General features: G+C 41.2%; 1 protein-coding gene across 1 annotated transcript; it reads left to right on the forward strand.

Annotated features, from left to right (window-relative positions):
- The first annotated feature begins 17,541 nt into the window (after nucleotides 1–17,541).
- dag1 (dystroglycan 1) lies at nucleotides 17,542–71,404 on the forward strand. Its single transcript, XM_051415320.1, is given in 6 exon segments — nucleotides 17,542–17,976; nucleotides 32,706–32,773; nucleotides 46,661–47,127; nucleotides 47,129–47,338; nucleotides 66,730–67,191; nucleotides 67,308–71,404. Coding segments are annotated over 4 exon segments (2,664 nt in total). The 5' UTR covers nucleotides 17,542–17,976; nucleotides 32,706–32,773; nucleotides 46,661–46,962; the 3' UTR covers nucleotides 69,135–71,404.
- Nucleotides 71,405–144,179: the final 72,775 nt, after the last annotated feature.

Genomic DNA, 144,179 nt, shown 5'->3' on the forward strand with positions numbered 1-144,179 from the left:
TGTATTTTAGCTTCTGAGATGTGTTTTCTTTACCAGTTTGTGTGTGTGTGGTTGCAGCATCTGTGCAGGCGTACCTGAACAATTACAACAGAGGCATTGTATCTATACATAATAAAACTCCACACCTGCACATATTTTCCAAAACACATTAGTGAGACATCTGTGCTCACCAGAGATGTGTGTGGAATCTTATTATCCTAATCGGCAAATCATTAAAATCTCATTTCTCTCACAAGAAAATATCATTTCTGTCTTTTTGGTGGAAGCCAGACGGGAAGATTACTGCTGCAGTTATTTATCATGACTGCACTTAATGTAAATCCATTGTTAAGCTACAATGCTGCTAGTTTTTCATCAGGTGTAGGCTAGTTTAAGTTAGCTAAGCAACACCAATCGATGTATATATTTGTTTGAGTTAAAGTTCAGCCTTTAATCTGGCTCATTATGGCCGTATGAGCCCAATATATAAGCATTCTGCTTTAATGTCAATAAATGGATCATAAGGATGCTGAAATAACGACATCATGATGCTGGTTTGTCAGCCTGTCCACAAGATGACAAGCGACTTTTAAAATGCTTGTTTTCTGAATGGAGTTTGGTTGATCAGAGCTATGCTAACAGCTGGAATCAAGTAACAGACACATATTTTCCAACTTCCTTTCTTCCTTTCTATAAGTAATCTCCTTTTCTGTCCGGTCTCAATCACAGAGTCCGCCCCCTGTAGTCCTGCACTCTGCCGGTTCCGAACACAGTGCACCACCGAGGATCCAGGACGTAAGTAAAGCAGATTTTGTAAAGATGTGGACACAGTCTCTGATTTAATATGATATGATAATATTTAATATTTCCTGTGTTTGGCCAGCCTGAGACCCATTTCGTCCAGTCCAGACAAGTCCAAGCTGGGCCAGCATGGCTCCTATCCAGATCTCTACCTCTCCTCTTGGGGCAACAGTACCGTGGAGGGCTGGTCTGTCTGGATGGATCGTCTCAAGGTCTTTAATCAAAATCCCACGCTTCCTTTTTCTGATGGCTGTAGGTTATTTCTATCACATGTAATAACGAATGATGGACCGCAGCGGTTTATCCAGATTATTATAAAGGTGATGGTTTCACTTTCACTATGCATGACTGTGTTGCCATTTGCCAATAATTTGGTTCCCCGTTGCTATAAGCCTTGAGTCCGACACTGTTATGTGATGGTTGTAAAGTTGCTAATGAAACACTGTTTTCTGTACATTTTAAGATTCTCAGCAACGCGCCGGTCCCACATGTGCACTCATCTCGGTGGAAATTACACAGAAATCCAGGACAAACAATGACTCACAGAAGCTGTTTTTCTTGTCTCTCTCAGCAGGGCAGGTTGTATCATGAAGGCTCTTCAGAAGCCAATCCAGCCACTGTTTACTTCCTGTGGGTAAGTATGGGTCATTTAGCCCACTCCTTCACTCTGGAAAGTCCCTCTGCAAGAGCGAAGACACACACTTCTGCTCTGTATGCAAATACTGCTTTTATTCATTGCATTCTGCGGTGCAGTAAATTGAATACTTTTAGCTCTTCGTGCTAATGCATTACATGTAAACAGCATTTGCATTAACGCTGTGAGCGAGCAGCAACTTGTTATTCTCCTTCTGCTTTGCTGCAGCCCACGCCTCAACAGTTCAGGAGATTGTTTCCCTTTCTCCCAGAGATGGGAGGAAGACGAGGGTACACAGCGCTTTATCTGCATGCACATGTGCAGACAGTGTCCACAGGCAGCAGAATAAGTCTCCCACTCCTTTGTTACCAAGTAAGAATGAACCTAATCATGCTGGAGCTGCAGTGGCGGACAGACGCAACCCTGCCCGTTGTTTAACTGTCCCTCTGTGAAGTGTTTCGTTAAGAGGATCCATAAAAAGAGGCATTCTGCTTTAAAGCTGAATTAGGCAATTTCACACGTTGCCGGCTGCGGTGGGAAGAGGTTATTGGACAATTTCAGCTCCGTGGAACTTCATGCCACAGCCTGATCGGACTCATTTAGGTGAACATAAAGAGTAAAACATCTCAGGAACTGACGGATTGCTGAAGAAGGTTTTGACTGTTGAGGATTAATGACACAAATACTTCACTGAATGAATAAATCACACGAATGAACAGATGAACTGCTCGAGGGCTTCGTCTCTTCCTTATCTAAAAATACCACCAGTGTTTTTTGCCTGCTGGCAAAGTGTTTCAGACCAGACTTTATTATTGTCTGTCTTCATTGTAATTGGGTCGCCAGTTATTGGTTTCTACATGAACTCTTTTAGGCTTTAGGCCACCGAGGCGGCGGGAGGCTTTTCTGAGCCATCAGTCCTTTCTCTTTCTGGAGCCTTCATTTGTTTCTGTTTGCTACCATCACAGGGAGGACGCAGCAACATTCACATGCAAATTAGTGGAAGACATGATGTGGTGACCCTTGGCTACATTTAAATATCTAAAAGTTGCATCAAAGAAAAAATCCTTTCAAGCGTGATTGCACTGAGAGAAGCTCTCACAGAGCCACAGGTGCATTAAAGTCACTCATGTTACTTACTCTGCAGTTAGTGGTCTAAAAAGTTTCCTCTGTAAAAGACTATTAACACCACACCCTCTCAGGGGTTTCACCTAATTAACTTTAAATGCTACTCCCTAAAAACAACACACAGAATACATTAGACTACATACACTCAGCTTTATTGGGGTGATCAGTGCAGGCCTTTCATCAGGGAAGCAGACGCACGTGTAAGGACTGAGAAACAAAAATGAAATGGGGCGGCAAAGACCCGACTCAGCTCTGCCTCTGATTGGCTCGTGTTTGTTATCTTTGTTGGTTTGGTTGGTTGGTAAAGGCAGAGTGTGAGATTTGAATCCTGGTGCCGTTAGGGTTACGTTTGGGTTATGTTAGGGGCTGAATTAAGGTACTGACACCTTTTTTGTTCCAGTTAAAGCTCTGCGTTGCTTCCTAAAGTTAAAAATCTATTATTATTAAAAAGTCTATTGGTTTGGTTTGCTCTTACTTTCCATTGTCAAAGTGTTTTTCTTACAATCACTTTTTCATTTCTGCTGCCAGTTTACCACAAACGGCACAGGAACTGTCAGCTAACTTAAAGTCAACACAAATTGGGTTTCTAATGTACTCAGAGAATCTGGGACATCCAGCAAACCGCAGATACAATCAAAAGAGAAACTTCGAGGTATGTGGTGCGACATACCACCGCCGCACGCCGCGCCCCCCTCAAGAATCTCACCTAATTAACTTTAACACTTAATGACAGAGCACGAGTTAAGATCAATTATGTCGCCTGAGTCACCATTATTTTCCCAGAGAGCTGTCCCTCTCTGTCTCGGTGATCAATGTGCGCCCTAAAGTACCAAAGCAGACGTCTTCTGTTTTCACATTCCTTCGGCCAATATTGCCCGAGGGGGGTGTTTTCAGATAGGACCCCTCCTCGCTCAGAACAATGGATCAATGGCGTGACATTGCATGTTCCTCCGTAATCCCTTGAATACCTTAGTGACCTGGTGTGTGTGGCCTGAGGAGCAGGGGGAGCAACACACACACACACACACACACACACACACACACACACACACACACACACACACACACCTGTGCTCATATTAGTCCATCTGCAGCCAGAAGAGCCTGAATATGAACCAGGAAGAACCCCAAAGCTTTATTTTACACTCTAAAAACTAATGTTGAATTAAATTTCATTAGCTTTTTCTCCACAATCAAATGAATTTGAAAACACGTTGGTTTAATGTTAATAAGTTTACACTGTAAAATCAGATGAGTTCATTTAACTAAAAAACTGTTGAAACTGATCACATCAAAAATGTAAAGATCAGATCGACTTTATTGATCCCAAACTCGGGAAATTTGAAAAATACAAGATATAAAAATATAAAAATAGTCTAAGAGTCATATATACACTATAGTAAAATATATGATGTAAAAAGAGGAGAAAAATATAAACATCAGTTAGATCAGTTAAAAGTAAAACAAACTCAATTTTGGAAATAAAAAAACATTCTTGATCAAGTATCTTTCGTAATTTTAAGTGACACATTATTTACATCAACACAACTCACTGAAATAATGTTTGCAACTTAAAGGTTTGATATAAATCAGTTAATTAGAACGATTGTATTGCATCCATGCAAGAGGTGGTAACACTGAAGTGAGGAAATCAGACAGACTGACAGATTTTAACCTGCATATGTTGGTCAGTTAGCATAATTAGCATCAATAATCAGCTATATGGACAATATCTCAGCAGCTGATTGGCTGATTTGTACAATAAATTAGGTTTTGGGGGTTTTGAGGACGCTGAATCCATTTCCGACTATTTCAAAATACAAAATGGACGTTTGAAACAGAAGTTGCCATATACTGATTTTGATAGTTTTTATTTATACGATAAATAAATAACTGCAGCAGCAAAGAAACACCGGCAGAACTGAAGAGATTTGTAGAAATATTTTCACAGATGACATTGAACTGTCTTGACTCCAAAATGCAGATCCAACATATTAAACATTGACTCAGAATAATTAATACATATATAATCAGCCCACTTCAGGTTTAAATATTCTACTTCAGACCATCAGAAATTGATTCAGCTTCATCAATAATCCCAAACCCACTTTTATATTGTCCAAATTAGGCAATTAGCTGCTGAAATATTGTCCATATAGCTGATTATTAATGCTAATTACACTAATTGTCCAACACATGCAGGTTAGAATCTGTCAGTGTAACTACTGGAGACCCAAACTGAACATTTCTAACATAAAACTGGGTCCATGTTGCTGGTAGGTTTCAAACACACAAACACAAGCGAGCATAAAGGCAAACGTATGAGCGGCGGATAAAAGCTGAGTGTTTGTACACAGACTGCTCTCCAGTCGTCTCTGTACGGCTGTAATTAGGTTGGGGATCTGGGAGACTATTGCATCTACAAATGGTTATTGATCAAGCAACAGGTGCTTCCTTGTGTGTGGGAATCTTTCTATTTATGTATCAGTCCATGTACGTTAATGCCTGAGTGTGTGCATGCTCGGGGCTGGGGGGGGGCACTAACCGCTGACATTTATAGCTATTGTCTCATCTGTCAAAGCCCCTCTCGCTCCCCAGGGTCTTTAATTTGCTAATTAGGCCACAGGACCCCCTTGTTTGTTTCAAAAGACCGCTGCCTAGATGCTTATCTGCTCTACAAGATAATTCCCTGACAGGGTGGTTTATGTTCGTGCCTCGGCACACCGGCCGTCTTTAAAACAGCCCGGTGGCAAAAAGTTAAACACAAACAGTTTATTTACCCGAAAAAACCCACAAGCAGCTGTTTGTGTTGTTGGCATCAGCGCAAGGACAATAACTAAAATATCATTTGCACAGTCCTGATATACATAGCTGCTGACAGGCGAGGACAAGGACAGCTGTCATGGTGCCTTCAGTGTGCCTCCGTGGAGAATATCAGCAGTTATTTACTGAAGGAGCAACCTCGACTGACTCATCCAGCTCACACAGATCCACTGGAGGCGTCCGGGAAGAAATGTCACCGCCATTTTAATGTCTTCCAGAAGTCAGAAAACGAGACTGTACTTCCAAAAAAAACGTTTTAACAGTCGTGCCTGATACTCCGAGAACTCGTTTACCACCATTACACTTTGAATAAAATCAAGGTGAGGCTGAAAATAACAGATTTTAGGGTTTAAGTTACAAGTTTTCAGAAGGACTACTATGTGATATTTATTTATATGTATAAATACACATAGAGCCTGTTTACAGCCTGTTTACAGCCTGTTGGTATTAACATGTATCTTCTGATCAGATCACAGGTCGACTAAATACAGAGACACATTGTGATCTGATCTCTGAAACCGCCTGCAGTCGTCTGAGACACTTTCCTTTAGTAGTGTAAACTCAGACGGCCCAGGACGATAATAATGGACACTGACAGTAAGTTACAGTCCTACACAGACGGCAATTTTTTTCCAGTAATTGTGACAAATTTGATAATTTTAGAAATATATTCATAGTATTAAACTTGAATTTAAAGACAAGTTAATAAATGAAAAATGCAAAATGTATTTTAGTCTTAATTTTATTTTGAAAATACAGAAAATCTGTAAAACAGAAAAACGCCGTAAACATACAGATTTATATATTTTTTAGAATTTTTTGGGGCCTTTTATTGCCTTTATTATAGTGACAGCTGTAGATAGACAGGAAAGGAGGGCAAAGAGGGAGGATGACACGCAGCAAAGGGCCACAGGTCAGATTCAAACCCGTGCAACTGCAGCAACCAGGCACCTGTAAACTTACAGATTTATTTTTTACAGTGTTTGGCTTCATCAGCTATCATAAGCTAAGCTATCATTAGCATGTCGTGCAAACAAAGAAGATGAAACCAAACTGCAGCTGCTCACACTGCAGTCGATGAGATGTCCTCACAGTCCCGGTGTCGAGCACATTACCGGTTCATCTCTGATCCTGAATGAAATGTGATCTTTTTAATTATTTATTAATATTTCCAGTGTTTTAATCCCATATTCATACAGGCACATTTACAGTCTGAGCCACTGAGCTGATGTTTCCTCCTGACTTCATCAGTACAGCTGTTTCTGTTTCCTCATGCAGGTGTGAGTATCCCTGCAGTGTGTTCATGCATCTGTGTGCAACCTGTTTACAGCTGCTTTTAACATAGGTGATCTGATCAGTGGACAGCTTTAAATGTAGGAGCAGTTTGAAGTTTTAGGTTGAGGGTAATGGGTAATGTAATGCAACAGAGGAGTTTATACAGTTAATAATCAATATACAAGCAGCATTTTCATCCCAACCATCATATTAAAACCCAACTGCATTTAGTTTAGTCAGATTGAAGCAAACAAAGGAAAAATGTGAATAAATTCCATCAGTTCTTTAAATTAGCTACGTTATAACAGACGTTTCCATCATCAATATGTCGACCAAGATCAGTATTAAGGTCGATGAATTCCTTTATGCCTGTGAGCTGAAGCCTCCTTTCTCGTCCACACAGTCGGTTTTGTCCACAGAGCGGTGCGCTGATGTAAAAGCTCCTCTGGAAACTGAACCTTAAGTTCTGGCTGGCATCGATTCCTGGTGTTACTACCTGATGGCTCCATTTTCAAGATGGTTGTTTCCTTTCTTGATAATGTGTTGTTCTTTAGCTATAGCTTATATTATCTTAGTAACTCAACAGTACTTTTTTAATATAGGAACTATTAATGCTATTGCATGAATGTATGTATTTTTGGCAATTAAATCCATAAATACATGGAAATATTAATAAAATTGTAATAATATCCTGTGAATTTACACGTTATTTTTTGACATTAAAAGATTAAAATACATTTTGCAAATCTATAATCACAATATGTACTGTTTATTTAAAAGATGAAACTGTTGAATTCAAGTTTAATACTGTTAATACATTTCTAAAATTATGTAAAATTAGTGACATTAACAGTAAAAAAGTGTTTGTTGTGTAATTTTACATGACAGTGTTAATATCTTTAATTAAACATTAAAAACATAATAAAATACATAAATACAGGCTGTTATTATATTTGTTGTATATAAGATTTTATGTCAAATTAAAGCTGAAAACTGTAATTACAGTAAATTACTGTATTTTTACGGGTTATTTTCTGTGATTTCGCTCTACTGTATTTTTTTTACAGTGTACAGGACTATTGAAGACAGACATAAGAGCACAGAGTTTAATATCTCTGCTGCCGGCGTAATGGCCGTATATCTCTGAGAGGAAAATAGCCCGATTCTTTTGACAGTAGTAATTCAGAATGCATGAGTGAGTTTTGAAAAGGCTGCAGAAGCCAAGAGGGCTCAGTGTGAAACCTCCAGGCCGACTCCAGTCAGAACATCACACTTATCTTCCACCACAGGCCCAAAACTCATCTCTTCCACAAGTGCCTCACGTCCCCCTTGTCCCCTCTGAATCATATCCCCTCTCCCATATCTCCCCTCCTCTACCGGCTATAATACGCTCTTATCTCCAACTTAACGAAATCCTTTCTACCTCTTCTCTTGGCTTTCATTGCTCTTATTTCTCGTTAAAGAACTTCCTCTCTTACATGATAATTCTCAGGTGACCGGGATACCGTCGGGACACTGTGGTCACAACGACGCCACTTACAACCACCAAATATTCCTGGTTCCAACATTAAACTAGTTATCAATATTATTATAATGTATTTAATCAGTAACAATTATATTTATCATGTACATTATAGTCACTGAGGCATTTGACTGATAGCAACATAATAATAAATATATTTAGACGGTAAAACCAATGCAATGAGCTATAGATTGAGGTGAACACTGCTATAATACAAATAATCTGAGTGTTAAAAGTTATAGAACTGTAATAAAAGTCATTATCTGTGAAATTACAGTAATTATTGCTGTTTACACTGATAAAAACTGTATTTGGACAGTTTACCAATGCTTATACACTGATAAACAACATTTATTCAACTTCCATCATTATACAAGATATCTGTCAGTTAACTAACTAATACATTAAAGTTACACAACTAATACTTTTTACTATTAATGTTGCTAATTTTACATATTTTTAGGAATATATTAACAGTATTTAACTAGAACTTAACAGTTTAATCTATTAAATAAACAGTACATATGTTTATGCAAAAAGGTTTGTAAAATGTGCAACTTAAAGTTACAGATTGTATTATTATTACATTAGACTGAATATTTTTGGAATGTATTTTATTTAAAAAACACAGAAGAAATCTGTAAAACAAATGTACAGGTTTTTTTGTACGGAGGAGTTTCACTACTTTTCAAACTTGTTCCTGTTGTTGGAGACAAATAAGCTAAGTTTTCTATCGGTGGTGGACTCGTTCAACTGTGTGCCACCTTCTTGAAAAGGTTATCTAACAACGCTGTAATAACACACATAAACAGCTTGTTGGTTTGTTTTCGACACACAGAGCTGATCGTAAACAGACACACTGCGGTAAAAAACAAACAAATGAGACATATTCCCAATGTCCACAAAATGTCCAACTAATATCAACAGGTTACATTTATAATGAGGCCTGAATAGGAATCTGCATCTTATTAAATATGGAATATTAGTGGACAGTTTGTGTCTTTAAATGTTGTTACAGCCTCGAATGATGTTTGAATTAAAGTTATTCAGTTTTAAGTCAACTATAATTTTAATCCTGTGATTTTGCAGCAGTCACAACAAAACACTGACGACATGATAACTGTCACTGATTACTACAATTATCATCTGTCAACTGTGGAAAGAAACACATTCATCCCAGAAAGGACGACTTAAAATATATTCTTCTGTTGATCGACACAAACACACAGTGACCTTCAACTCCTGTAGTAACAACTCAGTGTGCTTGATCTCCTGTGAGGAAACATTTAGTAAATAAATACATTAATATAATATATGAATATATGAAGCGCTTCATCAGGTTTCAGTCAGTCAGTAAATTACTGCTGACATTCCCGGGCAGCTGGCACTAACCTGTGTCATCACCATGGCGACCCAAAGAGCCCGTTAAAGGTTCCGAGTGAAACACTGAGGAGGATCTATTGTCAGAAATATAATATATTTATATATATATATGTTTTCATTAGTGTTTAATTAGCTGAAAATAGGATTAGTGTGTGTTTTATTATTGTGTACTGTCTACAGAGGGAGCCGGTCCTCCTCTGCTGGCGGAGTCCGCCATGTTTCTACAGTAGCCCAGAAGGTATAAAGCAAACACTGACTGTAGGTAGAACTGTTTGTGTTTCTTTTGTACAGTTAGACGAGGATGTAGGTCTCCTCCCGACTGCCTGGGTACGTGGGCTCGTCCTGTATTTGAACGCTGTCCGACGCGCAGCATACAGCCTGATTCGATGTTGCTTTTCATTGGTGCGTCTCAGAACTCCTGCTGCTTGAGCCGCTCGACAGCATCTAGAGGAGGGAAGAAGAGCTCGTTTCACAGGAACAAAGAGCCGACTCAGTGAAGCCTATTTTAGAATTCAATATTTCATAAAAACATAAAGTAGGTCTTATAAACCCGTTACATCCTAAAACATGTTTATTTAACGTCCTCCTAATGCAGTGGGACTCCCTGCAGCCCGTCTACCCATACAGTATCTCCTGTGTGCTACTGTACAGGCAGAGTTCAGCTGACAGCATCTCTGAAAACTACATTTACAGTGCGCAGCATCGCAGTAATCACAGGACAGAAAGCTTCAGCACAAACAACAAACACGATCACGGCTGCGGGAAAACACACGTGTGCCAAGGCGCGTTAAGGATCCGCAGCCTCGTATGCGAAGGGTACATGTTCCACAATAAGATTACAAACAGCTTCACAACAACAACTGATATACATACTATAAAATATAAATATGGTATATAGTGATATGATATGAAACTTATATCACCCATTTCTATTTTCAGGTGTTGATACAAATCTTTATTGACAAACTGTGTATTTGTGTATAGTAAAAATGTTGTGTACCATTAACATTAAAACATAATACATTACTATAACTATATTATTACAATATATTGTGATTTCACATCAGAAATACTGTATTCCTACAGTAATATAATCTGTTAATGTAGAAACACGATACATTACTGTGATATTTATCTATATGTGTATTAAATATGTTTTACAGTGTAGTGTATGTTTGTGTGCGCAGTCTTTTATTAAAGCAAAGATCGCAAAAAAACTGCACAAATACAGTCAGAAATCAATAAAAAATAAACAATGAGACACACATCCCCCATCGCACTCTCTGCCCCATTTCTCCCTGCCAGCGCTCGGATGAAATATTAACGAGGAGGACGGCACCCTAACCCACATACTGTATCCTGCACTGCCAATGGAGCTGCCACACACACACACACACACACACACACACACACACACACACACACACACACACACTGCTGTCTGCAGTATAAAGTGTGTGATACACCTCGACTCCGCCTCGCGTTGAACATCTTCGGTGTAAAGTTTTCCTATCATCAGATAATCTGCCACGCTCTCAATACCTGTCAATCAATAATCAATTCACCTGCTATATCTTCCAAAATCCAGCTCTCTCTCTCTTTCTCTCTCTCTCTCTCTCTCTCTCTCCCTGAACCAGTCACCGTCCAGCCTTTCAGATTATCACACATTTAAAGCTCCCTCCCTCTCGCTGGGGGGACAATTACAATATTTAAAATATAACGAGGCTATATTGGCAACACATTTTCCATGAAGTGGGGAACACTCATTGGAGGAGAGGAAGATGAGAGGAGAGCGGTGGAGGTGGTGGTGGTGCTGGTGGTGGGCGGGAGGGGGCAAGCAAATAGGATTTGAAGCCTAGCAAAACAGGAAGGCTCTCCGGGAGAAGGGAGTTGTCACTTTTCATTAGACACAGCCGTGTGGACGGGCCCCGGCTTGCCTGACGCCTTCCCTGCATTCAGACAGAGAGATGAAGAGCCATACAGCTGCAGAGATTCACAACCACCCCCCCGCCCTTTGTGGGTGTTTGAATCCGTTCAGTGTAACGTCCGACCTCTGTCCTCTGTGAGTCTCCAGGTTCTCAACAACCTGCCTTTTGTCTCTGGTTCTGTTGTGAACTGGGAGAATCATTTAGTCCGGAGCTCGAAGTACAGACAGGCAGAGATGTTTTCTATATGTGTAGTTTTAGTGGCTGTTTCAGTCCTTCCAGGAGTTTGCTGCTTTTTGAAGACGGATTATTGTCAACTAAAATGTCTGATGATTTCACAGAAACATGAAATCTGTGGGAGAAAGTTGAAAATTGCTAAATGCGTTGCAGATTCTTTGTAGAAGTCGTTAAGGTGGAATTTGTGTAAACTGTTGCGATCACATCTTCTTGGAGGGACCGCTCAACATGGACCAGAAAGACCCGGGGCCACAAGTTGGACCACAGTACCGGGTGTTTATTACTAACACATCAATCTTCTATCACACAAACTGGAGCTCAGCAACAGGAATCCATTCACCGTTCAACCAACTCGAGACAGGTGCTGTCTGCTAACATTTCTCTCTACCAGGAAGCCCGGAATTTTCTTAAATCTAAGACGCACTGCGATATGAATGTGGAGGAACATAATCAGGAGTTTGCTTATCGCCCACTAATGTTAACTGTTGATATTCTGGCCTCGGCTGGACAATAAAGTTGCATCGTTACGTTACATCGTCGCTCTCTTGCATTGAATTGTGGGCGAACGTTAGGACAGTGTGTTAAATAATGAGAAGTAATTTGTACAAAGTGTAGCTTTTCCCTAATGGCCTCACTTGAAGGTCGGGCTGTCACAGAGAGTGGGAGAGACGTCTAAAGGTCTGGATAACACACACTTTCTCCTGGAGGTTATTTATAGTGATGGATTCTGGGACAGTTTGGCCACTACGGTGGAAACCCCCCAGTCTGACAGCAGTGGTGTCCATCTCGTGATGCACAAAAAGACATATATTCATCATGACTCCTATGAAATGATGATTTCAGAGTTATCAGAATTTCATCTGATAACTGTTTTTTAATCTCCATTCAGGTGAGCGGAGGGGTAAACCGGACGCTGTGCTCTATAATGTGGAGATTCAGGTGATTTCATGCAGACAAATGGAAGGTTTTTGGCTTCCATCAGAAACATCCAGCGCTGTTTCCAGCTCTCCTGTCATGCTATCGTGCTGTGTTTTGTAACAATGAAAGATTATTCATTTGCTACAGCTCTCATTTGTGCCTCTGACAGACTTCCTCTCCATGGCAACGGTGGCTGAAACGAATCATTTAAACTGATTGCCATAACGTACACAATTATATCCTATTATAGTGTATTCTAGTCTGGCCCTCTGTATTTCTGGCAGGTAGTAGTAGCGTCGTACCTTCTTCCTCTGCAGCTCGCACACTTTCTCTGTCAGACTAGATATCACTTCTTCCTCCTCTCTGCCGCCCTCCCTGCCTCTCTCCCAGCTCTCCTGTCTCCCTCCGTGGCGTTGGTTTACTCCTACTTCTCCTCTCATCGATGCTTCTGTCATGTACCGTCATGAATATTGAAACAGCGGCCCCCTCAGTGAAGCCTGGCCTGTCTGAAGATGTTAGGAGCAACGAATACTTCCCCAGCAGCTAGTCTTCACTCGGCGCTGAGATGTTTGAGTTCTGGTTGGATGAGTGGGAGCGGCGTGGAAGTCCATTACGTTGGGTACAGTTGGAGTTCACCGACAGTCCGCTGACCTCGCTGTCGTATCCTGTGATGTCTGTGAGCATCAGTGAGGAGTCAGCAGTTTGTGCCTGTGTTTCATACTAAAATGCTTATGCTGAGTTTGTTTTTAACTTTAATTTCACTTTCATTTGTCCTTCTGCTAACCGTTAGCATGCTAACACTGACGGGAAGGCGCCATAGAGAAACCAGTGTTCACTCCAGATGTGTGATAGATTCTGTTTATATATTGGAGGTTTCTGTGTAAGCACTGAAAACAAATATAATATTATAATTATTATTTTATTCACAGTGAAAATAGGGACAAGTTTGTGTTTTACAGTGTTTTTACAGGTATTTGTCGGGACTCTGGACAAACTGGGACATCCGGTCACTGTAGGGCTCTCGTCTCTTTGTCTCTTCAGTCGTGGCGGCTCTCGCTCTGAATGCTAACTACTCAGGTCCTCCTCTATTTTTAGCCATGCTAGCGGCACGGCTCTGTTGATGCAAACGTAGGTCTTGTCTAGTCCTGACTCAAATATGTCAGCACCTATTGGATGTATTGGAGTGAAACTTGGTGCAGACATTCATGGTTTCCACAGGTTTAAGTCTATTGACTGCTCCAGCCTTGGACCACACGAGCTGAGACCGGCCCCGTGCCAGAGAGCTCAATATAACAATTCTCTGTTTCTCTGTCTTATTCATGGGTGGTGGACTGCCTTCTTCTAGAACTATGGAACACTTTCAGTTCAGTTCTTTGTGCCAGAAGCTGTCATACATTGACTGTTGATCCAGTCTGAAGCCACATTGTTACCATCCACTGTTTAGATCTTGGTGCTTTTTAACTCTAGATTTGAACCGGATGAAGGATTTTAGTCATCGGACGTCTGGATCTTAAGTTATCAGAGAAACAAGCTGAGCTAACGTTAGCAGCAGCTCGGCTCGCAGCCCCTCCGGGACGTCCTTTGTTGTAGTTTTGATGTTAGAGACCCTCTAGCAGCAGAAATTACAGACGTTTTAACGTATGTGTCACAAACCGCCAGAAACCTTCGCCTGCCTCAGAAATCTGGCCTTTTTTCCAAGAACGGAGGATGAAGTGGTCAATTGTCCAATTTTGGCTTTTTCATTTGTGACATTTAACAAAACATTTTTCAATTATCTGACTCAGCCTCAGACTCATGGAACATTTTTTTCTGCACAATAGGGACAATGTGTGCTGTCAGTTATAATAACGCTCTCAAAGATGGCCTAGTTCAGTGACAAAATACCAACAATTTCTAAGATACGTTTCACCCCTCTTCTCCCTCAACCATATCACTCCTCTCCCCTATCACTCCTCTTCAGTTCGATGGGTGCTTCAAAGGCATGACAGAGATTCTGTACATTGTCAGAGCTATAACTACATATCTTCCTCCCCTGCTTCCAAAAAACATCCAGTCTGCATGTACTTCTCTGCCTCTTCTCTTTCATATGTGATCATTGAGTCGGTTCGCTGTTGGGTTCTCGTCCTCGCGCTCCTATTTGTTTGATCCGAGAAGACTCGACTTCCAATTAAAACGCAAATGAAATGAAACAAATTTAATGAGCAAGTTTCACATTTCACTCATTCTGAAATGAGACATACGTTACTTAAAAGTGACACCTCCGCTCGTCTCGTACAAAAGATCTGACGGCGGAACAAAGCTCAGTCAAATTAAAGCAGTTTTCAGAAAGACAGTCAGCCACTCGAGTCTGCAGTTGACACAAGGAGAACATCTGTACAGACAGGAAAATAAAAGAATCCTGTCTCTGTCAGATTAATTGACCTACTTGTTGACACACTGGTGGACTCAGGGAGGGCATCCCTCCCCACCCAGTGTCCATGTTAGAAGAAAAATATATGCCCTTTAGGACCCCTTAATGGTGGATAAAAATGATGAAGTACCTTCCAGTGTGCCCTTTCAGTGGAGAAAATGTAATAAGTTGCCCTTCCAGTGGTCAAAACACATCTTCAAGGTGCCTCTCCAATTGAGGAAATGTGACCAAGTGCCCTCCAAGGTGCCCTTCCAGTGGAGAAAACACAACAAAGTATTTTCACCATAATGTCACCACGGGTTTTACACGTTGGAGATGTTTTTATTTGTTTCTGTTTTTCATCCTCTGCTCGTCAACCAGCCGCCATTGTGTTGTGAAAAGGTTTTCAAAGGCTCGGACACAAAGGGAGAGAAAGGTTTTGTATCCCAGCGCTGTTGGTTCGATTCCCAGCTCCTGTGAAAAACAGGTTGAAGTGTCCTTGAGCCCGACACGGAGCCCTGAACTGCTACCGATGAGCAGGTCGGCGCATGGCAAGGCCGTCGGTGTATGAATGTGTTTGTGTGACATTGTGAAGAGCTCTCAGGATGCAGTCCATGTTCCATTTACAATCCCCCTTCACACTGTTACATATTCTCCACCTTCAACAAAACAAATGCATGTTAAGTGCCTTGCTTGTAGGCACCTGTACGGCGTTCTTCATTCACTGTTTGTGTCAGTGACCTTCCATCAAAGCTCTGCTTCTCTAACGCCGGCCTACAGCGGGACCCGGTCCTGGTAAATGGAGGGATATCAACACTATGAGCTACGAGGGGCGACGTCTGGTTTAAAAAATACTGATGGTCACAATTCAGTTGGGTCCTGAGAGGTGAACTCCTCACAGAGCCATTACGAGGCAAAGCGCGAGGCTTTTATCACGCACAAAGAAGGATTTTATGAATTCACAGAACACTTAGTTGAGCTTTTATATCCAATCAAGCCTTATTTCACACGGCACATATAAAACCACTCCTGCAGCCGCCACTGTGTCCATAAAGTCAATATGAGCAAAGACACGCTAAGTTGGGCAAATAAATGAGGCTTTTACCTCGCAAAGATACAGATTTCAAAGGCTGTTTTTTATTTTTATGGTCGGACAAAATGGAGAAAAAGCAACTCAGCTGGCTCGTTACTCTCCGATATATCGATGGATGTTCACGGTGCAACGGTTGGATAAAATGTTGGTTATTATGCTGAATATTATATAAATATATAAACCTTATAGTGCTATAATTGTTTGCTATATAATGCTAATGAGTTTGTTGCTACGCTGCAGTTCCTCTAACGGCCACTAGAGGCTCCAGCAGTGAGTCAGTCTCCATAAGAACTAATAATAACTGTAATAACTTTACAGCTCGTTGGACTCAAGAGATTACAACTGTACGACTCACCTGTTTAAATTATATTAAGGATTAAAGTTAAAGTTGCAAATTCATCCAGTCTGCACAAACGCTGAGTCATACGTCACCAAACTCACGATCTTTAATGAATTATACAAAGACGCAACTATTTTTTTACACTTTTCTCACAATTAAATTACAAAAACAACAACGGACTAAAAGCATCAAAAAGTTTATCGTAGTTTTCTATAAAATCTGTAATCAGACATTTTCGTCTGCGATGATCCTGAAGTTCTCTGATTCACATTTTACACTAAATTTATAAAACTGATCAATAAACAAAGTATTAAGTAAAAGATAAATACACATTAAACCCAGTAAAAACGTTGGAGCTCTAAATGGATCAAATCTAACTTTTGTTTAGTCGTTGCTTCATTTTGATTTTTCAGAAAAATCTCTGTACATTAATATATTAATATATATATAATATATATAATATATATATTATATATATAATATATATTATATATAATATAAGTCTTTGAATAGAAATAATAATTGATATCCTTTTTAATTTTAGACTCAGGATCAGAAACTGTAGTGATCCCAGAGGAGGGAAACTGATTACAGCTGCTCATAAGACATTAAAGAAATATAAATATAGAATAATAAGAACATTAAAATAAATGTTTTATTACAATATCTAACAACAATATATATATTTATCATATTTTAGTTGATAAAACGGATAAAAAACTGAGAATAAGATCAAATGTTTAAACATTTGAATATGTCACAAACAATCAGCTCTACATGCAGATCGATGGATCGATGGATCATCACAGGAGTAAACATATCGATTCACGTGCTGGTGATCAGAGCGCGCGCCTTCAGAGACACAGTGCTGCAGGGGGGGGGGGGGAGGAGGGGGAGGAAAGACAAAGAGGAGAGAATATGTGAGCAGATATAGTGAATGAAAGAGAGGTTGGAAAAAAGTGAGAAGGGGGGGGCAGTTTGGGGGTGGAGTAATTCAGAGAATGCGAGGCACTCCTCCCTCCTCCCTCCCTCCTCCCTCACTCTCTCTCTCTACACTCCTCCTCCGGGTGGAAATTCATCCTTCAGGCTCGGCAGCGGACATTAGAGTGGAGGATCTCGGGAGGACGGGACGCGTTACTGAGGTCCGACAGCAGCAGCAGCCAGTTGGGTTCCCAGCGGCCACCGCGGTTCTGGAGCTTCTGGAGGTTCCTGTGATTTATTTCTGAACCACTTTACGCTTCACAGTCTCCGGTTGCTCTCCGGGATCTTTGGGGCTCTCTGTGCTCGGTTCTCCCGGTGAATGAGCCTAACTTTGGAGACACCCTGCCGGAGCCTGGAGGGGGGGACAGAGGAGGTCTGACACCGAGCACTGAGCCCGATATCTGCCCGCTGGACTCTGAGGAAAAAGGGGGGAGGAAGGAGGAACAACCGAGCTCCCCAGCCGAACAGCAGCCAGTCTTCCCTTTCTGTCGGACGGAGGAGGAGAAGCGGAGGATTACCGGGGAGGATTTAACGGTGGAGGAGGTCTGACGGTCAGTTTGTGCTTTTGAATGCTTGCTGTGTGGTTGTGTGGCAGCCTGCTCGGACCGGGGCAGCCGCTGGAGGATCCGGAGTGAGCCGGGGGGGGGACGCAGCCTCCCTCCACGGTGCGCTCGGTAACGGCTCCGGTGCGCTCCGCGGGGCTCTGCTCTGCGGCGGTGCAGCAGCGGCTCTGAGCTCGGGGATATTTTTAGGCTCTCGCTGTGTTATTAGCTGGCTCGCTGGGATACTCACCCCCAGCTCTCTCCGCCCCTCGCTCCCTGCCTCCTCGCGTCCTCTCCTCGCCTCCTCGCTGTCTGGGGGTGAGACAGCTGAGGCGTCCTCCCTTCCTCTGGCTGCAGACCTCGAACAGGTGCATTTTAAAGCCTGTAGTTGTGGAGGGGGAGTGTGGGGGTGGGGGGGGCAGAGAAGGGCCTCTTTTATCCCGGGGACCGTGTTTCAGAGGCGGGCTGGTTTATTTCTGGCGTCCTGCGGACGGACGGTGGCCCTTAAGGCTGGAAAATCCGCGAGAAAGTCCCGTTAAAGTGCGAGCGAGACCCCGGCAGTGAGTCAGTGACCTCATTCTTATTGATTATAGATTGCCTATATCGCCTCTAATGTTGCGCGCGCTGTCGCATGCGTGCCCGTGCGCGCGCCACTGTGAAGTTGTGTTACAGTGAGTCAGATTAAAGTCTCATTAAAGGCCGATAATTAGTCCCCGGACCCCCCCGGCAGGGAGGGCAGGGTCCGGGTCTCCGTTACCGGGAGGGGGAGGCGGCGGACCGGAGGGTGCGCGCCCACCTCGTCGTGATTCCGCTCACGTCGGCTTTACCATGGAGACGTTTGACAGCCTGCCGAGGTCTGGGTCTGTCTCCTCTGACCGAGAGAGACAAAAAAGGAAAGAGAGAGAGAGAGAGAGGGGGTGACAGAGGTAGAGAGAGGGGGAGAGAGAGGGAGAGAGGGGGAGAGAGGGGCTGCTGGGAGAAAATGAGAGGATGAAGTGTGAGGAAGCTGAGTGAGAGTAGTTTTTATTGAGGGTTGTAGTTTGTGTTTATGTGACACGTGAATGTGGCAGCAGCTATGGAAGCACATTGAGGCCAAAAATAAAAACATATCAGTGTCACTTTATAATGTAAAAACTTTACTGTTGTTATTTAATATAATAATAAGATCATTTAAAGTTATTACGACGATTCACAACAAGAATCACGTTCTTGTCTCAACGTATATATTTGTCGCAATAAAGCAAAAATATAAACATAAAATAAACAAAAGTTTCTTGTTATGAAAATAAATATTTGTTCTTATGATTTAAGTTTGGACGTCGAAATAATGTTAAAATAGCTTGTTAATGCTTTTAATATGTAACAATAAAATGTTATTGTTAAAACATGAAATAAACACATTTAGTTGAAGTTTATTAATAATAATTATTCAGACAAACAGTGAAACAGATTTTAATGTTCACTGTGTGGCAGCAACAAGCTCCCGTATGTTTATAACCTGGAGGAGCTACAGGAGACCTTTAGTGTCCTCACTTCGTCCTCATCGTGCAGCATCGTGTCCCCACAATGTCACTGATACTGGAACCAGAACAGTTCTGGTGTCTGAGGGCCTTTTTCCATCAGCGAGGGCCAGAGGCTGACGGTCTGGCTCCACTACAAAGGTGGTTTATTTTAGACATTTGGCTGTTGCAGTCTGACCTTTGAGGTCCTGGTTCAGTTCAGGTCTGCTATCTGAGTGTGTGTGTGTGTGTGTGTGTGTGTGTGTGTGTGTTAATGTCATGTGATTGTTCAGAAACACTCGCTCCGTCCCACTGAGGCACTGAATGAATTTAAGGACTTGATCGTTAAGTGATGGGCAATTTGAAGGTTTTTGAGTGGTCCCACGGGGGCCATTATTCCCGGTCTGAGGCCCTGGAGGTCCACCTATTTCCCCACAGCCCCCCCGGTGGATGTAAATCAATACGTCCTCAGTGGATCCGCTTGTGTTCGGCGCTCAGTGACGCAGAGCCGGCCGACCCGCAGCTGAACACACTCGCTGGTGTGTAAACAGGCGGCGTGTTGACGAGCTGCCTGTGATCCTCCACAGAGAGGAACCACCTCCACCGACGGCACCGTGCTGTTCACTCGTGTGTGTGTGTGAGTATGCAGATGAGTTTGTGTGTGTGTGTGAGTATGCAGATGAGTGTGTGTGTGTGTGTGTGTGTGTGTGTGTGTGTGTGTGCAGCTAACGATTATTTCCATTAGCGATTAATCGATCAGCTGTTTGAGCCGGTAAATGTCAGAAAATGTTGATCGCTGTCCAGGTGAAATGTCTTGTTTTTGTTCACAATCCAAAGATATTCAGTTTGCTGTCACAGAGCTGTGGTTCCCAACCTGAGGGTCGGGGCCCCCACTAGGGGTCGCCAGAGCTTCACAGGGGGGTCGTGAGGCCTTCTTGATTTTAAGGTGCTTTAACGATATAAACAGGAAGCCGATATTTGAGCATCTGGGGAGAAAAGTAAATCAGTCAGTGAGAAGAAAACAGAACATATTCACAGAAAGACCTCAAAGGTTTACACTAAAATAAATAATAAACCAAAACAATAACAGTCTACTGACAAATACACAGATTTCAAGAGCCAATAAGAGTTAAAATGTTGATCAATGACGTCCTCAGATGTCTCGTAACGTCCACAACTCAAAGATATTCAGTTTGATGTCTCAGAGGACAACAGAAAGCAGAAAATATTCACATTAGAGAAACTGAAATCAGAGAATTTAGAGATTTATTCATTAAATAAAATAAATAAAATCACTGCTGATTAATGAAACTATTCGGTTGCAGAACTCGAAGTGAACGTCTGCGAATGTGAAGCTGTAAAAGGGCGAAGTCGACTTTCCCTCGATGGGGAAAAAAGGGATTAAAAAACAGATTAGTGTCCCAGCAGCTGCAGTAAATAACCTACACACACCACACACACACACTCACTCACACACACACACACACACACACACACACACACACACACACACACACACACACACACACACTCACTGGGATCACCTGTGTGTGTGTGACTGTATTTCATCTGAGTGTCTCCAGTCTTCATGATGTTGTACAGAGGCAGAGCTGTGTGCTGACCTTTAAGGGTTAAATAAACTCTGTGTGTGAGAGTGTGTGTGTGTGTGTGTGTGTGTGTGTGTGTGTGTGTGTGTGTGTGTGTGTGTGAGAGAGAGTGTGTGTGTGAGTGCATTTATGTATCAAAGAGTCAACACTGGCAGAGCCTCTGAAAGGCGCCTCAGTCTTCAGGAAGGAGACTTCTCGCCTCAAGAGGTTTTAGATTACCTCCAGCGGCCGTCGCTGCGACCGTCTCTTCAAGGTGATGATCAGTTTAATAGGTATCGAACGCTGCTGCGTGAGATGTAACGCACACTTTGAGCTCGGAGCAGAACAACAAAGCCAAGTGGGCGTGTTTCTTCGTGAGGAAACCCTGGACGGATGCTTCTGGTCTTTTTTAGAACCGCTTACATAATGTTTGATGTGGTGAGTAACGTCTGACCCGAGGCGGCCAGCAAACATCTGCATGTTAGTTATTAGAGGGGGTCAGAAACCGGGTTCCAAGGGTCCTGGAAAACCTGGAAACGTAGAGACGAGCTATCAGGAATGTCAGTGTCTGTAGGCCTTTTTCACAGCAGCCATAAATAGTCGCCACTGACACCAATTAATGTTTGGTTCCTTCAGGTCAAACAGTATGAAAATGGAAATGCTTTGTTACACTAAATGGAACAGAGCCTTTATTATTATTAGACCTGTGTTTACCCGACTGCTTCATATCAGAATGGCTGCTGTGAAAAAGGTCTAATTAGGAAGCACGGCGACGACAACGAGGCCGAACTTGAGGCTTTATATAAGTAATGTAGCATGTTGTTGATACTATGTATGTCTGCCCCTAGTGGTGGCTGGGTGAGTTGCTGTAGCCGGTCAGTAGCAGACTATGTTAGCATTGTGTTAGCTCGTTTATGAGCACACGTTGTTTTATGTTGAAGAATAAGTGAAATGGTTCCCACGTTAATATAAAGAGTGTGATGCTAAAAGCCATTAGCATGTTAAAGGCAATTCCCATCATGTGTTAGCATTGAGCTAATAGAAACTTTGAAAATAATATAACGTTTTTAAAAAATCGCTCCAACAGTAAACAATCAACAATAAACATGTAAAACAGGACAATACATTTAGTTAGCATGTTAAAGGTAATTCCCATTATGTGTTAGCATCGAGCTAACTGACTCATTACTAGTTATTTACATAAATGTGAAAATGGATCCAATATATTGAATCCTAACCGCTGTATGGTGATAAACATGGTATGAGATTCACTGTCGTATCGTTTATGGAAACAATGAAGAAATAATTCTCATTACTTCTGAACCAGCCACATGTGGCCTTTAACACCTGGATAGTCTCTGTGCTAACAAGGTTGTCTTTCATTTATCCAACAACAGCTTTGGTTTTATCCCGTTTCCATGTTGCCAAACAAGATTTACATCAAACATATTCCCCAGACACCCTCCTCCTCCTCCTCTTCCTCGCTGCTGAGGGTGTTTCTTCTGTCTACGTCTGAGCTACTCCCTATTTCAGAAATCAATATCATCCAAAATAGGATTGACTTCCTCCTGTTATGAAACACCTTGTGTATCCTCCACACGATAAGTCTAATCTTTCGCCTCCCTGCTTTTCAAACTTGAGCAACGAGTGCAGAGAACGATTCTTCCTTCGGCTTTAGAGATCAGGAGGGGTTTTATTTCTCCAAAGCTTTTTGGAGGAAGGTGCATGTTGCAGAGTAAAGCCTCGCTATCACGTTGGGAAGATGAGATTTAGATCCACACTTTCCCTCCCGGCCTCCCTTCGGTCCTTCTGGGCTAAAAAAAAAAGTGGGTATGAGGCATCGCAGCGGTCCTCCTGCCTCCTCCTGCCTACAGTTGGCTACGTTTCTGTCGCTGTGAGTCACGCTCTCGCCGTGGCTCAAACACTTGTCGATGCACATACGGCACATTTGTCAGAACCGGAGAATAAAAACAGCCACAGGATGTTTTGAAGAGCCCCGCGGGCTTTAAAAGGTGTGGGGCTGTGGGGCTATTCCTGGCGCCGCTCTCAGCCCGAGATAACAACAGAGAGAAGAAGTGACCGGGCTTCGGTTGCTGACGTTGGCTCGGGGAGCAGATTGGGAGTTTGTTAGGGAGAGCTGAAGTTTTTTAACTGTTGTCATGGTTTCAGTTTAAAATAGAGGCCAATGTTCAGTCTGCTGGTGGACGACACTTAAACCTCAGGACTCAATGTTTCACCGTTTATTTTAAATACAAACATTAATACAATTATAAAAATATCCTGTGAATGTCAGTAATCATAAAATGATTCAAACACATACAAATATTTAAATACATTTCCAAATCTATAAAGATTTTATGTAAACTAAAAACTGTTTTAATTATAGAAAATTACAGTATTTTTGTGTTATATTACAATTATTTTTATGTGTGTTGTGAAAGACAATATCACTGCGATCATGATGCTAATATCTGTGAGCATGTTAATGGTAATTCCTGTTATGTGTTAGCATTGAGCTAACAAACTAAGACCTAGTTATTTATATATATGTAACATCAATCAGGAATCTAAAAATCCTGAAAAAGATGAATGATTGTGATGCTAATTTCTGTTAGCACGTTAACAGCAATTCCCATTATATGTTAGCATCGAGCTAATGGACTAAATACTAGTCATTTGCAATGTAAGGAATATAAACATTGTTTTAAATAAAGAATCCAGACACTTAATTGAATGTATTTTCCCGCTCAGAGCAGCTCCCTGCTTCGCTCCGACTGCTCAACATTTAGTCTGTGCTGCTTTCTTTTGATTGCAATCTACAATAGCTGCTGTCATGAGCTGTAATTCTTTATAATAATACATTTCCTCTGGGTTGCAGCGCTCGGTGCAGAGCCTGTCAGTCTGTCAGAGCTTATGTTGTTTCCCCCGCTCTGCAGACGAGTCTCCAGCTGCTGCTTTCACTCACCTGTTGGGAGCGAGTCGACGTCACCGACAGCCAGACAGCGCCGTACGATCAGCGCGGGTCTATTTCCGCCGCAACGTGTTTCCTTTAACGCGGGGAAATGGTCACTGTTAATTTAAGCCGGTGTGGAGATTTGTGCTTCGTGTCAGTGTTTATAAAAGTTCACACACATCAGAGTTAATTTAACAGTTCTGAGCAGCGGCCCGGAGCCACAGGCTGCAATCAACACCTGCCAGCTTTAAATAATCGTCACTGGAGCTGTCACTCTCGTCCACGCTGCGCTCACAGGAAGTCGCTGCACACACACTTTATTCTGTGAAATCATCGTCACACGGAGGGAAATCCACTGATCACAATGAATTGATCCTGATTCCACCGAGCTGCGGCCACAAAGGGAACACGATGTAATTGAGGGATAAACAGCGGTGGCGTGATGAAAGAGCTCCTGATGGACTCACTGTACCACCCGGCAACAGTCCTCTGTTTGTAGTTTGAAATCCATCCTCCAGGACCAGGACCAGGAAGTTTCTATTTTAAAGTCCACATCAAATGAAAAGTGTCTTTTTAAGATCACATCCTTAAAAAATCAACATATTTGTATTTTTATAGTGAAATCCTGTAAAATGAAGTGTGGCGCATGTTGGATTGATTTATGGAGTTTACTGATGGTTGCTAACGTTAGCTCACTCAGTCCTGTATTCCCCGTCATCAGACCGTCCTCCGTCCCGGTCTGTCCGTGCTGTTTTTATAGTTTCTGATTGACCATAAATGTCTTTCTGATGCAACAGCAGCACAGTTATATCAGCTCGTTTCCAGCAGCCGTAGACACAAAGCGTCCAGGTCGAGATGGCGTGGGGAAATCATACGTCTCTTTTAAAGCTCAAGCTGTGAGCACAAGGGAGCGTGACAACATTTCTGCCATGTGTATACGGCTGTGGAGCTATTAAGGGTGTTGCTCCTAGTGGCAGTTTGCCGTATAATTGCAGCTGACATAGCTGTGTAGTGCTGCAGAGGGAGACGGCGCAGCAAGCTGGTCCAGCCCATAATGAGCGATCAGTGGAGCTAACTGCTCAGGCCTGGATGTCACTGATACTGAGGCCATTTTAGTGCCGGAGCTCAGCAGGGAGGAGGATGCTCCTGCTGCTGCTGATGCACACGTCTCCGCAGTGACACATAATATATATAACAGGACCACCTCATGTTTCATTGTTCAAATATTTCAAGATTATCTTCACACACACTGCAAGAAGGGAAGGAAAGACAGTAAAAAAGCCTCGTTTCTTCAAAATGAGTCTTATTTTTTGTCTAAAAAGAAAAATAATCCTGTTTAAATTAAGAGAAACTGTCTAACTTTGTCTTAATAAGATATCACAGCTCATATTGAGTTAGATTGAACCAGTAACATCATTATTTTAAGAGTAAGACCACAATAACAGAAAGATTGCTAATTATTAATCTTCTATTAAATTAAACATTCTTAAATTCAGCTCAATAAAAGAAAACTGGATTATATTTATGATATTTGGTTCAGGCTGTTTTTTACAGTGTAGTTTTCGTCCTGTGGCTTTATTTTATTTCTTTAACTTTAAATTGTTGCTCGTTGCCTCCAAGGAGAGAAACCTTCCACGATCAACAGATTAACGTGGAAACATCCGTCTCATCATTCGAACCTCACAGAGAAACAGACGCTTATGGCGGCGTTAGAAGCAGAAATGGCGGCTGTGTGTGTGTGTGTGTGTGTGTGTGTGTGTGTGTGTGTGTGTGTGTGTGTGTGTGAGGAAGCGGGATGGCAGTGCAGTCATTAGTTCTGGGGCATTAACTGCTTATCAGTGGACACTTTTATTAGCCCCCTTGTTTTGGCTGGTTAGCCTTCTGGACATGGAGCCAAATGGCGCTCTGAGTTACCCGGTCAACCATGGAGGAATTCCACCGCCACGCCAGAGCCCTTAATGCTGCGAGAAGACCTAATTGTGTTTCGACTTCCCCCGACTGCAGCAGACGCTCGCTGTGACACGTTTCACCCTGCGTATGATATCAGCAGGAAGTTATGAGCCGAACCTCTGATACAGCTTCTCATCCAGGTATCAGGATAAATCGTCCTCACACACCTGGAAACTGAATCTCTCCTGGAAATGTTTCATTGATTAATCCATCCATCGTTTCTCTAAAAAATAGTGAGAAATCTCTCGTTATGTCCAAAACCTGAAGTTGTTCACACATGTGAGGAGCTCAAACTAAATAATTATGTTTAAAATGGACTGACAACAATTAATCGATCAATTGTTCGTCAGAAAACCTCAGATGTCTCGTTCAGAGATACTTAGGAGCAAGACAACCTGGAAATGTTCACAGTTGAAGAGCTGGAACCAAAAAAAGTCTCATATTTTCTGTTTAAAATGGTCTGAAAACGATGAATGGATTATCAGCAGTGTCAGAATAACTGATCAATCGATTGGATATCGCAGTATATTCAATCATAGTTTTTGCTGTTTAAACTGATGTTTCTCTGTTATTATTGAGGTTTTTAGAGCTGCAGTTTATTGGTTGGTAGCTGATAAAGTTAATAAAACTTCCCAGAGGCAGAGAAGTGAATGGAAGGTTGTGATTGATTATCGTCCCGTCGCTCTGTCCCGATCAGGATCGGTCCCAGCCGTCTTCAGCCTGTGGCTGTGGTTTGAAACATGAAGGAATTCTAGCACTGACGTATATTTAGATGTTTTCAGGCCGTTTTTGAAACACATGTCGAGGCGTGTTGCTCGGTCCTCCGTGAAGGAATTCTGCCTCAGCCTGCCGCTGCCGTAACCATGGAGACGGGTCTGGTTTGCAGAACGGGGGGGCGGCGAGGGTCTTAAACAAGAATTTGAGTTAGTTGTGTTCGTTCAGGCTGAGATGAAAGTGCAGATATTTATCCGGTTTACTTCCCTGACTTGGAGAGACTGAGAGGCTGAGTTATCCTTCAGGAGGCGTTAACAGCGAGAACCTGAAAGAGAGGAGGACAAAAATCTGATGTGTGAGGCGTTCGCTGTGTTTAAGACTGTTTGTGTTCTTCGTTATTAAAAATGAATAACTGCAGAGTGACTCAGAGACGAGCAAGAGACGTTTCTCACATATTAGACATCTGTTTTGTGGACTTGTGTGTGTGTGTCAGTGTGTGTCAGTGTGTGTGTGTGTCAGTGTGTGTGTGTGTGTGTGTGTGTGTGTGTGTGTGTGTGTGTGTGTGTGTGTCGGTGTGTCTGTGTGTGTCTGTGTTGTCAGTGTGTCAGTGTGTGTGTGTGTGTGTGTGTGTGTGTGTGTGTGTGTGTGTGTGTGTGTGTGTGTGTGTGTGTCAGTGTGTGTGTCAGTGTGTGTGTCTGTCAGTGTGTGTGTGTGTGTGTGTAGTGTGTGTCTGTCAGTGTGTGTGTGTGTGTGTCTGTCAGTGTGTGTGTGTGTGTGTGTGTGTGTGTGTCAGGCAAACAGCTCAGCCCTTCCACCTGGCCGGCAGCTTTTAAAGCGTTGGCGGGAGGTAAATACAGCCGGTCGAGGAAACGAGAGTTGAGAGAAGCTGACATGTTAAATCTAACAGTCAAACACCACCTGTGTGTGTCTGTGTGTGTGTGTGTGATTGTGTGTGTGTGTGTGTACACATCATGTCACACTCACACACTCACAAACAGGAGCAGGGGCGTTGGGTTACACACCTTCTGCAGGTTGGGACGAGTTAGCGGAGACACGTTCCAACAAGAAGTTTGTTTTATTCTTCATCAGTTTGTTTATTTTGTAGAAAAAGTTATTACACAGTTATTGTTTGTTTGTTTGTTTGTTTGCTACCGTCTCGTTCACAGACGTTCAGTTTACAGTCAGAAGAGAAAGAAAACCAGTAAAAGTTCACATTTTAGAGGCTGAATTTTCTCTTCTAAATGGACTAAAAACGATCGATCATCAACATTACCAATTATTATTGTGTCAATAGAATAATTGATTAATTGATGAATCGACCATTTTTGTTGTCTGTTTAGCTTTTATAAATAAAGTTTTTCTTTGTGCTCAGAGCTGCAACCCCTAACCCTAACCCAATCAATCAGCTCAAACGTGTTCAATCTGCAATCAAACAGAAACAGAGAGAATTAAAGAGTTATAATCAGTTATCAATAATATTGATCAGCTTAATCGCTTTTCACCCTCCGAGTGACTGAATTACCAAAATCAGGTCGATGTTGACTCTTTTGAAGCATGTGTGTGTCTCCAGAATCGGTTTTAACGCAGTCAGATTGTTCGACTCCTGGAAGGTCGAAGCTGAAGGAACTTTATTGTGGAGGGTTTCCGCCACCAGGAAGTGAACATGGGGGGGGCTGAACGCTCATCTCTGAGCCTATTTGCACATTTGTGTAACGGATCAGGATGTAATGAGTCACCCATTCATCCCATTATTCACCCACACATTGATCCCTTCATTCATCCACCCATCCAGGCGTTTATCCCCCCCCCCCCCCATTCATCCGTCAATCCGCCTTTTATGACGGGCAGTCAGTCAAAGGGACGAGCTGTCGTCTGCCAACGCGCTGATGATTCACCTCCTGTGTGTGTGTGTGTGTGTGTGTGTGTGTGTGTGTGTGTGTGTGAACTGTTCTCTAAAATATTGACAATATCAGCTCCTCCAGGATTTTGTTTATTTTGGTACTGTCAAAATATCTGTATATTTACAGGGTTATTCCCTATTTTACAGATTTTTAATTAAAATTACATAAATAATAAATTTGCGACTGTAAATAATCATCTTAGTTAAAGAAAATCTACTTTTTTTTTTACATAAAAGTACAGTCAAAATACAGACACAGACACAATACACAAATATTTTGTATAATTCTGGAAGTTTTCACAACACAAACGTTGAATAAATGTTGTTTATCAGTGTATAAGCATTGGTAAACTGTCCAAATACAGTTGTTATCAGTGTAAACAGCAATAATTACTGTAATCTCACAGATAATGACTTTTATTACAGTTCTATAACTTTTAACATTCACATTAAAATAATAACAATCCAATAATAACAGCACTCTGCTGTAAATGTCAGTCTGATTATTTGTATTATAGCAGAGTTCACCTGTATTTATAGAGCATTACATTAGGTTTACAGTACAGTTACTGTATTTTTTGGGCGGTTGGTTGAGTTCCTCATCATCATGGATTAAACTGATGTATGATTTATGTGTCGGGGGCATTAAATCCCTTTAGAAACATCCTCTGCTCGTCCTCTCAGCGTTGAGCTGTGAGGAGTGTAGTAGCGGGATGTCTCGATTGACAGGACTGCAGTAATATGGGGGGGAGAGAAATGGGGTTAATAGAAAGCGAGAGAGTGGGTGAGGAGTGGGTGAGGGGTTGGAAGAAGGACAGGTGAGCAAAGGTAGCAGAAAATGGAGCGACAGAGCAGTTTAATGTTCCCGAACGTCCTTCAAGTGTTCACTTTGACCTCCATTTGTGGCTCCGGACCTCAGAGGAGGAGGAGGAAGGGGGAGGTCGCTGGAGGGAGGGGTTATTGTTTACATAGTTGCCGCCTCAAAGAGCGTTATAATTTAATAAAGCGATAATCTTCAAGGGCAAACGGATCCTGATGCAGAGTCGAGGTTTCTTTTAAAGTTTATCAGAAATAATCTGAAGTTTTTTTATCAGTCAGCTTCTAAAATAACCTCCAGACTTTAAATCACAGGCTGCAACTTTTACTGCAGTTCAGATATGTTCAGACTCTTAACAAAGGCTGTTTAACTCCACAGTGACATATTTAAAACCTGCTCCCATTATTACAGCTCATTGTTCCCGGTGCAGTTTTCAGTTTTTCTAGCATCTGATTTGACGTTTGTGGCCTCAAAAAACATTTTAAAAACCATAAAATAAGTTATTTCTGAACGTGGCTCAGCAAGTGTCTGTACTGTAAACAGATAACACTGAGAACATTTTATTCTTGTTAGTGAGTAATTCAACCTTTTCATTTGTTTGTTTGCATCCAAAGGACAAGAAGGCAAAAAGTAAAAAGTCATCAGACTGAATTTAACTGTGTACTGAGAGAAAGAAAATATCCATAAACCTGCTGTGATGTTGGAAGTTTTCAGATTTTATGCAGATAATGGTGTGTTCTTTGTACTATGACAAAAAGCATTATTTTGCCTTTACAGTGTAGTATACTGTAGTTTCTTTACTGTAGCTGACTGCAGGCACATTTACCGTGAATAATAAAAGAATAAAAGGGTCCCAAATAAACGGCTGTCAGGTGAGTTAAAGCAAATAAACACCTTAACAACCTCTAACACCAGAAACAGAGTAGTAACATCAGAGAAAAACATTTCCCAGCCTCCAAAATACTTCTGCATCACAGAAAAAATGAAAGGGCCAAAGGCGCTCTGCCATCGTCTGCTCTGTTTAAGTCCTGAGACTTCAGGAGGATTTGTTGCGCTTGAAGTTCACCTCAAACCAGGTGTTCAGCTCGAACCCTCGCGGCCTCACACTGAAGTAAAATGCCAAAAACACCTCTTAGTTTTTTATCTTTACAGTGAGAACTGGACGTCATTCTCTACTCTGGAAAACCTGGAAATTTAGAGACTAGTTTTCCAGTCATGGAAACACCCGGAAATGGATTAAAATGAGCAAATATTTCACTCTACGCCTCAGACATCTACGTATTCAGTTTGAGAACCAGCGCGATACGACACCAGACGTGGAACAAACTTCTATCAAGCAATGTTTTTAGCATCAGGTCTTTTTTCCCGGGCCGAGAGAGACGAGAACAGAAGTGGAAAAATGTCTTGTTGTTAATGAATAACGTACACAGCAATGTTAACTGTACGTGCAACAAAGACTTACTTCTGCTTTACATAGGAGATTAAAATACTGCAACTGTTCCTTATGGGCTGTGGCCAAAGTTCTGTTACTTTCTCTCTTAAATCAGAGCGTCTCTCTCGTCGTTCATTATAAAGCTGCTGTCACACTAAAACACTGCAGCTCTGGTTGCACTCGTTCATGTTTTGATTTCAATTATATTTCGATTAATTGTGCAGCTTTAAGTAAAATGTAGTGAACTCACTGCAGATTCACTCAGCTAATCGATAAAAACGGAGGAACTGCAGCTCAATGTGTCAATAATCGGTCCTGCTGGAAGACGCATTGTTAGAAAGTGGGAAGCCGGATATTAAATGCAAATCCTTCAGAAAGAAAGAAACAAATGAGGATGTGTGTGTTTCATCCCTTTAATTTAAAGTAAAGACAAAAGACAGGCTTGTTTTTCTGCTGTTTGTTTACAGAGGAGAGAGGAAGAGAGGGAGGGAGGGAGTAAAGTCTTCTTTGAAGTACAGTAATTCATGCGTAGCGTCCTCCCTCTGCTTCGTTGTTATTCTGAGACGTTTGCACATTCAATAGCGTAGCCGATACATTCATTGTTTGCTCTTTGCTATCAGAGGGTACAGCACTGCACTTTAAAAGACTGTCACCCACTTACCCCCGAGAGGGAGGGAGGGAGTCATTAGGGCAGGGAGAGCGGGGGAGACAAGCGAGCTGGCTATCGCACCACTCAGCCGCGTGTTTGCGTGTGCTGAATGAACATATGTGTGCGTGCAGGTGTGTCGGCTTTACATGATGCTACATACCGCTGTTGTCCCAGAGGCTGCAGATAAAAACACCAGCAGATTCCTCTCACTTCCTCTGTGAGGCCGTGCAGGTAGGAAGCACAGCCCTCTCCCCTGTATGTATCATCCACTTACACGCAGCTCTTTTTAGCCTCTTGCGTGCACGACTGAAACAATCACTACCCAGTGTTATATTTACGGTCCCCGCAGGATGAGCTGGAACTACTTTTCATGGTGTGCTGTCAAGAGGCTGACATTGTTTCTGAGGGAAGGATTTCAACCATAATTGTACACAGTTGGACAAACTGAAATACTGTACGGATATCTTCACTTTGGTTGTTGAACAAATTCCTGCACAAGATGGTTATTGTTGTTAGTGGTACTTTGTGTTTAGAGCAACATCTCGAGGGTCTTCTGACTTCTGGTTCTGGTCGATCTGTAAAACTGCTCATCGTAAAACAGTGTAGGATTTTAGATAGCGGTGGTTTAGTTCCAGTTCGTTCCATTGACTCATTAAGATGACCTGATACCATTACAGAAATGTAACTTACACAGGGCTTTGATGCTTTCCATAAGTTTAAGTGATTTTGGATTCAATTCAATGTGAAAGAAGTTTAAATTACTTTTAAAGTGTAAAGATTTGATGTTATTCACATAGAAAACAAGTTTATTGTTATTCTTTAACTTGAAATACGTGTGTGTATCATTAAATGTAATGACAACAGTGTTTTTGTTGTTTTTTTGTCAGACTCTGATACGATACATCAGCTCTAAGCTAATATCAGCCTTGCTCTGATGCTAACGTGCTAAAATGCTAAACATCATTATGTTAATATGAGCGCAGAACTTCTCGTCCTCTGCTCGGTATCTTCTTTATTTCTCATCTTTCCCGCCTTCAGTTCTTTCCGTCGTTCTTAAATTTCTCATCATGTCCCGACGCGCTCCCTTCCTCCTCATCCTCGACTCCATCCGACTGTCCAGTGATTGAATATAAATGTACAAACTCTGCCTCCTCTCTCTCTCTCTCTGTCTGAAACATCAGCTTTCAGATTCCTCAGCTTTCACTCACTGACGCCGTTTGTGGTTCTTTCTTTTTTAGATAACACAAGTGCGATGTCACCTTGACGCAACCTTCTGCTGCACGGTGCCCCTGAATCCAAACGTCTCGTAAGTCTGCAAATCACATTTTAATTCCATCAGAGAGGCTGAAGCTGTTGAGCCAAAGACAGAAAACTGAACTCAGATAGTTCCTCTGTTTCTGAGACCTGCAGAGACGAACCATTCCCGTCATCCAACCCTCAAACACGCCATTAACATGCAGGTGTAGAAGAAATAAGTGAACAGTCACTCACCTCGACGTTCTCTCTCTTGTGTTTACATTTGCAACAGTTTAGACGGTTCCAGGTTTGATCTCTTGTGGCATTTACCTAAATCCCTTTACAGCGGAGCCTTAAGTAACGTTGAGCGCGGGGGTGAAAAAGTAAAATCTGGTGATAAATATCAGCTCGGTGAGGCTGCCCAACGTACTCGACTGTGATAAATTTAGCAGACGGGGGACGTCTTTAGCCTAGCGAAAATAAATCCGAGCTGTGGTACCTTTTTAAAACCCCGGCGAGCTGGAGGTCACATTGCTCGGTCCGTAAGGCTTTCAGCCGCGGCCTGCTATTATCATTGAGATAAAGACCAGATCCTCGGAGCGGAGACATCTGCAGTGACCATGGAGGTGGAGGGAGAGTCGGGGGGGGGGCAAAGGTAGATCTGAGATACTGAGGCTAAATGAGCGGCTGGCTGCAGTGAATTATGTGCTTCTGGTGAACAGAGCGGGCGACTCGCTGTATCGCTGACAGTACGACTGGATTCATGAATGAGTCAGTGAACGTGTGACTGCCTGACAGACTGATGGAGGGAATGAGTTTGCTCGCAGGCTGACAGGCTGACAGAGTGAAGGAATAAATGCTGTTATTGATTATTGGCTGCTGGGACTTCAGATGGTGTGTGGACCGGCTGAAAAGCAGATTTGTGATTGACGTGGTGCAACTGACCGATCTGCTAACAAGTGCAAAATCTGAGCAGAGACGTTTTAGATTGTGTGTGTGTGTGTGTGTGTGTGTGTGTGTGTGTGTGTGTTGAAGTGTTGGAGGTACATTTGGATGGAAAATTTCAAAAAAGATACATCTCCCCAAAAAAACCTTTCATAGCACTGTAGGAGCTTTTTAAAGTCACTCGTGAGGATATTGACCACCATCATTATCCCCACAATGAAAATTCACAACAATAAACTTATTTTTATTACGATACGCAATAATATCGTAGATTTTCCTTAAAAGTCACAAAATCATAAATGAGGTAATAAAACTACAAAGTATTGATAAAAAACATATATTATGTAATTGTTTGTTTGTTTCCACGGCACACCTGCACACTATCTACCACTGCACCAAAGCATTATGGGAACTGTAGTACAAGTACAAAGTAAGACAAAGAACATTAATATTAACTATTGATCCTCTTTATGTTCATATATTTGTCTATATATATGTGCAGACTCATTAAAGGTGGGAGAGATGAGGGTTCGGGTGAATCCTCGCAGGCTGGTTTTCTGGCTGTTTCTTTGCCGACTGGCTGTGTGTTTATGTATTTATAACCCGGCAGTGTAAGCCAGATAGCAGAGACACAGAGATGAGAATTGATGACCTGCGTCACCGGGGGATGGGAGGAGATGGCTATCAGCACAAAAACTCATCACACAAACACACAAGGACACGGATCCATAGACACACACAGATATACAGGCGAGCGGACGGTGCATACGTGCGCCGTAGCTTCGGGTTGATGCAGTATCCAGGTCACTGCGGCGTATATTATCGGGACTGTACCTGCACACAGCTGACCCAGATTAGTCCTGTTTATCTTGGAGGAGACGAGGGATGTGTTAGCAAACTCTGAACACCTGAGAGCTCCTGGAATAGATTCTAGCTTGTTTTTAACCCCAGAAATACATTTACAATCTTCTTTTTGTTTGTAAACAGAAACTAAATGTTGAATATTCTTCCATAGAAACCGCTGTCACTACAATTGTGTTCACGACTCAACTTATAAATGTTTTATCTTTGTAAGTGTTGCTCTCTTTTAAAGGAAAAAGGATTGTGCAACCATCAGTTGTCACAACGCTTAAACATCTAATTACTATAATCTATTCAAACTTTATATATATTTATAAATATGTGCCAATAGCAATAAGACGATCAATCATTAAAGTCCTTAAACTAAACATTAAACTGCCACCAAAGCACATAATGAATAAGCTATGGATATGATAATTATCAGGTGTTTTTATGTTTATTCAGTTACAGCCGACAAACGATCGATTGATTATAATTTATTCATTTAACTCGATTTCAAAATGTTTGATTTGATTGATTTTAAGATGGAGTCAGAGCTGTTCTCAGTGTGTAAAAACTACAGGTTAGGAAAACAAAGTGATAAAGTGGTTGATATTAACTTTTTTCTCCACCTATTTTATTAAAAATAGGTTATAAATGATCAATAATCATCGATATCAACTGAAGTCTGTCTCATAAATCGTGCTCATGAACAGCTCCTCTCCATCTGTGACGGGCAGCTGCGTCACCACGCTGACGAGGCGTCCGTCTGCTCGCCAATAGCTTCATTGATCGCTCAAACAAACCGACAATTAATCATCACTGATTTAAAGAAATGTGACGGAGAGAGAAGTTTATTTTCTGGAACACACAAATGTGTTTTGACATAAGCAAACTTTTCTGTTTAATCTAAACTGAGACAGTTTGTGAGCTCCCACTCTGACACCTACTCTTATAAAATGATTCATAATGTAAAAATAAAGTTTATCTCATCTCATAAAAATAGCTGCGTGTTTGAGTGAAGGTCAGACAATTTGTCCCAAAACAATGCAGCTTGTTGTTTTTTAAGATAATTTGTGGTGCAAACTAACTTCTCAATAACCTTTTCTTTAACCTCCGACTATATTTAAGTCTAAAAATAGTCACAGTTGGGTTATTTACCCCCATCAGAGCTGTCAGAGGGAAAACAGGGCACGTTCGGAGGGAATTGGATGGCACCTGGGAGGGAAAGTTCATGGATTGAAGCGGACCCTCGGATTAAAGGGCACAGATTAGTGTGTGTGTGTGTGTGTGTGTGTGTGTGTGTGTAGGAGGTCTCGTGTTGCCCGGCTGTCATTTTCTGTCACACTAGCAACTGTCCCCAGCTGTCCATCTCACCACACACATGCAGACACACACACATTCAGACACACACACATGTGACCAGCTGTCAGTGTGTGTCAGGTCTTCGCTGGTGGTCCCAGTAGGACGGACACACACTCACACACACACACACTCACACACACTCACACTCACACACACACACACACACACACACACACACACACACACATATCTTTGTGTTTTTGGCTGCGATCGCATAACATAACAAATACAGAAATTCTTGTGTTACTACGTTGTGGGGACCTGTCATTCCCAACCTTTTTCTTCAATCATTGAGTAAACAGACTATATTTTGTGGATATTTCATATTATATTCAATGCATGATAATAACAGTAAATAAACAGTAGAGAAAAACTGATACTGCAGGAAGTTTGTGTAAAACAAGCGATTTGGATGAATTTTGAGCAGATTATTTCCTGTGAATATTGATCAGAGATGAGTTTTCCTGATATTTTTATACAATTCTCTGTCTGTATTCTGTATTTTCAACAATCGTATATACCTAACAGTCTTCCTTTTTGAACATATGTGTGTTTTCTTCTCTCTTAACACTTCTATTCGCTGTTTCGTTGTCCTGGAAACACTAAAAATGCCTGAAAAAACATTGTTTTCCAGGTGGATTTTAAAAAGTTACATAAAAGTTATAATATGATCAACTGTTCAGTGCAGAGTCACTCCTCAATGTCACAGACAGACAGCCAATCAAATCAAGCAATATGCAGCAACTTCCTTCCTGTTTTAATGCGGCTAAATAGGTTAGCTAGCTAGTTAGTTAGCTGTTGAGACTGTGAGAGCTACGGAGCAGGTGTGTATTAAGGGGGTAAACCCAAGCACTGCCTCACCTCAACCAATCACAGCTAAGTGTCCACTCCTCAAACAGCCCTTTAAACCTGTGTGGTCCAGCATTTCGGGTCCCCACAAAGCTGTCAGACCCCACAGCGAGCGCCCGGTGTTTGGACCCCAGGAGTGTAGTAAAACAAGCGGGAAACACTCACACAGATACAGAGGCAGAAAACACAACTTCAGCAGTCTAATTGGAGTGAAATGTAATTACTCCTGCTACCTACACATTCTTTAACAATAATTGTGTTTCCTCCTCTCTCTCTCTCTCTCTCTCTCTCTCTCTCTCTCTCTCTCTCCCTCTCTCTCTCTCTCTCTCTCTCTTTTTGTTTAGTCTCTATGTCCCTCTCTCTCTCTATGATTGTTAATTCTTTCATGTTTCATTTTTTGCAGCAGTTGCAGGGTTATAATTAGCCTACTGAGATGCGCAAAGCGTCGTGGCACTTTCCCCTTATGAGCTGTTAGCCTTCACACACACAAACACACACACACACACACACACACACACACACTCTCTCTGTGAGGCTCATAAGCAGGAAAGCGCTGATGCTTCGACGCTCCAAAACACAACTCTAATCAAAGTGGACGTGTGTTTGGCTGCGTTCGCAAAAGAACCGCAATTCCCATGATTCTGCCTGCTGGTCTCATTTTTATTTTTTTATTATTTTTTTTGTGGCTTCGCCTCAAATTAAATGCTCATTTCGAGGAACCTAAAGTGCACTGAGGCCTGTGGGGGACGAGAAGGCTTTACAGCAGCACAGTTTGACAGTACAGGACACATCAATATGAGCAACGTTTCACAAACGGCGGGAAGTCGTAGGGTTTCCTTTCATCTCGCTCAAGTTCACGTTCTGGTTTGAATTCTTTTCCCGATGGAACAGAGACGAGGGTATTTTTACCGCTGACAGGCAGGTGAAGGGCACTTCTGTGGTAAAACAATCTTGTTTTCGATGCGAGGGATTATTGGGCAGATAAGGATCTTTGTTTTTGGAGATAATAAATGGCGTCCCAGTCGCTGCAGGTCGCCTGTGTAACTCAAGACAGACAACAAACCTTCCCGGTGTGTTTCAGGAAGCGTTGGGAGGTTCCGGAGGAAGCTGCACCTCCTTCAGTGTGTCGGGTCGCAGTTTCCCTGTGGGAGTCTCTGAGCATCTGGAGTTCAAAATGGCTTCAGAATGATCCATACACTCGATCCGCTGCCTCTGTTTTTATCCCTATCTTCTCTCCTCTGAAGTTATCCTCTATTATTTTATCAGCGTACATTAACTGAAGCAGAGTGACACTGGAGATGAATCATAAAACAGGAACAACCTCCTTATATGAGTTATATTCTGTATTTAGTTGCAGCTGCCGATCCACTGAAACCATAAATGACACTTTAATGTCATGAACTCTTCGTCCTGTTTTACAGACTCAGATTTTGGACACATCTGTGCCTTCGAGCGTCTGCAGGCTCTCTAAGAGCTTCCAGATATACATCAATATGGAAACTGATACCAACATCAGGCCCCACCCAGGAGGCTGCAGAGAGGTGGCGTTTGCTGTTTTCTCGGCCTTCTGTCGTGTTGTTTGTGGCTCCGCTGGCGTTTTCCCACAACTCCCCGTGTTTTATGAGTCAGGTTCACATCTGCTTCCAGAGATCTGAGCGGCTCCGATATCGAGGAGCGGCCGGAAGTTCCCGTCAGGAGCTGTTATTCCTGTCAACTGTGGGTCTGTAGTTGTTTTATTATTACAGGTTCCCTCCGTGGAGTCCTGACTCCTGCTGATCTCATCTCTGATTTTTATTTTTGTGGAATTAATTAAAAGTTGTTAATGTGCATTTGATTAGAAACTCACTGGATCAGTGAGGATCTGTTCCACAGCAAAGTTTCACTTAACATCTAATTTCATTTGATGGGTGTTTCTGTTCCTGTTTCCTCTCCGCTATTCTTCTCTCCTTCCTCTCTTTGTTTCCTCTCTTTGTTTCCTCTCTGATGATTTATAACTCAGTTTCAGGCTGAGCTGGTTCAGTTATTGGCACACAGACTGTCTCCTCTCGGCCGTATGTTCACACATATGTCCCACTCTGCTAGCCCTAGCAGCTAACAGCTAGCAGATAGCAGTGCACAGGCTCTGCATTGTCACTGTGTTTCCTGTTCCAACTGCAGCTAGTCACAGATGTAATTATGAGATTCATTTGCACACATTTCGGAGGTTGGATGAGTTCTCGCACATTTTTTCGCACAGTTTTACTGCTGATGCTGTGTTTGAAATCCATCCATAAGTATCCAATAATGACTTCTAAATGATCACAAAGACGTCCACTCTCTCTCCCACGCTATAAAAGAACAATGCAGACTCCTTCTGTCCTCACGCCGGAAGCATAATCTGCCTCTGCTGTTTGCACACTGCAGATCGCTCAGGGTGACGGAGCCGGATAAACACCTAAAATGTGCTTAATCTCTGTGTTAAGTATCTAAATCTCATTGTAAAGGTAAACCGGATTGTAATGTGAAAGCCACCTCCATCCTTTCCTGTATGGTTTAAATACATGGAAATATTAATAAAATTACACAAACAGTCTGTGAATTTAACATTTTGATGTAAAATAACGCGAAAAGTCTGTGAATAATCATAAAATTACTGTTTATTTATAGAAAATTTCATTTTTTCATATCAAAACTAAAATACATTTGCAAATCTATAATCAATATTTACTGTTTATTTAATAGATTAAACGGTTAAATTCAAGTTTAATTCTGTTAATACATTTTAAAAATGATGTAAAAATAGTGAGTTGTGTAATTTTAATGCATTAGTAAGTTAACAGACAGATATGTTGTATAATGATGGAAGTTGAATAAATGTTGTTTATCAGTGTATAAGCATTGGTAAACTGTCCAAATACAGTTGTTATCAGTGTAAACAGCAATAATTACTGTAATCTCACAGATAATGACTTTTATTACACTTCTATAACTTTTAACATTCACATTAAAATAATAAAAATCCAATAATAACAGCACTCTTCTGTAAATGTAAGTTGTTTTTTACAGTGTAAAGATCTTTAATTAAACATTATAAAGACAAAAACCTTTGTTGTATGTAAAATTTGAGTTATTTTCTGTTATTTTACTGTACTTTTAGCTCCAGCTGCAGGAATATTTCCGTTCTCCTGCCAGCAGTTTGTGTACGTATCCGTTGTAATATTCGCTTGGCGTCGGTGTCACCTGTCAGTCTGGGAGCTTCCTCTTCCTCCTGTTTCTCAGGCCGCTCTCGTCCTGTCGCTGCCAATAATAGAGGCATCAGCAGTGACTTTGGGGGATTGAAAGGTGACAGGAGGAGAGAGGGAGGGAGGGAATAACGGGCGGAGGAGTTGAGATTTAAAGTGCTGCTGAAGTGCCAATGTTTCATCCTTGACAGATCCTTCCTCTGATTGGCTGCCGTGGGGGAATTTTCTTTCCTGTAATTGGCCGCTGAGTGGCGTTTCCGTGTCCTCGTTGGTTTCTGAGGGGAATTCCAGGAAAGGAATTTCCTTCCTGATTCAGACCGTTGGAGTGTTTGTGTGCGAAGGGAGGAAACTAACCACAGTGTAGATTCATTAAGTCAATAAAAGACGTAAAAGAACAAAGAAATCAAATCAATATACGTTTATTTATCTGGATGTAATTTGTGTAGACACATTACATAACAAACAGTAAACAACAAACAAACAGTAAATAACTAACAAACAGTATCTGTCCATCATTCATGGACATACTCAACCTTACAGCCCTCTCCATGTTCCCTCTCCTCGTTCCCTCTCCTTGTTCCCTCTCCTCGTTCCCTCTCCTCGTTCCCTCTTCATGTTCTCTCTCCATGTTCCCTCTCCTTGTTCCCTCTCCTTGTTCCCTCTCCTCGTTCCCTCTCCTCGTTCCCTCTCCATGGTTCCCTCTCCTTGTTCCCTCTCCATGTTCCCTCTCCTCGTTCCCTCTCCACGTTCCCTCTCCTTGTTCCCTCTTCATGTTCCCTCTCCTCGTTCCCTCTCCATGTTCCCTCTTCATGTTTCCTCTCCTCGTTCCCTCTCCTCATTTCCTCTCCTCATTCCTTATCCTCAATTATTGGCATTCTTTATTTTGTCATTGGTTGTCAAACAAAGTGCCAATTAGTTATTTGCTGATTGATTACAGCTCTAATTAATATGATAATTGGGGGTTTTTATAGATCATATATACATATATACTTTATATAAACACGTTATTCAACCAGTTTTTAGTGTTTTTCTGCGGCTTTGTCCTCAGTGTTTGTCCTCGGTCTTTGCTCTGTGAGATTTTAGCGACTGTCTGTCGGACGTCTTCCCCACAGTGAACTCACCTCCTTAAGTCAGGAACTCTGTGTGTGTGTGTGTGTGTGTGTGTGTGTGTGTGTGTGTGTGTGTGTGTGTGTGTGTGTGTGTGTTTGATACCTGGATTCCCACCTTCAGGGGTTTTTTTCCTCCCTTGGGAAGGAATCAAAGCCTTTCTAGAAATTTTACCTTTGGTGCTGCCAAAGCTCCCTCCTGCTGTCCCCGTCCTCACTTCCATCACCTCCTTTTCATCAGTGGCAGCATAAAAGTCTCTCTCAAGTCTCTCGACGCCACCCAGGATGTCTCACTTTACCCCCCAACCACCACCACCACCACCACCCAAACAAAAAGGGGAGTCTGTAGAGAGAGAGGCATCCTGGAAGTAAGAGATCACAGTTTCTCTCAGTAATTTGGGCTTTTTGTTGGTACACAATATCCCCGGGCTCTACAGTTAGTCAGATAATATTGAAAATGTTCTCAAAGCCAAACACAGCGTTCTTAAATCACCTCTCCAACACCCAAAGCCCCAAAATACATGATGCAAACCAGAGAAAAGCACCAAAAGAGATAAATGATGGACACATTGAGGCTACATTATAAATGAAATAGTGATTATTGTTTGATTATTGTTTGAACTCATTAGATGAAAAGGTTTAGGTCATTTTATGTCACAATTATTGTCATCAAAATAATTGTGATAATTAATAAAAACTCAAAAATTAAAATGGTACAAAAAGCAACCAGACTCGCTGGGTCAGGAAATAAATACAGGGACCCTACATTGGCATGCAAGTCACTCATGAGGATATTTACAATCATCCATAAGTTGAACTCCAACTCTTTAAATACATTTTAGAGTTTTACTGACCTCTAATCTGTTGTAATTTACTTAACTCTCAAATCTTTGAGTCAAAAAACAGCAATCATTCATCATTTGGATGCTTGAAAATGTAATAATTACAACTGAAAATATTAAATTATATCAATCATCATATCAGTCGACGCCTGTGAGCTACTTCAGGCAGTTAAATCTGACTTCTACACACACGACATGCAACATTTCCCAGCTCTCCCTCTCCATCAGCCTGCCTGTCATTCTGGGAGTTATACGGCTGTAATAAACATTTCAAACCTGAGTTGTTTGACTCAAATTGATTAAATTATTAAATACAGGTTTGTTTTTCAGTATTTTTCTGGGCTCTTAATGCTTTTAATTGATAGTGACAGCTGAAGAGTGACAGGAAAGGGGTGAGAGAGAGACAAACACGTAGCACACGGGACGCCATTTCTATCAAACGAGCCATTCGGGCCCCGAAATACAGATATTGCTGTTTGTAGAACATAAAGAAAATAAAGAGTTTGTCTCACTCTTTCCAATTGTTCTGTCATTTTGTTGTTAAAAGTTTGACGAGCCATAAAAAGCTCTTTCTGTTGGACGTGAGGGTGAAAGAGGACCAGCCTCCACCCTGTTATCAACACAAAGTAGGAAGCTTTTCTAACTGCAGTCTTCACATTGTGTTCTGTGGCTAATAACAAATAGTATCTCAACTCTCTCTGCCCTCTCCCCCATCTCCCCTGTACGACTGCATTCGATACCCCACAGAGGAAGAGAGGCGCTAAAAGCATGCAAGTGTCCAGTTAACCGTTTATTTTTAAAGACGTCCTCGCAACCTGATAGTGGAGACGGGGCGCAGGGGAGTTGGTTGTCGTGTCTGGATATTTATTTTTACCACCGAGCAGCAGCTATAGTCTCAGACTGCTGAGGTCACCACTGAGTGTAGCTGAGGATAATACACATAAACACACAACTGTACAGTACGTAATGCATAAATATGTGTTTTCTGCTCTGATATTCTGTTGATCATCAACCTTTAGATTGATCAGAGGGGTCACAGGGTTGGTGACCACCGATTTATTCATGTTTCACTAAAGACAAACAGAGTTGAAGCTCGTATGAAAGACATCATGGAACATTTATGGTGTGACAGTTAACTGAATATATTTATTTGAGGACGTTAGCTTCGACTTTGGGAACATTTTATGCACCAACAACTAATTGATTAATCTAGAAAATGATTGACAGATTCATTGATAATGTTATGTGAAGTAACTTTTTGCAGCAGCAGTGAGCAATGTTCATTTGGTCTGTGTACATTTGTATGAATGATAGCCTACAATAACTAAAAATCACCATTATCAAATGTTACAGTAATAATAATAATAATAGAGTTTCGACATAATAAATAACTACAGTACTCGCTTTATGCTGCCTTTTACAACCCTGGCTCAAGGGAAGGAACATTTGGGGGCTCGCCTGGGATCCAATCGCATAGGTTTGGTTATTCTCTGATGTTTTGGTAGCTTTCTGCTATGTTTGGTTTTCTAGTGTTGATTTTGATCGATTAATCATTTGTTTGTTAAGAAAGATGCCCGAATTGTCCGATTTCAACTGAAATGTGAATATTTTTGATAATGAAAATAATCGTTAGCTGTAGCCGTAGTTCGTAACTAGTGTGCTGTTGTTACAGTTCCTTTACTTTTGGGTTGTTCTGCAGAACATTGCCTAATTTCTTCTAATTTCTTCTCCTTTTTTTCCCCAAGAAAATCATCCGATTATATCAAAACACAGTGGACAACAAGACTTTAGTGAATCAGTGATCAGTTTAGTAGTAACACTTGATTATCACGATATATCGCAGTATATATATTGAACCGTAACTTCTTTATATTGTGAAACGCACAGATTCTTGCCAATAGCAGCCACAGTGTTGAGGGTTAACACTGTTGTGTGTTCAGGCTCTCTATTCAGGACATTAGCTTTGTATTTAGTCAGAAACTGGCTCTATTAGTCTGATGAGTACACCCGGTTAATTAACCCTGGTTTTGTCAAGCAAATGCAACATTAAGCCAATTATAAAAAGGTTTGTTTTTGAACACGCTGCTCATTTCTTTGCTCCCGTTGGAGTCAGGACTAATACTCTGTGACTTCCACTGTTGGACCAACATCAGAGGATTGGGGTCAGTGCGGTTCCTTTGGCAAAAAAACATCCTTACATGTCCAAATAAATGCTGTATTTTTCTGTAATAGTTTAGTGCATGTCAGCCCCCAAAATAAATGCAAAGCTAAGATCGAGTGTGGCTTTTAATTTCCCTACCCATCCTCCCGCCCACACAGCCTAAATATGATCAACATGTGGGAAAGTCTTCCGGACAATCGTTCCTCCGACGCCATAAATCTCAGCACTCACTGGTTAAGTAATTGCAGGGCAGTAAGAGGCTCTGAAAGACCCCAGCCAGTGGGAAGAGAGTCACACAGACATCTTCTTCTTACTGCCTGTTTGGGAACAAAGGTGTCGCCATGGCGCTCGGTGAACTAGTTTCAGACACACAAACAACCCTCCACAGGTCTCCCCCCAGCCGGCCCCAGCTTCCTCGGGCTAAAATCATTTAGCCGTGGGCGATGTTAGTGGTCTGCACCAGAGCGGGACACACACACAAAAACAAAGTTCTTTGCGGTAACTCGCCATGTCGAGCATGTCTAACAGCATCTCTTAGTGGTGCTGCTTTGATGTTTTGGGCCAATCAGGAGGCGCCTGGCAAGCCTGACATTGCGGCTCTTTCTAACATTCATCTCAAACATTTCCTTCTGATGAGGAAACAGAAAACTTTTCTTTCTCCTCTTTCTGTCTCTCACCCTCTCTCTTGCACTCTACCTATCCCAAATGTCCTCTCTCAACAATCTCCCCCGTCTGTGTCCGAGTAATCAGTACCGGGGGGGTGGAGGGTGTTTTGTAGGTGTAATGAAAGCTTTCTGAGGAGAAGATTTCTCCCTCATTCTCTTGCATTGAAGGCAGCACAGACAGCTCCTGTGAGCTCTCTCGTAGCGACACTCCCCTGCCATCGCCAGCCCTATTGTCACGCGATAAACAGACTGTGTTTCTGATGAGGCGAGTGAGTGAGTGGAGAAGTTGTGGAGATTTCAGAGGGAAGGTGTGGCGTACCTCTGGAGGATCAGGGGGGTGTTTTGGAAAGAGAAAGCTGTGGCAGTGCTCGCTATCCAAATGCAATTCTTACAGAGTTCAGCAGTGTCTCTGTGTGGTATTTTGAAGAGACTTTTTTTACCATTTTTATCCGTTTTTCATCCAGTTAAATTTCGCACCAAATATGTTTTACAAAAACCCCCGAACTGCTGCAACACTGCTGGTGGAGGGAGAGGTTGTGGAGATTTCATAGGGAAGGTGTGGCGCACCTTAAGCCTCTGGAAGACGGGGGGAGGAAGTGGAGGTAGACCAGACAATAAGGAAAGACATCCAAGAGAGACAGAGAGACGCTATGAAAGAATAAGCATTAAAGAGGAACAGATGACAACAGTGAAGAAGCAATAAGGGGGAAAGGGGAAATAGGAGGGATGTTGCCCCCGGCGATGCAGTTGAAGGTAGCCTACATGAAAGGGATGGAGTTTATCCTTGGCAGCCATCTTGGACTACTTTCCTGAATGCTTGGTAAAACTTTTATTGCTCCAAAAATGTTGTGGAAATAATTCCAAGGTGGCATCAATAAGAAATAAAAATCTTGACTTTCACAAAGAAAATTCTTGTACTCTTGCTTCCTCACTCTCTGGATGAGAGTTTTCACAGCGGGGGGGAACTACACAGTGGCGCTCGTGATTAAAAACAAAGTTTTGTCCAAAGGTGATGCACTGGCAAGGGCGAGGTAGCAACAACAAAGAGTCTTTTTTAAGTTGGTCAAAAGCTACCTGGGAGGCCTTGTGTTGTTGTTGCCGGGGAATTCCTGCAGTGATTTCACTCTCTCCAGCGGGCATCTGCTACAGGGCAAAATGGAGTCACAGTGGGGGTCTTCTCTCTTTCTCTTTCTTATGCTTTCCGTCCATCTCTTTCTCTCTGACGATAAACCCTCGGGGGAAATCAGTTGTGTCGTACACACACACACACTCTCCGGCGCAGGAGGGGATCCTCTACTCGATGAAAGAGCTGTATGAATAACAAACCCCTGAGTTCACAATGGACACAGCAGCACTCACTCTCCCTCTCTCAGCTCTTTCTTCACCCCCCCCCATCACACACACCTACACACACACTCAGTTTGACCCCGCTCACAATGGAGAAGGCATGCATTCATTAGCGCTTCCAAGAGGGCTTTGACTGGTTCGGCATTGTTGGCTAATCCAAGGTCCCACCGTATATCACCTTCACTCTCCCCCCCTCCGTCTATCCATCTCTCTCTCTCTCTCTCTCCATCACATCTCTTTCACTTTTTCATCCTCTGGTCTGAAGGCACCGAATAACCCGCCAATGAGCAGTTTATAGAAAGGACTTTGTGAGAGGAGAGAGGGTGAAAGTGAGAGCCAGAGAATTGTTGTAAGAACTAATCAGATTACTCCACAGCATTGATGATATTATCCCCCTCCTCCCGTTCGTGATGGATTCCTATCGACAATGAGATTTGCGTGGCGCGAATCAGTTTAAGGGGCTGAACTTATCAAGAGGATTGACTTTTGATTCAGTGCGAGACGCTTTAAGTTGAGGTGTTTAGGTTGTGACGAGACCGAGCATTGAGTGGTTAGAAGAAACGACTCCCCCCTCCTCTAACTGTGTCTTTTCTCTCTCTTGTCTTTCTCCTCACAGATCTCGAAGGTGCACAATGGGACTCCTAAACCTCTGAGGGGGCTGAGCACAAGACGCAGAGGGGAAGAGGAAGAAGAATAAAGCCGAGGGAGGGGGAAGAAGAGGACAAAAGAGGAGGAGGAGGAGGTGGAAGAGAAGAAGGAGGGCGAAGAGTGGACGGAGAGGGAGGGAGATTTGAAAGGAGGGATTTGCTCTGTCTGTCGGGGGTGCATGCTCCCGCCTAAGTCCCCCCCTCCCACTCGGACATCCTCCTTTTTAGTTTTTTTTCTGCATCAAGTGAAAGGACCGACAAAAGACGAAGAATGCAAAGTTTGGGAAGCCTCGTGGCGAGCAGGGGCCTCGATGTGAGACTACCCAGGACTAGAGCCTTGCTGCTGGGCTTGCTCCTCGCCGTAGCCTGCGCGGAGGTGGAGATCGACATGGTGTTGATAGAGGAGGGTGGAGAAGGCGAGCTGGGTGGGCAGAGGAAGCGAGCTGGAGGCCTCCATGCACTCCTCGTTCCTTCAGGACTTCCAGGAAGGTATCCGGGCCGTGGAGGCCGTTGGTGAGGCCGCGGCGACTCAGCAGAACGCGGCCTCGCCCACCGCCTTCCCGGACTCCTCGGCGGTGGTCGGTCGGATCTTCCACATGAAGGTGCCAAACAAGATGGAGGATGTTTACCTGGGGGACATTGTCAAGGTGAGTCGCAGCATCACCAGTTTGTTCATTGAGCACTTATTTTAGGTTTTATTCCATATTTCAATATAAATACACGTTTTTACTATTTAACTTCTTTAGAGTTTGCAGTGTTTTACTGTTGGACAGTTTTTCAGTGTAAATATACAGTGTGTAGTTAACTAAAGTCAGTATTTTCCACAATAACTTGTGTTTTGCTGAAACTGGTTCCTTATTGATTGGGCTGTATGTTACTTTATATTTGGGCTCAGTTAAGGTCTAACATTAGTGTTTCTGGAGGCTGTAGCCGGCTCAGCTGTAGCCAGAAGAAGATACTGGTATCATATGAAATAGGGATGGGGCCGATCCGATCCAGTATCGGTATCGGGACTGATACGAGCGTAATTCTCATATCGGAATTTCCCGATCCAACCTGCGGAGATATCCGATATCCATGAGCCATGTCTGCGTTAACATTGTCTGCTGAAATGACTCCACAGGTGATTCCTGCCAACCAGTCTGCTAGCTGGCTGCAAACTGTGGAATGGATTTCCTGAACGGAGGTACGGCTCAATGAGACACAGAGTTATGAGACACGCCCCCGCTCAGGAAATCCATTCCTCAGTTTGCAGCCAGCTAGGAGGATAGCATTGAGCAGCATTGTGGCTAGCCAACATGTCCGCTGTGTGGAAATACTTTACACTGGAAACACCACCGAGCAAGACAGCAAAATGCAATGTTTGCAAAGAATTCAGTTCAGAGACGGAACTTTTCTTATATTTCAAGACTAAAACAAATATTTAAAAAGCAACAAAAAAAAATTTTTAGGCGAATTGTAATAAATACTTCTGGAGTCATGCCAGAAACAAGGTGAAAGGACCACTTACATGTGTGTATATTTGTTTGTGTGTATGGGTTTGTTCGTGGTGTGTGTGTAAGATGTTACCAGGATTTCCTGTTTTTCTGACTTCCTTTTCTGACCTTATAATTACCTCAAGTTTCCTTTTGGGACATACATGCATACATACGTACATATCATACTTGCCTGTTGAGAGGAGTTTATTTCAGCCTCATATAAAATCAACAATAATGATAATAATAATATTAAAGCAAACACAGCTCTGGTATCGAGTATCGATATCGGCCGATATCCAAATTCAGGTATCGGGATCGGATCGGAAGTGAAAAAACGTGGATCGGTGCATCCCTAATATGAAACTATACAACCTAAGGCATCCATTGGTACCAACCATGTCATGCTAGCTTGTCAGGAAGGAGGTTAAAAGGAGGTTAAACACAGCTCCAAAGTTAGGCTACATTTTGGTGATGGAAGAACTGGACATTGTATTTGAATATTTCTGCATACGGGAGTCCCTAAACAGTGTTGGAATTGTATAAATTGGATATGACTGGAAAGCTGAGACGCGTGTAGTTGTATTCATGTGTGATGATGTTAGTCCCCATAGTCGCCATTTCATTGAGCTTGAGACCGTTTCTTGTATAAAATGAGCTATTGTGACCTTGAGCCATCACAGCCGGATGAGACTGAGCCACAGACTACCGATGGAGAGACGGATGGCTGTCAGAGCTTTATGGATCATTATTGTAGTTCTTGCAGAATTTAGCTGTTTTAATGTGAGATTTTTTTAACCATTTTTACTAAAATTGTTTTAAATTTAGGCCCGTTGGTTGGGAGCCAGCTCTAAACCTTCAGTATTTGAATCAGTGCCTCAACACAACAGATTTCCACAGCTTTTAGATAATGTATAACTGTTATAAAAAGTACAGAAATATGTTTACTATAAGGAGGGGGAGTAGAAGAAACCCAGTAGACTTATTAGTAGGGTTATTGTAGTATTATATTCAACTATGTTTTAAAGCAAACCCCAAACAGATATTTGGGGTTTGCTGTAAAACATGAGACTTTCCATCAGGTCAAAACTACATTTTGAAGCTCTTCTGAAGTTAAAGCTGTTTGTAGAGGAGCCAACGTCTCCCTGACTCCAAACACAACATCAGTACCTTTTGGGCGGGTCGGTGCAGATGTGACGAAGAAGCAGTAAGAGGGGGATGAAGGAGCACTGGGGGGGCGTTGGGGGTTGCTGCAGCCTCCCTCAGTGTGCTGACTCCAGATGAACTCCAAGAACAATCAAAACAGAGCCATTCCCCTAAAAAATATGTCACTGAAATGATGCAAACGTGTGCCATTGCTCACAACCTGCCCCGGGGCGACGCACATCTGAGGCCATTCACGGCAATATGCCCTTTTTTAATTGCACCGCATTTTCCACGATGGCCAATTCTCTGTAATATATGTCGCCTCCTTTCTGAGTTGGAGGCTTTAGTAGCTTTGCCCTCCCTCTCTTCTTACCCTCTCTGCTTCTGCTGTTTCTCCTCCTCAGCCTAATCCCCAACCCCATTCATCCTCCTTTCTCTCCTCATAATGTCACTTATCTTCCTCTCCTCCCTCCTTTCTCTCAGACTTTACCTCCAGCTGTAACACATTTAACTCACCTTCCTCCTCCTCTGTTGCAGACTCTCTGTCTACATGCTATACTTTCACACCCAATGTTATCTCTTTTCCTTCCTCTCCTCCCTTCATCCCTCTCTCTCTCACTCCTCCAGGCTAAAACCTTTAATATTTTACCCTCCCTTCCTTCCTGTCCTCCATCTCCACCTCGCTATCTATCCATCCTGCCGTTCACTTTTAAAATCTTCTTCTTCTTCCCTTCCTTCATCTCCCTCCATCTCTCTCTTCCTCTGCCTCCATCCCTCTTTAGCTTTTAAGTCCTGTCTCTCCCTCCACTCCCTCCCCCCTTCTCTTCCACCTCCCCCCCTCCTGTCAGATCACATCAGATAATATCAATCAAGCTCCCCCGGTGATGAGCAGCGTGAAGATATTCTCGTGCTTTTAACCTCCCCAATAAACCCGTCTCATTGACGCACAGTCCGACTGTACGGAGGCGCTCGCAGAAGAGTCCAATATGCATTAAAATAAAAGAAGAAGGAATGAATCGAAAAGATTTAAGGATGTCTGAAAGTGTTATTTGGTTTATTTCCAAGTTGAATTTTTTGGTAAGAATCACTGTTTTTAATGCAGTTTACAGACGAGTGAACGAGGATTGGACTCAACTGGCGCCGTGTGTGACCCGTCTGCTCATTTAAAGGGATATGATGCGTATTTTATGTGACAGCTGATGTAAAACCCATCGGCTGCTCCGCTCATCTGAGCTCGTTGTGCTCGTTCGTTTTTAGAGATGTCGATACTTTAACTCAGTGGTTCCCAAGCTGGGGGTCGGGACCCCCACTAGGGGTCGCCAAAGCTTCACAGGGTCGAGAGGGCTTCTTGATTTTAACTAGAAAACCTTAAACCTAACACAATATCTTTATCATTAGTCACTTTTATCCCATCGATACTTTATTAAATGTGTTCTGTACTTATTATGATTTTAATATTTCAGTTAGTTGTGCAGCTCTAAAACATAAATATAAATATTATAATTAATTTCTGACTATAGATAATCCTAAATGTTTCACACATGGACCTTTAATTACAAACATATCAGTTTAAAATTGCATTATTACATATTTATAATTCATAAAACCAACAGACTAACTCCTCCTGCTCTTACCTCACCTCCTCCTCTTCCTCCTCCTTTCTTTATTATTAATCCCGCCACTCATCCTCCTCTCACCCATCTCCTCCTCCTCTCCTCCCCCCCTCCGTTTGTCCCACGGGCTGAAGCTGTTCTTCCAAACCTGATTATATCTGTCACACTGTACGCTGGAGGCCTCCTATTAGAGCCAATCGGAGTTGACAGCGTGGGCAAAAGAAGCCAAAAAAGAAAATGGACGAAGTGGAAGGAAGGATGAAGAGAGAGGAGGAGGAGGGATAGAGGACAGACTGGAGGTGGTTTTCTGAGAGGGATGAAGAAAACAGAAGATCATGACCTCAGACGCATTGCGATCACCTTTCAGGAAAATCTACTTTCAGTGAAATAAAAGGTCAAAGACTGGATCCCGACAACGCGATCCAGCCGACTGTCAGCGCCGTTTCTACAACTTCAGAGAGTTTGTTTACTCCCTGCATCCATTTCTACACTGTACAAAAACAACTGTAAAAAACAGCAGCTGGAGCACCAAAAAATACTGTAAAATAACAGAAAAATACTGTAATTTTACACTAAATCTTGTGTAATTTTTAATAATTACACATGTAAAAACAATGAAATTACAGTTACAGATTTTTCAAGTTAAGTAATTTAATTAAAAGAAACTCATAAACGTACAGATAGTTTTTTACAGTGTAGTTAAAAATCCCCTCCACTGCTGCTCTTTCCCCCCCCCAGGTATTTGGAAGGTCGCATTCAAGGTTGCGGAGCGAAAGGCCAAATCAATTTCTGCGCTCGCCGTTGGACTCATACTGACGGCCTTTTCTTATGAAAATCTGCCAGAGTTTTGAGAGGTCTCAGGCTCGGTGACAGCACGCCCGCCCGCCTGTTCACCTTTCACTGAGACCCCCCCTCGGTCAGTGAATGCGCCGCAGATTATCCATTCACACGGTGTACAGCTGTGGAGTCTCAGCCGGGTGGGCCGGACGTCAGCCTCAGAGGAGGAGAGGTTTTAAAGAGGTCACAGTGGGTGAAACCTGGAGAAGTACAGACACATTCTGGTCACTGATACACTGGATCATATTAAACACATGGATAACCCTAACCCTGTAACATAATGTCTTTATTAAACTGTTTATAAACAAACCCCAACATGTGTTTGATACCGAGCAAAATCTGTCCGTGGCTACATCAAACATCAATAACTAATTAGTCTTTTTACAGATATTATAAAATATATAATATACATATAAAATGACATTTATTTACAGGCCGGTCCAACATGGTGTCTGTATATATATGTATGTCTGAAATGGCCCCCAGCTGAGTACCGAGGTCTCATTAAGGGGTCATTATTTCTGCTGTGAAGCTTTGAGCCACACGTGCTTTAAAAGTGATCAATAAAATCTTAAAATCAGGTGTAAAAGGAAACAGGAAGTCGATGGGGAGAGGCAGGATGGAGCTGCTGTGATGTAATGTCAGTCCATTAGTGAGGACATTAATGCACCTGAACACACAGCATAGATAGATATATCTATATAGATATATATTTATATCAAGTTCAGGCAAATTATTGCAGGTTCTCTTTGATGTTTCTATGGAAGCTCATTTCTGCCAATGTGACGATTCTTTAAGTCTTTATAATGACAAACGTTCTCAATATTATAACTTAGAATATCAAAGTCATTATTTCTATAAGGTTTCTCATGAAACTGACTTACAGAATCCTTTTTTTGGTGGATGTGGGCTTCCATAGTTTCCTCCCTGAGACGATTTGTGTCCAATAACTTCGTGTTTAATTTTTACATTTTAAAGCCTCAGAATAAACGAAAAGGTTCAGACACTGTAAACTCATCGACTGACGGAGCTGCAGAGGAAACAGTTTTTGATGTTATTCCAGCCGGGGTCCTCCTGCGGGGGGGGTTGGCGCGGCGATAATTCACTGCAGCGATGGCGGGTTGAAAGGCGGGACCTTTGTGGCTGCAGCATCTGTATGCAGGTGCTGCTGGGATTGAACAGACCCTGCGGTGGTTGTATCGTCTGCGGTTATTAATGGAAGTGGCCGTACGAACGGGGTTTCTGGCCAACAGATGAGCGCTCTCCATAGCCTCATTACCACAATTACCAGTGTAATTAGCTGATTGGCTGATGGGCTGGCTGGCAGGCGAGCTTACTGCCTTCATTTCTCTGTTTTTTTCTTTTTTCTTCTTTCATTCCAGGAAATAACTCGCTGATATTGCTTTAGTGCTATAATTCTCAGAAGTACACTGTAAAAAAGAAACTGGTAAAAAATTCCAAATAAATACAGTAAAATAAATGAAAATAATAATAATAATAATAATAATACAGTACATTTCTGTAATTAAAATACAGCTTTAGCTTTAATTTGACATAAAATCTTTTAATGTAATTAAAGTTATTTCTACTGTAAAAACAATGCAATAAGCTATAAATACAGGTGAATTGAGTTTACCAATGCTTATACACTGATAAACAACATTTATTCAATATTTCTGTTGTGAAAACTTCCAGAATTATACAAGATATCTGTCAATTAACAAACAAATCCATGTAAAATTACACAACAGATGCTTTTAGAAATGTTTTAACAGTATTAACTTGAATTTAACAGTTTAATCTATTAAATAACCGTAATGTAAATTCACAGGCAATTTCAGTCATTTTAACTAACAGATATTGTTTTACAGTGCACGGGGAGCTCTGAGGGTAAATAATGTGTGTTTCTGTGTGTTTCTCTGTCTTTGTGTGTCTTCGTTGCGTCTTCCTCTGTGAACATTTTGTGTATTTGCGTGCAGATTAAGAGTTCCTCGTTGTAATTACCCGCTCGCACTCGGTGTCTTCCTCCATGTGAAATCAGCCCGAAGCTAAAACCCGAATAACGAACAGTTTATTTGGTAAAACACTCGACATCACACAGAGAGGAGCTGCTGTGTGTGAGTGTGTGTGAGTGTGTGTGTGTGTGTGTGTGTGTGTGTGTGTGTGTGTGTGGTTGTCAGAGCACATTGACTGGCTGTTTGAGTCGCTCCCCTCTTGATGAATGGAGACAGTAGCTCGCTGTTGTAAAGGGCCGTTCCCCCCGGGGGCATTTTGGTGGGAAAACTAACTTTCTCTTCTCCTCCCCACTGCGTCCTTTCCTCTCAATTCATCACCGTCTCCTCCTCCTCCTCCTCCTCCTCCTCCTCCTCCTCCTCCTCCTCTGTTTTTTCGCTGTCTATCTGGCATCTTCTTTCTTTCTATCAGTCGTTCTTTTCTTTCTCTTCCACATCAGCACATTCAGCTCCTTTTACAGGACTCCTTCCTTTAACAACCACAGCCATCATTCTGTTAGTTCTCCCTCTTTCCATTCACTTTAGCTTCCAAAAACGTCTTGAAACTCCCTCCAGACATACTAAGACTTACATAAAAATAGTTTTTCTTGGAACAACAATGCGTGTTTGATATGTTTAAAGTATAATTTCCACATTAAAAACCTTTAAATTCCCCATGAAACAGGAAGCAGGGAGCTGGTTGCTGTAACAGGCCGATAGGGAGGGACCAGGCGCAGGTATTGATTGGTGGTTACAGCAGCCAATAGTGTTCAGTGCCAGTTGATGGCAGTTAGCGGTTAGCTACTGATCAATCTGTCAATCAGAAACTCTGTCAATCACAGAGAGTTGAAGCAGCCGGAGGACGTCAGAGGGAAAACCAGGAAATATTTTCACCGTAAAATCTGATCCAGTTTCACTAAAATCACTGAATACAGTTAGAAAGTTTTTCCCAGGACAGAAATGACAAAATGAATTCAGTGTCACTTAAAATGAGTAAAGCTTCTTGACCACCAAGGTCAGATTCACCAAGTTCAGTCTGGTTTTACAGTGCAGGAACCAGCAGAGAACTTCAGCTCTCGTAATAAAAACATTGTTGTCACTCTGTCGTCCGTTCACCCTTTAAGCCCCCGTAGCTCCGTAGCTGTTAGCTGGCAGGGCGGCAGTGGAAAACTGGTATGAAGAGAGCGAGAGGGAGGGAGGGAGGGAGATAAAAACACACACCAGAACATATGAGTCACCCTTCGCTGTAAGCAAGCGCGCCACGATCGGTTTACTGGCACCAGAGCGGTGGTGGCCATGTTGCTATGTAATTAAACATACAGCAGGCGAGGCTCTTTGATTCATATGTTCCAAATTATACGCTCCCATAAATTCATTCATAATTTGGTGTTTCTGAGCTTCAGTTTTAGGGTATTTGACATACTTCTTCCCTCTCTGTTCTCTGTGTGCTGCAGTTCGCTTGATGCCTTCATGTCCGTGTTGGATTTCAGGGCGTAATTTCCATTCTGACCTTTAGCACAGATAATTACTGCCAAACAGCCACTGTTTGACTCCCTCACCTCCCGGAGAAAAGAGGGGGAAAAGCTGATTTGGGGCTTTTTGTTCATTTTACTGAAACTGTCCTGATGTTGTTTCTGTGTGTGTCCTTGTGTAGCCTAGCAACCGCAGGTTTTCTGGGACCGGCCGGTATCCTCCAGCATGCTTTGCTGTTGGTTGTCACCCAAGGGGGGGGAGCAGGAGTTGCATCGAGCCGTATTTGGCGCGTGAAGGTTAGCGGGTTATATTTAGACGCTGAGGCGCTGGATGGGCCCGTTGTGGAGGCTCTACACGGAGCGATTAGTTGATCATGGCTGGAGTAAGAACACAGTAATATACCCAGAGTGCAGCGCAGTATCAGACACGTACAGTACGGAGGGCGAACGGCGTCCAGTTGACCGCCTGGATCACACCTCTCATTATCCCCACAGCAGTGTGCTTAAGATAGCTCGTTAGCCGAGATAAAGATAGCTAATGTTTTATTCACGTGGCATCGAAGAAAAAAGAGGGGCATAATTGCTGACCTAGGGACGAGGAGGAGGAGGAGGAGGAGGAGGAGGAGGAGTGATTCTTTAAGGGTGATGAAGACGAGGGAAGAAAGAAAGTGACGGTGGGAGCTTCACTTTGGATGAAGTGTGTGTGATTGTCTGGTGTTTTCCTCCATCGTAGCTGCGTCACAATGGCTTTAACAGATGTTCTGATGATGGCCTGCAGCTCCCTTTAGCTTTTAGCTCGACACTCTTCTTCACTCACTCTGAGCCGGAGGACGTTCGGTGCTGAGCGAGCAGTTCTCTCTGCGAGCTCCTGTTAGTTTTATACATGTGTCAGAAAGCTGCTGAGACAAGAGAACAGTGTGGACGTTTACTGAGTAATTACAGTCGAATATGGAGATTAATGGGTTAATGCCTCACACAACCATCAGAGGGGAGATTGGCTGTTTATATGTAGTTATTATTCTTAATGGATTCCCCTTGAAATCAATGAAACGAGGCGGTGGACGCACTACTGTTTTGTCCACAGAGGCCGCCAGAATCAACACACAATGAAGGTTCCCTGTAGGGGCTTTAAATTGGATTAATTCAGAGTTTCAAGTCATTTTTTAAGCAATTAAAATACAAACATTATTCACTCAGTTCTGAAGATTTGAGATTTTCTTAGTTTTTTGAGACAATAAGTCAAATATTTCTGGTTTTGGACTAAATTAGTCACTTAAAGGCGTCACCTTGGACTTCCCAGTGTTTACAGGTCAAATATTTAAAGTTGCTGTATGTGTTAGAAAGCTCCAACAGCCATCAGTTATATAGAGTAGATTAGTCAATACTATTGAACCAACGATAGATACATCGTTTTGAGTGAAACTAATCAATTAATTGAGAATTTTTTAAAAATATTTTCTACTGACTATAAACTAAATATTATTTGGGTTTTAATTTATATTAACTGTATATTACGGTTTTACAGTGCACACAGAGAGGTGGTGCCCAAACGCCGCTTACAGCGCCTTTAATCAAGAAAACGAGGGTTGGAATAATGAGACGGATTATGTGCAGCATGCAGAGGAAGAGCGTTGGCCGTTACACAGAAAGTTGAGAGAAGAAAGCAGAAATAAAATCACATAAAAACACATTTTGTGCTGCAGCTTCGGTCACTCTGAACTTTATTCTGTGGAAATTAAACTGTGTTTGTGTGCACGGAGCAAAGAAAACAAAGGTGGTTCAGATTCTCCTCAACAGTTAAAAATGTGGTCAAGGTTTTCTACTGAGTGTGTGTGTGGGGGGGTGTTTTTTTTTTTTTTTTTTTTTTTTTGTGTTTGTGTTTGTGTGTGTGTTTGTGTGTTTGTGTGTGTTTGTTTGTGTGTGTGTGTGTGTGTGTGTGTGTGTGTGTGTGAGTGTGTGTGTGTGTGTGTGTGTGTGTGTGTGTTTGTGTGTGTGTGTGTGTGTGTGTGTGTGAGTTAGTGTGTGTAAGTTAGTGTGTTGGTGTGTGGTGTGTGTGTGTGTGTGAGTAGTGTGGAGGGAGGGCGGTGTGTGTGTGTGTGTGTGTGTGTGTGAGTTAGTGTGTGTGTGTGTGTGTGTGTGTGAGTTAGTGTGTGTGTGCTGATGATAGTGAGTAATTCTGGTGGGGCTGCAGCATTAGTCAGAGCCGAAGCTGAGAGTCTGCGGAAAAAACGAGCCACACGCTGAGGCGGAGATAACACACACACACACACACACACACACACACATATGTATATATAGCGTATAGTGTCAGTATCTGTGCCCTCTCTCTCTGTTTCACACACACATCTGTCTCAGTGGGACTTTGTTTACACTCTGCTGTATGTTTTAGCTGCCGCTGTCCAGCGTGGCGCGGCGGGCAGCGAGCTAGCGTTGTGTTATAAGCTGCTCCTCCTCAGACGACTGCTGCACAGGCGGCAAGCTGCACGCTCGCCTCCTCACTCGCCTTCCAGTTGTCCTTGTCATAACAAAACACACACACACACACACTTCTACAACCATTGTCTTCACACATTCACACTCAGTATTTCTCTGTTGCTGTTGCACACACATACACTCCTTTATTACCAACAGTGGACTGTTAGTCTACACCAACCAAAAGGGGACCTTGTATTTCAGTAAATGTAAGACAAAGTTCACAAAAACAGTCTGTATTTTTATATCAAAATGAGCACAAACTAACTGACATTCAGCCGTTAATCAATCTTCAACTTTTAGCGACAATGAGCAAAGATTCATTAGTTAGCAGTCAGCTAACATCAGCTACCAGCTGTTAGGTAACTGCTAATGTAGCTGCCGTTAGCAGCCTCCCAGTGAACACAACCTCTGAGACAGAGGACAGTTTGATGACAGCGGTACCGAGGTCATTTATGGAGTTTCCAGATGGATTTAAAGAAGCTAACTGACGCTAACAGTAATGTTAGATGCTGTTAGCCAATCCGATCCAACTTTATTTGTTAAGCACTTTAAAAACAACCAAAGTTGACCAAAGTGCTGTACAGGAGAATAAATAGGACATCATAAATGTAAACAGTGATGATGATGATGAAGACCACTGCGAGGAATATAAACAGTGATGGTGATGATGAAGACCACTGTGAGGAATATAGACAGTGATGGCGACAACACTGGAAAGTTCCCGTGGCAGACCACAGGGACGAGGTCCGACGGCGAGGAGCTCGATGTCCGGGCTGCAGACACGCTCTGTTAGCTTGTTAGCTGTTACTTGACTGGCTAAAGAAACACTGTAGTACTTTATTCCCTGTGGTCAGACTGTCTTCTGTCAGCAGTAGAAGCATTCAGTCCGACAGAGTCCGCTAATGGATCCACTACAGCTGCTGGACTTCATATAGGCTTTAAGTACGGGTCAGTCCACTGTTTGTTAGGTTTACAAGTGCACACACACACACACACACACACACACACACACACACCACTCAGGCTACATCTTTCTCTCCTCTCTCTCAATCTCTCACCCACACAGCTGGAATCAAACAATGGTCAGCTTCTGTTGGCTCCCATTGTTGTAATCTGCAAGCAAGAGAGAGAGAGTGAGAGGCAGAGAGACACAGGGAGTGAATGAGGGAGAGCTTTATGAGTTCTGCTGCAGGCTTTGGCAACACCACAGTGTGTGTGAGTGTGTGTGTGTGTGTGTGTGTGTGTGTAGGAGAACGCGTACTTTAGCACAGGTTTTATAGCTAAGAGCCCTCTCCATCATTATACTTTAATTACTATATAATAGGGCTGTATTTGTGGTTCGGCGTGTGTGAATTAATGCGCGCACACACACGTACACGATTGTAGTTTTCTCCAAAACTTTCTCTTTTTATTTAACATTTGAATCACGTTTCAATCCCTCATGCAACCGGTTCCTGTGGATGTCTGACATTGCAGCGTCCTACAATAGCTCCTATTAATAGACAGGGTGTATGTTTTTCCTGGAACGTATTTCATCTGTGGGAATATGTATTTCCACTCATTCGTTTATTACTATCCAGTGAAAATCTCATAACTCAGGTTCCAGCGTTGGGCTTTTATTTTGGACCGGAAGGCGTGCAGAGCTCTGGGATATGCATTGTAGGTTTTATGGTGGAGGATAATTAAATTATGCTTTACAGTGTAGGTGATATATAACAGCTGCACGGCAGACTTTCTTACTGAAGGTGAACTTTTGTTTAGATTATATTCAACATGTGAGCTCCTGTTGCTGCATTAAAGGGTGCTTTCACCCAAACTACACTAACATTTCTACACTTGCTTTATCTTTCCAGAAGCAATGCATTGTGGATAATCCACATACCTTGTTGTAAGCGGTTTTCTATCAAAGAAATAATATCTAAAACTAATATTTCAGACAATTGACCCTTCATAAGCCCCGCCCCTTTTTGGTATGGGCTCCAATAACAGTCGGTCAACCTTTCCTGTTTTTAGATATGCTACGTGCTAGGCTAATCTATGTTGAAAAGACAAGTTTGTTGACGTTTTGCTGCAGAGTAACAACAAAACACTCGCTACCCAGCTAGTTGCATCTGAAAGCTAATTGTCTGTACGTCCCACCAATAAAAAGATAAAAGTAAAATATATATATAGTCACATCTGAAGTGAGCTAAACTAGCTAACTAAAGATTGCTAGTGAGCTAGTGTTTTGTTAACATCAGTGTTGCTGCCTGATTGGTACTGACCCTTTAACTCTCCACTGTTGTTCTCATCCAGAACTCATTTTAAAACACGGCTGTTGTCTTTCACATGAACGCGCCGACGTTTCAGAGCTGTAGCCTTCGCCGCTCGTATAATTCCCCTTTCCTCGATTGCAGTGCTGAAGAGTGTGAATGTGCCTGCTGTGGACCTGGACCACAAATGAATTTTTAACGGTAGAAAATGGGCTGTAAGATGGATTTCCCCTCGTAAACATCCGCCTGCCTGTTGGCCACCCAAAACCCTCCCCTTCCTCACCCTCGGCCTCTCGTTCTATAGCTCTTCCATCCATCCATCCGTCCCTCCTCCTCCTCCTCGCCTCATACTTTCCACTGGAAACACTTGAATATGCCAGCAATTCCCTCTACGCCCTCTCTGCTTTCTATCTGCCCTCTTTTTAGCTTTAATTTTACATAAAATCTGGTGTATTTTTGTGGTTTTTAATGTTTAATCGAAGATATTTACACTGTAAAAACAATGATCTATAAATCCAGGTGAACTCTGCTATAATATAATAATCAGACTTACATTTACAGCAGAGTGCTGTTATTATTGGATTGTTATTATTTTAATGTGAATGTTAAAAGTTATAGAACTGTAATAAAAGTCATTATCTGTGAGATTACAGTAATTATTGCTGTTTACACTGATAACAACTGGACAGTTAAACATTTCTTCATTCGTTTGTGTTAACTGTCACTAATTTTACATAATTTTAAAAATGTACTAACAGTATTAAACTTGAATTAAACATTAAATATCTACAAAAATACTTTATTTGCAAATATATTTTAATCTTGTGAATCTTGTGAAAAAATTACATTATTTTACATTAGACAGGTACATTTTTTGTACTTTTATTAATATTTCCATGTATTTAAAAATAATCTGTAAACTAAATAAGAAAAACAACCATAAACGTACAGATTTATTTTACAGTGAGTTGCTCTCGTCTCGCTCCACTGCTCCCCTCTTTCACATTATCTCTCACTTCCTCCTTCCTTGTCCCTCCTCTCTTTACTTACTCCTCCTCCTCTCTTACCTCCACGCTCACCTTCCTCCCTTCCCCTCACCAGTTTCACTTCACCCCAAGTCATCATATCACATCCTCCTCCTCCTTCCTCACCTCCTCCAAACTATGAGGCTTATCTGTGGAGCTGTCAACCGGGTCCCCGGTAACAATGGCCTCCTTTCTCTGCGTTCTCCTCTCGCCGCAACAATGAGCCGCTTTCTTCCCCCCGAACGCTAAGAGACTCAACGCCTCCTCGTAATATCTCTGTTTCTCTCTCTCATTCATCCTGCTCGACCTCTCTCTTTCTTTCTCTCCATCCCGCCTCTCCGTCTTTGTCAATATATCCGTCTATCTGACTGTCTTTCACTCTCTGTGGATAATAAAGGTGTGGTGCTGCTCTCCCTGTGATGAATGCAGCTGAAGGTGTTGATGTATGTGGTTTGTATGGGTTTGGCTGTGATCCTGAACCATATAGCGAAGCAAATGAGAATCATTTTTTAGTACTTTTGGGGTTCCAGAAATAAAAGTCCAATTCATTTTCTGCACAGACGGCGTTAGATGAACGAGTTGGAGCGCGCCCAAGAAGTGTCCTGGTTGATTCATCTAAAGATTAGCAGCTGCTTCAGGAAATATCTGATTTAAGATAAGATTAAAGGGATATTTGGGGGTTTTTCCAATAACGGATAAGTCTCGGTCAACTTTCTCCTTTCCTATACTTAGATATGCTACATGCTAGGCTAAGCTATGTTGAAGCGTTGTTGGCTAGTTAGCTAGCCTTTTGCTACAGACCAATAGCAAAACAGTAGCTAACTAGCCAGCTCGGGCAGGAGGTACGGCTCAGGCAGCGACACTAATTTTAAGAAAATGCTATGTTTAAGAGCAAGCTAATTTTCAACAAACTTTAGTTAGCTAATTAGTAAACTTTTGCTAACTTTAGCGAACTTAAGATGTGACTGTGTATGTCACTTTTTGTTCTTTTAACCATCTTCAAACCGTGGTTGCCTTTTAACATAGATTAACCGAGCACATGTACAGGAAGGAAAGGCTTGCTCAACTGTTACTGGAGCACAGAGCCAAAGGGGACTTAAGAACGATGAATTGTGCAAAAGCCAAACAAATCGCTGCAGAACCTAAAGATTATGTTTAGCAGACAATAACTAATGCTATTGTTTGTTTATGTTGATCAAATAGAGCCATCGGTGTTAAACTGAGACTGTTTGTATGTTCAAGTACAAGTTTGGAAGTATCATCATCATTATTGTGCAAGCAGCATTTTAATGTTGTAGCAGCACTTTATAGATTTCTGGGTAGTTTAAATTCTTACAATTCATTGTTTTTTATAACCTTTTTATAACCAATAACTATAGCTCTCACATAAATGTAAACAGTACGATGTTTAAATACCTAAAGGCGCCGTGCTGTGTCCCTCCGAACGGCAGCGGCTGTAAAGACAAACAGCTGAGGAGACCGAGGGACGCCAGCGACACAGGGAGAAATAAGGATGATGCCGCTGATATGCGATAACGTCTCGCAGTGTTTCATGCCTGTCGTTCATACAGACTTCAAATAGTCCGTTCCACCACAGTCCCCATCACTGTAGCTTATAGCGCTGATAGTCACGCCGGCTTTTAGGGCTGACGTGTGTGTGTGTGTGAGGAAAAATGAGAAAAATGATCAAACAACCGCTAACTTTGATGAGATTATCATTTTGTTTTAATTAACAGTCTTTTAAGTCGAGGGGGGGTAAAACGGATGCTTGCACTGGGGGTGACAGCCGTGCTCAGACATCTTTACATATGTCAGTGATTCACTCTTTAACTCACCCAAAAAGGCTCTTATCTCTTCGTAGCTTGGGTTTTTACTGCCATCAACGTTAACATTGATTGTACATGGTGCTTAAAGTTATTGTGTAGCTCCTCAAAGGGCCGTGTTACTCAGAACTGGACAGGGTTGGGAACTTTCTGGAGGTTAATAAGCAGAAGATCTCATTTCCAGGGCGTCAAATACCGATGTTGTGTCCTGCCCTTTGGCTTCTCATACAGACGCAGAAGGTACCCCGTCTAGCTCCAATGTAACCCATAAAGAGTGACAAAGTCAGTGTAAACTGGTGATTGGGATTGGATGGACGGGTCAAACAAACAAGGCTTTCACTGGAGTTCATGTCCAATCAGATAACAGACAGTAATGGCATCCCCTAACCTCACGTAACGTACTTATTCAAACCCAAATCAGCATCTTTTCCAAAACCTAACCAAGTAGTTTTGTTGCCTAAACTTCACGATATGTAGCCGCTGAAGTCTCTGATTGTCTGCAAATGCAAAGTAGTTGCTTGAATGGCAGCGAGAATGGCCGCTAACAAACACACAGCTCTTTATTTCAAGGACACAACTTACCTGAAACATTGCTTTCTCCCCCAATTCTTCTCCTTAGTGAGACAAACTGGAGCTACAGCGAATCACTTTGTAACATGAAAGGAGCTTTTTAAAACATTGAAAATGGAAGAGACCCAGGAGACTGGAGTTCATGTCCCGTGTGAAACCAAAAATTAAGACTTTTAAGTTATATAACGTAACATACAGTCATACTTATTTTAGCCCAAATCATGATCTTGTCCTAAACCTAAACAAGTACTTTTGTTGCCAAAACCTTGCGATACTCTGAAGCGTCTATCTGATTGTAGAAGACGCTCCACTTCTGAAACCCTTGTGGTACCTTGTGCTCCTTCTATCTGAGACACAGAGGAACGTTACCAAGCAGCATAGGTATTTGACAACTTGGGGTGAGAACGTGTAATTAGACGTGATTTCAATGTTGTCCTCGAAAGAGGCAGCACTTTGAAAAGTCATCATACTGCTCCGTAAATGCCCCGAGTAAATTAACTTTGATTGCTGCTTCTATACATTATTTCTGTGTCTTAAGTTGCCCTTGCCACCACCTTTACAGCTTCCCAGAAAATAGTTTAGTCTCCTTCATTCTTGTTGCCTGGCCCTGCTGTGTTTCTCCAAATAAATCTTCCAAAACGCAGGGTTTTCCCTGGCTGTTTCAGAAGGGCTTAGGTGGTAACCTTGCCAGTGGTGTGTGCTGTATGGGAGGGAAAGGGAGGCTAGAGGAGTCTGTGAGAGCACACGATAACCTTTAGGGCCAAACATCAAGCTCTCTTGCGCTGAAGCCTTGTGCCAGGAAAAGATATGAAATATTTTTCTTGACATTTTGGGGGATTTGATGTATTTTTCATGTTCTTTTAGGAAGGCAGTAAACTACAAGCTCTCTGCTGGGTTCATGTTGGAGTTTTAAAGGCACTATTGTGTTTTTGTTTTAACGCTTACTGAGGCAGGGACATTGGCTTTAGAGAACATTGCTTTTGAAGGAGCCGTCAGAACTTCCAGAGGCAGAGATACACAAACCCGTCACATGGGGAAGCTTTCCAGTACGACTGCTGTGCGTCTGTGTTGTTGAGTAGTTGTTTATGTGGAGAGATTCAGTTTGTTTTTGTCCATCCCATCATTCAGAAGTAGAGGTGTAAGAAAATATTTTAAAAATTACAATATATTGTTTTGGGATATTTTCAAAAAACACTGTAGATCGATTTTTGTGGTTAAACTCCAACCGCTAGATAGCAGTGTTGTAAATGTAAAGTGAAGGTGGTGATATTGGATGTAGAGATGGGGATTGATAAGATTTTTGAGTCAGAATGATGTCATCTAAACTGAATGAAAGTAGTGTATGAGTTTGACGTCACTGAAAAACACACCAGCATCGATAAAAAGCTCAAAGGGATGTGATCCCGATGCAGATCCAACCTTGCTTACAGTGATATTGAATTGTAACCCCTGTATTGTGATATGTATAGTATTGATTCCTGCTGATACACAACCCTGTTCAGACGTTGCTCCATATGAGCCAAATATCATAACATGATGCATGGTTTTTTTTGTAGTGAGCTTTTGATATTTTCACCTTTTCTGACCAAATTATCAAAAAGAATTCAATTAAATTTCACCAGTTTTTCACCTCCAAATTTAATTGGCAGCAGATAAGGAAGCGATCATCCTCGTCCTTTTGGGACACAATTCAGTCATTTTTGGAGCAATTACGACAGTCACGATGAGATTAACTTCCCTGGCAACTCACTTGTCCTCCATCGTCTCTTTGTGATTTAATTTGCAATGCCATGTCAGGAGGCGATTGGTTTTAAGTTTTGAGGCTGCAGAGCTCTTTTGTGACAAATGAAAGCAAACATTGCTCAAGGAACCTACATTTAAAGACACACAAGTATTTTTGTTTCTTTGATTTCCTTTTATATGCAGTCATCGCTTTCAATGATATTTTGGGTGTCTCTGTTGCCAGCAGTGGACATTCTTTCCTATTGGAAAGAAAATGGAAAAGATTGATGTTGTGGACCTAAACTGTCAGTTGTAACATTGCTGCAACCTACAATTATCTAAATAATATCTGTGTTTCCTGCGGTAACTGGAATTTACATTCTTGGCCAAGAATCGTGACATCTTCCTGCATCGCCACCTCAGAAATGAGCTTTTTTATCTCCCAGTGAAAAGGCCTGTCAGATTTTGATAATGACATTTTGAAATAATGACAGCAGAAAAGAGGAGAGCAGGGATACCGAGGGAGGGGGGGCGAGGTGTCAAAAGAAGAAAGAGGAAACTGAATATGAGAAAAGGAGGCAAAAGACAAAAAGAAAAGGCAGCAGGGCATAAATATAACTGTTGGAATAGCTTTTCCTGTGCTTCTGGAAAAAGAACAATATCCAAGTATTTCTGGGAAAAAGGGCATTGGCTTGATGAGGTGTAAAGGCTTGTCCACTGGGGGAAGGTTTTTAAAGAAATTGTCCATGAGGGTATAATTGTTAAAAGCCCAGCTCTTGGCAAGGTTGACGTGTGCACTGTATGTCTGAGGGAAAACATATACAGCTTTCCGTGTCTGTCTGTGGCCTTGTTGTCCATTTCTGTGCACCTCTGCATGCTTGAGAAAGTGCGTTTCCCGGCGTGTGCTTTCCTGAGTGTGTTTGCGTGTGCGTGCGTTTTCCCCCGGCGCTGCCTGCGTGCTGGTTAGAGCATTAATGATGTGTCTAGGGAGAGCTGCCTCTACATAATTTATCAACCAGGATTTATTAGCCGCAGAATTAACTTGTAGGGGCCTGGGAGCACAGGATGCATTTGTTCTTGTTTTGGGATTTATGTGTGGTGGATGCATTGTCATTCCCCCATGATCCATTTCTCTCCATCAGCCTCCTGCCACGGGGACGTCCCCCGGTTGTATAATTGGCAGAGTTATTTTAATTTTTAGTCGGGTTTAAATTACAATTCAGAGCTTTTCAGTGTCTGTATGCGTTGAATAGCCACGGCAGTTAATCCTGTTCATGTCGTTTTTAGCTCATACCCAAACGCTTTATTTTTTGAGTACAGGTTGCATCAATGGCAGTTAAATTTAGACAACATATTCAAAGACAAGAACATGACAAATACAAGCTTTTACAAAATAAAAGCACTTAAATCTGTATTCATAGAATTGTTGTGTGCTGGACAAAAAGGTTTGCTGAATTTTTCTCTGTCTCATCAATATTTTTTTCCAGCAAACTGTCCAGTAAATTATCTATATCAGGAGCAACCATAACTTACTAAATGTTCTACTGCTGAGAGCTTTTTTCTTTACTCTGTTTTCTCTCTTTACATATATTGAAACATTGGTCAACTCACTTCCTGTTTTTGTGTTTGTCTTCCAGATCACAGAGATGGGTAAGGATTCCCTCCCTGCCTGGCTGCACTGGGATGCCAGCAACAGAATCCTACAGGGTCTACCTTTGGAGGAGGATAAAGGTGTCCATTATATTTCCGTATCCATCTCCAATCACACAAAAGCCTCCTCTTCCTCAGAGGTGTTTTCCATTGAGGTTCACCCTGAAGATCATCTGGATGCGGAGTCAGCCCAGCTCGCATCCAACCAAGCCTCCACGGAAGATGACGTGCAGCCGTTCATGTGTGGCAATGAGGAGCCGGTCACGGTGCTGACGGTGATCCTGGACGCAGATTTGACCAAGATGAGCTCAGGACAGAGGGTGGAGCTCCTGGACAACATGAGGAGCTTCTCTGGGGTGGGGCTCCAGCACATGAAGATACTGCCGGTGGTCAATAACAGGCTGTTCGACATGTCTGCATTCATGGCTGGGCCGGGGAACGCAAAGAAGGTGAGCAAGGGTGTGCAAGCGAGTAAATGATGAATGAGAATGAGTGCTAATGAGTTTTCTGGATAAATAAATACTTGTTAGAGAATTAAATTAATAATTCTCAATCTGCTCCCCAGGTGGTGGAGAATGGAGCTCTGTTGTCCTGGAAGCTCGGCTGCTCGCTGGAGCAGAGCACAGTCCCAAATATCAACAGTGTCCAGGGTCCTGCAAAGGAAGGCACAATGTCAGCCAAGCTGGGCTACCCTGTGGTGGGATGGCACATTGCCAACAAGAAACCCCATGTCCCTAAACGGGTGAGGCGGCAATTAGGCAACACTCCAACACCCGTTCTGGCAGTGCTTCCTCCCACAACTGTAGTGGAGCCTCCAGTGCGGATTATCCCAACCCTCTCCTCTCCCTCTATTGCTGCACCAACCGAAAGTTCTGCTCCACCAGTAAGAGGCCCCGTTCCCCTTCCGGGCAAGCCTACAATCAGAGTCCGTGACCCCACTGCCCACACCCCAACCCCGGGACCTCCTCAGCCAACAAAGGTAATGGAGACCACCAGCACCATTTCTATCCAGCCAACCATGACCAGGCATATTTATGTGGAGGCCACTGCCACACCATCCACACCTACCAGAATTACTACCAGGAAACCTAAGAGAGTCAAAACCACACCGGGGCCCAGAGAGCCAAAGACCTCCACAGCCAAGCCATCCAGGCGCACCACACCGTCACCTGGTATTATCCCGGATCCATACAACGAGAAGCCTGTGTTGCGTAACCCCATAGACCAGGTCAATGCATTGGTGGGCACCTATTTCGAGGTTAAGATCCCATCCGATACATTCTTTGATAAAGAGGATGGCACAACAGACAAGCTGCGTCTAACTTTGAGACAGAACCACAATGAAGTGGTTGGAGAGGGTTCCTGGATCCAGTTCAACACTACCAGCCAACTTCTCTATGGCCTTCCTGATGTCCAACACATTGGAAAACACGAATACTTCATGCAGGCAACTGACAAAGGTGGCCTGAATGCAATTGATGCTTTTGAGGTCCGTGTTAACCGCTGGCCCATGAATGACAAGACCCCTGTGATCTTTACGGCCCGATTCGATGGTGAGCCACGTTCAATTACAAATGATATCCACAAAAAGATCCTCCTGGTAAAGAAACTGGCATATGTGCTGGGGGACCGCAACAGCAGTACAGTCAGTCTAAGGAATATCAGCAAAGGCTCCATTGTGGTGGAGTGGACAAACACCAGCCTCCCGCAGCACCCGTGTCCAAAAGAACAGCTCGCAGCCATGAGCAGGACGCTCGCCAGTGCGGACGGAAAACCCTCGCAGACCTTCAGGTACTCTATGGAGCCTGAATTCAGACCACTGGACGTCATGGTCAAGGGAAGGGCAAGCTGCAGAACATATTCCTTCATCCCACCAGGAGAGATTGATATAGCAGAACCTCCAGCTGTCACTCCAGCTCTGGGAACAGGCCGGCAGAGCACCGATGATGTCTATCTCCACACAGTAATTCCCGCCGTGGTGGTGGCAGCCATCTTGTTGATAGCGGGTATCATTGCAATGATCTGCTACAGGAAGAAACGAAAGGGCAAGCTGACCATCGAGGACCAGGCCACATTCATCAAAAAAGGTGTGCCGATTATCTTTGCCGATGAACTTGATGACTCTAAGCCGCCTCCATCCTCCAGTATGCCCTTGATTCTGCAGGAAGAGAAGCCCCCACTTCCACCCCCGGAGTACCCCAACATGGCCACGCCAGAGACCACTCCCCTCAACCAGGAGCTGCTGGGGGAGTACACAGCTCTGCGGGACGAGGACCCCAACGCGCCTCCCTACCAGCCGCCACCTCCCTTCACCACTCCCATGGAGGGCAAGGGTTCCCGTCCCAAGAACATGACTCCCTACAGATCTCCACCTCCTTACGTGCCGCCCTAAGACTTGTTTAACCCTCCCCTCGTAGGGTGGAGGGAGAGGATGCCTGAGGAACTGTGACGGTTTCCATTCTGGTGTTTGTCTGTCTGGACATTTACAGGGAGAGATGACAAGAGGTGCTAAAGTACAAAACAGCTACAGGGGACTTTGGTTTGGGAGGGGGAGTAATGAGTCGGGTGGGGTTTTTACAGTCGACAGATGGGATGATTGGTTGAAACAGCTGGGAGGGACTACTGTTTTAGTGGTAGCCCAGCTACTAAAGTGGCCTAAGACAAACAAATTCTCGTCACATTGGCTCTCGGATCGACCAGTTGGTCAGAAGCGACGATTGGGAGACGCGTTCTCCCTTCCCAGCATTTCATTTTTTCCCCTCTGTTGAGTTAAAATACTGGCTTTTATTTTCTTTTTTCATCATTACCCCGAGGTTATTATTCTTTTTATTTTTCCTGGACTGAATCATTTTGCCTAACAACTCTTCTTTTGTCTTGCTTTTAAATAATACGAGAAGACAGTGAACTGCCATCAACTCGTGTTTTTAATAAGGAGAGCGAGATTCTCTGAATATGAAAAAAACCTATCTTCGATCGCCCCTGCAGACGACACAAGAGGACGGGAGGCCGAAGCGTGTGTGTGTGAATGAGTGTTTATTCAGATTCAATACGGTTTGCCTTTTAACACTAGTTGTCTGTTTCTATCCTTATTCACAATGTCTAGTAAAGATGAGAATAACAAGGTAGCCTAAAAAAAAGATTTAGAGATGAAATAATAAATAATTTGTTTGTTTCATTGGTTTTAAAATTCACTGTATATCTGGAAGATGTTCTGATAGATTGTGTTATATTTTTTTGGTGGTGGAAGAAAGCGGGAAGACTGCCTCGCTAAAATAACTCGCAGGAGCTCTTTATTCCTGTTTTATTCTGGTATCACTTACAGTCCATTAGATACAATAAATCCACCTTCCTCTCAGTTGCCGTCATCCCCTCTGCAGACAACAGGCTCAGTAAGGTGGAACTGGATGAGGTTAAAGTGAGAAAACATGAACTACTGTTTTTATTATAAAAGACATTATGTGAGTTTAGTGTGGATTTGGATGCAAAGTATATACTTTTATGCAGATTTCAGTCCGCGCAATTTTGCGACTTCAGGTTAACAAAACTACAGTAATGGTAAAAACACTTTTCTACACACATCCCAACATGTACGCCAACAGGAAAAAGGACCCCTCCGGTTTATTTTGGAGCAGGAATAATTATTTTTTTATGTAATGAGGCAGTTCTGCTCTGAGGAGAAACTGTGTGTGTGTGCCATGGAGACTCTCCCAGCTGGGATTGTACAGATAATTCACATTTTAGAGGTCACAGAGGTTTCGGAAAGGAAGAAAGAACCTTGAATTTCCAGTAATTAGCTCACTGACAAATTCTCAATGAAAAATCTCCTTCTAATTTTTTTACAAAGTTTTTGATACAGCCTCAAATTGTTTGATTATTAAAAGAAAACACGATTAATGATTAGCCTTCTGTGATTTGTAAAATCTTAGCCTAGATTATGATTCAATTATGTACACTTTCTGTTTTGTTTGTCATGGGTCACATATTTCAAGTGTTTTATTTTATCGTGTGTGTTTGCATATCGAAATGTATCTCCCACTATACAAAGACGGAATGACCGATATTTTAATGTAATCACAAATTTTATTTTTACGTCCTTATGTTTGCTAATGAGTTTCAACTGAAAGTGACCCTTTGCAATAATAATGTAAGGCACAGTCCGCTCAGCGGCTGGTCCATGCAGGCTCAAGCGAGTGACTCATAATATTGTTGGTTTTTTTTGCAGGATGCCAAGGCTTTTTTTTTTTTTTTTTTTGCTTTTCAAGTGTGCATTGTCATAATAAAACCAACTGGTACGATAAAAAAAAAGAACAATTCCTCATTCATGTATCTGATTTTCTTCCTGTTTCTTTTGGGAGTTTTTTCCGCCTGTCATATTCCCCGCTCCGAACCTGACTGATGTTTATGGATGAGGTTTTTGATCACTGTCACTTTTTCTACTGCTCCCACTTAGCCTTGAATTGATAAATCAATGTGTCTGAAGTCCACAAGAGGTTTTACCTCCACAGACGGCGGCTTGCTGCCTGGCAACCCGTCTACAGTCTCTGGACTCACTGGAACGGTCGCACTGCTGTCCTTTTTGTACTAAATTATTCTGCTATTGAATGACTAGTTGGACAATTCAGTTTGAAAGCTCTGCCCATTAAAAAGGCTCCGCTGTGAAAACACTCTCTCAGCTCCATCTGTCTTCACACACGCTGCATACAGATAATTTGCATTGATTACTTAGAATATTGATTTGAGCTCTGTGATAATTTGGAAGCAAAGATGAATGTATCCCCAAGATGTCGCTCGTTGTTATTGATAAACGGATGATAGTGATGACAAAGATTAGCGGAGGATTGATTTTGGTTTGATTGAGACAACTTAAGAGGTAGCTGAACCGACAAGGTCCTCATCTTCAATGCTAAAATCACAGATACGCTCATCTCTGAGGTAATGGGGGTCTTGATTATAAGACAAAAAAATTTAAAAGATATATTGGATTTCATATTTATATTCATGATATTTTGCCCTTACTCTGTAGACCAGCACTCTGCCACTTACCTCAGACAGATTTCTCATCTCAAAATGTGCTGAAAATCTGATTGGGGATTCGGGAAGATTATAGATGTGCTGAGTTTGCTTTCTACGAGGCCTAATCAGTCGCCTTCAAAGTAGCAGACAAGCTCAATCTATCACTGAGAAGTTGCTGAAATGATTTGTAATGCCATTTTGTTTGTATCCTGCAGGAAGGTTGCATCATAAAGAGTCAATAACTATTAACCCCCCCCCAGAATTTGAGGTCAAATTAATACTACAAATAGTTAGAAATCTTAGATTAAGACATATATATAATGGTCTGCTTGTTACTTCAATCTGATATACACCACACCAACGAATTTAGTCTCACTCCCCAGAAATTCCTCTGAACAGCATTAAAATCAGACTGCATAAAAATAAAATGTATAACTGACGCTGCAACATTGACATTTATTGACATGAATTGTAAATAAAATAGGGCCATGTAAGGACCCTTGTGGGATGCCATTTTGTATATTTAAAAAGGTCAAGGTCAGATTTTGAACCATTTAAAGGTTTAACTATGTAACTGCTACCTCATTAAAACATGTTCTTCTGCTTCTAGTGTCAAACTGCACATACATCATTTAAACATGACTGTAGGAACAGGAAGAAACACTTATTTCTGACTAGAGTCCAGATCCTGAGTTTTGTTTTTCGCACAAGAAACGGTGAGCGATGTTTGTTATTGAGGGGCCAGGGTTGGTACTTTAAAGCCTCTCAGAGCAGCAAAATGATACTTGATAAATACAAAAACACTCAGACTAGAAGACCGAGAGTAGGATGACCCTTTATAAGTCCCACCCCTTTTTGGTTCGTGACCCAATAACAGTTGAGCAAGTTGTGGTTCCAAAAGGGGCAGGACTTAGCAAGGGTCACTTGTCAGACTGCACATTTAACACTGACTCAATGTTCCCCAGATACTCAGTTCTCAGTGTTCCTACATTATCAATATTGGCCTGAAATATTGGTAAAATCAGGTTGAAGTTAATGTTTAAATTAAGATTAAAGAACACTCACTTTTGAATCAAAAGATTACATCAAAGTAGTAGTTTTAGAAGTTAAAAAGATCTTCTGTAATGGTTACAATCCTGGAAGAAGAAAAGCAAAGATAAAGGAGACGCAGGCACATTGAAGTGAAGTGGCGTTCTGTTGTCTTTATTTTGATAAACACAGTAGACCTACATCTCAGAATCCTGCATTACAACTGCAACACAAATTATTGATATGAATTGTAAATAAAATAGGACCCAGTTTGGACCCTTGTGCGACGCCATTTTGTATATTTATAAAAAATAAACCATAAACTTCGACAACAGGTTTTGAAGACAACGATATGTCCTATGTCAGAATGTGTCTGATATGTTTTTCTGCAAAAAAACCTTTAATTTCCACATTAAAATCATTAAAAAGTAATTTACTCCAGTGGTCGAGACCCTCCACTAGGGGTCCGTCGCACTTGATTTTAAGGCATGTAAGGAAACTTTTAGTTTGTTTTGTTTTTTTGGAGGTAGCATAAAGGCAACTGTATCTAAATTTCATTCTACAACCATCTTGTGAATGACAATAAAATATCCTTGAATCCCTGAAAGTTTTAACAACCACAAAGCTAATAGCAAGGCATCAGGTTGATTGTTATTATTGTTAGGTATGATGTTATAATATCACTTATTCAGGGGTCGTGAGTTTAAAGATAGAAAAGAGGTCCCTGAAGGGAAAGGCTTGCAGTTTGAATGTAGCCTATAATATCTGTGTTTGTAGGAGAAGTCCTCTGCTGTGCTGAGACGATGAAGATCAATTGGATTCCAGTTTCTTAGAAATCACAAAAGACTTTTAAACAAACGAGTTAAAGAGAAAAAATGTAATAATGCATTTATGAGCTTTTTTTTAATCCGTTTCATGGAAAAGGTCTGATCTTAATCCACAACTTCAATCCTGTCAAATCCTCTTTTAAATACAAAACAATGAAAGAAAGGAGAGACTGATTTTATGCTGCTGTTACAAGTTAAATATGAATTATTACTCCTAGTTTTGGTTTTTAATTTTAACACCAGTTTCAGGTTACAGGGTACTTAAAGGTCCAGTGTATAACATTCAGGAGGATCTACTGGCAGAAATATTCATTACTATGTTTTTATTAGTGTTTAATTAGTAGAAAATGAGAATCAGGGACAACAGCACCTGCTGTGGTGGAGCTGGTCTGGTTGATCTGACTGGCAGAGTCGTGGAAAACCTGGAAATTTAAAGTTTTCCACTCATGCAAACACCAAAGTTTCCCAGAACAGACAAATCAAACACTGTTCTAGATAGGAGCTTTTATGTTTTTCGCAATATTTAGTTGGTTGTAATCTGCATTCACCACCAGATGACACTAACTCCCACACACTCGACCTTCTGAATGTAAGACAGTTAAATAGTCAGCTCTCTTTTGATAAATGTTTTAGATGTGTTAGCACAATTATAGCCATAATGAGCGCTTGTTCAATCACTCCCTGACGTATTTCAAACCGACCCACTTCCAAAACCATTTTTGTTGAACCATAGCTGCCAGCGTCAAACACTTCCTGTGTCTAGTTTACGTCAAAATAAAGGTCAACTCATGTTTCGCCAGTTAAATGCTTTTAATGTGAATCTGCAACAGCAGGAAATGTTCGGTTTTGCATTTGATTTTATGTGCAGCTCATATTCCTATGAGCCGAGCTTTTTAAACCAGTGGTTCACAACCTTTTTCCTTCAGGGACAAGTTTTCTAATCTGATGACCCCTCACTAAGAGACACATTTTATGTATATTTCATATTATATTCAATGCAACAATAACAGCAGAGAACAACTGACAAACTAAACAGCGAACACAATAACTGCAGGGAGCAAAATGAGTAATCTTGAGCAGATTATTTCCTGTGAATATTGATCAGAGATTAGTTTTTCTGATATGTTTAGGAACTTTTCATGCAACTTTCTGTCTGTATTATGTATTTACTATTATTTTTAACAATCATACAGACTTGATAGGCTTTTATTTTTGAGTGTTTTCTACTCCCTGATGCTACTTCTATAAGCTCTGATGTTAAAACTGTGTACCCTTCAAGGATTCAAGAATATTTTATTGCTATACACAACAAGGTTGTGACCCCGAGGTTGAGAACCACTACTCTAAACGTCAGTATCGTTAACAATCACATTCATTTAATTGTGGGAGGACAGAGTGGTTAATAATATTGGATTAATTGTGCAGCCAAACATACAATACAAAGCACATTTGACAAGGAAGCTTTAATAACACAGTGAGAACCAGCTAAAAATGTATTTGACAAAATGGAGCAAAGGGGGTAAAAAAAAGACAAATTCTCCTTGAGTCAGCCCTCTGATAGATGATTAGCTCTCTGTGGAGTTGTGACAGACTTTATGAGATGTAATTTCAGCTGACTGAACCGCTTTTTTCAGTAATTGAACAACCTCATGAAAGGTACGAGATTGTACAGTTGTGCAGTGCATTGTTTGAGGAAATGGTATATAGCCCCCCCGTCACAATCCTGTTCTAGCTCTTTTTGCAGCAGAGGTTGATTAAACCCTCCACTGCAGCTCATGTGGGTCTGGGTTATAAAGGCGAGCACATGGAGTCTGACGGGTGGACGGAAACTGTGCCACGCAGTCAAGGATCAGGACTTCAAATTGAAAATAAATTAACTATCCGTCCCGGAGAAAGTCATTCAGAAAACAATTGAGCCAGTCTCCTGCAGCCTGGCTATTATCCGTACAATCATGAGGACTTTCAAGACTGTCCACAATGAAATACTCCTTCATTACAGCGAACACAGCCAGTGTGGGTTGTGCTGCTCAGCAGAGTAAACAGCGGATTGTGCAGTGACGTCCGCCCTGCGGCATTGTTTCAGAATAAAAGACATTGTCCATGTTCTTGGGTGTTTCACTTTCATTTTGATGGAGTTCTTTGAAATTGTACGAGAGAAAATCTCCTGAATGGACTAAATTAAAAAAGACAAAACAAGGCTGGATATATCTTTTAAAAGGAACAAACAAATATCTCCTGTAACATAGTATTCAAGGAAATGTATTTATCATCAAAGACAAGGCTGAACAACGGAATGAAGGTCTGCAGGTCATTCATGCTGCACATATAGAAACAGATTACATTTATAGCAGAATAACAGAGAAAATAAATCCATATATACAGTTATTTATATCCATATAAAGGAAATAACTTCAGGTCATCTTTTTATTGTGTGTCTGGTTGAATGGAAACAGCAGCAACAAGACAGTGATGGTTTAACATAAACACAAACATTGTTCATCTATGTAAACACAGACAAACACAGGCAAACACTGTCGGCCGTCCAGTGCTGATCCAGGATGTTGATGGAGCAGGTCTCTGTAAAGATGTGGGAACAACAGTCTCTGGTTTCCCGTTGTTTGCCCATTTGTCCAATTTCATCCTCCAGACTGGACATTGGTCAAGAGCAGCCTTAAGTCCAAGCTATCCTGGATCTCTACCTCTCCTCTCACTGCGACAGCACCCGCTGTGTTCGATCTGGTCAGGTTGATCTTGAAAATCTGGACTAGTTTTCCAGTCATGGTAACACCTGGAAATTGATTCAAATGACAAAATATTCTGGAAATAATTTGTTTAGTCCTGGAAATTTTTAACTGTATTTTAGTCCCTCACTCAGAATGAAAAAATATGCTGAGTCCAGCCCAAAAAGCGAGCTAAGTGAGTGTCTCATAAGCGCTGACCAACTTATTCAGAGAATTAAAAAGACAAAACAAGACTTGCTCAGGTTGTATTTACAGAATATTACAGTACAGTATTAAAGTATAAAGTATAAAAAGAAGTGTCTAATTACTAAACTATTACATGACAGATGAACTGTAATTGCAAATGAAAAGTTTTCTGTAGCTGAACTGATTTCCTGCACTTTTCAACTAAATATAAAACATTTGTAAAGGTAAAGTTTACAGCTACACTGCTGTGTTCACCATCCTGCAGCAACAGAGAGCGTGTTCTCTGAGTCAGCCCAGTTTTCAGAGGCATTAACGCGTACGGAAAGCCGAAGCCAACACCAGACATTTCCTCACTTCAAATGGTCGCGGTCGATGGAAAACACTCAGCACCAAATACGCTGAAATTGCAAGATAACAACGCTGCCAGGCTGAAAGTGCAAAGTTAGTCAATTCAGTGAAAACACAAGAGTGGGAAATCTGTGCTGCCTTCATAATACTGCACACAATAATAATTTGACTTCTACACAAGAAGATTTGTAAGAAATATTGTTTCTGGCTGTAATTGTTACACATTTTTCCCTTCATGGTCACTTTTACTCCGGCAGCTCTGACGTTATTTTCACTAGACCCTCTTTGCTTCTCGCTCGTGGCACGGAACAACTTCCCACTGCATTAGTGAACCGGTTGATGGTTGGTGGGGGGGCAGCTTTCAAGATATTCATAATGCGAAGGTACTTTGGACTTGTTTCAAGCCCCGCCCTCTTTTGGATGAAAGACCACGCCCCCTTTTGGTGTGAAAGCAGTCCTTTGCCAATTGAATACCATAAAATAATTATAATCTGTTTCTTTATAGCTATTCAAAATCCTTGTCAGCAAGACAACTATCTTGTGTATTTGCTGATCAACGATTATTGTCGTTTGAATAATTAAAATTAGGAAACAGTTATTGTGGAGGTGGGAGTGGTTTATACTCAGCTGCAGGAGAGAGAGAGGTGTGGGGAAGGCTTGTGAGAGCAGCGCCAGGTGAGTTGATGATCTCAGCTGGTACTTATTGAGTAATCACTCTCTCCTCTCTTGATGCAGTAGTGAGCTGGACCTGGACCTGCAGGGAGGACACACAACAGGAAGGACAACTGGAGTAAACCTTCATGGACTTCGTGTGTGCGGCTGACAAAAAATAAAGTGGTCTTGATTATTAACCTGTGTTGTTGGATTGTGTGCTGAGAGAACCCTCGAGACTTGCTACAGTTATTGATGAGGATCCTTTGAGCAGATTATTTCCTGTGAATATTGATCAGAGATGAGTTTTCCTGATTATTTTACCTGCTTTTTATATAATTGATATGACATGAATTTCCATATGCATATGTCATTTTTGTTGGGATAATGGTACAAAAACTTCTTTGTGACAGTAAATGAGGTAAAATAAAAAATCCATGAAGCGATATTCAAAGATATCACCTGGAATATGACATGCTGACAAATGATCCCGGTGTTTCTCAAGGTGACCAAGAAAAAACCACATACTCCTTTTTTCACCATCATCCCTGTGAGTGAAAAACACTGAGACAAATTCACCATTTTCTTTCCATGGTTGAATGCACCATCTTCCATATCTGCACGGCGGCGACACAACAGAGGTCCGTGTGATTTAAATTCAGTCCTCTGCTCATTTCCCGGAGGGTCTGTGCAGCCAAAATCAAGACTGTGTGGACTTTGTTCCGACTGCAAATGTGAATGAATATGAATAAGCAGACACCTAATGTAGTATGATTACAACTCCTGCTAGTGTGCCCCTCTGATGTCCACATCCGGGTCTCTTTTGGTGGATATCGGGGCCTTAAAAAGGTTGGATTTATGCTTTAAAAACATAAATGTTAGATGTACAGTTGGCTACGTATAAAGTATGAAATATTCCAGTTCAGGAAATCTAGTTACGTAAATTGAGTAAAAATGTTTCTTCCTTCCCGAAACAAATACTACTAAAGGCATTTTTGAGCTTTGGGAATACAATTGCCTTGAAAACCATTGTTAACAGTGACACCAGTGGTGGTTAAGTGAACAGCAGTCTGGTGCTTGCGCTCCATAGCTCCACGAAGCAACCAACGGTAGTTTTTACATTAGCAAGAGAGCTAACATTATCCAGCTACAAGCCCAATCAGACAGTATGTTCCATAAGCTTTGCAGTAATGTTAGCTTTGACTTTGGACTAGTATTGCACACATTTTTGTAGACAATCTGACTCTCGTTACAACCTGCTCACTGACTGGCAATAAAAAAGTGATTAATACATAAACTTCTTCAATAAATCATCATACAAATTGGTCATTTTTTACATTTTATTTTATTCTTATGATTCCTTAATCGATTTTATTTAAAAGTAGCATAAAGGGAACTATATCTATATTTAATTGTAAATCATGAATTCTCTAAAATAATAGGTAAAATGCATCACAATCTTACAAATAAAAACCTCTAACTGACCAAATTAGAAGACTGTGGCTCATCTTGGCAACTAGCTGGTGGTAAGTGAAGAGTTTTTTGGAGACATCATAAATAAATACAGCAGAGAGAGAAACAAACTGCATCCTAATGGACCGCTAATGGCCAATCACACGTTCTGATTTGTTTGTTCGCTGCCTCTTTGAAGCTCTACGAGCACAAAGCAGACATTTTGGAAAGGATGTGATTTAAAGGGTTTTCTTTATTATCCGTCTGTCTGTCTGTCTGGTGATCCAGATCTGTCTATCTGCCGTGATGACAGACTGCGTCACACTGATTCCCAGAGATTTTAATGGAACAGATTCTGCTTTAAACTCCTCTCCAATCACTCATCTTGTCACGCTGAGTGTTCTTGACCTTGTATCTTCCAACAGAGGGGTGTGAATGGAGTCTCTTTCCATCTCCCTCCTCCTCCTCCTCCTCCTCCTCCTCTCATCCAGCCAACCCACCACTCTATTGCTTTTGTAAAGCACATAATGAGTTTCTTGTCTGGTTTTTCTACTGAAATGCTTCTTTTCTCTGCTGTTTTTCGGGTCTAAAATGCTGCAGCTATTGACAAGTTTCTACCTGTCTTCTTCAAACCCATAATTTTCTGTGTGTGTGTGTGTGTGTGTGTGTGTGAGTGAGTGAGTGTGTGTGTGTCTTCTGCCTGAAGAACGAAAATTAGAGGACTTGATGTGTTTTTGTTGTGAAGGAAAGAGTGTGTCATTACAGTTTTTTTTGTCTGTTATTTTTGTAGGACACCACTTTACAATGACATCTATGATATACAGTATACGTCGTATATGTGCTGTTGACTGCTTCTGATTGACCCAAAAACCACTGCCTGTGAGCCTAGGACACGGTTGGACTGTGGTCTTGGTTCAAGGTACTAAGACGATAACGTAGATACCTCATTGGCTGCACTGTGTCTGTGTGGTCGCCATATTGCCGAGGTCAGATCCAGTTCAGATCTAGTTAAAAATACTGAGAGATTCAGACTTGAAATACAGCCACACTTTAGACTATTTAGCTCGGCATTTAACCGTGTTTACGGTAACGGCTAGTCCAGTCGTATAGGACCTGAGTTTCAGTACTCAACCCTAATTGTAATTAGTTTTTTTATATTCTGGGGGAAAACTGATCAGCTGGAGGTGCATTAATGCTTCTGTCGCCCGCTTCACCTCCGTAGAGTTGGACCTCCATTAGGTTTTGGAAATGCAGAAGAGGAAGCAATTAAATCAGACATGCTTTAAAACAAATGACATTTCCTCCTCAGCTCATATCTATCTATCTATCTATCTATCTATCTATCTAGAGATTATTGTCTCCTTTTCTGTTGTGCCAGCATGATAATCAACCAGACCTCTCTTTCACACACGCTTTCTTCAACATATATGGTGTATCTCACCTAGTACACTACACACACACACACACAGGGGAAGTAGATTTACAGATGAACGATGCACAGCTCTGTTCTCCCTCCATCTCGTTATATCACCTCCTCTGTTGTATAAGCTGCACTTCTTTGCAATCAAATGACTCGAGAGGCTCTTTATGCAACCTTAATACTTTGCATGTTGATGGGAAAATAAATAGTCCACACAAACAAACAAACAGAATGATATTTGAAGTGTATGATAGAAAGAAATAAATCACATATTGATACCTTTGAAATGGCTCGAGCATATCGCAACATCAATATCTCATCTGTCTCATGAGTTCCCGAGGGGTTCAAACCCGACACGCAGAGAAAAAAAATCACCTGGGGTTCGGTGTCTCTCTGAGCTCGCAGTACAGTCATCGTTACTATCAATCGATTAACTTTCACACTGTATGACCTTCACAGCAATTCAATAAGTAAATGTTATCACCTTCTTCTGACTGCTTGGCTCTGTCTCACCTCCTCCTCCTCCCCTACTTACTTTCTCTTTGCCTTCTTTGATTTACCGTCACCATGTACTCTTCTACGGAAGTATACTGACGACAAAAGAAAACTAATTCTGAATGCTTCTCAGTCTCACAGCAGTTCGCTAATGGCAGCCTCATTGGCAGTTAGCGGACGTCAAAGGGAAAACCAGACAATATTCTCTCCATAAAATCCAGTTTCACCAAAATCACTGATAAAGTTGTGTTTGTACAGTGAGCTCCGCTAGCTAGCCATGCTGTTAGCTAGCTTCGATTGATGTGCATTCATTTCCCAAAACACTGAAAATCATTTTTTGGGAGATTTAGAAGATTTTTAAGAAAAATTCTAAATAAGAGCCAGTGCTGTTGGTGCTCTTCATAAGATTAAAGTAACACTCGGCAGTATCATTGCCCTGGCTTTGTTGTTTGTGTGTAGTACGCTGTGCTTCTGTATTTCAAGTGTTAAGATTAGCTTAATAACGTGTCGTCCTGCAGCCATTCGAGCTCAATCAGAAGTCTCCGGACGGCAGATAAAATAAATGCTGTTGTGCATCAGTGTTTCCCTGTTTGATTATTCTCCTTTCATATTCAGCTACATTGACACCGCAGGCAACAAACATCCACATCACAGCTTTAATACTGCAGAGACACACACACACACACACACACACACACACACACACACACACAGGGAAATCAAACAGACACAGCAAGGTGCACGAACACACAGCCTCACACAGGGCACCACAATTCAGTGTCACAGCCATTTTCCTATCGTTTCAGCCATGGTTAGTATTCTGTCACAGTTCCCAGTGTAGTATGAAGCAGTGCTCATTTGTATGTTGATAAAATGTAATCTCCCAGGTGCCTGGCTGAATTTGTGAACACTATCCTTCTGACATTTGCAGAATGCCAAGCAAGACATTGCTCTGCCAGCCAGGGTGGAAGAGTGTGTGTGTGTGTGTGTGTGTGTGTATGTTGTGTGTGATACAGGCTGTTGTAACCTGATGTAACCCTAACTTGTGTTTTTGTTTGAATACATGTGTGTATTTGTGTTTTGTGCTGGTCTTTATTTCCTCTCTTACCCCCAAGAGGTGTGTGTGTGTGTGTGTGTGTGTGTGTGTGTGTGAGGGATTAAACCAATGTTTGCTCAAAACAACAGATAAGATGTTAATGCTCATGTCTGATAGGAATTAAGTTTTACAATCTTGCACAACAATGCTTGGAGTAGCTTAGCTGGTTTAATGAAGAGTCACTCAAAACTTAAAACTCTGAAGCCATTCGCTAATGCGTTGCTGAGTGTGCAGCCTTTACTTCACAATCACCCACTCTGGTTTGGTGGAAACTTGGTAAATAAATAAAATAAAATATTAAAATATTAGTGAAAAAGGTTGCCACAAGTAAGCTAATGTTAATCCTTAGAGACCAAAAGTGTGGTTAACTATAAGTAGTTTTATCCACTCAGGTTGTTATTGTCAGTGTCTGACAGCATTATGGAAAGGATCCCTACAGAGACAGACCTTTAGTTTAACCACAAACAGCCGTAATATCACTATCACTCTCCACCAGACTCCAGAGACAGAAACACTCATTTTACCTTCAGATCATCGGAACTTCATTCAAAGTGAACAGAAACTGAATAAAACTCATTAAAAGCGTCTCTGTTAGTGTTTCCAACAATCACCAACTCTGGTTTGGTGGAAATAAATCCTTAATTCACCGACGTAGATGATAAAAACAGCAGATAGTACATGAGAAAATATTTGTGAAAAGGTTAAAACGTTAATCTTTGGGGTCCAATTCGCTCCACAAAATCTGCTGTCTAGCTGCTGTAGTCTGTCTTTTTTTTCTTCATACATATGTGTTTTAAACCTCTAACTTCTTTTTGTCGAGTCAGTGCTGAGATAATCCTGTCAACATGTCAGAGTTATTAATTCAGACTTTTTTCAGAAAACTGAGTAACCTGAACATCAGGTGTGAAATCACAGGAGCGCCCCTTTCAGACGCGTGCAGAATTCTTGATGTTGCAGCGTTTCTTTGGGCTAATGTAGAAGAAATCTAATAACCACCATGATAATACCTCTGCTGTCTGAAGGTCTCTCATTGCAAAACATAAGAAATACAGTCAGTGAAAAGCTTTTGTGTGATATACATGTCTTAAAACCTTTCCTTTAGACACTCAGACTTATTTAAACCTCTGTATCACCAAAGCGATTCATACTGAGGTATTTTATGTGTGTTTGTTTTTCAGAGTGATAAAATATTCGAGATAAAAAGCTCTTTCTGTGTCAAGGACAGAAGCGTTGCTCCGTCATTGACACTGAGGTCAGTTTTCTCGCTTGCGTCATGAAACTAATTGTGTTATCAGGTAACACCGACCTTTTAAAACGTGTCCTGTTTGTAATTTATCTGAGAGATGTAACTCTCATTGAGCCGATTCCTCACCCTACCTGCTCGTAATGCTGCACATCTTCACTCTGAAAGCACCGACTGATGGTTTATTTGGCCGTCATTCAACAACAACACACCTGAGGTAAAATGGGGTGTGTGCGGTTTTACACGTCGCTCCTCCTTTCAGCTTTACTGTACTGTTATTTAAAGCTGCTTTAGCTTTGGCATCCAGTTTGGTGGCGAGGCAGTTGTGTATTAGAGCTTTGATGCTTAAATATCGGCCAAATGAGGTTGATGTTTTTCACCAAGCCATGGAAAGCCAGACTTGCATCATTAAACAAGGAGGAATAAAACGGGTTAAATGTTTCAATACTAGACCAACCAGTAAATAATATGACCGTGCTGTCCAAGATTGTCAGGAAAACTCCTGGAAAATGCCTCGGAAAGGCCGTTAAACCCCGTTAGAGCCAGGTATCTTCGTACCGAGGAGGTCTTATTTGAATATAAGTACTTCAGACTTCCAAACAAACACTTGACAAGAAATAGGGAAACTTTATTAAATATGTAGATACATGTACAAGATTATTTATGGTTTCTCCTCCACGCAGACGTTTGTCGACAAAAGAACAACTGCACATCGGTTCACTGGAGGTTCACTGGAGGCTGAGCAAGAGGCGACTGCATTATCCCACTCAGAAGGCTTCAGTCAGTCCAAAGCTGCACTACACTGGATCTGCATCACAGCCACTATCGCAGAGCGGGACACATATGGCATATTTAAAGAAGTGGTTAATTAGCACTCAGCTCTGTCAGCACTAAAACTCAACTGTTTATTGTGTTAGATTGATGTACACAGACACAAAGCACACATAAGCAGCATGCACCAACATTTCAACAATATTGTCTTCTGTTACTACCAAAACTGTAATTTCATTGGTTTGGTGTGTGCTGTTGAATTATGAGTCTCTTAAAATACAGAAACCATGTTTTATTTAAGGGGTAAACGGGTTAGCTACTTTAGCTAAAGCTACCAGAGGACGTCGGAGGGAAAACCAGGAAATAAAATCTGATCCAGTTTCACCAAAATCACTGAATAAAGTTCTAAAGTTGAGCTAACTTAGGTAATTAAATTAAATTAAATTAAATTAGGTAACTAGTTAGCTAGCGTTTTGCTCATAGTAGCTTTCAGATGGAACTAGTTTGCATTAGTAACAACAATGTTTTGTTAAATTTCGGGCAGAAATAGGACTAAAATACCACAAACATACCTGGAAATACTTAAAACATATTGTTTTGTCATTGTGGGACAGATTCTGGAGGATAGGAGACGTATAGCGTTAAAACGTATGTGATAAAAACACTTTAACATCAGTTGGGGACGTTAATAAGTAATAAGAAGTGCACCAGTCGTCCTGTTTCCTCTCTCTCTCTCTCTCTCTCTCTCTCTCTAATAGTGAGTTTTTCTGCTTTCTGTTGCTCTGAACACATATTGCCACTTCAAGCAGTGTGACCTATGTGTCACGTCATGTTGCTGCATTTCCCGCCAGAGGCACTGAGACTCAGAGACCAAGTCATCTGTTTCAAAGACTGTGGCGTTTAAAGTATCAGTTGGATCTCCGTGTCCCTCTTCCTCCTCTTCCTCTCTCCCTTTCTCTGTCTGCTCGTTCCCCCGAGGAGTCGTGTCAAACAGAGAGGAGCCGATATCAAAGGTTGCGTTAGCCCCCTACGGGTCCCGGATCAGAGGGGTCGGGCCAGGAAGAAGCAAAATGAAGTGAAGTGGAGGAGAGGAAGGAGGGGAAGAGACATTATTTTGGGGTGAGATTTGCCATGTTGCAGCGGGGCAGAGGGGCAGATGAAAGGAGAGGAGGAAGTAAAAAAAAAAGGGAAAGAAGGAAGTGAAAATGTACTGTAAGTGACAACCACAGTGGATGCCAGCCGAGGAACAACAGAAAGTAAAGCCGAGGTCTTTCATTCGTCCTTCTCCATCGGAGGCGATAAGAACACAGCGGAACAAAAAGTCTGCACTTAAAATAAGATATTTATAAAGTTATAGACCTCAATAAGTATCACTACACGATACCTGTGACTTCAGATTCTTCTCTATGTCTCCATGCATCTTCAATCAATCAATCAATCAATCAGGGTCAGTGTTTATGGGACTCTGCATTAGCTAGCTTTCGTGGTGAGTTTGGCTGTTCTCAGCACAGACGATTTTTCCCAGAAGATTTCCAGGACAACAAAGATTATTTCCAGGACATTTTAATGTGAGAGCAGCTGGAGGTGTTCCAGGATACCCGGGGCCACAAGGTGCATTCAAAGTGTTGATGATCAGTGTGTCCGTGTTAGTTCTTCATCGTGATCCACTGCGAGTTTGGTTTTGTTTCATGTGGAGAATAACTGCACATTTTCAGACTGTCTGTCCTCAAAGACATTCAACGCTGCGTCCATTTTGTACATAAAGTGTATATATACACAACAAAAGGTAATTTAGGTGAACTTCAACCAATCAGATGAATGAACCGTGTTTGTACTGCAGTCAGTATGAAGAAATACCAGTTCTGATATAACTGATGCTAGCAGCATGTATGACAGGTTCCCAACCTTTGTCTTTATTTAGTGAACTGATGACCCGTTTAAACTACATATTTTATGGATATTTTTCATATTCATATACACGCTGTGCAATGAACCAAAAAAGACGTAAAATGAGTAATTTAGATTATTTCCTGTTTAGGGAACTTTTTATACAATTCTCTGTATTACTACGCTAACTTCTTAAGTAGCCGCCATTGTTGTTGTTTTTGAATGAACACAATGTTACACACACCTAGTGTTAAACCATGTCTGAGGCTAATGAAGTAGCTGCTAGTAGTTCCTTAAAGGATGCTGGCTGGTTGGATCCACTGTGGTTGGGTCCAGCTTCCTCGCAAGGTAACTTATGTGAATTATGAGAACTGAGAGCTTGGAGAAGAAATTCAAACCCTGTTGCATTTCAAAGTGAATATTATGCACTTACAGTGTCTTATGATCACTGCTTTAACAACTGCAATTAATATGAAACAGTAAAATCAGAAACATACTGATCTCTCTCTCTCTCTCTCTCTATATATATATATATATATATATAACACATTGCTCGGTTTACAGTAGCTCCTCCTTTGCACGAGCACTAGTGAGAAGAAATGAAATGAAAACATATTTCCCATCTAACACTGTCAGGACCTCACTGAGAAATTCGACGGCCGACAGAAAACATAGTTTCACAGAACTTATTCAGATATTAACGCTTATATAAGCCAGCATACAGTTGGCAGGCTGATGCTTTCTGCTTGGCAGTATTTTCTTCAGCCCAGCTGGAGTGTTAAAGGTCAGGAGCGGCGGGGAGATGTTTACAGCGCAAATTACATACAAGCACAGAAGCCTGGGGAGAGCTTACAGGCTCCAGTGGGCCTGACTGGACTCATTAGTTAGAACTGCTGCAGCTCCATCAGCGAGCGAGGCCACGAGATCTGACAACAGCACTTCACAAAGAAAGCAAAGCAGTTTGGGATTTTCATCTGGAGCGCTGTATGGAACGTGTCGATGAAGATGTGCTCGAGTGTCTCCCTGGCTGAAGTGACTCGCACCCGGAGGGAAGAAAGCTCTCTGGAGACGACCTCTTAACGGCTCCGATCAGCAACTTTTCACCTCGAGGCGGCGAAAGTAAAAGTTCCTCTCCCGACAACTGTCACTTAACTCTGAAAGTGCGACGGACCTGAGGTCACTCTGGAAGCTCACGACAACAACAAGCAATCACACACATTCAAAGACAAACAGACGGATTATTATAAACACATTTTTCAGTCCTGCACGACCTCTAAAGTGCTTTTCTGAACCACCATGAACACCAAATACAGCGAGAGGATTTATAGTTTATATAGGAGGAATCGTGAAGGCTGTCCGTCACTGACAGATTAACATAGACGGCGAGCTACCGTACTTTATTTGTGCCAATGCATCAACCTGTAAACATACAAACAAATGCAGTTTCAAATGTTTAAAACTCCACCAGTATCTTGATTAAAGTTAAAATATTTTCAGGTTTTCAGCGCCAAGTGTTATTGTGATTGGGCCTATTAAATAGGCTTTATGTCTCAATATCATTAAAAAACAAAAAATAAAAATGACAAGTAATAGATTATGCCGGAGATTTTATGGCCAACCTAAAAAAAATCTGCTTTTAAATATTAACTTTTGTCAAATCATCATTCATAAAACTTCCGCTGACCTTAATTATGTTTCCTAAGATTCCCAAAGTGCATCTTTGATATCATAATGTTTGTGTCAGTGGACTACCTGGTAGCAATATGTTACTGACTCCAGCTGTTAGCAGTTAGTATAGCCCTGATCCACCAAACTCTTTAGAAAACAAGCATTTTAAAAGCTGGTGGCTCGTCGTCTTGCCGACCGACAGAGTCTGAAATCAGACTTTTTACAAATCGGCATCATGATGTCGTTATTTCAGCATCATTTTGCTCCGTTTATTGACATTAAATCACAGAAACATCTGATTATTTCAGGCTCATCAACAGTTGTAAAGTACAAATGATCCCACAGTAACGTGAGGCGAATGTTCGATTATGAACAACAGTAAAGTAAGGTGAGTCTGGTATTTGGAGACATTAAAATCTCTACTGTGAATGTGAAGTAACTCACTCTGCAGAGTAAGTTGAAGATTTGTTCCAGTGAAATATTCCACTGATGTTGGTTTGATCTGATGTGTGCAGTATGAAGCTAACAGCTAACACCACCAGGAGGAGATGGAGGGAAGATGGAGAACTGAATCTGCTGCCGAGTCTATTAGCAATTAAGAATCCCGATCTCCCTCCGTTCTCCTTGAACTGTATTGGACAGCAGAGACTGTATCTCAGCGTTCAATTGGTCACTGTCAGGACACTGTGAGCCCGACTGTCCAACTGAAATCAGGACGGGGCTCGATATAATGGATTCCTATTGGTTTCTGCAGCCGAGACAAACGACACTGGAGAGGGGAGAAAAATGGCTTATTGATGAAACTGTGGAGGCTCCCAGCATGCACGTGGTCTCGCTCTCAGACACAACTGGAGGACATTTCATTGACTTATATTGAGTCCCTTAGAGGTTTAACCCCCCCACCCTCCTAAACAAAACCACGTCTTAGATAAATGCTTAACCTCGTGGTCGTCCGTTAACTTACAGTCAAAATGAATCAGTCACCTTTCACAAGGAGAAATATTTTAAAGTATTTAAAGTTATTCATAAACCAACGGTTCGGAGCTCAGTGTGAGTGAATGAGTCCAAACTCACTGCCATATTATAAATACACAGTATGTAATTATAATATGTTATTAGTAACTTAGTCTGCTTCTATACATTTATCATAACATACATAACACATGAGATACAGTGTAAGTGTCGAAGTGTCCTTTTCGTGCGCAGTTATCAGTTATAAATGTGTTTTCACTACGCTAATGCTAGTAAAACTAAAAGCTAACATCAACCAACGAGCTAATTAATGTAATAATAACTTTTATTTAATCAGAGTCTCACTGACATTAAAAGATCTTTGTTACAATAACTTATACACAATAACACAAATAAACAACAATTAAACATTTCATTTGAACCCTTTAAGGTCACATCCTCCGTTAAATTGTTCCCAATTTATATCAAAATCCAATCGTTGTCCTGTAAAACAAAATCTGACAGTACAGAAACACAACTTTATTATCACTGTACAGACGACAGTAACAAACTTTATCAGTGATTTGGGTGAAACTGGATCATATTTAGTGCTGTTCACTGGCAGTCAGCTGATGGATCCACTAGTATTTCTAGCACCAAACTTCAGCTACTTAACTTCCATAAAAGTTGTATAATTCACTTCATTAGTTATCACATTTAATTACTACATGTTTTTAATTCCTGAGCTCTGTCTCTCCACCGCTGTCTGTCCCTGTGGGGGAACAGTAACGCATGCTCTCATAAACAAACTGCACCGCCTCGAGGCACGCTGAATAAAACATGCGGATGCTGAAACTATACGCAATCCCCCTTTTAAGTGTATTTGTAATTCCAGGGTAATTAGTTATCCTAAACCGGCGTCTTGTTTCTGACAATAAGGAGCCGTAGTGAGGCTTCCCCGAGGTGCACCAGTGTTATATTTATCATGAGACGTAATAAAACGTGCACACGTGTGTGTTTGCAATACGCTGAGGCAGACTGTGGGACTACGGGACGTAATGTGATTTCAAGGTGGGACACAAATAAGAAATGTAGTTATCTGAACGTACTGGTGTTGGTATCATTCAGAGCGGCTCCTGAAGCAGAGAGGAGGACTCCGCAGGGCGCACTGAACAGCTTATAAATCATTTAAACCTCATAATTTCATTTCATACTGCGAGTGATTAAAAAGCAGTGATGGTAACGTTTTATTATCCGTGTCATTGTTGTAACTCGCTGCCGTACTGTCCTCACTCGTGTTTGGACAGCTGGGGCTGGAAGTGCTCGAGGACGCAGTGCATCACAACATGGCACACACTGGATTACACATACGTGTGCTTCTGCTTCCTGTGCAAACATTACCTCTGCAGCTCAGTTACTGTTCGGCTTCAGTGTTTGAAAAAGACGCAATTCATACATGAAATTCTGTTTATGGGTTGTTAAAGTTAAATGAATGGTTGTATTTTGTTGTATGTGTTATTAATTGTCATATTTGAGGTCCGAGCAGCAACCGGTGGAATGACTCATGTTAGTTTCATTATTTAAAGAAGCTTGAATAGTTATTAAAGTGTTCAGTGGTGGCTGAACTTTACGTGTTGTATGGTTCTTGTGTATCGGCGCCCCCTAAAGAGCAGCCCCTGTGGCACGTTTCACTGATACGTATGAAAACAGGTGAGCACATCGATCTTGTTTTATTTATTTTATGAATCTTCTGTTTCTATGTAGCACGAAGGTTAGCGCTAGCACTGTAATACCTTGTCCTGTTTATTTAACCTTTTAATGGATGTAACCTACAGACTTTAATTTGGTTGTGAATAAATACATTCCCTTTAACAAACTCCTGCAGATTCAATCGATGGACAGTTGGATCAATACAATGGGTATTGATAAAGGATCCCTTTATAGAGTTGTTCCCTCTTTAGAGCTCAGTATAACTCTTACTGTGGCCACAGTTTGTCATCCAGCCTCGGCCCCGCTCTCCTCCTCATTACAGCCACTCGTAAGGTCAGTCGGGCCCTCCAGAACAATATGGAGACGGAGGGACAGATGGAGAGAGACAGACAGACAGACAGTGACTCAGACAGACAGACAGACAGACAGACAGTGACTCAGACAGACAGACAGACAGACAGATAGAGCCGTGTCAAAACTGAAAGCTGCAGCTTCGCCGATCCGGCATGAGGAACTATAAATGGGCCTCTTAATTAACGTCCCTTAGCCCCACACATGTCGCCAAAGGCTGTTGCTGCTGCTCACATCCAACTAATACGGTTCTTTATAAGGGCCCCGAGGGGGGGAGAGAGAGAGAGAGAGAGAGAGAGTTTCAAAATAAAAGTTGGAAACTGATAAAACAGTTTACTATAATTCAATATGGTGGCAAACAGAATAAAAGCAACCTGATTTACATCATTGAGCTAAAGTTGGTCTCTGAAGGAGGTTTAATTAAATATCTGCTAACTAACTAACTAACTAACTAACTAACTACATTCACCATTAACTAGCTATTACATCTGACAGCTAACAGTGATGTGGCTAATGTTAGCTGATGTAATGTTATATATATGTCGCTTTTATTTTTTAACCATCTTCATTATGTGGTTGTCTGTTTAACATAGATTAGCTTAGCACACATCCTAGCAATAGAATATGGATTTGCTAGTTAGCGAGCACTTTATCAGCTAAAAGGCGCTAATGTTAAAAACAGTTACCATCTTCTAGCTAATGACTGATTTCGCTAACATTGTGCTTACATCAGCTATTTTAAGGTGACTTATATATATATATGATTAGCCTAGCACGTAGCATATCAGAGTACAGGAAAGGAGGAAGTTGGATCAATTATATAACTGATAATGTTCGGAGGAGATGATCTTCAACTAAAATGGAAATTAGGCTCACTAGAGTCTTAATTTCCACCCTGTTGTAAAGTATCAGTGAGGTTAACTTATGATCATAAGTTAACCTCACTGTCTCCAGCAATGCACAGAAATATGTGAAATATGTGAAATATGTGAAATACCGGACCCCCGTAATGTCTGTACCGTGGTTACGCCCTCGCCAAGGACTCTGCCTCTCTTTCTCTCTCCTCTCTTCAGAGGAATTCTAGTCCGAATGTAGGCCAAGCAGCATGTAGGGCAGCCGGGGAGCGGGGTGAAGCTAAAAGGCTGCGCACAGAAAGACAGACAGACAGACAGACAGACAGACGCTGACTGACATCCAGCTGCTGATGAGAGGAATGTTTACCGTGAATAGATAACAGATGTGATGGTGAATTATTTATTTCAATACTGTCGTCCAATCTCTGTAATGTCATTGCTGACGGCAGTGAGCGGCGGGTGGAGCGAGATGTACACAGAGAGAGAGAGAGAGAGATTGGTGCTGTCAGCTATGGATGTGCCATTGTCACTCCTAATCAACTGTGGCAGTCTGGTGACTAATTAGCCATAATTTTGCTCATCGGGGGCTTTGAGAAATGTTTGAAAACCTCGCCCGAGTCACAGCCCCTTGTTCTGCCAGGAGGAATGTCACAGCCAGGCTGCGGCTAAGCGAAGCTGGCACGCCATCAAGAGATGCTGGCATGTGTCGGCGAAAAACTCTCTGAACCCCCCCCCCCCACCCCACCCACCTAGCTCTGGGAGAACTCGACAACAGTTGGAGAAAAACTTCGGGGGGGAAGCATTGGTCTCTGTCTCCGGCTCCAAGTTGCTCCCCCTCCTCTGACCTTGATGGAAATGAGACGTTTGCTGGTGTGAATATTCTCCGAGGACGTCGGACTGGAGCACGTGCAGAACTCCCTTTGAGAAAGTGGCCGTTTTAGAGAAAGGAAAAGGTTATCAGTCTGCAGCACACGACGGTTAAATCTTAATCTTGAGCGGGATAATGAAGTGCATCTGTGTAAAGCAATCCCAAACAGCTAAATAAACCCAATGTCTGCAGATTGTTTCCATATTTGTGGTTGTGGCTTTGTAAATATCTGTGACAGCAGTTATGAAATACGGTTTGAGGCTCAATTTGCTGCAGCGTAAACTAAATATCTCCAGAGAACAGAGCTGATATTGTTACAGCAGGACAATAAATCCACACAGTGGCTGTAGATCAACAAGATCACATGGTTTCACAATGTGTTTTTTGGCATTTGAAGGTCGATAGAGAAACATTGAGAACGATCTATTGGCACAAATTTAATATAATATTAATATTTTAATTAGTCTTAATTAGTCACCTGAAAATAAAGATTGTTGTGTTTTTGTTAAGCGAGTCATCTACTGGCGCCACAATAAACAGTTTAGTACTCATTAGTCGTCTTATTTTCTATATATTGTTGTTTCATGTACATATTTTTACACATTACTATTTTAAAATTTCCTGTGTATGTATATATACACATATAGTAACATTATTATTGTATGACAATATATATAGAAAATTAAAAAAATATTGCATTATACAACAGAATTAGACAAGAAAATAAGACATGCAAAAGTATATATAATCCAATATGTATATATATAAATATATTTATTTAGATATTATTATATAGATACCTTCAGGTGATTAAACACTAATAAAAACATGAATATTATATTTAATTTCTGACAATAGATCTAACAAATGACTACTGGCGCCACGATAAACAGTTATCAGCATTATTAGTTCTCATTAGTCGTCTTATTTTCTATATATTGTTGTTTAATGTACATATTTTTCTATACATATATTGTAATATACACATATATAGTAACTTTATTATTGTATAACAACATCTCATATATATATATATATATATATAAAATTTAAAAAATATGTGCATTATACTACAGAATATAACAATATAAAGAAAATAAGACATGCAAAAGTATATGTAATGCAATATATAACAGCAGTGTGAATAAATAATGAAAATAATGAGTATAAATAATGCTGAGAACTGTTAAACATGGCAATATAATACATATATTTATTTATATATATTTTATTTCTGACAATAGATCCAACTAATGGATCTAAAGGTGTTCTTTTTGTCAACCTCATCCTATGTCAAACCTTCCCGCCGCCGACATCCAACCCGTGAGACGTCCCTGCAGCGAGGAGCGACCCCGAGCACCTCTTTACATAACGCATTACACCAAACTGGAGTGATCTCGCCTCCGTTAGTTAATGTACCCCCTGTGTTCTGTATTTAAGTTAAACGCCGCCTGGAGCGAGACATCATGTAATTAGACTCACAGGTGAGAAGGAGACAATGTGCAACCCCAGCAACACTTTGCCTAATTAAAATCTGGAGTTTCCCCCCCAATTAAGAAGAACAAGGTGCCGGTCTTGCAGCTGCCGGCCCCCCCAGAGTCGCCAGAGCGGCTCCTCAGATATATGGCTTCATTTAGGTTATTAGATTTTGTAGAGAAAATGCTTTTGTTCCACTAATACTCATTAAAAGCTGATGTAGGTAAAATCTGAAGGTAAAAACTGATTCAATCTGAGTAATTTCCAACCTGAGAGATGATACAGCTCAATGTGTGTGTGTGTGTGTGTGTGTGTGTGTGTGTGTGTGTGTGTGTGTGTGTGTGTCTCCACTAACGGGATCAACCACACGATGAGACTTTTAACTGCAATATACTGAAATATTATTACCGACATGTATTAGTAACTAGTTACACTACAAGTTACTGGTTAGAGTAGGGCAGCCTCCGGTTCCTGATCACTGTACTGTGTATGTTAGAGGACCTTTCTGATGCTTTAACACTGTATCTTTTCATTTAAATTGTATTAATATAACATAAAATTACACATTTTACAGTCTTATAAAGACGCCTTCTATATTTCGACCATCAGCGATCGCAAACAAATGTTATTTAGGGATTTTCACTCAATTAAATGAATCTGATGTAATTTATATGTCGAACTTAAACTTTGCTGAACTTGCAGGTTTGTGCTCTTAAACTAACTGTGGATTATTGATTTTGCTCAAGTTCACCAAACTTACACAAAAAGTTTTCCCAGTGAGGTCAGGACTTTATTATTTTTAATATCAGAGTCTTTGGACACTTTAAACCGAGACCTTAACGTTTGCTGTGAACTCTCGAACGCAACCTTTAAATTAATAACAGCAGATGATTTAACAGCAAATCTCAGCCTGCAAATATGTTCAGTACAAATACATTTATTAAATAATGTTGACACAGTTTCTTTCCAAATGTGATTGGTTGTTGTCCTGTGAGTGTGATTGAAAGGTCTCTGTATCTGTGGGCTGCTGACTGTTTGATCACCTGGCTGTTTCATCAGAACAAACCTCCTTTTTCCACTTTTCTTTGTCTTTCTGCTCCTTTTTATTCTTATTGCTCACATTATCCTGATGTCACTGAGCGAAAGGATGAGCCAAAGTTCATATAACATGAGCGAATAACTAAAAGTGAGTGCAACTAATGAAGCTAAACAACCTGATTTATTGGTATCAGCTCATTTACTGGTTATTAACAAGCTCAGTCAACTCTCTGTTTACAAATACCAGCGAGGAAATTCTGTTATTTTAGCAGCAAAAAGTGATTTTCAGAAAGCTGAAAAGTAAAAAACATAGGACTAATAACAAACTGTTGGATGAGTAATGGAGGAGACGACGACCCAAATGCTGCTTTTATAATTTAGTGTTAATTACCAGCGAGTGGATCTGTTCTCTAATGAAGCCCAACAGTGGCTGCAGCATTAATATTAATCCAGGTGAAACCACCCCGGGGCGTTACTGTTAGCAACAAGTCCATCAGTAAACTCCATAAATCACCTCGCTGTCGTCAAACTGTCCTCTAGCTCGCGTTAGCTCGTTAGCTGCTAGCCGTCATCACATTTTCTCCTCTGATTTTTTTGACCCGCAGCTTCCAGCTCCAGATCGTATCTGGGAGACCGATTGTAGGCAGATTTTAATTGTCTTTAGCCTGAATCATAGCTATAACTTTTTTTGAGATCAATTTTTTATAGAAAAATGTACAATATATATATATATATATATATATATATATTCACATCGTATACACAGTTTTTTTTTTCTTTCTCCCTACCCAGCAATGTAAACAGAAACAAAGTCTCTTGTACATCTTTAGGAAGGCAACAATATTAGAACCCGTATACCACCCCGAACCCCCCACCCCAATGCGACTCCCAATGATCCTCCCACCCAGGATCTCTCCCCCAATAAAAATATAACAGAAAGATCAAGGTCGGCCATGCTGCACCCTTTCTTTAACTAACTTGTGTGCTGCCTCCCATGCCTGCAGAGTCTTATGGCTGACCCCGTGCGTACGGGCAACGGACCACTCCTTCAGAACAATTTCAAGAAATGAATTGGCCCACTGCTGCCAAGCCAAGGAATGTGGCAGTTGCCACCTAAGGGCCAACATCTTCTTGGCTGCTGTGAGACCGGCCCATAGAATACGTTTATGCTGCAGGGACAGATTTAAAGAAGAATCGTCATTAAGCAGAAGTAAGGCTGGGGAAACTGGGATCCTGATCTTAAGAATGTCACTTAAAGTGAGAAATATTTCCTTCCAGAATCTAACCACGCCGGGGCACTCCCAATAAACATGCAAGTTAAGTGGGCAGAGGTCACAGTTTGGAGACGTGGTGATCTTCATAGAGTAATGCCTTCTGGGGGTGAGGTACATCCTATGAACATACTTATAGTGTGTTCATTGATGGTTGGGGTTTTTGGATGTACCACTGAGATTTTTCCACACTGTGTCCCAGCAAATCTCTCTATCATTTACTTCATTTCAATCTCTATTCCAGATACCCTCTACTGGTAAAGGTTTATAGGGTCCAGAAATGAATTTGTAAAGTTTAGAAACCATCCCCCCGTGTAGGTCCTACTGAAGCAAGTAACTTACGTAGAGAATGTGCAGGGAGAGCTGTTCCCCACGGGACACCGTATGCCCGCATAGCTGATCTGAACTGCATATAGAAGAAAAAAGATGAACCTGGAAGATCAAATCCACAGTCTGCTGTGAAGAGTCTAAGAAGACGCTGAAGTAATGTTACGTAAACTTTTTATTTCTTTTCTGTGGTATCAAACATACACACAGTCACTATTATAACTACTGCAACTGGAGCTCATCTTCACACTGAACCCAACTGTGTTAACTAAGTAGCTAACATTTTAGATATAAGATAAAGATAAAAGTGAAATAAAGTCACATCTTAAACTTAAAATCTTAAAGCGAGTTAGCAACTGATTGTGAAACCGGGTTGCATTCAATTGCCAAAGCAAGTGTAAAATATATGTATATACAGATTAGTATTAATAAAAATAAATAAATAAATAATAATCACTACTTAAAATAAAGTACGAAACATGAAAAATAGAGAATGAACAATTGGTAAGTGAGAACTTGTGTTAATACATATTGATGCTGTGCAGGGCTGGACTGGGACAAAAAATCGGCCCGGGCATTTTGAGCCGAGACCGGTCCACCAGGTATTGATGGAAAGACAATGAAGCCTATGAATGAAAACAAACTTTCTTGTGACAATGCTTGTACACTGTCTTTTTGGTGTATATGTACTTGTCTAATAAACTTAAACATACACCATCCTCCCAGTCCCGTTATTCTATACGGTACTTAGCGGAAACCAAAAGGCTGCTTGGTCTAGTTAACCTCCTGAACAATGTACAATGTATGATGGGATCCTGAAAATAGGACAGAGAGGAACAAAGATGAGATGAATAATAAAATGTATAAATGACAGATTGTGATTAAGTGATATTTTCACAGGCTATGTACTCACCACATCAATAAACAGTCACCTTAGACCTCCACAGCAGCAACACACAGCATAGCAACACAGAACATTTCCTCAAACATGGCAACCTTTAAAAAGTGAAAGGAGACAAACAGAGAAAGGTGAGAAAGAATGACACCTGATGGACTTGCTCAGATGATCACAGTATTGGTATCTTCACTCTAGAAAAATAGTTGAATCATGTATTCTATATAGTACTTACTTAGAGGAAACCATGGCAGGCTTCCAGAAATGAGTGACAGCATCCTATAAGAGACAGTGAGAGGTTAAGGGTGGAAGAAAACAGCTGTTTGTATATTCAATACCTCATTCTTATATTTATTCCACCTAGTGTCTTATGCATTAAGACCTTTTAAGATGCACTAATTCTAATTAATTCACTCAAGTTAGATGCAAAACTTTTTCTTTGGACTGTACTTTGTGCAATGACAATAAAGTTTAATCTAATCTTATCTGATACATTATAATGAGTGTTTTGATAATTTTATTTTACCTCATCAGGCTACAAAAGCAGCTTTCTCAACAGCTCACTCTTCTCAGCTACCCTGTCAATGACCATGTCGAAGTCCAATGACATGACATGAGAATGTCCTTTTCAGTGGCCATCAGCTTAAACATCTCCAGCCTGTTTGCGGACAGGCTGCTTCGGAGTCTGCTTTAATGAACTTGAGTGTTGAGAATGTTCTTTCACAGGCCACCTGAGTCAGGGAGAGGGTCAGCAGGTACTTGTATGCAAGCCCAAGGAGACGATAGGCATCTGATAGCATGCTGAACCGCCTGAGTATTTGATCAGCAGCACAGTGGGCAATTTTTGCAAGAATCACAGCTTTTGGTCCCAATTTCACTTTCTTCTTCCCATTCTGCAGATCCATCCTCTGCTGTTCTGTTCTTGTACTCAGCCTGTCCCACTGTCCAGCAAGACTTGATTCATTTCTGACCCAGGTAGACTGCAGTTCATCACTTCTTACCTGAAGTTCAGATTCCCCTCCACACGCACCAGCGGGGGCCACGGGGCCTCCTGCCTCCCCTTCCCCTCATCCACCTCACGGCCACCTCGGCCATCATTACCTGCGGCTGCTTCGGATGCTGCTGCTGCTGAAGATGAAGCTCCGCCATAGCAGCAAACATCTGTGTTATTTTAATACATTTGGCAGCATCTGCCTGAAGGGCTTGTCTCTTTTTAGCTCAAATTTTTTCCCTTCTTGCTGTTCTCCACTTTCGTGATCTCCTCTCTCTCTGTATGATTGAATGATTGACAGCTGAGGCCCAAGAGGGAGGGGCCCTCGGCTGTAATTGGTCCAGCCCAGAATCAATCATGATTTATGGGCCGATCTACCAGTTTACCAAAATTTTTTTTAAAAAAGGCCCGGGCCAAAATCACCATTGGGCATAGATGGCCAGTCCAGCAGTGATGCTGTGTCTCCTTCTGGCATCATTTTTAATTTTGAGTGTTTATTTAGATCGTTGAAATCTGAGATTACAGATTAATTTGTTTAAATAAATGCTCGTTATTATTATTATTGAATGTTTGCTGGAGGAAGTGCATCTTTGTCTCACCTGTTGAAGAGCAGGGAGTATGTTTTATAGTGTAAAATGTTGAATATTTGTGTCCCACTATAGGAGCAGCTGGCGAAATGAGCACATTACAATAAACTATGTATATATATATACTAATATTAATTAGTTCCTCTGATGAAGTCCTCGGCCTCTATAAGGGCTGTGTGACGCCTCGCTCCCTGAGAATGCTAAGATGTGTCTGACATTGAGAGAGCAAACAGTATGTAAATAACTGTTATGATCTCAGTGGGTGGTGCATAAACATCAACCTCACAGCAACAAGCCGTCCGCCGCCCGTCGCACACAGACCGCGCCCGTCTGCCCGTCGCTGAACACTCAAGCAAACTTCCACGACAGTCGGTGGAATCGGTTTAACTGTGACGTGACTGATATTTCCATATGGACTCCAGATTTTATGCAAAGCAGGAAGTGTTGTGTCCTCGTGTAACATCGATATACTAAAAGTAATGCAGGTTCCAACAGGAAACAATGGCGGCTCGTAAACTGATAAACTGATAAACTGTGAACTGAAACATGTTTGCGAGAAGATTTATCGAATATTTTACTCTAAATGGGATTAATTCACTAAATGAACACTGTGCTGTAAAGACCATAAACTCTTCAGGAAACTGTTTAATAGCTAATTTTCCCATTAAATCCAACCAGTGGAGTCGCCCCCCGCTGGCCATTAGAAAGAATGCAGGTTTGTCCAACCTAGAATCGACCCTTCCTACGTCCCACCAACGTCCTCCTTTCCTGTACTTAGATATGCTACGTTGCTAGGCTAATGTAGGTCACACATAAATATATAGCAAAACGCTAGTCAACTAGCAAGCTAATTACATCCATTGTAAGTGAGCTGGTTAGCTGGTGCTTTGCTGCCTGCGACTGTAATGAGGTGGTAGAAACAACAGTGGCACAAAATGAAAGCTCCTTCTTGCTGTTAACTAATCAATGATTAGTTAGCCAACGTTTTAAAGCAGGAACAATGGGCAGCGTGAGGATCTGAGCCACTTTCACAAGAACCACATTGTGATGGACGACTGGGTCAGAACTCCTCCAAACCTGCAGCTCTTGTGGGGGGTTCCCGGTCTGCAGAGGTCAGTACCTATCAGAAGAACCGGAGACGGGGTCATGTTGATGCAGATGAAGTTCCTTTCATCCACAGAAGCTCACTTTTCACCTACACTTTTTCATCCTCTTCTAACCTCTCACTTTTTTCCTCTCTTTATCTCTCTGGGCCTCCTGCCCATTCCCAATCACTCCTCCTCTCCTCCTCTCCTCCTCTCATTCACCAAAGTGTTCAACGTCAGTCTGCAGGAGAAGGAAAAAAAAAATAAAATCTTTAATTAAGTTTACTGCTCTGGAGACTTATCCTCTCTCATCTCTCTCTCATCTTAAGTCTTCTCTCTCCCCCTTTGCGACTCTCTCTCAATAATGTTTTTCCTCCTCTCTCTCTCTCTCTCCCTCCTCTCCATCCCACTCACACTCTCATCAGGCATCTTCAAGCCTTCTTCTTCCTCTTCTTCTCCTCCTCGTCTCCTCTCGTGTTCCCAGGGCTCTGATTGGCACGCTGCAGATGTTAAACAGATGTTGCAGAGCAGATTGCTCTTCTTTTTGCCCGTTCAGCCTCCAAAACCTCCCTAGACTCACCTGTCTGTCTGTCCGTCTGTCTGTCTGTCTGTCTGTCCATCTGTCTGTCTGCCTCCCTGTCTGTCTGTCCCTGTGGTTCTGACCCTGTCTCTCAGTCTCTCAGTCTTTGTCATTTGTCTCTCGGTATCAGCCTCAGCAGCACACAAACACACCCACCCACACGCTCTCTCTTTTTGATTCATGCTTCCCATGGTGCATTGCTTCTGTTCTCGCGTGTTACAGGCTGGCTTGTGAAAAGACAAACATGTAGGTCGCCCGTAGGGATGCAAACTTTAATCATCAGACACATGAATCTAAATCACAAAGACTCGTCACGTTTGTCCCCTCTGATCTGTTCCTCACACAGTCCCACTCAGGCTTCTGTTTAATGAATAAATTCACTTTCTTATTATCTTTTAGGGTTAAAGTTAGTAAGTTTATGATCCTGCATTATTAAAGTGAATCCGCCTCATACATACATCAGGACTTACAGTACAACAATAGGTTTAAAGAGGCCGCCTGTGCGCACTGGTTCTGGATGTCTGTGATCTCAATCCTGCCTCCCTCGTCTCTCAGACCAGGTTTAAACTAAAGCTAAGCTTTTAGAACAGCATGTTCTTGCTACAATGCAAAATGAATGTTGTTCATTAATGTCTTTGCTCACATTCCTGTGAAATGTGTTAAATAAAATAATAATAAACATCATAAATCAACAGTAATACACTGTAATGATTACTACCTGTTCAATGCTAACAGAAAACGTTGGACATCAGCCGGCCTCCTCGGTCCGCCCCGCTCCAATTCTGTGGCTCGTTCCCGGCAGTATTCCTCGCTGTGTCCTCTTGAATCTTTCTGAACTTCAAATATTGTGTTACTCATAATTTCCGATGAAATATGTTTCAATAAAGTTTTAAAGAGTTAAAATGACCTGTTTTCAGTCTTTATGCTTTAGCTAACTGGTTACCGGACAGATAGTGAGGGAGTGATATCGATCTTCTCATCTAACTCTCAGCAGGGAAGCAAAAAAACTATTCAAACTATTCCTTTAAGATGAAGGGATCAGCTACAGAGGAGTCAAAGTAATGCATGTTCTCCAAATATTACATCCCTGATCTCCGATTGGTCAGCTGCTCCTCCTGATGTGCTGCTCAGTATCTCGGGTATACAGACTCAGATATCGTAATATATGCATTAGTTTCACACTTTCTTTTCGCTGTGAACATTTGCAGAAAATGTCATAAAATATGTCAAATAATAAGACGGAAGTTAAATATTACAGTATAAAGTGTAAATACTATCCCTGAAAGGTTTGACAGGCAGATTCTGCTGATGCGTCGTTGGCTGATTCGGGTCTGAGAGACGATTTCTCTCACACACAGAACACAGAATAACAGGATCCTGTAACCTGTTTAATAAATACAACACAGAAGTGTTTCACTTTCATAATAACATTAAGACCCAAAGCATGTGAGACTTCCATATGTCGCCAACATACAAAACACAGTTCAACATAAATACGACTTCACTGGAACAACTCTGGAGGGAAACCACCGTTATCTCCCACTGCTCAGGTCATTATTCGGCCCAGGGGGGAAATGATTTCACTGGGTGGAAATTTCACCATTATTTTGTCTTTAAAGCAGAGTCACAGTGTGAGCTCGGCCCTCCAGGACACATTTCTGATGCAATAAATCCACATTAACGTTACAATGTTCTGTTGTCTTACAGAATATATTTATATATAGCAATAATATTTCAGGGAATGAAGAAATGTGTTTGATGTGACACAAGGTTTTATAACCACATTCCTTCCTGCTACACACACAGAAAGATAATCAAATTCATATAATAAGATTACAAATAAAATAAATCCGTATATACAGTTATTTATATCCATATACACAGGGAATAATTCTGCAGCAGCAACAAGACAGTAATTATAACATGGTTTCATCTTCACATAAAAACAAACATAGTCCATCGATGTAAAGAGTTCACCTCCTCTCGTCCTGCACACTGTCGGCTCTGAACACGTTCCGCCCATCCAGGATCCAGGACGTTGGTGGAGCAGGTCTCTGTAAAGACGTGGATACAGCAGTCTCTGGTCCAGACCAGACGTTAGCCAGGAGCAGCCGTAAGTCCAAGATCTCTGGGTCTCTACCTCTCCTCTTGGGGCGACAGCACCCGCTCTGGTTTGTTCTGATCTGGATCTTCCTCAAGGTCCGCTGCTCATTAATCCAAACCCAGCGCTTCCTTTCCCCTGTAGTTTCTGTGACAGGTGATAGGTGTTTCAGCAATAAAGCCGAAAACACATTGCTTTACAGTTTGAAGGAGCTAGCTTACCGACCACAGCCTGTGTGCAGTTAGCCGTTGACATTTCTCGTCTTTATTTCTGTATTTGGTTGTTATAAATAATCAAGTTACTTTAATACCCTGCCAACCCTGGTCAAAGCATTGATAAAGTTGGCTGAATAATAAACAGCAGAAGTGGTTTTAAATGAAGAGCAGTTTGGGAGCCGAGCCGAGCCGAGCCGAGCCAAATGATCTGGATCGCTGTTCCTCACCAGCAGATTCACACCTGTGCAACAGACTGCTGTTTGTATAAAGACGGATTACTGCGAGATAAATGGGGTTTATTCTGTGCACTCCTCACAGTGAAACAGTTTACCACCGCACCTGTCGGCTGCGTACGGCACAACAAAACCACACAGCTTCTGGTTGTTCACAGCGAGAGCGACACACTCAGTGCAGCATACGACCCACAGTCCTGAGTTTATATCACAGAACAATAAAAAGTACATTGACTGTAGTGCTACACATCCAGTTCAGGCTGTAATATGTGATGTAAAATACCATATGTCTTCATTACAGTAACACACTGTAGTTTATATTGCATTGTGGGGAATATTTTACAGTATAGTAATATTACAATATTAGTAATTGCAGATTGTATATCTAGTTATTTGTAGTAATAATGTTAATAATAAGTAATAGTAATTAAAGCTGCAAGCAGTAGACGTGTTTATGGCAGGGGATTCATTGAGAGTGGACAAACATCAGGCAGGGAGGCAGATTAATTCCAGAGAAGTTTGTTAAAATATAACGTGAAACAAAATGACCACTTAATTGAAAATGGCCGACTTCCTGTTGGGTTTGGGTCCAACAGACTTGGACAGAAGAAATATTTTGATGTTGACCTGCTATTGTGTGTGTTTCCAGGTTGTCTTACACCTGACCCCCCCCAGGTTGGGAAGGTTTAGATTAAAACTGCCCCCCCTCAGTAAGACTAATCAACCATAATTACCCCGCAGTGTCGGTGCAGTCGAGTGGTTCTGGTTTTGCTGCTTCTGGAGGTTTAATTTAACGGAGCATCTGTGATGGGAGGTGCCCGTTTGATAACCCATATACCACACTAATTACACACACACACACACACACACACACAGAACAACAGGTCTAAAGTGTGTGTAAGCATTCACTCTATAATACAGCACAAAGGAGAGTTACCTAAGATCAACCTGATGTACAGTCAGAGTGATGGAGGCTCTTAAGTTGGATATTAATTATTTATTATATGTCAATTAAAGTGATGCTTCATGTTTAAGATGTGTTATTGGCTCGGGACCCTTCACCAGGGGTCGCGAGGAATACAAAATATAAACAGTAGGTCGATATCTCCTCATCCTGCATTAAAATAATACAGTTTTTATTTAGTTTTTGTTTCTTGTAGGTAGCACAAAGGGAACTGTGTCTAAATGTCATCATACAACCTTGATGTGAATGACAAAGTATCCTTGAATCCTTGAAAAGTAACAGAAGAAGCATCAGGGAGAGGAAAGAAAAGCCTATTAATTCTGCATGATTGTTAAAAAATGAATAAATGCAAAACACAGACAGAAATTGTTTATTAAAGTTCCTAAAAATGCTCCAAATTCAACCAGATTGCTCGTTTTACACAAACTTCCTGCAGTTGTTGTGTTCACTGTTTATAATTGATCAGCTGTTATTGTTATTGTTGTTTTGCATTGAATATAATATGAAATATACATAATGTGTCAGTGAGGGGTCGTCAGTGATAGGAGAGAGGTCCCAGAAGGACCCAGTGACGTTCAGTGTCTGTGTTCGTATTCAGTTTCCCCAGTCTTTGCTTTTATGTTGAACTGATCCTTCCGACGCAGAGAGGCTGTAAAACTCGAGTCCCATATGTTAGCCTGCATGACTAACTATCCACATGAGCGCTCAAGTGTAGAAAAGGCAATTTGGAAAATCAGTTTCAACCTGTTTCTCGTTATTGCTCTTGAGCGCGACGGTCCGGTGGAAAGTAAAAAAACCTGCTGAGCGTGAAATCTTCCAGGGATGGTTCATTGTGTTCTTCCCCTGTGTCCGGGGCTCGCACACGGACGCCACCGTCCACCGGTACAGGATGTTCACCAGTGTACAAACAACTATTACATGTTTACTGGGAGGTTATGGCTCTATGGTAACTTCCTGGAGTCTCTGCTGTTGCCTGGCAACAGTCCAGAGAATCTAATTGATTATATATAAATTAATGAGTGTTAAATAATGAGCTTTAGAGGCGCTGGTAGCTGCATATTACAGACTAGCTGTTTACAAGCCTTTGTGCTAAGCTAACAGGTCCCAGGTTATGATACAATGCTAACAGACAGATTTTCTTCAAGTCAAGTTTGAATTATCTATCAATTGCATTTTACTCATTTTTGTTTGAATAATATCAGCTGAGTAGAATTTATTTATATTTTAAATAGTAAAATAGTAAAGTCAACAATGTCGAATAATTAAAACATTTTACTCAATTGGGACTCTTTGGTTTTAATCGCGTACACTTCCGCCCAAGACATTCTCGCCACACAGACGTTGACTGCCATTTTCTCAAGGTAAGAGGCGTAAATAACAACACTTTATAGCGAGTAGCGGTGGTGGCGGGCAGCGGGGGCAGCGGTGGTGGCGGGTGGGGGGCAGCGGTGGCTCCTACATGTTTTTAAACACTGGTGTGTTACATTGGCACCAAGTTCCCCGGTCAACAGGGCAAGAAGTTGACCCCTCCATTTATCTGTGTCGATCGTGTTTTCAAACTGTTGGTTGTGGGTCGCGATGACAACACATTACACTAAGGCTGTTTGTGAACGCTGCTTAGAGGTCAGTAAATAAGAGCATGGCGCTACTCTGATTCGTTACTGCCTGTTTGCTCCTAAACATTCAACGCCATACACTGTACATGACACCTTACATGTTATGTGACAAGAGTTGATCCAGACTGATAATCACATAATTCGAGACCGCAGTTATAGGTATGTGTTAAAGTGTTCCCAGCCGAAGGATTAGTAGAAGAGCTTGTGTTTGTCTCTTTTTTGAGATTTGTGTGCTGGCGTCAACACTGAATGTTTTATTTTGAAAAGTAACCGGATGTTATATTGCGGTGCGTGACTTCCTGTCTGCTCGGTGCTAAATTCAGCTGAATTGAGAATGTCAAATTTAGTCGCACTGTCTCAAATTTTGGTCGCAGTCTGGAGCCCTGTTGTGCTTAAAATATTAATTCATCCAAATGACTTAAAGCTATGCATTTCTTTCTAGGTGCAGGGAATCTAACACTTCAAGATCACAGGTATTGCACTTACTGTACAATACATACTGATATACTACATTTCACATACAGTATATTGTGTAAAGGTTTGTTCACTGTTTTGCAATACCATGTTGTTGACATTTGCTGGTTAAGCAAATTTGATACAGTTCAACCTGAAGTTCCAACCTGAATTTGAAATGAAAGCAGCATAAAATATAGAAAATGTTGTAGATAGATAAATGTAGATATGCAGGTAATTATGATGACACTTGGTTTGTACATTCTTTAGATGACACACACAAAACTATTTAAATGTACAAGATTGAAAAAGAACCAACACTAAAATCAAAGGTCCTCAATTTTTACGTGTCACTGTACATTATGTAATTATTAGCACTGTTATTGAAGTAGGTTAATATTTATACAGTTATACTGTATTTACAAGTTAATAGGACCTTTTTTCTCATTACTTTAGGTTTTTGCCCATGGGATGGCAGTGTAATATCTGCAAGTCTTTGTCTGCTACAAAAGGGAACCTACTAAAGCATTACAGACTACAGCACGCAACATTTGGTCGCGGGCAATCTCAGCCATGTCTCTATGGTAGTTGCCCTTGCACATTTAAAAGTGCACTTTGCACACATTTGTCCAGGTACCATGCAGCTAAGGAAAGTCTACAGCCAAACATCATCTCCAGTTTTAAGTGTTTAGTTTGTGATGCTAGTTGTTCTACTGAGAAGGACTTCTTTCAGCATGTTGGAAATCATCTGAAGGGCCATGAAACTGTCTTTTGTGTATTTGAAGGTTGCAATTTCCGGACAAATATTTACAATACATTTCTGAAACACAAAAGCAGAAGACACCAACCTTATTCTGTGGGTTATATCTGTGAGGTGCATTGATGCTTTGGTTGAAGACCTTCACTTCATTTCATCTTCAGCATCTGTAGCTGTTGTTAGAAATGCACTTGATTCAACATTGAGATTAAATAAATCCACTGTAGACCAGGCCATCATAACTGACTTGTCAGAACAACTGTGCAACTTCCATCCCATTAGTACAGCACTAGGAGCAGGTGGTCCTCTTAGTTCAGCTTTTAAGAGAAGAAGGTATTTTAAGGAGCATTTCCAGTGTGTTGACCCTGTTGAATATATTCTTGATTTTCAAAAGAACAAGACCTTTCAGTATGTGCCCATTCTCAAAACTTTGCAGGAAATCGTGAAGAATAAAGACATTCTTAGGGAATCTTATCCAGGTGTTCAAACAGCACTGGATATATTAAGTCAATTTTTGATGGGAAATTTTACAAGCAAAATTATTTTTATGCTGGAGAGGAAACACGACTGTCAATAATCCTTTATGTAGATGATTTTGAGGTGTGTAACCCACTAGGGACTTAAAGGAAAAAACACAAAATTACAGCCATTTATTGGGTTTTGGCAAATTTGGGATCTGAGTTGCAATCTGAATTAACATCAATAAACCTAGCTTTACTTTGCAAAGCTGTTGATGTCAAACAGTTTGAATACAAAGTAGTTTTGGAACCACTATTGAAAGATCTTTGCCCTCTAGAACAGGAAGGGGTTTTCATTCCCAGTGCTGGAAAAAGTATTAAAGGAACAGTACACTGTGTTGCAGCTGATAATCTTGGTGCACATTCGATCAGTGGACTAGTTGAAAGTTTCACAGAGCCATACACATGTAGGTTTTGTCTTGGACAGTCTTCAAAGTACCAGACACATGAAGTGTGAGGTGGAGCTTTTCCACCTCGTACAAAGGCGGACCATAGTTTGCATGTACAAACTGTTAAAGAAAATCCCAGTTTAACACATTTCTTTGGTGTAAAGCGGTCATGTCCACTGAGTGACAAATTGACTCACTGTCACTTTGTTTCTGGGTACCCACCAGATGTACGTCATGATATATTTGAAGGGATTGTTCCAAGAGAACTGGCATTGTGTATTCAGGTTTTCACTAAGAATAAGTACTTTAATTTAACTCAACTTAATGAGTTAATTACATGTTTCCCCTATAAGGGATCAGACAAAACCAATAGCCCTCAGGAAATCCCTCAAAAATACACAAGTCGTAAATCTATAGGGGGAAACGCTCATGAAAACTGGGCCCTAATACGGTTGTTGCCACTCATTATTGGTTCACTGATACCTGAGGGTGATTCTGCTTGGCAGGTTCTTCTGACTTTAAAAGACATAGTTGAATTGGTGGTTGCCCCTGTTCATACACTTGAGACAATTGCATACCTGGACTTTAAAATATCTGAACATCGTGATTTTTGGCAGTTTTTCCAGAAGAGAGACTGATACCCAAGCACCATTTTTTGGAACACTACCCTACATTGATCGAAGAATATGGGCCTCTGGTTGGTGTATGGACAATGCGCTTTGAAACGAAACAGCTTTTTTCAGCAAGTTGTGAGGCAGACTAACAATTTCAGGAATGTCTTGTTGACCCTTTCGACACGACACCAGATGATGATAGCATACCACCTGCAAACAGATGGTGGAAAGCAGGCACTATGTGTTGCTAAAATATCTGAGGTGCCTTAAATATGCTGCATCCAGACATACAGGAAACCTTAAGAGATACATCACCACTTATGTCTACTGTGCTGTTAGCCAAGACTGTCACCTGTTATGGAACAAGGTACAATGTTGGGATGATCCTTTCCTATGGCTCTACAGGTGGACTTCCTGATTTTGCTGAGATTATTCAGATTGCTATTTTGGACAACTGTGTACACTTCATTGTAAAGTTACTTGCTGCCTGGTATGAAGAGCATCTAAGATCTTTTCAGTTGGAGGACACTGGTAAAATGGCAGTTTGGGAGCAGGAGAAACTTGGTGATGTCTACCCCTTGGCTGCCTACAGTGTGGGAGGAAAACGCTTGGTTACACTCAAACGTCACATCTGTTGTTCGGTTTAGGTAAATGACATTATATTGAACTTTACATCTGTACATGCATCATGTTATCTGTATTCTGGTCCATGTAACTGGGATTTTAATTTCTTTTGAGCAATTTCATGACAGTTCTAATTATGGCCTACATATATATATATATATTGTTAGGATTCCATAATTCAAGTGTTCCACTAATAATTATTATGCAGTGGACCTTGCCTATCCCAATGAGCTCAGGTACACTTTTGAAGCTTTTCAGAAACTCTTCCTCGAACTGGATTGTTCAAAGCTGTCCCCAAAAGTTAACAGCCTCAAGAGCAAGCTACTGGCTTAGGAAAGGGACCCTAGATACACTGGAGTTTTAAGTGTTCAAGTCTTGTTATGAAATGTAATGTTCTTGTTCTAAATATGTTATCCATACTGATTTATACACACACACACTAGCTTAACATACACATATACAGTACACATTCCGTATAAATGTGCATATGTGTATGTTATCATAAGCTGACCTCTAAAGAAATTGGCCGATAAGGCTTCAGTGCTGTTTCTTCATTCCCGCTGCATTTACAGTAACATGTCTTGTTATGAAATGTAATGTTCTTGTTCTAAATATGTTATCCATACTCATTACAATTGCACAATTGCAGTTTAAATGTGTTGAATTAAGTATCATTGTTTCAAGTTATGAGTTGATGTAACTTATTTTATTTATTGAATCCAAATCCTTCTTATCCTGATATTTAGAAAGATAGCATAAATTTCACACATCAAATTAGTAAATATAAATCAATATCATCCAGATAATTAGTAAATGTAAATTAATTCCACCTAATTAATTAGTAAATCTAAATCACTTTTTCGCAGATATTTAGTATATCTAAATTACTTTTTTTCAGATACCTAGTAAATATTAATCAGTTTTACCTGTAAAATGTATTTGGATTAGTAAATCCAAAATATTTCAACCAATGATTTCATTATTTTGTATTTAATAGTTTTGTTTAAATTTACTTAATCAAATCAATAGTTTTTAATCAAAGTTGAAGTTCTTAAAATCTATTCAATTATATTAAGAGTCACTTTGTTGCCATAATTTTTTTAAGTAGACAATGGTCAAACTTTTCCGAGTGTACGTAGATATGCTACAAGCTAAGCTAATCAATACATCAGACCGATCAGCCTCCCGGTTTGGGGCCTTTACGTACGCTAACATGAGACATTACAGTGAAACTAGAAACAACTGCTGCACCCAGAGCTTAATAGAATATATATTTAGGGGCTGAGGACATTTCAGGGAGTATATCTCATTTAAAATACATAAAATATATAAATATATATTAAATGTTGAATCTCTGCCTGTGTTACTGCTGAGCGTTGGTTCGACGCAGCCGGTGATTGAAGCCCTCTGAGGGAACCACTGACACCTCAAATGTTTTGGATTATTTAAAATCTTTGTGCTGTCAAACTTCATTGCAGTTATTGTTGTTGGACCTGATAGAAATAAAACACCAGCACAAGAGAAAGGATCCAGGTATCATCACCATCCAGCAGATGTGTTTTTAACTACCGTTAGCGGCTGTAAACTCATTGTACAGCTTCAGAGTCGTCGGGCTGCTTCTGGGGTAATATTTCCGCTATCAGACGATCTCAGGAGGAGGCGCACACTGTTGTTTTATCTAAAAGCTATTCAGCAGCAGCGGCGGCGGGCGGTGGCGGGCAGGCAATGCATAAAATAAACTCAGAGCTGGATGAGAAACAATGTAAAGCTGGTGATGATAGCAGATAAAAACAACTCCAATAAAAGTTACTCTGAAGAGACGCTTATGGAAACTGAAGGAGGGATTGAGAAGAACTTTAATGTCAATTAGTTCTCAGAGTTTCTGGGTCTGTTAAGTGAAGCCGGTGTTAAACCTGCAATGACCAGCAGGGGCAGCTCCAGTGGTTGCAATTAAACAGATACCATACAGTCTTATGGAGAAATGAGTCGACTTCTCAGTTGATTTATTCCCTCAGTAAACAGTTTCCTGATGAGTTTCTGGTCTCAGTCTCTAGTTTCAGTCTTCTTCCATACAGCATGATGTTCATTTAGTAACTGATGGTCCCATTTAGAGTAAAACAGACCATAAAGCAGGGTATGCTTTAGGGCGGGGCTACCTTGTGATTGACAGCTCATTCTCAGTGAGTCCGTCCAGCTCAACCAAACAAAAAAAGCACTGAAAATACAAAAACAATAAATTTAAAAGCAGGAAAATACAAATAAATAAAAATAAAAATACACTACTAACAGATATTTTACTGTTTATGTCTGTCTGAGTGTTGCAGCCAGTGGAGGTGACGTACTCGTCACACACGATCTGGTATTCCAGACAGACAGACAGACAGACAGACACACTCAGACAGACAGACAGACACACTCAGACAGACAGACAGTAGTGAATCCAGAACAGAAGTAGATATAACTTTCTAACCTCACTGACTTTTGGAGGATGAACTAAAGAATCTGGAGCCAGTAGCTTCTGTAATCACATCGACTGTGTACGAGTCACTTTTTTAAATACTAGATATCTCAAAGAGTCCATACTTCCCTTTCCCCGGGTAGACAGGTGATCTCGGCAGAGTGTGGCGGCGGTGGTGACACTACAGCGCTGTGGACGCCGGCGCCGCCCCGTGTGGCTCTGCATGAGGAATGATTAGCTGTTAAAAGAACCTGCCTATCTCCCCCTAATGGTGTGTTTGCAGCGACCCTCTCCTTGACCTGTTATTGTTAACCAGCAGCATGCGGGGAGGAGGTGGCGTTCAGAATCTGGAGCTTTCTCCTCCTGTGCGGTTCTGTGTTTCTCCTTCACACAACTCCAATTTCCTTCCACGGAGATAATGGGCTCTCTGATGAGCTGGGGCAGCTCTCTCCCGCTCTCTCTCTGATTATTTCTATCTGTCACTGCTTCTTCATACACCATTCATTTCTTTCTCCGGCCATCTCTGTGGCAGATTGTCTCAGAGGAAACCACCTAAGCTCAGGCTGATGACACGAATCATAAAAGCAGAAATTGAAAATATACAGAGTGTAAAATAAAAAGGTGTTAGCTCAGGATGAGTTAAAATAAGTGTACAGGAATGATCTGCATATGTAGGTCGAATACATAGGAAACTGTATGTATAACAGGTCTAATGTTTATGTAGCATATCCTTATGGTAATCAATAAACTTAAAAGGTGAAATATCAGAAGATTAAGTAGATATTTAGGAGGAATAATTAAAGATATGACAGTAAAAAAGATGAGTTTAGCATGCTAATGCTACAAAACAATGATACAGTTCTTAACAATAATTTAATGAAGACATTTATTTTCCATATAGAAGTGATATTGTTTACCTTTAAATATATAGATTTTATTAAATACTAGAGAATCCCAACTATTTCTTTTATTTATGGGAAAAAACTGGAAGCCAAAATGTCTCATTTCAGAATAACTTGTGGCTGGAAAGAGTTAAATATCTCTCGTTTTCTAGCTTGTGCTAGCTGTATTAGCGTCCACAGACTTCTTTTGTAGTGGTACCTAACCAGTATGTCGTCACAATTTTTTTTTTTTTTTTTTTTTTTTTTTTTTTTTTGGGGGCCCCTTGGGTCCCCCTTTTACCTTTCAGTAGAGTGGAGACGCTGTTAGCAGCAAACTATTATATATTCCTAATGTGTATTAATATAGTTTAACCTGTAGTTTCTTACAGATTTTAACTTTAGAATCGGACCATCGACCGGTTCGTGGTGGGTTCGGATCCATCCAGGAGTCGGCGTACCGATGCAGTCGCAGCTGTGACGTTAAAACTGATTTCCAACTCGTATCAGTAAATCTACGAAACAGTTAATTAAGTCATGAATTTTTCCCACCTACATTCAACTGTTGCCAGAACTTTACAGTAATAAATGCTACTGGATTATTTTACTACTGATTTTAAGTTATTCAATATTTAAAGTTTTTACCATCGAAGGAAACAGTTTAGCATATGTAAATACCATGAACGCTCCGACGGTGGTTTTCTGTGTAATGTACACATTTTATTCCGTATAAATTCCTTTAAAATGTATAAAAGTTTATTCCATGAGATATAACAGTTGTTTTACTGTTATAGAAACTTTAACTTATTTCAAAAAATATAAAAATTTTTTTTTTTTTTTTTTCTCTCCCTGGGGCTACCCCCCCTCGCCCCCCTGTTTTTGGGGGTTTTTTTTTTGGGGGGGTTTTTTTTAACAGTTGGGGGTTGCAATAACCAGCAGGGGGAGCTCCAGTGGTTGCAATTAAACAGATACCATACAGTCTTAGCAGAATTTTAAGTTATTCAATATTTAAACCATCGAGGAAACATGTTTAAAAAAAAAAAAATACCAAGAACCCTCCGACGGTGGTTTTCTGTGTAATGTAACAATACCATTCCTTTAAATTATAAATTTTTCCATGAGATATCCCTGCGTAGACTTTAACTTATTTCAGCGTAAAATCTACAAACATGTTTTTTTACAGTGTACCATCCCTGGAGCTAACGCCACTAGCGCCGCTCTGAATGCAGCGTTGCCTTTAATGGAAGCTGCTGTTGAACCAGTAGCAGCTGACCCATATTTGTATTGACTCCCTCTTCACAGTTCCTCCCTCTCTCTCTCTCTCTCTCTGCTGATCTTCTCATCTTTCTCTTCCGATCACATCCTCCCTTCTCTTTCTTTTTGTTCTGCTCTGTCTCATTGTGTCAACCCCCTCTCCTCCCCATTATCTTCCCGGGTGACCCCAGAGGTCTTTCCACTGAGCTAACTTGTCATGAATCATTTGGTCAGCGGCTCCTGAACATCCCCTCTCCTCCTCCTCCTTCTCCTCCTCCTCCTCCCATGCCTCCCGCCTCTGATCTCTCCCCCTCCCCTCAGCATTTCTGCTCTTATTTCTCTTCATGATGCCGTCTATCTCCCCTTTTTTTGTGGTTTCGTTTCAGACTAATATGTGCATCATTTACGACACCATAACACTTTTGCGCCACAGGAAGTATAACCACAAACACAATCCGGGGCTGTAAAATAAAAGCCTTTTATTGCAGGAGATTGAGGCTGATGAGCGCGACAAGAATCACATAAGCAGCAACGAAACGGTGATATGAGGAGGAGCTTTTATTGGGCTGTTTGCGGGATTGCACATTAATCTGACCTGCACTTTGTGTCGGAGGAACCGCTCCTGACAATCTAAAGTGACAGTTAATGAAAGGAGCAAACAAAGTCATTACAGGCCTGTCTGACAGTCGGCCATTTTCACATTTAGAGGTATTCACGAGCAGCAGTGGGAGGCCGTCGGGAGGTTTGAACCCGCCGGGGATTGCTTTGTTTGTTTAGCATTTAATACAATGTTGAGCTGACATTGAACTAATAGAAAGACTGAGCATTTACCTTCACCTCCAATGACCCACATTTCATTTCTAACTTTAACTTTTAATTATAGGTCAGTACTTCTCAAAGGCGGTCCGAGGAAGGAACAGAACGGCGGAAATGTTACGGCTGATTTATTTATTTAACAATGTTTAACAATTTCTGTTTTTAAATAAAATCCAATCATTAGTTAGGGTGGCTAACAGATTTGTGTGAATCTGGATCATATGCTAACTGCTAATGTAGCTGCTGTTAGCAAACTACAATAATTGTTAGCTAGCTAGTTAGATCTGAAAAGCTAATGCTAGCTAGCTAATCTCCAGAAATAGTTTTCTCTTACCCCACGGTCAAACCGTCAATCAACAGAATGTGAAGAGTAACAAAGACGTCTTTGTGTTGTGTTGCAGAGTTAGCCTGAAGTTAGCATGCTAACCAGCTAGCCTCATAACACGACTTTATTCATCTTGAGGCCGTAATGTGTTACCGTAGCAACCTGTAGCATCCTGTAGCATCCCGTAGCAACCCGTAGCAACCTGTAGCAACCTGTAGCAACCTGTAGCAACCTGTAGCAACCCGTAGCAACCTGTAGCATCCCGTAGCATCCCGTAGCAACCTGTAGTATCCTGTAGCATCCTGTAGCAACCCGTAGCATCCTGTAGCATCCCGTAGCAACCTGTAGCAACCTGTAGCAACCCGTAGCAACCCGTAGCAACCTGTAGCATCCCGTAGCAACCTGTCTGCCCTCAGTCCAATAACACCAAAGTGGTTTTCTAGCCAGTCTTATCTCCCGGCACCCCGTGGCTGACCCCGCCACAACCCCCTCTCCGGCCTCCGGAGGTGGGCGCTGACTGATGCCCGACCTCGCTCCTCTCATTTTATTGCAGCGGCTCGCCATGTGACCATGGCAACCACAGACACTACAGAGAGGGAAACAATACAGGAGCACAAAACATCATCTTCATATCCTGATTACCCCGACTGCGATAATAAATAACATTAACAATGCTAGTTAGCAGGATTTTAAGCTGTTTAGCTGCGTCATGAGACATCATTTACCCTCTCTGCATCTCTGAGAGTTAGGAGAGATAATATTGGCCTGATTTTAAAATAACTGGTGTATTTGGTCTCCTTCAGCGTGTGTTCAGCAGAGCAGGAAGGTTACGGGTTCAATCTGCAGCCCGGCAGGATAAATACTGGCCCTCCTTCGTCATTACCAGCACTGTGGTGCCCTGTGCGAGGCCCTTAACCCCCCAACGACTCGCTGGCAAACAGGTCAGACTGTGTCGGGGCCGGGCAGCTTCCAGGTGTGGCTCTGTGAACCAGGGGAACTAGTACGGTTACACAAACGGGTCTAAGAAAGATAAACTATACAAACTGTATGTATGAGGAAGGATAATCCATCAGCTGAGATCTCCGTGGGGTAAAGTGTTTGTCATGGTCAGTGCATCCTCTCTCTGTGGCGCTCTGTGTGCAGACACCTTGTGGTTTCCACTATGACAATAATCCACACTGCGAACAGAAGATTATACATCCAGTATCTATATAGATGTATAGATATGTATATATGTGTGCTTTCAACATAGATTAGCCTAGCACATAGCATATCTAAGGACCATGCTACATTACAATCTGACATGGGTGTTGGTTCCACAACAGTTGCATTCTGGGAAGTGTAAGCTCAGACAGTACTGTCGTTTACAGAATAACTCTCTCATGCTCACAAATGCCTCCGCTCAATCAGACCAAGGCAGATCCAGGGATTTAAGGGACCACCAAGACGCTACCTACCTCACACAACCACACACACACACACAACATGGAGGACCACCAAAGTATGGGCAGGTGGGGGGGGGTTTACCAGATGGCAGATCTTCTGTTCCACTGTTATACCCAGAGAGACACTGACACACTCTACCTTCACACACAGATGCATCCAGAAACCGTCTCTCTCTCTCTCACACACACACACACACACACACACACACACTCCCCCCTCACACACTCAAAACACAACAACACAACACACACACACACACACACTCTCTCTCTCTCTCTCACACACACACACACACACACACACACACACCCCTCACACACACACACACACACACACACACACACACACACACTGTCTCACACTGCTCTCTTTTAATCAGCACAAACAACCTCTCACACACTCAGGGTGAGATCCACTTTTACAGCCAGATGTTGAATTTTTGAGCCCGTACAGTCAAATAACTGACAGTAATTTTCTATAATTAAAATACAATGTTTTGCTTTAAGTTATTTAAAATCTTGTATAACTTTTTGTCTTTTTAATGTTTAATTTAAAGTTATTTACACTCTATAAATACAGGTGAACTCTGCTATAATACAATAATCAGACTTACATTTACAGCAGAGTGCTGTTATTATTGGATTGTTATTATTTTAATGTGAATGTTAAAAGTTATAGAACTGTAATAAAGTAATTATCTGTGAGATTACAGTAATTATTGCTGTTTACACTGATAACAACTGTATTTGGACAGTTTACCAATGCTTATACACTGATAAACAACATTTATTCAACATTTGTGTTGGGAAAACTTCTATAATTATACAATACTTTTCTACTGTTAATTGTCACTAATTTTACATAATTTTACAAATGTTTTAACAGTATTTAACTTTAATTCAACAATTTAATAAAAACATATAACGTGTAATCTGCAAATGTATTTTAATCTTTTTATTTTTCTTTAAATAAGCAATAATTTTTTTATTATTTACAGTTACAGATGTTTCATGTTATTTTACCTTAAACATGTTAATTCACAGGTTATTTTTATTATTTCCATGTATTTAAAAAATGCTGAAAAATAAATAAATGGTATTAACCCCATAAACGTAGAGATTTATTTTTACAGTGAGTAACACTACAGTACTTTCTGTTACAGGAGCTTCTCAGTAGAAATCTGTGTTGATGCTAAGAAGCTTGTGTGTGTGTGTGTGTGTGTGTGTGTGTGTGTGTGTGTGTAAGACGGCTGCAGACTAAACATAAACTGCTGCAAGTGTTCACAGATGAAGAATTGTTCCAGTGTAACAACCTTGGCATAGTTGAGAACAGCTGAAGTGTAAAGCGCAGCCCCGAGTGATAAATTGGCAAAGATGCACAAATGACAAATGTGTGAAAATCAGTTTGACAAATAGCTGCAGTAGCTTATGTTTCTGTCGGCTCAGTGTGAGCTGGTTACGCACCGCGGTGATCAGGTAGCTTAGGAAGTCTGATTTCAGGTAGGAGGTAACTGCTCTTTGGAATATAAAATTAATAACCATAATACCTGTATATCAATGCTATAGAGTAGCAGTTTTATCATATTTTGTATTTTGTTTGACCTGAAAATTTCCTGATTCATCAGATAAAAGTGCTCACATTGGAACTTCAAATCTAAATTTCTTAACAAGTCATATTTTACCCTTGAGGGACACAATAATAATAATAGTAATAATAACTTAATTTATACAGCACCGTCTAATAACAGAGTTCAAGGGATTTGACAGACGAAGCAAAATTATTGTTGCAATACAGAAAATGTAATGAAATATAAAAATAAAAAATACTACTGACCTACCGCATCCATTGGCATCATGTACATACAGGGCAGAGGGAAGTGCTGTAGATACAGGGCATAGGTCAGCGCTGTAGATACAGGGCAGAGGTCTGTACTGTCTATTTGATTAATATCATAGTAACAATAGTAACCACGTCATGCTAGCATGTAGAAAAAGGGGCTCAATAACGCACCCTGTGCAGACACTTTGTGTTAATCCTATGTGGTTTAAATGCAAACCTGAACCTGAACCTGATCTGCATTAATACATTTTTAAAGATTCTCTCCAGAAAACGTCACGTTTACATCCTGGAACAAACATGCTTTTGGGCGTCATACCGGGCCCTGGTCGGACTCAGAGGCCCTTTAAGACCTCTAGATGGAGAAAACCTACATCCTTCAAACAACAGCAGTCGTGCCCCCTTTTGGTTTCAGTGCTCATTTCAACCAACGTTTAACCACCACTGGTGTTTACTGGTCTTATTACGCCTTTAGAATGTGACCTCTGATGTGTTTTGGAGGTTTTCTCCTTCGCCAGGGGAGTGCTGTTGTTCCTGCTATTGTTGAAATTCTGGATGTGCGATCCAGAATGTTGTTAATATTTAACAAATGCAAGCAGAAGCAGCAGGCCATTTCTTCATTATGCTGTTTTATGTGTTTGTGTGCAGCCGGGGGGAGGGCGGATGGGGAGAGAGCGAGGGGGAAGGAAGATGGAGACTAGGGAAGGGAAAAAAGAAAAAGGCAATATTCTCTTTTATTTTAGGGTCCAAATGTTCCAACAATAATCCAAGAATATCATCCCTCCTCGCCGGGGTCTTATAGGACGGACATCATTCTTCATTTTACGAGCTTTAACGATTTATCGGTTTAAAGTTAAAGGATATGAAATTAGGTTTGTATAAAGCTCTCACAACTGTGATAAAGAAAACGTAACCATCTTTCCCACTTTATGCATGTGTTCCTGCTTCCCTGTGAGCATTTGTCAGACGCACAAAGCATAAGGGCAGTAAAATAAAACTGACCCAGCGCGTTCCCGGGCACTTAGCCTCCAACCATGTATCAGCATTCATAATGAGGCACGCTGAGGCAACCGTCTAAGTGTGAGGCCAGGAGGGCAGTGATGTTGAATCACACTGAATAAGTGGCATTTTATTATCACACAGCCAAATACAAGCATTTCTACAGACCTTTAAAGTGCCTTTAGTGCACTGAATGTGCTCCAGAGTCACATGGGTCCACTCAGTTAAGGAGGAGAGGAGCGTAACGTGGGACAAATCACACTCTATCGCAATAAAATTCAAAATAAACACAAGATTTTAACCAAACAGGAATTATGTAAGTTCAAATCCCTGCGGCGCTCCATAAAATTATGCAAGGTAAATATTTTACAAACCGTCACTCTCAGAAAATTGCAGAAAAACCGACAGTTTACACTAAAATATTTGTTCAGCATCAGTCGGCCGCCTCTCGTTCGAGTTCATCCGGAGGGAAAATAAATAAATTACACGGCCAAAAACAAACTACATCTGAAATTAGAGTTTGATTCCCGGGGGATTAGTTTGATCAGGGGACTTCATCAGCAGCAGCGTGCAGCGAGAAATGTCCTGCACAGATTACAGACATGGTTCATCTGCACAGCAGTTATTATTAATGACCAGATACACACAGGCCATACGACACAGCTCAGATTCAATAAACAATATCAAATAAGATCGTATGTATGTGGGTTGTTCTGTTGCTGCTGATGAAAACCAGTGAATATTACAGATGTTCAGATGGTAAACTCCTTATGGACATGGAGGGGTTTTATTTTTATATTCTGTTAATCCTCTGAACCACAAGGTTTATATTTATGATTCTGACTGAAACATCTCAACTACTGGATGAATGAGTCATGAAATGTGTGTTTTCGTTACCATAGACCGCTGGTTTCCAACCGTTTAAGTGACATATATAATTTTATTCATATCTGATATTATATTAATTGGATAACAATAACAGTAGCGAACACCTGAACCCAAACAGTGAACACAAGAACTGTAGAAAGTTTGTGTAAAACAATTATTTCCCATTATTTAAAGGAAGCTTTTATACAATTATGCGTTCATCTTTAACAATCATACAGACTTTATTTTTTAATAGCTTTTATTTTGACAAACAGCTACAGAAGCCCAGAGTGGACAAACCGAACACTGGCACTACACACTGCCCTTCTGTAAACAGTCCTTTCTTTCTGGCTGCTTCCACGATGCCTAATGGACCATTAACAGGTAAAATAAAGGGAAAGTTGTGTAAAACAGTAACTTTCTGCTCTTCTGTGTTGTACTGCTGAGCTCTAAAATAACTTTATAATGCTCTTCTCTAAATAACATACATAATAAATGCATATTATTTATGCTTCTTATCAGCGTCTGGGCAGACCGAGCGCGCTCCACGCCAGCTTTAATGTCAAACTATAGTTTTCATTCTTCCTTTATTGCTTTATTTTCTTTCCTCCCGTCGTCATTATGAGGTTTTCATCCAGTGTCAGTTCGTGGCACAAAGACCTCGTGCTCCGGAGCAATAAAGCCCAGACCAAACTCATTACTTGTTTCACTGCATTTTCTCACCCTCTCTACCAATCTCCACCCGCGAGGGCGTGACCTGACATTATTACTATTGTGTCCCGCTAATTCTCTGCCTCTCTCGCTCATTCCCTCCTTCAGTTTCCCTCGTTCTGTGTCTCACCCACTCACCTTTCCTATCTCTCTCTCTGCCCCTCCTCCCCCCGTCCTCACAGACTCTATTTCCTGTGGTAGTTCGCGGGTCACTTGCCTCATTCTCTTTACGGGTCACATGGCTTTTGCCTCAGCCAGCCAGGGAAAACAAAAACTAACAGTGGATTCTGGGAGTTTCTTTAATTAGTTGGTACCAGTCTGTGCCGCCCTCCCAGTCACCCCCACTGGTTTCTCTACACTGTAAAAAAGAAAGGTAGAACAAACAAATATTCCAGCTGGAGCCAAAAAATACCGTAAAATAACAGAAAATAACCTGTAAAAATACATTAATTTTCTATCATCAAAATACAGTGTTTAGCTTTAATCTTACATAAAATTGTGTGCAATTTTTTTGTCTTTAACGTTTAATTAAAGATATTTACACTGTAAAACCAATGCAATGTGCTATAAATACAGGTGAACTCTGCTATAATACTAATAATCAGGCTTACATTTACAGCAGAGTGCTGTTATTAGATTTTTCAGATTTTAATCTGAATTTTAATAGTTTTAGGACTGTAATAAAAGTCATTATCTGTGGAATTACAGTAATTATTGCTGTTTACACTGATAAAAACTGTATTTGAACAGTTTACCAATGCTTATACACTGACAACAACATTTATTCAACGTTTTTGATGTGAATATTGGTCAATTAACAAAAATCCATGAAAAATTACACACATTTTTTTTTTTTTACTGTTAATTGTCAATAATTTTATATAATTTTAGAAATGTATTATTAGTATAATCTATTAAATAGTAAATATCTGTGATATCTATAGATTGCAAATGTATTTTAATCTTTTTATGTGGTAATTTTCTTTAAATAATCAGTAAGTTACAGATTTTTCAGATTATTTTACATTAAGCATGTAAATTCACAGGATATTTTAGCAATTTTATCAACCTTTCCATGTATTTAAAAAAATACAGAAAAAACTGTACACTTACAGATTGTTCTTCTTTTACAGTGTTGTGACACGGAGGGAACAACTCTGTAATTCTTTAACAAAACTGGAAGCTGCAGGAGTGATTAGATTTAATGAGCTGTGAAGAGAGAAAGAGATGGAGGGTGAGACAGAGAGACAGAGGGGGAGACAGATACATAAAGGGCAGGTTAAAAGAAGGTTTTTATACGTCTGAAACAAAGTAGGTTTAAAGTCTGCTCTCACAATACAAAACCAGCTGTTTACATATGAAGTGTCTGAGTGTGAAATAAGTTACTTTATGTTCAAATACAGAATCTATAAAGTCTATAAAGTCAAAGCCTGTGTGTTTGCTGATCAGATCTTTTTGATTGTATCTGGAAGTTTCTGCTAAAGAGCGAAAGCTTTATTCGATATTGCCTCGAGGCTCTCAGCTACTACATCAGGTTCATTTTTAATCTGAATGCAGAAAAGGGAAAATAGGATTTATAAAAACAGATAATTCTGTTATTTTGCTGTATCAACTTGACACTGGCTAGGAATGTGTTAGCTCATAAATATCTAGGTTGCGATCCAGGAGAGCGAGGTTTGTGTCTCATGTGAAAACAAGAAGTCTGCTGACATTTGTGACAGTGGTGGATTAACAGCAGAGGTCACGTAAAGCTCATGCACAGTTCATACAGCAACAATATGCAAATGGCTTCATATTCGAGCAATGGCAGCTTTGTTCCTTATTATGATGGATTTTCCGTGTAATTGGCCGTCCGTTAATCTGCATCCCGGCTGTAACTCAGTGAGCTTTCATTGTCCTCTGTCGTACTTTGCTAACTCTTCGGGTGATTCGGCTGTTTTTCTGTTTCCTGTCATGGCAACCAAATGTCAGCGAGCTGCTAATAATATCAGTGACCTTCCTGGCTTCGGCTCTGTTTGCAGAGCTGTAAGCTAAGGGCTAATTTCTCCAAACGGAGAGACACACTGTGATTGAGGATTTCAAGGTTGAATCGAGTTAACTGAAATCTCACTCTGGAGAATCGCACAAGTCACAGCTGTCTTCCAAACAGCGTTCAGAGTAACAGGTACGACAGCTGCTGCACAGTAATGGATCCAACAACACCCGCTTTTATTTTATTTGATCATGAAGTTGGAAACCAGTTCTACCAAAGGATTTCATTTGTGATCCTGAACATCGACTGAGTTTGAATCCCACTTTTTGTAGAAAATCAGACCAGAAAATGGGAAATGAACATCGGCCATCAAACACCTGGTACAACGGGATATCTACGGGAGTCTGCGGGTTTATTTTTATACCGGTTAGATATAAATGGAAATAACTTCGACCACTCAACTGGAAGTAAATGAGGGTCTGTTCCATTAAATGTGTATTTTTGCAGTAGCAACAGTGATATTGGCTGTAACAGGGTTTCCACCATATTTAAAATTAAAGCTGCAGTAGGTAACTTATATAAATATAACTTTTTTGTAAAATCTGCTGAAACTTTCACTATATCCTGACAGTAGAACATGAGACAAATAATCTGTTAGTAAAAATGACAAAAAGTTATGTTATATTTAATATTAATATTTACTATGAACCAAAAAAAGTCAGAAAACAGTAAAGCCACCATGACTTTCACTGACGTTGTTTGTTTTATCAGCTGATAATTAACGTAATGTGGTTAATTAACGTGTCGCTGACTGATTTCACTCTACTGAAACAGTTTTCCCAACACTCGGCGTTAGCTGTTAGCAGAACACCAGCACGCCATAGTGGAGCTAACCCAGTGTAAGCTAGCTCCGTTAGCTATAAGCTCTGTTAGCTGTCAACACATCGCAGAACTCTGCGATATAAAACCACCTGCTTGTTTTTGTATCAACAAGTAAATAATTTTACTATTTTTGACTTCAGTAACATCACTTTGGTTCACGTGGTGCGTTTTTTTTTTTGGACGGCCTCAGACACTCTTCATTCAGTCTCTGTTGAAGATTACTGATTCACAGACATCGTAAACAAAACGTAAAGAGAATTCTTCAGTTTACATTCATCGTACGCAGACGCCACCGAGTGATGGACATACGTTTACATCCAGTACTTCTTTGAATTTGTGTGTAACGTCAGTGTTTACAGTCATAAACTAATCCAGGTGATTGTTCCAATAAAATAATATTAACAAGCAACAAGGAGATGATCAATGTCATCAAACATAATAAAGTATCAAATACAAAAGGCATTTAAAAATAGTTTTAATAAGTTAAAAATGCTCAGAAATCTTAAATTATTTCATATTATACTCAACTGTTCAATTAACCCAAATAGTTAATGCAATAAGTCCGTTTGTGTGAGGAAGTTTGTACAAAATGAGCGATTAAATGCATTTTGAGCAATTTATTTTAGAAGATTTCCTGTAATAACGTCTATATAAATGATATATTTTCTGACAGTTCTAGGAACTTTTTATACGATTATCTGTCCGTATTTTATAACTTTCCTACCTACCGGATTGAAGGAACCCAGAAACGTGTCCTTCGAGTCTGTGCTGTTCCTGAGCGAGTGTGCACAGCGGTTCCCCCCCTCCGGCTCCACCGAGGTCAATGTGACTTGACATGAGGAACATGAGTAAATGCGTCCACGGAGAGCTCAATTAAACTCTTCTTCTTGTTAAAACAAGTCGACCACATTCAGGTGGAGTGAAATGGGTCACTGTGACACAAACACTGAACACCTGAGCCTCCTGAATCAGAGCGTGTACCTGTGTGTACGCTAACGTTCACACTGATTTTAAAAGTTCAAATGCTGTTAGAAATATTTTTCCAGGCACTCCGGTTTAGATACTCAGTGTTCAATTATGTTTTTATTTTATGTATATTGTCAGTTTCATGTCCGCTTGTGTGCTCTATACAGTATTATTATATTATTATAACCAGAATATTAACAGTATTCCCACAATCTCTCATTGCTTCATTGCTTTATATTTATTTTATGCTCATTTTCAGGCTCATACTTGTATTTGAGGGATCTACAGTAATATAGTTTTACATGCTTTAATGGTTAAAAAACACATTATTTTTTGCTGGAGGATCTCTATATTCCCCCTCTGTCTGACACATTGACTGTATGAATAAAAATATGCATAATTCAACATAACTTTAAGCCTTGATATAATTTAAAGGGGTGAGTTATATAAATATCCGCCCCCTTACAGTTTTCATGAACGGGGAAATTAGCTCTAGAGACCAAACCGAATCTCCATAACGTTGCCAAGCTAATTACTTCCTGCAGTTTTATTATTATAACATTATTTATTCTTCACATGTGGCCATATTTTCAAGTAAATGTACATACAGCAGCAACATACACACAACCGGTGAGGATAAACAATAAGCTATCTGAGCTAACGTTAGCACTGCAGTATCAAGTTGCACAAAAAGCAACATGAAAAAACAATTACTGACATCAAACCTCTCGTTATTTATTTCGCTTCACGTGGGGCTGACTGTTCATAGTTTCTATTTACTGTCCCTCAGTATTACAACATCAGTCCAACACCGCCCCATCCTGCTAGCCACATTAGCCTTGTACAACATGCTAACACCAAGTACAGGCAAACCTACCACATTAACAGTTAAACAACATAAATAGGGCAAAACTTAGACCTTCCAAGTCTGAAGTCGCATGCAGCCAGTGTTGATACGACTTTGAGCTTGAAGCGTCACCAGCTCTTGTCGATGAAGCAAAAAGCACAAACACAGTTCCCATTATCTGTTAGCTTTGTACTTGTTTTTCAGACATTTCCATCAAAAATAATGGGAGTAGATGAAGACTTGGGTTAGTTGTTGCATTCGACAACAGAGAAACTGTCGTACTTACCAAAGTCACATTAGCGAGGAAAACAATAGCGGACAGCGAGGTCGACTGACAGGTAGGAGCGACCTTCGGCGTGAACTTTGGACTTTTTTAGACCTTTTAACACAAGATTTGACTTTTTCTATTGAATTAAACCAAAAAAGCTCCTGAAATATGCAAATGTTGGGTTTCAACACACAAACAACAGGATGCCTGGTGAAAGAAAAAGACTAAATAACAGACACAGAAAACACCCCGCCGCTCTGAAGGCCACCGGATCAACTGCTATTATTGTCCAAGATCAAAAAGTAACACGTCTGATTAATTTACATGCAAATGCGATGGATTATTACTTTAACCCTCCGATCCTGATCGAGCTGCTCGAAGGGGAGGCTGGACCAGCACAGATGACCCTTCTCTGCTGGTTCAGATGGACACACAACCGTTGTCTCAGAGCGAGCTGATGCCAGAGGGTTTAATGGATCAAGACCCGACCCAAACATCTGCTCTGTCTGTCTGTCTGTCTGTCTGTCTCTCTGCCACCTCATTATCATAAATCCTCTCTTATTTTTTTCTTATCTCAACAACGTGTTATCTCCGTTAGAGGCATCAGACCCTGCTTTAAACACACCAGACAATCTATTTTAATTGATTAAATTAATTCAACTACTAGCTGACCCGCTGACAACAACACAGCAGCTGGGTCTCGTTATATAACCTTGTTCCAAACATAGCCTGCTTTCACTCAGGTACTTTGATAGATTTAAAATATATCAGTAAACATTAAGTTCTCTAAATACAGATACAGAGTCACATGGTGTCTCTCTCCCTCTGCCTGTGTTGTATCGCAGCCTCTCTGTGGTTTGTTTCCATAGCCGGTCTGCTCCGACTGAAACTGCTGTTTTTATCATCTACGTCGGTGAATTAAGGATTTATTTCCACCAAACCAGAGTTGGTGATTGTTGGAAACACTAACAGAGACACTTTTAATGAGTTTTATTCTGTTTCTGTCCACTTTGAATGAAGTTCCGATGATCTGAAGGTAAAATTAGTGTTTTCTGTCTCTGGAGTCTGGTGGAGAGTGATAGTGATATTACGGCTGTTTGTGGTTAAACTAAAGGTCTATCTCTGTAGGGATCCTTTCCATAATGCTGTCAGACACTGACAGTAACAACCTGAGTCTGTCAGTGGCAGAAACAACTACTGTTAGTGGAACAAACAACAACTACTGTTAGTGGATGGACTCTGACAGGAACATCCTTACACTGTGGTGTATTTTCACATCTAACTTTGTGAATTAAGGGTTTATTTCGGTCGTAGGAAAAACTAACGAAGTAAATCTGAGTGCTTCCTCCCACATGTCTGACTGACGTTTGGTTCCTAATTGAGAAATAAATGAACGATATGGATTTTTTTTTTTAGCAGATAAGATGAGAAGTTCATAGTTTTTCGACACCTGAGGGAAAGAAAGACAACGATATAGTGCGCAAAGATAGATGATTTAATATTCTATAACATCAGTGATGTTAAAACAACCAGCTCTGACTCAAATGTTAATTTATTAGATAGTAGATGAGATTCATACAGTTAGAGACTGAGACTGAAATCACTGCCTAGTTCACTCGTTCACTCCCAGACAGACTGTAGTTTATTGTACAGTGAGCAGTGAACACGCTGGAAAGGTGACAACATGAACAGGTTATCTGCAGGTCCTGAAAGGTCACAAATGGTCTTCAAAAGCCTTAAATGTAATTTAGAAAAGTCTGAAATGTGTTGTCTGGCCCGCAGTAATGTTATAAAATGTTTATGTATGTGACTGCGAGCTGTCAGGAGACGTTAAACATCCAGAAACTAAAGGCAGGAAGGTTGTGACAGCGGACTGCAGCACCTCAGTGTGTCACAATGTCGACTTTAGCAGAAACTCAAATGAACTTAATACTCTTAATTAGTCCATCCATCCATCCATTTTATGCTGCTTTTAATGGGTTTTTAACGATCGCTTTCGATGGACACAATTCTCCCACAATGCAGTGCACACGAGAAATGGAGGAGCTGTTCACAGCTGGTAAAGACGACATGAAATTAAGAAGAAAACAACATAAAAAGTTTGATTCAAGTTTGCATATTTATAAACTTATATAGCACTTAAAAGTGTAGCTCATCAGGTAAAATAGCTAATTACATCAATTTAGCTAGATGCCTTGTTGCTACGGCAACCGTCATGAGATTCATCCATTACGACATTAACATTAACATCTCTTCTTTCTGTAAGGAGTCTGAGGGAAAATGACAAGTTCAAGTGGCTTGATGCAGTTTGATGTTGATCACTAACTGATATACTGTGATGATTAATGTGTAATATATACATTATCATATTGTCTTATTTTAAGGGGGAAACAGTAGCGTACACGCCATGGGAACGCGTTTTTCCATTCCAGTGTGTGAATTCTAGAGAACGAAGGGCAAAAATTTAACTCAGGATTCAAACACTCAAAACTAAAATATAGTGCAGTCTATAGGACAGAAGGGAGTTATTATTATTACATATCAGCAACTCTTATTTCAACATATTAGTTAGATATAACTACTACAACAGCTTCCATGTCAACTGAAAGTGCAAATAGGTGTAAGTATCCCTTAAACAGGGGTTAGAAATAATAAATATATATAAATAAAGCTTGTGTGGTTAAGGTGAAGCAGTAAGTTCAGGCACAAAAACATTGTGGTCAGGTTCTAGGAAAAGATCATAATGTACGTTAGATTCAGATTAAAGTGTTTGTCTGAGCCATCCATCCATCCATCCACCGCCTCCATATGTGAACTCTCCTGCTGTCTATACTCCATCTGCCGGGCACATCCTTGCTTCAGGCTGGAGCTCTCTTAGAGTCTCCATCCATATCGCGGTGGGTGACTCGGAGCATCGAGTGTCGCTTTATGCAGACGACGTTGTTGTTTCTTATGATCAAACCTTGAAGGCAGCAATCCCAGTATACAAACTTCACCTATTTAGGAATTAAAACTACACCTGAAATGAATGATCTGGTTGAACTATAACCCTACACTGAATCACAGAGAATAGGCTGTAAAATGACATTGAGGGGACGTATATGTCAGTTACTACTGGTTGGTGAAGTTAACTGCCTCCCAAACATAAACCACGAACACTGAATGATAAAGTGAAAACAAACAGCCATTCAGTCTGATTATCACACTAACCTCAGTCTGTTTGGGTGCCAACTACTAGCTGAAAACTCAGTTAAGAATTGGCCAGCATTAGTCTCACACAATGGCTCCAGTCAGATAAAACCCACGTTATCTCCAAAATGTCCAGAAATCGGCCTCAAATTGAAACTGATGTCCATGCAAATTATACAGTCTATTTAAAGTGTGCTTACTGGTCCCTCGAGCCATGAAACCTAATCAGCTCTAAAATGACCATGTGAACTTTTAATTTAAAAAGGAGCTGGAATATTTAAGCAGCACATGTGCAACAGGACTCACACATCCCTGTGAGCTCTCCAGCGAGGGGTCAGAGGTCAGCGATACTCCTGGAGCCAGTAGAGATGGAGGACTCATGCAAGGACGCTTTCACTGGGATGAACATAATGCAATTGAACAGGAAAGCTTCTGGCTACTGTATGATCCTCTTTAACCAGCAGGCCACCCTGCTGCCCCCCCCAACACAGGTTCAAAAACCCTCGGTGAGGTATATAACACATAAAACACTCCTGCAATGCCCCAGATAGCCTGCAGAATTAATCAGCTCAATACGTTCCCGTCACACAGTATATAGTTGTTCCCATTTCAAAGAGGAGCAGAGTGTCTAACGTATATTGTGAAGTGTCTGGGGGCTATTTTTCAGTGTCTGCTTCATAAAATTCAAAACTCGGAGACAGCTAGCGTGTAAAGCCAGATACCTGAATGCTGTGGCGGCAGCGGCAGATGCTCGCCCTCACTCTGTCACACACACGTAAAGGTAACACATGCATATATATCGACACACACACACACACACACTCAGTTACAGCTACCATGACAGCACTACACTGGGACACTGCAAAGATACATCCAGAAAATCCACACACACACTTAAACTCGTAGATTCAGTCAGTCAGAGGCAGCATGAAAGCACCTGAATGTGAAACAGTCCACACACACACACACACACACACACACAAACGTTGCCATGCATACGTAATAAAAGCCCAGCACCAGAAGGCACCTTTAATGGGAACTGAACAAAGAACACTGTAATTGAACTTTATGCCAACGGAGCTGATTGGAGATTTATTTCCACTCTCGGTCTCGCAGTAGTCTCCAGGAAATGGACACAAGGCAGTTTTATTTATGAAGCACGTTTCATGCACAGAAAGGTAGATTCAATGTGCTGTACACTGTAAAAAATACTAGAGATAGGCGATACCACACGTTTAGGATTCGATACTATACAGATTTCTTGTAATTTCATCAATACCGATACTGATCATTTCTTATTGGCAATTATTTTTCAGTCAAAATATTATTAAACTTAAGGCAAATCACATGACAAATACGTAACACTGTACCCTTTTACTGAAGTAACAAAGAGCAGAAACAAGAGAGATGTTTAACAAAGATCTCCTTATACTAATAAGAAAGTTGTCTTCTTACACTTTGTAAAGCACATTTAATATGTAATAACAGAGTTAGTAGAAATTAGTAAAATTTGCCTACACTGTCATGCCTTTAGTGCACTCAGATATGTCTTGACACTTTACTCAACTTTTAGACTGGTGTTAAAGAAAAGTATCATATTAACATTTTCAGCTTTAAGCCGATTGTTTCTCCAGCCTTGGAAAAAGAGTCTCTCTGCTGGAACAGAGGTTGCAACAGTTCCAAAGTGTCTTTTTGCTACTTTGCTCAGCAGTGGAAATGTGCTTTCTTTTTTCCCCCACCAAATCGAAGGGTCCTCGCTCCTTGGGATCACTTTTTCTTCCATGTATCTTCGCATTTCAATATATGCGTCTGTGTTTGCTGTGCGATTGCTCTGAAAAGCCACAACCCGATTGTCAAACTCCTGCCATAATCCCTTGGACGCTGAACACTGTGTCACTCCTCTTAGTGTTTGCAGCAGGTGACCCTTATGTCACCGACGAGGCTGTTCTCATAGAGTCAGTTGATGCAGTACCAGTACCAATGTTTTGAAAATGTTGCTTGCATTGTGCTGCAAGCTGTGAAGCCAGAGTGTTACTCCTCTGCCCAGCAGATGAGGTTGCTTGTTGAAGAAGAGAGACCAGAGGTATGACTTTGGAAATAGTTATGTACTGCTCTGCTGAAACCTCCTTAGTGGCCTCTTCAAAAGGCCTGAGGACTTCAGTGGCCTGGCTAATGTGGGACCATTCTCCATCATTTAGGCACATGTTGTTTCTCCCAAGAAGACAAAATGCTGTTGTGACAGCTTGTTGTGGCTCATACAGTCTGTTCCATCGAGTATCTACTGCTTGGATTAGTCTGTGCTGTGGCAAGTGCAACTGACTTTGTACTTCTTTTAGTTTGTCAGTTGCTCTGGTGCTGTGGTGGAAGAACCGAACAATAGCACTGCATTTCTCCGAGATGGACTTGTGTCTGCCTCAATGGAGTCCTTCACAATGAGGTTTAGTGTGTGAGAAAAACAAGAAATATGTTTCCAGATAGTTTTACGCACAGCAGAGACCATATTGGCTCCATTGTCAGTAATAACTGCATGAGCCTTACTAGTGATGCCCCACTCATTAGTTATTTTTGTGAGGAGTTCAGATATATTGTCTGCTGTGTGCTGCACAGCTACATGGATTGTTACAAGACTGCTTCTGCCAGTCCTTGTCAATAAAATGTCCTGACAGAGTCAAATAAGCTTCAGTGGTTCTTGCAGTCCACATATCGCTTGTTGAAACCAGACTGCTTGCTGATTGTATAGAGTCTTTCACTGTTTTTTGTGCTTGCTCATACAGTTGTGGAATTTCACCTGTGATCATGGATTTCCGACTAGGGATCTGGTATCGGGGATCCACCACCTTCATAAAATGACGGAAACATTGATCCTCTACCATTGAAGTGGGTTGCAAGTCTTTCACAATCATTTGGGCTTCTTATCTTTTTTAATACTCTGAGCCAGAAATTTTCAACTTCAGTAAATTCATGTTGATGGTGTGGAAATCAAGATGACAAGGTATTAATATGCTAGCGCAAGCTAGCTAGAGAGGACAAAGGATTACTGTGCTAATTAAACCTCACAAAATAATACTTAAATTCTTAATTAGCCATCTATTTCAACTTGTTACACATGACACAAGAAATACAGATTTAATAATGAAATAAATCCTCTCTGTAGAAGCTTTTGCCTCTTACTTATCCACATAATAAAATAAGGATTTTATACCTGGCTTAATCAAGTGTTCAGACTTATGAAAATATATGCATATTCACACACAGGCTATAAGTTTTGCATAATTAAGCAAAATATTCAGTAAACATTACTAAAACAAATGTCTGTTTTACTGTATATACTGTATATAATTATCCTCTTCACCTGAAGTGTGTCGTGTTAAAATTAGATTGTGATCATAATATTTGAGGATTCAGGAACAGACAACACAAGCATTGTCTTTATCACTACACTGGCAAAGGTAACAGTGCTGTATGTACCTGGATAGAGTTTGCCTTTTTGCAAACTCTCTAGCAGGGTCTTCAGCCGGAGAGCGCGTGGTGCAGGAGACTGGACGTTCTCTGCAGCGCCTGTGTGCAACTTTTTTGTCACACACTTGGCACCTTGCCGTAACTTTGTCAGCTGGTGAAAAATAACACCCCGCCACGCTTCGTTTTCTGTCTGCTATAGCCGACGCTTCTCTCTTTGTTCCCCCGACTCCCGTATTCGTGCTGGCTGACGGCTGTGTCGGCTAAGTTGCAGGTTTGACGCTCATATAGTTTCCTTGTCACGTGACACGGGCCAGCTCAATACGCCGCCAGGTACGGGGGTGACTCGGTGTATAGTAGTTGAAGTAAGCTATCCAAAACAGTTTAAAGTGATGCATGCACCCCCAATTCTTATTTGTTAGTTGATATTGATATTTGTTAAAGGAAATCGATGCCAAATGAGTAGCATGTGAGTATCGATATATCGATACCACAGGATCCATACGCCCATCCCTAGTTCTAACCCTCACACATTTAAGTGTTTACCTGTTATAGTCCTGGCCGTGATATTAACCACAGTTCGTCTCTGTGTTGCCGGTTGTCTCCTCCTCAACATCTGCAGCCTTTAAAACACCTGAATTTCTCACCAGTTGCGGGACACCAGCGGTTCCTCCGTCCACAAACTGTATTATTATACAATCTATTATTCTATTCCTTATGGTGGTTGTTTATAGTTGGAGATTAATGGATAAACTGCCATTTTCTTTTGTGCTGTTTGATCCTGTTTTTCTTTATGGGAGTTATGGTTAGTAAATTTACTTTAACCCAGGAATTAATCAGTGCTTGGTCGAGGAGTTAGTTCCCTGTTTGATTATTGACCCAGTATGATATTTGAATTTATTTCTCTTTCCATGTGTGTTGGAGCTGTAGTATTTTATCTCTTATGGTATTTAAAATTAGAATAACTTATTGCTCATTTAAACAGTATTGTTAATCTGAATGTATACATATTTAAAAACACTTTGTGCTCTTGGAAGTCCTTGTCTCTGCTCCTCATTCATCACCGAATGCATCCTTATTGACCCTGTGGTAATCTGCTGGCCCTTATTGGCTAGTTGGATGGCTGCAGAGGAAGACCAGGTCCTGTTGAGAGTCTGGATGGAGGTCGGAGGTTCATGATTCTGGAACCCGGTTGCTCTCTCGTGTACCAGCCTGAAACCACTGTAAACAAAGGATGTGTCATCAACAGTGGGCGCTGCAGAAAGCACAATGACCTACTAATGTTTGCTTCTTTTCACTTCCACTGCTTATTTTTCATCTTTGCAGCCAAATTAAATCATTTTGTCTGAATATAGTTTCAGAAAGTTTTGAGCACAACTTCTGGTGCAGATTGACCAACTAAGCAACTTTGCACAAGTACAAACAGAGCACAGTTCAAACTGGAATAAAGGCTGAACTTGGATTTTTATTGTTAGCAGGAGAAATACAGTATCAGCATGTGTTGTTGGACTGGGCTTCAGTCACATCAGCTCCTCTCAACCCTTTAAAACCAATGGACAGTCGATTAGCTAATGAGCCAGGAGAGTCCAGGCTGCCTGAGGGAGATTTTTGCAGCTTCAACATTTTGGGAAATCCGCTTCAATTCACTTTCTGGCAGAAAAAGTTCGATAAGATGTTTGATACCACACTCAGGTCCGTACAACGCTACAGCCAGAAGCTGGTTAGCTCAGGTTAGCCCAACCTGGGAACTGGGAGAAAGTTCCCTTCCAGCACTGATTACCATGTTGTATCTGGTTGGTTTAATCCACACAGAAAGTGTAAAGGCGTCAGTTCACAGTTGTAAGAGGGGGGGCGTGTATGTGCCAGACTGTTTCTTGGCTCTAAGCAGGTGCCAGACAACCATTTGAGAGTTGACTCCCGGAATTTACTTTGCTCGGCCAAGAAATATTCCGGCTTTGGCAGCTGTTTTAATAACTTTAGGATTTTTCCAGGTCCTCTAATGTAACTACTGCTCAAATTTATTATGTTTTCATCTGAGGTGTTGGACAGGAGGACTCGTCACTGTGAATTTGTGGGTGTCGATTATGCTAATGTTATCATCTGACAGTAACACACACCTCCACAAGAACAGGTGACATTTATCAAACTGAAAGCAACAATTTAAGACTATTTTGTGCAGCTAAAAATTTTGTTTTGTTGTCAGACTTATAAAAGCTTATAAAATCAGTTTTTCCTGTATGTGAATTAATTATTTTGACCAAACCAGAGTTGGTGATGATGAGAATCACAGTAACCAATCACAATATTACTGTAAAATGACTATTTTAACTATTAACACTATTACTAAATTGCAGTAATTAGTAATTAATTAATTCATGTAAATTTACATATATAAATTATATTTACATATATAACTGTATTTTTACAGCAACGCATTAGCCGATATTTCTCTGTAGATTTAAAGAAGACATAAACAAATATATTGATCATTTTTATTGCAAATTTATAATACATTACAATTAGTGCTGTTTATTTAACGGCGTCAATTTTTTTATTGTGAGATTAACGTTCTTTTTGGCCTAGCAGACTTTGTGGTTTTTTTCACATGCTGTTGCAACAACTAGTAACGTTAAAAAAACTACAACACCACACCGGATCTAGCTAGACTGGAAACAAAACAGGCACGCCGCACACACTTGTTTAAGAGTAGTAGACGTTACGTTTTGAGTGGATGGCGAGCGCGAGACACCGAAATGGATGCCAATAATATTCTGAATGGAAAGTTTACTTTTAAAAAGTTGCCAAACGGTTCCATTGACAAGACCAAAGTGATCGGTGTGTTTTGTCGTTGTGAACTGAGCTATCATCGCAGCACGTCCAGTCTGAAATACCACTTGACGGCCAAACACACAGAACATGTTTTCTTCTTTCTACAGGAAATAATCTGCTCAAAATGCATCCAAATCTCTGCAGTTATTGTGATATCTATAAAATATGTCAAGCATTCAGGCGTCGCCAGTTTACTCAGTGACAGAAGAGGTTGGGAGCCAACGGCCAGATGTGAATAAATTAGACCTGGATAGTGGCACAGGTAGATGTGTCACAGGAACAGGAAAAGGTTTCCCCTGCAGTAGTTGTACTCCTCAATTAGAGCTCTGAGATAGGCGACCTGACCTGCTGAGATAGCTGGTGCACAAACAAGCTCTACTGTCCGTCTGCTGTAAAACAAGTTGCCATACTTCATTTTCAAATGCCTCTTTAAGCTGGTCCCCCACCAGGAGAGGTAGCACCGTCCACTGAGCCTTTCACTACCTGTGTACTGGTCTGCAGGTTTGTCCTCGGTTCGATGATATCTGAATGGATTTCTGCATCAACAAACAAAGCAAGATCGTTGACGTAGACGTGGTACTAGGCCAGCCTGACAAATATGGAGCCCGTTGATTAAAAGGTGAGTCAAACTTGATCCCACACTTGGACCGTGGTGTTCTTACTGTACCTCACAAGTGTGGTGTGTTGGTTAATCTCCTTATATCTACAGAAATGTATGTTTCTATTGAAGGTTTCTAAAAAGACCCCAATACAACAAGACCCCAAACTGTCTCCTGAAATTGCACACAGAATGCATCCAGTGTCTCTCACCACACGTCCATCACTTACGACGATGCCACTGTCCTCTAGGAATTACAGATCATCTATAGATAGCAGGACAAGCTGCATGTGATCAATAGTTGACCTGTTATGTTGCAGAATATCTGTCATAAGACTGTTGTCAGTGGCCAATAACAGGGGCACAGGTTCAATATATTTGAAGTCTTCCACTTTTGGTCTGTGTTCAGCTCACTCATCCTCTTTTTTATCGTATCTATAATGTTCTTTATAGTGTCCTCAAGTACAGTCAACTTATCACTTCTCTTTAGTGATCAGATCATTTTAACAGGAGGCATTGATGATCATAATGCGCACTGTGCAAGCTCTCACTACAGCAGTGGACGGACCCAATAATCCCTGTTTTCTGTCAACCCTGTTACAGCTTCCCATAACACACTGACACTGAGTAACGTTAGCCTAACCTGACAACTTACACTGCAGTGACAAACCACAAGATCTAAAATCACTGAATCAATTTTATCTTAAAGTTATTAAAAAGTTGCGTGATCCAGGTTTTAGTCTCACACACATTATACACAACTCAGTAAATCTGGTCTCTGTATTTAACCAGCTAACATGATGAAGTTACTGTTATTAACCTGCCACCAACATTTGCTAATGGAGGTACACGTTCAGTAAAAACTGCGTGCTGATATTACTGCACACACCTTATTAGTGACGCTGGTTCTCACCTTCTCACCATTCAGCTTCAGTTTTTAATCAGCAACGGTCCTCGTGCGGTCGCTTCAGAAAGCCGCTCAATTCATAGCAGCTCCAAATACTTACCCACCATGCATTGCAAAAGCATCACTCCAGTAGTTTATTGTGAGAATTAACTGTTAAAACCTGGTGACTGTTAACAATGTTGGTTCCCAAGCTTTTTCCTTCAAGGACCCCTTTATGATTATTGAGTAAACTGACATATTTCATATTTAATGTATATCAATAACAGCAGTGAACAGCTGATGAACTGAACAGTAAACCCAAGCATTGAACTCAATAACTGCAGGAAGCAGATTATTTCCTGTGAATACTGATCAGAGATGAGTTTTACTGATATTCTCTGTCTGTGTTGTGTATTTTTAAATATTTAACAATCATACAGACTTAATAAGCTTCTGTTTCCTCTCATTGTTCTTTTAGCTCTTTGGTTGTTTTCTACTGCAGGATGAGACTGTTGATCAGACAGTGAAGGTCATTATACATTATGATCTTATCCTGTTTATCTCTTAAATAATCTAAACTTAAAAATAAATGAAATAGTTAGTTTTATAGTTTTACACCCTTTAAAATCAAGAAGCTGTGTGAAGCTTTGTCGAGGTTGGGAACCACTGCTCTGGAGCGACAACAAGCGGGAAGTGAATTTCATAAATATAATCTTTAAAAGGTCCAGTATGTTAGATTTAGTGGCATCTAGCAGTGAAGTTGCAGACTGCAACCAACGGAATACCCCTCACCCCCACCCTCTCCTTCCAAGTGTGCCTTTATCTAGAGTCAATGTTTTGTTTGTCCGTTGTGGGCTACTGTAGAAACATGGCGGCCTCCGTAGAAGAGGACCCGCTCCCTCTGTAGATAAAAACATCTCAGAAACACAACAGTTGTTATTTTTAGGTGATTATACACTACTGAAAACCTACCTATGAAAATTATATACTATTTCTGTCCATAGATCCTCCTCAACGTTACACACTGGAGCTTTAAAATAAACTTCTTTAACTTATGAACCAGAAGTTAAGTTTACAGCATGTTGTGTTTGAGTGTTGCATACAGCAACTGATGTAACTGAGCCTTGGGCTGATCTCGAGATTTTCCAGTTGTTAAATAAAATCACAGACTACAGTCGATGTTGTCGGTCCGCTGTTGTCTCGCTGGGGGAGGCGGCATCGAGGCTGGGGGTGCAATCAGGATTAACACACTGTTTAAAAGGTTGGCTCTGTTGTGGGGCTCAGCCTGGGCACCCTGGAGGCAGCGGCAGTGAATGAGCACTAATCTGAACTCTATCTGAGACAACAACTCTCATCTCCTGCATATTGAGCTGATTCAGCCGCACAGCAGCCCCCAGCTCCGGCTTCGACTCCTGTGGTTCAACACTGAGCGCTTTAGGTGCTGTTTAGTGCCACTCACCGCCACGCTGCACAAAGCTCCATTTCTGCACATTTTCTCTTTCATTATGATAGTTGAAAATGTTATTCATGCACCGGTGCTGGATGAGGTAATGGCAGTGTGAGCAGCTCTGTCACAGTCAGCTCTCCGCGCTATAAACCATTATGTGGGTGTTTATCAGGCAATCAAAGACCTGTATCACCGAGCCAGAACGGTAGTGACAAAGCTGCTTTATTATTTGCTTAGCACTGTAGCTTGAGAGCACGCTCTAGCTAACAGTATGGCTCTTAATGGTATGGCTCTATGGATGGCAACGTTGACCGGTTGGTCCACCACTTTGGTTAAGAGGCCTTCTGCTTCCAAATATGGTAAAAGGTTAGTGATAATAAAGATAAAGCCTGATATTTAGGCACAAAGAGTACTTGGATAGGATTAGTAAAAGATCATAAGTTTTGTATCTGATTTAACTAACCTACATCACATAAAAGATATTGTTGACTTGTGTTTACACACACTTTCAAGTTTAAACTGAGTTGACAAACTCAAAAACATTTATTGAATCCTGACGTTGGTGATCCTCTGACCACCAGGAGGTTGACCACCATCATTCTTTCTCCAGATATTCATGTTCCCCTCAGAATGAAATAATACATAATAATAATACTTTGGTTCGACCAAATACTTACAAACCTACCTACAATATAACAATGTCCCTGTTAGCCTCAGCTGTACTTTCTGTTCAGGACTAATTAGCAAACTTTAGCATGCTAAAATGAGATGGTGGACATGGTAAACTATTGTCAGGTCTCTCCCTCAAAGAGCCTGGTGGGTGGGACTCAGCCAGATTAAGTTCACCTGGTCTGGTGGATGGACTATATAGGCTGGAGGCAATCAGACGGTCTCGCTCTCTCCCTTGGCTTCCACTGTTTGGTTGGATTTGTTTGTCTTTAGCTTCATTTCTCTTTTAGTTTTGTTAAATAAACATATTTTTAATTACAACTCACATTTGTTTTCCCCTTCTTTGTCCAACCTTGAGCCGGGTTGTGACACTATACACCTGCTCAGCATCAGTGAGCATGTTATAATGCTGATGTTAGCATTGAGCTGGAAGCACTGCAGCGGTTCATACAGCTGTTAGCATGGCCGTAGACTCTTCAGGCCTTTAAACACTGGGGGTGGTTTTTCTGAGCTTTTGCACCACAAATAAATCCATCGACCAATCAAACTGTGTGGAACAGACATCTGAACGTGTTGATTGATTGTCTTTAATCTTGTTAAAAGCCTTTAATGTTGTTACTGTTACGCTCATTTCTGATTTCTGAAATGTGAAATTGAATTTAATCACTGACAATAATCCTCACAGTGATGCTATGAAGTAAGAACACTTGTTTTCTATCAGTTTGCAGGTTAGTACCCATCAGTCTTCAGTCTCACACTGTAACCTCTCTGACCTACTGACTATCACCGCCTGCCCCTCCCAGAGCAGCGCAGCAGCTTAAAAAGGTTCAATGTGCGGGATTTCATCTTCCTTCATCGCCCTACATCCCTCATATTCTTTGATTCTCTATGAATAATGCAGGCCAAAGGTGTTATTCTGAAGCCTTGTCAGGTTTTATCTGCTGTGTAGATTACAGCTGAGGTGGGATATCGAGGAATTACACTCTGGTCTGCGCTGCCCTTCGCTGTCAAACACACACTGTGGGAGGATGTGTGTGTGTGTGTGTGTGTGTGTGTGTGTCTACTCATTAACTCTTTCAGAAGTGGAAGAAAGCAGTTAATGCGTCAAGCTCATAACCAAAGATGATATTGTTGTTCCATTTAATTTTAGCAGTTTGCCTTCACACCCAGCAGCACAAAAACAACCCCCCGTAGTCTCAAACCAGATCTTTCTCAGCTGCGTGTTCATCCAAAAAAGATTCAGAAAGTGAATTGGTTCTGATCATTTGGCCCGTGCACCATGACCACCTGTCTCATGGCGTAGTGTGGGCTGAAAACTCATCTCTTCAATAAGTGCAGCCTCTCCACACTGAATCATATCCCATCTTCCTCTGCCGCTCGCTGGGATTTGCTTGCATCCAAACTTTTACCTCTCTGGCAAAGCTGTTATTTTTATTTGCCCCACTGTTTCTGCTCATGTGATCAGTCTGGAGTCACAGGGAATTCAGGAACAGGGAAGTGCATCAGTGGCTTCTTGCAGCGCTGGTTAACAAGAGTGTTTGCTTTCAGGCACATATTCCTCCTTCTCTACCTGGAGGGTATTTTTGTGATGTTTACTTTTTACTTTATTATTCTTTCTTCATAGTAAAATATGTAATTTCTGCCACTAGAAGGTCTCTCACATCCAAACAGTAAGAAAAGAGGAAGTTTGATGAGGTGGTGACGCAGTGTGGGATCGAAGGAGTTGTTGTCTTCACCACCATTGCAGTCAGTGTTCAGTGTGTATGTTCAGGAGCTTTCCATTTAAGATTCGTGCAACCAGAAATACTGGAGACTGCAGACTCTGGATTGTGACCTGAATAAAATTACAGAGTTTGAACATTGTTGAAAACAATTGGAATAATGTAAGAACACAACTCAACTACAGATAGAACATAGCTCTAGAGTTTATACACTGTTGAATGAGGGAATGTTACAGATTATAGATTTAATTAGAGTTCTTGTTGTTAAACTGGAGCAGCTCTCACTTGTTCGTTCCATGGACTTAATCTTCTCTCCATCCCAAGAACACAACTCAACAATTTAAGGAACATAAGTCTAAAGTTTATACACAGTTTAATGAGAAAGTGTTAATAGGTCATAATAGGTCTTTGAATTGTTTGCTACCATGTAGCTCTGCAGTCAAATGGAGAGATGGAAGAAACTCACCCCACACCTCTGAATAAGCATCTTAGTGCATTCTGAACTGTGCAGTCAGGAGTGACCTAGATAAATATGCTGAATAACCCCCTGTCCCGCCCCTCCTCCACCCCTCCGACACACTTAGGTCCATCAATTATTAATTCATGCTGCTTCATCTGAAGGCCACAGACTCACCAGTGTGCCCCAAATGAGTGTGCCAGGACATAAACAATAAAAAAGGAAGCCTCCGCTGCCCGGATAAATCACTCTGTGGACTCACAGGTCATATCGATACCGGCTTAAAAGACAAAAGATTCCATAAGTAACATCAGCAAGACTCCGACTATAGAAATTCATTCTTTAAATGATGACAGAAAATTACTTTTTTCTTCCAAGATTTTAATTATAATCATCCATATTTATATGCGAGGCCTGTAAGATGCTGTAACGCTGCATAAGTTTACTCCGCCTGTAAAAAGTGACCCACTTACTTTTGTTACACTCGGGGTCTTGTGTGCACAGTTCAATCCGAAGTCAGACACTCAGATTGACTTTCATGCCACAACCATCCATTAAAGTGAAAGTGATCGTCATCAAACATTAGTCTCTGAATTATCCCTGTTTGTACCATGAGGTTTCATTTAAAGGTGTTCCAGGTGTTATTTTTGTGCCACTGGTGTGTGTTTGGATTCATCATCTAATGTTAAATGAGTCCATGACAACTCTTTATCTTTACTATACAATACTTAGTGGAAGAATAGGTTCAGTCTTAACACAGTGGTCAGGTTTTTCTTGCTGTTAACATTCCTTCTATCCACACTGAGCATTAAGTCTATCTAATGCACTTCCTTCAATGTGTGTGGAGGTAAAATCTGCAGCCCTCGTTCTGTTTTAAAATGCTTTCAAAGGTTCAGCTGAAGAATATGAAGCTTCAGCTGTCTGACTTTGACAAATGAAATGAGTTGCGAAGTATTTTTAATATCATATTCCTTTTTTGTGTCACTGAATCTCAGCAAGTAAACAAAAGACTGACGATGTGAAGGATTCCCAACTGATTTAGCTCGTTCTACCAACCTGGTGGTCCAATATTTATTCTCCTTTTAGCTCAGTTTTGGTCTCCACCAACACCAGAGAAAAATATCTGGGTCTTTAGCTGCTAAATGCTCTGCTGTCATTACCGGCTCGTCACTGACTTGTGTTTCTCAAAGCAGTTCTGCAGATAAAAGCTGCCCGTATGGCTAAAAACAATACTGATGAAGCTGATTTGAGAGGTGAGAGTGAATGAAAGCAGTGAAGCATAAAGGGAAACTGCAGGGTCGGTGATAACTGACACCGACAGGGTTCGAGTTACATGGGAGGGAGAAAGAGTCTGAGCTCCCATGAAAGCAGTAAAATCAAACATCTGTGGGGGTCTCGAATACTTTACCACACCCATTATTCTAATGACAAATCAGGCTCTTTCCAATGTAATGTAATGTAATTTCTATTAATGTCACATTATGTTAAACTCTGCTAGATTCTGTATTTGCGTTGGAATTCTCTCTCTCTAATGGGAAGTGTATCCATTAGGCCAGGGGTTCTCAAACTTTTTGGGGCCAAGGACCCCTTACAGGGGAGAAAGATTTCCGAGGACCCCCTTATAATCCTCATGCCGATTAAACATATGTTTACTGACATTTGTACTCCTAGATCCCGTAGGAATTATTTATATTTTAAACTTTTCAACCTAAATACTTAAGGCAAGTTTCATAGAAATGAACTTTAACAAAATAAATTTTAATAAATAAATGTTAATACCATTTCTATACTTTTAAACACAGGGTCATTTTTATTCAGATTGCATTTTGACCTCACAGCATTTCTAATTTTCAAGTAACAGATCTTAAAGCTTTCAGAAAATGAACAGTAACAAGACTGGCAAAGTCCTAATGAACCCAGTTAATTTTAAAACCAGTTAAAAGCTTACTTATGTGGTTTAACCATAACATAATGAACTTATTGCCCCTTATTCAAATTATTGGCAGAAAACTGAACAACATCATAACAGTTTTAGTAATTAAGCCTAGTCATAAATATTTACATTAGGCTCTATCAAAGTCTTATAACACACAAATCAGTTCACACATCACTCACATCAATAACTCACTAAATTAGTGAGAAGGATGAGCCTGTCTCTCACAACATAGATTATCTATTCTTGGAGTGATGGTTGACAAACAGACTCGAAGATCATCCTCTACTTGTAAACAAGCTCTGTACTTATTCTTTATTGCAGTCAAAGTGGAAAATGATGATTCACAGAGGTACGTTGTAGGAAAAGGGAGCAATATTTGCATGGCCTCAGCAGTGAGTTTGGGATACTCATGTGAGAGGGAGGGCCAGAAGTTTGCCAGATTAACCTGCTGGAATCGGGCCTTCAATGTCCTATCACAGGATAAGTCCAACAGCTGCTCTTCTGCCTTACCTGTCAGGCCATTTGCTGTTGCAGCTGATGCAAAGGGATCGCGCACCCAGTCCCAGGCATCGGTGTTCGCGTCGGAGAAGTGTGAGCTGAAGTGCTCGCTCAGTGATGTGAGGTGTGAGGTCGCGACCTTCCTCACTGTGGCCACAGACAAGTTGTTTGTGTGGAGAAACTCACTCAGTTGGGGGAACATGTCTGTTATTCCGTCTTGTATCCTCCTTCTCCATAGGACTGTTTTCTCCATGAAGGCAGTGATTTTGTCGCTAACTTTCAGGATGGATGTGTGGCCTCCTTGGATGGAGAGGTTGAGGCTATTCAGTATGTAGAATATGTCGGCAAGATATGCCAACTTGGCCATACTCTCCGCGTCTGTAAAAAACTGTGCGATGTTGGGTTTTTCCTCTCTCATAAACTCTGCCATTTCTCTGCGTAACTCAAACACCCGCTGCAAAACTTTACCACGAGAGAGCCATCGCACCTCACAGTGATATAGCAGTGTGTCATGTCCAGCATCCATATCCCGGCAAAGTTGTCCAAACAAACGGGATTGCAGTGCCCTTGACTTCTCAAAATTAACTGCAGTCACAGCTGTGTTCAAAACAGAGTGAAGATCTGGTTCCATGTCTTTGGAAGCGAGTGCTTGCCGGTGTAGCATACAGCGAGTCGCCATAATCCTCGGATTGACAGACTTTATTCGCGCTGTTACTCCACTCTTTCGGCCGGTCATCGCCGCTGCGCCATCCGGACAAACGGCCACACATTTTTCCCAACTCAGTCTCGCTTCAGTCATGAAAGCATCCAGCAGTCTGAATATTTCCTCACCTGTTGTCCTGCCTGGCACCTCTTTGCAGAACAGAAAGTCCTCCAAAATGTCTCCTTCCCAGGGATAGCGCACCAAAACAATCAACTGAGCTGGACTGGA

Source organism: Dicentrarchus labrax, unplaced genomic scaffold, assembly GCF_905237075.1.
Source record: "Dicentrarchus labrax unplaced genomic scaffold, dlabrax2021, whole genome shotgun sequence".
NCBI lineage: Eukaryota > Metazoa > Chordata > Actinopteri > Moronidae > Dicentrarchus > Dicentrarchus labrax.